Source organism: Pistacia vera, unplaced genomic scaffold (assembly GCF_008641045.1).
Source record: "Pistacia vera cultivar Batoury unplaced genomic scaffold, PisVer_v2 Contig949, whole genome shotgun sequence".
Classification (NCBI taxonomy): domain Eukaryota; kingdom Viridiplantae; phylum Streptophyta; class Magnoliopsida; order Sapindales; family Anacardiaceae; genus Pistacia; species Pistacia vera.
In genome coordinates, this window is record NW_022196833.1 from 250,609 (window position 1) to 391,410 (window position 140,802).

Here is a 140,802-nt window from a genome sequence, read left to right on the forward strand (position 1 = left end):
AAATCATAGTGAATCTCCTGTGATGGATGATCCACAAAGGACTTCTACATCTATGAGCAAACCTTCAAGTCTTTTTACTCCAACACAGTACCAAGAAATTCTGAAACTTCTTGGCAAAGATGGTTCAAGTATTAACTCTAACCTGGCTCAGGCAGACTCTAAAATCACTGCTAATGTAGCAGGTAATATCACTTCTCTTCTTGGCACAATTTTACATAATGCATGGATTCTTGATACAGGAGCTAATGACCATATGACTTTTGCATTTCAAAGTTTGGAAAATGTTTCTCCATACAACTCTTCAAAAAAACCTAGTGTTAAACTTCCAAATGGTATGACCGATGTTACCTATACTGGTGATATATCCCTTTCCTCACAGATAAAACTCCAAAAAGTTCTTTTTGTCCCTCACTTTCACTATAACTTGTTATCTGTTTCTAAATTTTGTAAAGACAATCATGTTACTGTAATATTTTTTCCTCATTTTTTGCTTGTTTCAGGACTTGTGGACTGGGTCAATGATAGCGATGGGTAAAGAATATCATGGGCTCTACTATCTGGTTATGCCACATGCTAATAATTTGTCTTACTTTGTTATAGAAAATAAATCAGATTGTACACCAATGTTGACTATTTGTACTAGTGTTAATGCTACTGTTTGGCATCATAGATTAGGACATGCATCTTTTTCTAGAATAAATTTGATTCCTTCTCTTAAGCACATCTTTGTACAGGAATCATTTCACCATTGTAAAATTTGCCCTATGGCTAAGCAATGCAGAAAATCTTTTTCACATACCCTGTCTTCTTCAGCTCATATTTTTTATCTTTTACATATTGACGTTTGGGGTCCTTACAAGGATCCAACATACAATGGTTTCAAATATTTTCTTACATTGGTTGATGATCATTCACGAGTAACCTGGACCTTTTTAATGGTTATGAAATCTGATACTTTTCATGTGTTCAAACAATTCATTTTGATGATTCAAAATCAATTTTCTCTTACACCTAATAAAATTAGGATAGACAATGGAACTGAGTTTTTTTAATGAAGAATTTGACATATTTTTAAGTTCTCTTGGTATAATTCATGAGCATTCATGTCCTTACACACCCCAACAAAATGGGGTTGTAGAAAGGAAGCATCGACATATACTGAATATTGCAAGAGCACTAAAATCTCAATCTCATGTTCCTATTCATTTCCGGGGAGACTACATTCTCACTGCTACATACATACTTAATAGAGTTCCTACATTTCTTTTAAATAATAAATCTCCTTATGAAATTCTTTTTCATAAAACACCAGACTTGACCAATTTAAGAGTATTTGGATGTCTTTGTTATGCCACTGTTTTACCCAACACAGATAAATTTAGTCCAAGAGCTTTACCTTGCATTTTTTTGGGTTATCCTACTGTTCAAAAAGGGTATAAAGTTTTTGACATTTCTAATAACAAGATACTTGTTAGCAGAGATGTTGAGTTTTTTGAAAACATTTTTCCATATTTTGATTCCAAACTATATACAGAGTATACAACTTTATTTCCCAGTGCAGAAACTAGTTTTGATTTTGCCCCTATTGGCTTCATGTCCAGTTCTGAATCCAATCCTTCATCTGCACCTATCCATAGCTCTTCTTCTTTAGGTGATATTTCTTCTATTGATCCTTATTTTTTTATTAATCCCAATGTTGTTTCTCAGTCTATACAACCTTCTCTAACTGTTGAAGAAAGACAGAACGAGAGGAAAGAAAGAAGGGGAGAGAATTTCTTTTATCATTTGCCTCAACGTCACAGGTCATATAGTAGCGAGCCTGCGGTAGCCCCTAGGCTTCTTTATCCAGAAAATCAACTAGAACCACTAGACCTCTCATATGGCACACAAATTATGATATGTCCAATAACACCAAGTATCCCATTTCTAATTTTTTTTTTTTTCCTATTCTTATTTATCCCACACATATTACTGTATACTTTCTTCTTTATCCACCCACACAGAACCTAAAACCAATCAACAAGCTATCCAATACCATGATTGGAGAGTTGCTATGGAAAGTGAGATTCTTGCTTTGGAATCAAATAACACTTAGGAATTAGTTCCACTTCCACCTGGAAAAAAAGCCATAGGCTGTAAATGGGTGTACAAAATCAAACTTAAAGCTGATGGGAGTATCAAAAGGTATAAAGCTCACTTTGTATCCAAGGACTACACTCAACAAGAGGGTTAGATTATACTGAAACTTTTTCCACTGTTGCTAAAATGGTTATTGTTCGTACTATCTTGGCTTTGGTTGCTATGAATAACTGGTCATTGTTTCAAATGGATGTCTTTAATGCTTTTCTACAAGGAGATTTACAGGAAGAAATTTATATGAGAATTCCCCAGGGGCTTGAGCATACTGGCCAGAGTAAGAATACAGTTTGTAAGTTACTCAAGTCTCTACATAGCTTAAAATAAGCCTCCAGACAATGGCACCATAAGTTTACTACTGCTCTTCTTCACAATGGTTTTCAACAGTCCAAGAATGATTACTCTTTGTTATAAGAGGCAAGGATCCAGCTTTGTCATATTGTTAGTTTATGTTGATGACATTCTCCTTATAGGTAATAACCTTATTGCCACTGCTGAAGTGAAGAGATATCTCAATTTCAAGTTCAAAATAAAGGATCTTGGACACATACGATATTTTTTGGGAATGGAAGTTAGTAGATCTAGCAAAGGTATTGTTCTCGATCAGCGAAAATATGCTTTAGAGATTCTTTCTGAAGCTGGTTTGGCAGCCGCTCGACCTGTAGACATTCCCTCTGAACAACATTTGACATTAACTTTTGTAGCACTTGACCAGATTTCAGGTGAAACCAAAGTTGATCCCTTGTTAGCAGATCCTTTTTCTTACCAAAGGTTAGTTGGCAAGCTCATTTATCTATGTATGACACGCCCTAATATATGTTACTCAGTGCAGAGTTTGAGTCAACATATGCATTTACCCAAACATTCTCACTTGGAAGCTGCTATAAGAGTCTTGAAATATGTCAAACAGAATCTTGGTCTTGGCATATTATTCTCCTCCACAAAGCAGTTACACCTTACTACCTATTATGATGCTGATTGGGCATCTTGTCCTATTTCTCGACGATCATTGACAGGTTACTGCAACAAATTTGGCAACTCCTTAATTTCTTGGAAAACAAAGAAACAATCTACTGTTTCTCGATCTTCTTGTGAGGCAGAATATTGTGCCATGGCTTTCACATGTTGTGAAATAACTTGGATCCTTAGTCTGTTTCGTGATCTGGGGATATAAAATTTGCAACATGCTACTTTGTATTGTGATAACAAAGCAGCTCTTCATATTGCAACCAATCTAGTTTATCATGAAAGGACCAAACATCTTGAAATAGACTATCATCTTATCCGTGAGAAGATTGCAGCCAATGTCATCCAGACTGCTCACCTTTCTTCTAATGAGCAGCCAGCTGATTTGTTCACCAAAGGTGTATGCAAGAGACAACATCGTCACTTACTTTCCAATCTTGGACTCTTTGATATTCATCATATGTCTAGCTTGAGGGGGGATATTGGTTAATAGTTAGTTGAATAGTTAGTCTAGTATAGTTAGTTGAGCAGTTATTTTAGTAAAGGTTAAGTTAAAGTAATAGCAATTAGTACGTCTAGTTTATTCAGCTTTGTATTAATTAGTTTTACTGTAGCTAAATCCAATTGTAAGATACTTAAATACCCAAAATGTAATAAAAGGTATCAGACTTGAATAAAGAAAGATAGTTGTTTCTTCTCTCTCAGTCAAAGAGTTTTCACTTCTTCTCTTTGTAATAACAATGATAATATTCCAGACTATATGACCTCAATAATGAACCGGATATTAAGGGGTTCATTTTATTTATCCGGTAAGATCAATTTTCCCTGTAATGTGAACGCCCCTATTATCCTAGTATAGTATAGTATATTTTCAAAGAATATTTAATATTATTAAAGAGTAAACGACTTTTTCCCATCCAAGGTTTGTCTTAATGACATTTTTCCACAAAAAAAGTTTCAAAATATTGGCTGCGTTTGGATGAATATTTTCATCCATATTTTGAGCCAGATTTTGAGAATAGTGTTTGGTTCAATATTTAGACAATAAGATTTTCAAAATTCTATTCCAATATTTTTCTGACAGCTTGACCATTTGAATTTTTTTTTTGCAGTCTTCCCCTTTTTCAAGCGTTCTCTTTTGACAACTTATGACACGTTTGAATTTTTTTTTGTAATTGTTAATAAAGTGTACGTGTAAAAATGATTGTAAGGATTGATAATTAGTACTTTTGTCATATATGTATTAATATAATGTTTTTAAACAGTTGAATTAGTACTTGAAATTAATATGAGTTTTTATTCTTAATATCTACGGGTGACAAAATTATCAATAAAATAATTAGTATTATTAAAATGTAACTTGATAAGTTATATATATAATAATACATTATTTTAACAAAATTCAACAAAATATTATATTAATAAATCATTTATAAAAAATATATATTAATCAAATATTCAACACAAATATCAAGATCAAAATACTCAACCAAACACATATTCTGTAAATCCTATTCTCGTAATCATAACCCTATCCAACTATCCAATCTTATCCCCAAAATCCTATCTAAAATACTGAACCAAACGCACCCATTACTTTCCCACCTAAAGTTTATATTCTGTTAATATTCAAAATACACTTTACTTTCTCAACTGGCGTTCGACGAGTTACTAAGAGTTAGGGTAAGAGCGATTTTGTGGAGTAGAGGTTGGTGGATCAAATGGTGGTTACCGATTGAATATTTGCTGTCGGAATCAGTCGAAAATCAATTAAGAACAAGAAACCTTAACTTTGCCGAGAAATCAGGTGATGGAGTGAGAAATGTTTCATAGAGAGGAGACCAGAGATTCAAATGATGGTGACAGGGAGGATTTTTGCCATCGAAATCGGCCAGAATCGACTTTGAATAGTAACAGAATATTAACTTTGGGTGAAAAAGTGGTATTTTAAAATTTTTTGGGTGGGAAAGTGTCATTAAGGCAAACCTTGGGTGGGAAACAATTGTTTACTCATATTAAATCAGATAAAGATTATTATCTCCCACTTTATATCCGCGTCACATTCTGACAATGCATATAACTAAGGCCCAAAATGAAACCCAATAACCAGAAGTCACGTGCCCAGCACAAGTTGAATGAAAAACCTCAGTTTGCCCACATCATTCTTTAGCAGACCAAGGCATATCTCGGTTCGAGAAATCATTGTGTGTAAATTGCAGTGGTAGAATGGTAAAAGAACAAGTAAAAAATATAAAAATGAAAAGAAAATATATGATATATGATATATTAAATATTAATGTTTAGTCTTTAAATTGATTACAGTAATATCACATTACTCTTACTTACATTTCACATAAGAGACATATAGGACTTGAAATTAATCAACCAGTCACTCTAATTTTAGCTCAGTTTTTCATTAAATTTTTTAAATCGGATTTATGTTTTATATGAAAGAATTTTAGGATCCGTTTGGTTAATTATTCTGATACTTTTTAGAATAATATTTTGAAAAAAAAATTAAATTGGGCGGGTATTACGATGTAGGATTTAAAAATTAACAAAAATACCCCCTATGTTTATTTATTTACTAAACACCCCTTTAATAAAATATTAAAAGTTAACAAAAACACCTCAAACCTACTCATTAAATACAGATAGCCGGCCACCACTGCTGGAGGGTTGTTGGGGTGTTTTTACAATTTCTAAAAAAAATATTTAGGGGTGTTTAATTAAATTAATAAATTTAAGGGGATTTAAAAGAAATTAAATAATATAGAATAATATTTTAAGAATAAGTCATCTTTACTATTTAACTTTATTGGAAATACTAATAAGATTACGCTCTGCTTAATTTGATATACTAATAATATATCAAATAATATATCAAATTAAGCAATATATCAAATTAAGCAGAGCCTAATCTAAGGAAAGTTTTTAGTGATATATGTTAATAACAATTTTAAACACTCGTCCCCAAATCTTATTCTATTATTAGTATTCTCAATAAAGTTAAACAGTAAAATTGACTTATTCTCAAAATTTTATTCTATATTATTTAATTTCTTTTAAACCCCCCTAAATATTTTTTTTAGAAATTGCAAAAACACCTCAGTAACCCTCCGACGGTGGTGGCTGGCTGTCCATATTTAATGGGTGGGTTGGGGGTATTTTTGTTAACTTTTAATATTTTATTATAGGGGTGTTTAGTAAATAAACAAATTTAGGGGGTATTTTTGTTATTTTCCAAATCCTACATCGTAATATCAGCCCAGTTTAATTTTTTTCAAAATATTATTCTAAAAAGTATTATAATAATGAATCAAACGGACCCTAATAGATCATAACTAAGGTTGAAAATGATTTGACTATAAAGAAGGAAAAGTAGCATCAATGGTCCCAAATTAACTTGTACAATCTTGTTATTAATACTTTGTCTTTCTTATCTTCGTTACAAATTTGAACAAACATGCTTTTTAGGTCGATTATCATAATCTCAGGTGGGTCTTGAATCTATTCGACCTTAAAATTGGATTCACATTCACGAGAGAGACCTATCAGACTTTAAACCAATTGTTACGCCTGGGAAATCAAGAGCTGACTTGGGAAATCACGTGATGGGGTGTGACCTGCTCCCGTCAGAACGGTAAGCACACGTCAGGCCTACCAGACGCTATGGAGCTCCCACGTGTCCATTTCCCTGCTCCAAATCGCGTGAAATCAGCTTAGAAGGTGGGCAATGTGACGTGAAGCCGGATTTTGTCCTGACATTCACACCAACCCATGGATTTAATGATGATTACTTGCACTCATCTCACTATAAAAAGAGGAAAACCCCTTCATTAAGGGGATTCGGCTATTTTACACTCTGAACTAGCTCTCTCTCTCCTCTCTCTTTTGTACCTTTGTATTTATATTTCCCCAATCATTTGTAAGTCAGTCCGCTGTTGCGACCTGACCCACAATACTAATATAAATCAGTGGACGTAGGACTTGCTACATTAGTATCCGAACCACTTTAAAAAGCTCTAATTGCATTTACTCTACATTTCATCCATAATCACGTGTGTCTCTTAACCAATCAACGTTACGCACGTGTCGATTAGTTGGCATAAAAAATCACGCATCAACACCAATCAATCGTTCTAATCTTAATTCGATGTTTAATTGGATTTATTAGACCTTAAAATCAGATCTACATTTTACATGAATAAACCTATTAAACGTAAATCTTGATGGTAGACCTTTACATAACTTAAACATACAGATCGAATTGTTACATAACAAATTTATGTATAATAGTATTTATCCGTTAGACCATATAACTAAGATTGAAAATGATTTGAAAATAGAGAAGGAAAGTAGTATTAAGGGTCAATGGTTTCGATTAACTTGTACGACTTTGTTATTAATACTTCGTCTTTGTTATCCTCGTTACAAATTTGAACAAACAGGTTTTGTAGTTCAATTATTACAGTCTCGGTTAGGTCTCTTACCGTGGGTGTGCGTAAGTGTCCGAGCCAACTTAACGTACACCTTGACTAGTCCCCTAATGCCGAACAAGGCTTTTGAAACAGAGCAAACTCTACAGTCAGTGGCCAACAATATTAGCAACCGTTCTTATGATTTGAACCTGAGACCATAGGGGGAGCAAACCCCTTGGCCCTAAACCTTTACAATACGGCCAACCCATTGTTGGTTAATTGGTCTTTCATTAGATCTTAAAATCGAATTTTATGTTTCACATGAGAACATCTATTATATTTAAATATTAATTATAGAAATTTGAATAACCTAACCACTAACCATGTGGTCGGACGATAAGATATTAGCTATCTAGGTGAATTACCTAGAAATCTTGTGTTCGAGTTATATAAAGTGATCATCTATCACATTTATGTCTTACTTGGTCCGCCTATCACTGGGGTCTATTCACCTACCACGGTCTACCACAAGTGTTCAATAGACTCGGAGGATTAATCGAGATACGGGCTAGTTCATTCACTTATCACGATGTTTAATAGATTCCGAGAATTAGTTGAGTTATGCGTAAATTCATCTTAACATCTTGGTTATCAAGAAAAGAAAAGTATCATCAAAGATGAACGGTTCAAATTAATTTGTACAGTATTGTTTTTAATACTCTTATCTTAATAGTTACTTTAATTGACAGCTTTCTTATCCCATGTTAATATTTGTTCCTACAATTAATGGATCTTGTACTAATTTACGCATAAGAGTGGCTTATCCATGTGCCCACATTTTGAACTGCGACAAAGAAGCAATAGCCCATTCACTTTCAAACTCCCATCTTAAATCACGTTACAGCCAGCCATGCAATAATGGAGCTCCATCATATATACATATATGGTTTCTAATATTTGGTTTAAAATAATATTTATTTATTTCTTAAAGAATGTTGATGTTTGATTTTAACACCAACCAATCGCACGTAGGAAATACTGAACTGACTCAGAAGACACACGTGTATATAAGGATATTAAGTTGAACAAGAGATAAAGAAAGATGTTTAAAGTGGTTCGGATGCTTAAACAAGCGAATCTTACGTCCACTGATATTATATTAATATATGAGATCAGGTCGCGATCAGCGAGCTGATTTATAGCTTAGAGAATACAAGAGAGAGAGAGAGAGAGGATTTGCTATTCTAGAGTAAAATTAGCTAATCCCACAAACAGGAAAAGAGCCCTCTATTTATAGTGGGATGAATTAAGGTAATGATTACTAAATCTGTGAGTGGGTCAAATTACCGTATAAATCTTTCTTTGTGTCCCGTTGCTCACCTACTCGAGTGATTTCCTCGACTTATACAGGGATTAGACAATTGAAACATTTCCAGCATTTCGCCACTTTGAATGATGCATACCTACTACACTGACAGGAAGATACCGCTAACATCAGCATTACGTCTGAATAGTTACATAACCTACCTAAAATTTTACCGTCTATGCTGACAAGGCTCGACGTCAGTCAGCCTACTTTTTCATGTATAAGAAAGAATGATGTGGTTTGATGAGATGAATCACGAGAAAGTTGAAGCATGCAGACCCCAGTCTGAATTGAAAGCTACATCAGCCGCAGCCGATCCTCGTCATGTACAACTCATTTTTAACGCAACGGCGGTGCAAGCCAATCCATTCATCGGAGCAGCAGGACGATTAATTGAACTTTATTATCGTTTTGAGTTAAATTACAATACCTGCCAACCCAAGTCAAACTTGACTACCACAAATTGTGGCTCTCATCACTCCCCTATCTATTGAATCACGGTTATACATCTTTTTCACTTCTACCTACATTTTAGCAACTTCTTTCTTTTAAACCCAATTACAAGATTCATTTTGATACATTCATCATAAGAGGCTTTAGTTTTTTCATGACTATACGATGTAGACAAATTTCGTCCCAAAAATACCCCTTTGCTAAGATGTCGGTGAGCGTCGCTACCACTTGATCATTTTTCGACAAATGATTTGTTAAACTTAAATATCAATGTTGAATCCTTACCTAATAGTGCAGGCTTTTATATTAGCCTATAGGCTCAATTTTTTTTTTTTTTTTTTTTATGATCGAGATATCTAAACTAATTTGCATATACTTTAACTAATCCTGAGATATATTAAACACCTTACAGGTTATATTTCAAAGTAAATAATAGATATGATAGGTGACCTTATAATGGTTTGAACCCAGAAACATAAAATCGAAGAAGAAAGCAAATCTTCTAAACTATCAGACTGACAGGCTCTAGGGTTTCTATAAGCTCTACTAGATGACGTTAACAAATTTCCTCAAATATTAGCCTATAGGCTTTATTCTATCCATTCTTTGTCCAATGGGTAAAAGTTTTAATTGGATAATGACAAATACCAAAGCACAATACAGACAAAACGCTGATCTCTGTATCTTCCTTCTCACCAAATTTGGTTTTTTTTGCCTTGCATATTTATACAACTTTCAGACATTCAGCCCACAGTTTTGATACAAAACCACTGAGATCAGCCAACATCTTTGCTTCTCTCACCAATTTGGTCGAATCGAGAGTTGAAACCCTTAATCTCTTTGTAGTTTGTACTTCAATCCTATTAATTAAGCTCTTAATTAACCATAGGATAATACAAGTGGTTGACTTGTGACGTTAATGATAAGTTGATCTTCAACCATCATGTATTCTTGGTCAGTGTATAGTTTAACCACCCTTAAGAAATAATTTAATATAATACAACAGAGTAAAAATTTAAAGATATATACATTCATGCACAGGCTTGAATATTTATTTTCCGAGAGATGCGCAGTTTGAATCTTTGGTTGTTAGCTCTAAAGATCTTTTCTTTTTCTTGTAAACTCTTGAATTACTTAATTAATTAATTGCTTGTTTTATCAGGCAAAACTTAATTTAAGCTACTGCAAATTAATAGTACCATTTTAGCTGTCTGTAGCTTTGCATGCATGCACGAGTATGACGACGATGATGGAGACTCAGCAGCTAGCCGTACAGTTTTCTCTAGAAAGATGGTAGATTATTGCATATCTCCCCCTGGGGTTTTGGTCAACTCTGTTCAAGTCTTGCCGTTTCAAATTAATATTAGGAAACTCCTCCTCAAAAAAACCTCCCCTGAGTGGCCGAGTGATTAGATACAGACTATTTGGTGTATTACTCAAGAAGTTCTGAGTTCGAATCACTTCGGTTACTAATAGGGATGACCACTGGAGGGTTTATCCGATCGTTAATTTCAAGGCTCCGCTGGCTTGAATACCTTCGGTCACCAAAAAAAAAAAAAAAAAAAAACCCTCTTCCTCAAACTGACTAATGTTTGTCAAATCCGATAGTTTAAAAAAAATGACAAAAATACCACCACATAGTGACGTTGAAATTTCACAACCCAAAACTGATTAATGTTTGTGAAATCCGATAGTTTAAAATAAAATGACAAAAAAACCACCATATAATAACCGTCGAAAATTTCATAACCTTTAACTATCAAGTGGATCAAATCCAAATCCAGTAGGAAACATATACAACTTAAAAAACCATCCGACTGTGAAGCCACTAAATAAATAGATCTTTCATATCAGTGGTTAGGGGTATTTTTGTCATTTTAATTTTATTTAACATTAAAAACAGGGAGAGTTTCTAATATTTAAAACAAAAGGACCACAATGATAGTAGACTAAAACCGTAGGAGTGATTAGATATTTCTCTCCTAGAAGGAAAAGTCCAAAATTGCATAATCGCGAAGGCAAGAGACAGTGACGAAAGAAGATGATCAACATCCAGTGGAATTTTCTAGCCCACTGATTGACCTAATTAACTTAAAATGAAAGTAAAACTACATCATTGATCCATTAAGATGTTTATTTTCCCTCAGATTGAGGTAATTTTTCTCCAATGGTTTCTTATTTTAGACTTACAAGTTGATTTGATGTTTTGACCTCATCCTGTTTCCAGTTTGCAAAATAATGTTGAGCAATAGCGTAATAAGGTAATAGTGTTTTAGACTGTCTCACACTGCCGCAGCCTCCCACATAAATCATGGATAAAGATACTATCTTTGTGCCTAACAGGAATCGAACCTGAGACTATAGATTGAAACCATGTACAATCTTCTTGATTCGTCTTTACTGTTAGACTCTAGACTACCTAGATGTATATATACATATATAGTGAAAGAGTTATTTCATAGTTGAATCCAGTAATGTAAATTATTTTAAATCCATGAAATTCCCCATTCTCTAATTAAATTTCCATCAATTTGTGAGTTTGGCATTTACGTTACATGACAATGATCTATATGTTACCCACTCTTTGATAGTTCAAGTGATAGAACGAACGTAAACATATATGGTTAAGGTGCACGGTGACAGATTTGAATCTCCTGACTTCTAAGATATAAGTAAATGATTATGACAATGAGATATTGTGATAAACACCTATAAAAATTAATCGAAGAGTATGCGTTTGGACATAGCGTCTTTAAAAAAAAAAAAAAAAAAAAAAACAAAACAAAGAACTTAGAATTATTGATGCATTCAATTCTGAACACAGCGTTCCAGAAATGGCAAAATTGGGTTTGACTAGATGAATAAATTAATTGCACTGAAGTGGTCACCTATATTTGTATGGTCGAGCTTTCGTTTTCTCAAATTTGGGCAGCAGAAAACAATAAAAGCAGAAGAAAATTAGAAGTCTCTATTTTTCTTACTTGGCGTTTCTAGTAATTACGTAGTTGGAACATGGAACCTGTTTTTGGTTGAAAATTGGAATAAGGGAAAAAAAATGGTATATGCTTCCAAATAATAGTCAATGTATGAGATAGAAAAGTCGTAGCTAAAAATTAATTTCAAATTCAATTCATAAAATTGTTGGATTGAAAATGTGGAATCTATTTAATTTTGTTCTTTATTAAAATAAAGTAGTGTGTAAAGGGTTTGTTTGGGTGGTTTATTTAAACAAAACTTATACTAGTAGAGCTTGTAAAGATTGGTTCAATAAAGTAGTGTATAAAGGGTTTAATAAAGATGGTTCACAATCAAATCTTATAGACTTTATCTCACAATCACGATGTGATAATCTGTAATTAATTAACTTATAATTGAGTAGGTAAAACTCATTGTTGGACAGACAAAACTTATTATGAACTGACCAATTACGAGTTGTCATGTCGGAATTGTGAGAAAAAGTTTATGAGATTCAGTTATGAGTGTAGTGTTGTCTGGATTAGTTATTTTATTAAAAAATGAAAGAAAAAAGGTTTTAATTTTAAATTATTAAAAAGATTACATTAAATTTATAAAAGCATATAAAATAATTTTGATATTTCAACATTTTAAATGAACTTGAAAAATAATTTATAATTTTTTTTTTAAATTTTAGGTTCTTCAAACAGATGCAATATCCGGGTCAACCAATGTGCACTTTGACTAATCTTTGGGGGAGACTAACGCAACAATCCACCGTCACGACCCCCCACTTAAATCGTAGATGGTTGATGGGGAATCGAACTTGAGACCTTGCACTTATTCACACTATCCTACCAATTCGCCCTAATCATCTAGGCAATGCAAGAATGGGTATGTATTATTTATTTACTCACAAGTTTTTTTTTTCTTTAATTTCAATAAATAATATAAATTTATTTTTGAAAAACATTTTTTATGTTGAAAAATTATTTTAATCAATAAATAAATAAAAAAAGAAATAGAAAACTTGGACGAAAGCAATCACCACTGGGTGCCTGGATGATTCGGTAGGTAAGATCTAAGTTTACATGGTTTTCTAAGTTTGAGTCTCTTTGATTTTTATTAAGAGTGGCCACTGCTAGCTCGGATACCCTCGGTTCCAAAAAAAAAAAAAAAAAAAAAATTGGATGGAAGCATACAAATTATAAGTTATTTTATAAAGTTATAGGGGTATTGAAGCAATAAATAAAAATATAGAGATAGACAGGGCCCAACTATAACTGAGACTTAAAGAGGAGGGGGTCCGAGGGGAATAACAAAATAGAAAAAGCGCCCCCAGTATCTCAAACCACCTCCTCCTTTAGATATTTTCACGAAAACTATTTTTTAATAATTAAATTTTATTTAAAAAAAAAAAAAAAATCTTCGAACCTTGACCACCTGTTCAACATCTAACCAATCACCATCAAAAATCAAATCACTTCCTAAATTATTTATTTATTTATTTATTTTTGTTTGCTGAATTTTGGAACCCTTGTTGAGATCTTTATTCTACTGTATACCAAATTCGACCATATATAAATATCCCCTGAACAACACGTATAGAATCGTCAGACGAAGCTTCTCTTAATCTTCTTCTGTCTAATTGAATTTTCCGAGTAATTAATCAAGCTTTGATTTTTCTTTTTCTTTTTCTTTCATCCAAAAAAGAAAGAATTATACTGAAAAGAAAATGGAAGCTTTAAATGCGAGTTAGTTGATACAGTTCTTTTTCATTTTCTCTTAGGGACTAAGAATACAAAAGCCATCTATCTCACCTTCTCAATATATAAGAACCCAATTAAGCCTTTCAATTTTTTTGTAGATCACCAACACCCACCTTTGCTTTTATTGCGTAGGAAAAAGCTTTGGATTAAGGAACCTAAATCAATGGAGTTTTATGCATACCCATCTCGTTTCTCTATGTCATCTTTGTCTTTGTTTGGGAATTTCTTTGAAAGAGTCAAAGATTTCTGCACTTTCGCCGTTTCCGCCATTCTTGGGAACATCTTCTCGGCGATCTTCACTTTCTTCTTTGCATTAGGTTGGTTGGTTGCCTTTTCTTTATGCCCTTCTTGTTTTATTCAACATTATTTGGTTGTGTTAATGAAATGATAGTTTGTTTTGATCTTTGATCTGCTTCTGTTTCTGTTTCTGTTTCTGTCTGCCATTTTAATTTTGGATATTATGTTCATCTTTATGCGTATTTTATAAGGTTATTGTAAATTTATATGGAGACAATGATGTACTAGCATGTCATTTTTCTAATTATGCTAATGATTTTTGCGTATAAAGAAAGTTTTCTTTGGAACGTTCTGTGTCCAGAATTGTGGGTGATCTTATTTGTTTGATTTGAATTTGACATTTTGTGTTATATAGTGGGCACTTTGTTGGGGGCCATGACTGGAGCTTTAATAGGGCAAGAAACAGAGAGTGGATTTGTTCGAGGGGCTGCAGTTGGAGCCATTTCTGGAGCTGTTTTCTCCATTGAAGTCTTTGAATCTTCTCTTGTTCTTTGGCAGTCTGATGAATCTGGAATTGGGTGTCTCTTGTACTTGGTAACCAATTTGTCCATACCTTTACTGTTGCTAATATGATTGTTACACAAATCTAAACTTGATGATTGCGGATACTCATTTTCAAGTCTGTTATAATTGATATTATTTAACCAATCTATCATTGTTACAAACTGCACAGATTGATGTGCTTGCAAGCCTTCTGAGTGGGAGACTTGTGCGCGAAAGAATTGGTCCAGCCATGCTCAGTGCTGTTCAGAGTCAGGTATTATGCAACAAAATTTACAGTCTGATGATATATTGTTAGGCTTCCCTGGATCCACTATAATCCGTAAATGGTTTCAATTTGTTGTATATCAGATGGGAGCTGTTGAAGTAAACTTTGAGGACATGCCTAACATCTTTGACACCGGCTGCTCAAAAGGATTAACTGGAGAATCTGTTAACAAGATTCCAAAGATCACAATTGGTACAGACAACAATGTAGACGATTCTGGGGAAAAAGTCTCTTGCTCAGTTTGCCTTCAGGTTTGGCCATTATTTTCAATTTGATTATTAGGATTCCAATCAGCTGTGAATACACTATCCAACTGAAACGATTTCATTTTGTTTGTGCAGGATTTTCAGCTTGGAGAGACGGTTAGAAGTTTGCCTCATTGCCATCACATGTTTCACCTACCTTGCATAGATAAGTGGCTCCTCAATCATGCTTCATGCCCATTATGCAGAAGGGATCTGTAATGCTGTTCTTTGTAAATTACTCGGTAGAAAAAAAGAAAAAAAATTATTTTATTATTTATACGATGATCGCCTCTAGGTTTCTTGTATTTTGTCCCACTCTTGTATTTTGTCCCTCTCAAACATGCTGGTTACTCCTCTGCTTCTCGCCTTTTCTGTGGTACTTCAACTATGCCTCAGTTAGGATCTCTGTATTTGATTTTGATGATCCATATGTATAAAAATTTTGAGTTAATATCGTCTTTAAGTTCATTCTTCATAATCTTAACTCTCTTTTCGCCGTGTGAATGATCTTGCTACTGTAAACTTTTAAAGTATAGATCGATATCAACAATTAGATTGTCTTAAGGAAACCTATCTAATGATTAATCTTATAATGTATGTAGAGGGTACCAGAAAATGTGTGTGAAATATTAGTATGCTTTCTTTTCAAGCCATTAATAGATTTGGTACATGGGCAGTATGGCACCATACCAGTTATTAAAAAGTGGCCATAACCTGGATTGAGGAGAGGAACTAATCCGAAACCCCACTGTACTCCCTCATTCACTCACTTAAACTATCTGTTGCACAAGTTAAGGCTCTTTATTTAATTCTGGGAAGCATTAGGCAGTGGCAGTAGCTCCTCCTTTATGATGCTGCCACTGCACATTTTCTGTATTATTATGTACTTTCTGTATATTTCTGGCAATAATACATTCAGAAAGGGAACCAGATGGCGTCTGGTTACATCCAAATGGCACATTTTTGTGTAGAATGGTCTTTAATTCAAAGTCCAGCACAGCCAGCAGTCCTGGATCCTTTCCACACTTTGCCTAAGCTAACCCAGTTGTTTGCAGGATTTTTTATATTGTCAAAAGTACTACTCTTCATATAATTCAAAGCAATTATAAGTTAATTCTTATTAGCGATGATTGAAGTTCAAATTAAAAAAAAAAAAATGGTATGTTCGTGGGGGACGGGGAAAACCTATTTGTGCTCGTTTAATAAGATCTAATAAGCTCTATTCGAAGAAAATATTCTAAAAGGACCTCGAAATTGTTTAGGGTTTAGGGTACGGGACGGAAACTGTTCTAAGAAAAGTGTCCATAAATAAATTCTGAATCTGAATTTGAGTCTCACCTAAGAGAGGGGGCTGTAAATTGGTGAGTAGTACAAAGTACAAACGAAGGAGAATAGATGAGACAAAACTAAATTATTGGTCCCAAATCAAGTACAAACACCCATTAGCTCTTTCCATCTTCCACATTTAATCCTCAAAACTATTTTGAATCTTCAACTTTATCTCATTCATTTCATTCACTCCCCTCATAGCTATAACAATTTTTTTTTTTTTTTAATTCACAATAAGAAATAAATAAGAAATAATAATTAAAATTAGTAGGCCACAGTCTTCACCTACCTCAGTTCATGTAAGTAAACTTGTCCATCCTCCTAAATTCAATTCCATTGATTAATTATTTAGAAGTAGACAGTGGCAATAAGGAAAATTATTATATATAAATAACACACCCCACGACGTTTTAACAATTTACTGAAACTATTAAATACCCTGTATCAATAATACTTTTATAGGGATTTTTTCTTTTAATAATCTCATATCGGTTTTTAATAATTTCGAGGGGTTCTTAATAATTTTAGAAGGTTTTTAATAATTTAAAACCATTAGAATTTACTCTTGTTTAATTCTAATTTTTCAAATTCATCTTTGTATTTGCATGATTAGTACAAAACCAAATAAATAACTCTAGAATTTACTCTAATTTTTGAAGCCACAAACTCAAATACAATACCCATTAGCTCTTTCCATAAATGACACACCCCACAGGACTTATCCAATATCTTTTTTTTCTCATTTTATTAATTAATTTCATGTGCCCATTTAAAAGTCTTTCAGCGTTCTGACAATTTTCTCGAAAACTATTAAATACCTCATATTAAGAATAATTTTATACTTTTATAGGCATTAATTTTTTTTTTTTTTTTTAATCTCATCTGTTTTTCATAATTTCGAGGGGTTCTTAATAATTTTAGAGGGTTTTTAATAATTTGAAACCATTAGAATTACTCTCATTTAATTCTAATATTTCAAATTCATCTTTGTATTTGCATGATTAGTACAAAACCAAATAAATAACTCTAATTTTTGAAGCCACAAACTCAAATACTCAAATGGGGCAGCCAATATTTTATTTATAGTATAGGCTTTTTCTTTGAACCACATATATATAAACTCTTCATATATATATATATATATTTTTAATCGATGGTTCTTGAAGTTGCAACTGGACCATCTACTTTCTAACAAACAATTGGATTCTTTAACTGGAAAAGAGAACAGAATCATGTGACCTTATCACGTGTTTGATTTTCTTTTACCAATTAAATGTCAATTAATTTTGGAGAAACTAAAACTTTGTGCATTCCAACATTAAATGGCAAATAGGGATAGTCAAATATTGAGAGAGAGATTTAATATGTATCCCCCAACTCATAGTCACATTCCAAAACCTGGCTAGGCCTTGCAAAACGGGTGGGCCGAGTCTAACGGGTACGAGTCCAAAAGAACTGATTCTAAACATGTAAAAAATATTAGACTCGTACCCTACCCTACCCTACCCTACGCTGATTTGGGTGGACCTGCAAGTATCCGTTATTGTTCACTATAGTTTTCATTTGTTACAATCAGAAGCTTACAATTTCTGCACTTTTCATTTGTTACAATCACACAACCACAATCAACTCCTGCAAATTCATTTCAATTCAACAGACAACTGTAGATCCACTGCAAATCAACCAAGGCTCCTCCTCCAAAGAGAAAAAGAGTCACTTGGGGGTCAGCCCACCCGCAAAAAAAGGGCCAGAGCCAAGTACGGGTCGAAAAAAAGGGGTCCAAATTTTCAAACTCGTACCCTATATTATTTTAACGGGTACGGGTCCACCTGCGAGTAATTACCTGTTTTGCTAGGTTTACCAAAACACATGCACTAATGCAATTCTTTTATTGGGTTGAGTTTATATATGAATTAAAATTCTAATTTTCTAAATGATTTTGCATATATAATTTGCTAAAACCTGACTTAGTCTAAAAATACCTCAATCGATCATCAATTATATATTAATTAGTTAATGGCAAATAACATTGAATTAATTAACATAATGTTATTGATGCAACTCGATGGGTCGAATAGTGTTGATGGTGTCTGAAGGTAATGATTTTTGACAAAGCACTCCGAAATGGCCAAACGAACAAAACACATATTAAATTATGATGATCATCAATTTTTAGCCTTTTGGAGTCGTTTTGAGGGGTTTTTGGGTATTTTATGATTTTTAGTAGGGGTGTTCGGTTCTGGGTATCCTACACTTTTTGAAGGAACCGGAACCGGAACTGACGGTTCCTTGAAATTTGGAACTAGAACCGGAACTGACGGTTCTGGTTCCTAGGTACCCAGAACCAGAACCTGTAACAACGGTTCCAGTTTCGGTTCTGGGTACCTTGTAACATTACATGACCCCCCAAAGGTTTTTAAAATGGCAAAAAAACCCTTAAAACTTGCAAATACCCCCCACCTCACACTTGTTAACAAAAATAAAATTACAAATTATAAATTCAAAATTACAAACTCAATTATTTTGTAAAGGTAGATTCTCAAAAGTCAAACTAACTTACTTTAAATGTTATGAAATATAAATATAAAATGTATTCACATTACTTTTTCTACAAAAGTTTTTATTAACCCCCCTAATACTTAATTTTATTTTATATTAGTCTTGGTTCCTGGTTCCTGGTTCCAATTCTGGTTCCTAACTATAGGAACTAGAACCGGAACCGGAACCTACCCATTGACGATTGGTTCTGGGTAGGAACCAGAACCAAACCCAGGGTACCCGTTGGTTCCGATTCCAACCAGTTCTTTTGAACACCCCTAATTTTTAGGGTTATTTTTACGAGTTTCTGAATGTTTTGATGTTGTTTATGACTGTTTAATTTTCCTTTCCTTTGTTTTTTCGGATTAGGTTTTTAAGGGAGAACTATTTAAAGGTTGTTTCAGTCCTAAGAACAAAAAATTTTGGATTATTTTTATATTAATGAATTATTAAAAACCCTAAAAGGTATTTCATATTATACAATATCCGAACCTTGACATAATTCAGTAGTGGTTATCGTATCATTATTTTCTACAGTTCAGTCATCTTTAGATTGTTTCGTATCAGTTATGGCACATACAGTACATGTGTTAAATTTTCTTGTTTGTTAAAGAATCTCTCACGTCACGACAACCCACAATTGAAACATCCAAAAATTAATCAAATAATTAAGTAATGAAAATTGACAATTAAGTGAACAGCAAGACCAAAACAATCACAACAAGACACAACTGCAATGCCTGGTTTGATTGTTTCCACTCACTTATTTCATTAGATTAAGGCAAATCCTTATCTAATTACAAAACTTAGTTTCAAGAAACTAGAAAGGACAATAAATTAATACTGTTTACTTTCATCATTTCCATTAATTAATGCCCAGGAATCATGGATTAAGACATGGATTTAAACAATGTTTGTGATGTAGAGGATTTGTCAAGTTCTGATTGTGAATTCTGCATGATTTTGTTCATAAAACGGTGCGTTTTTTTGCATGGAGTTTTGGCCTATGTGCCGGCTGCTCTAGAGCGAGCTTGTGACCAAGTCCTTGGTGACATTGAGTGTGACTCTTAATTAATCGAATATATAAATTAAGTTGAAAGGATTCATGTTCTGCCGGCAAAATTTATTTATCATCGTTGATTTTGTCTGTATTTCTCTTCTGTTCAATGAAGGAAATTCAGTTTTTCATGCAAAGAGAACGTGAAAATGGGAATTGTAAAGAATGAGATGAGACTGCCAGATATGAATGCGAAGTAAAATTCTATCTGGTTTTTGTTAATGTTCAGATAACAATGGCGAAGAGATTTTTGGCAGACAGTTCGCAATCATTAGCCAATTCTCCAGAGGAAGCTCCGCAATCTGATAGTTCTCATCATAAATACATTTTGGGAGGAGTTATTATCGCTGTTTTTGCAGTCTTGTTGGGCGTCTCGTTGTTCTTCTTTTTCTGGAGAAAGCTCTTGCCACTTCTAAGGCGAAAATGGACTCAAAGAGGTGAGTTAATTAAGCTTGTTAATCACCATTAATTTATAGCTCATATCCTCTTACTGATTAGTTGTATTGTACATGGTGATCTTTAATCGTTCAGGAGGACTCAGAGCTGAAAGTTTAATGTTAAGGTGCTTCCAGCTAGAGGAGCTACAGAGGGCAACTAAGAATTTTAGTGAAGAATGTTTAGTGGGTTCAGGGGCATTTGGAAATGTGTACAAAGGGACATTTGATGCTGAAGGAATTCTAGCAATCAAGAGAGCTCATGCTGGTTCATACCAAAGTGTTGAAGAATTCAGAAATGGTAATTAATTATTTCATGCTTGTTTCTACTACTAATTAAAAAGGAAAGGTTAAAATTTATTTATGTTGTTTAGTGGTTTCTTGAAAAACAGAAGTGAGACTGCTTTCAAAAGTAAGGCACAGGAACCTCGTTGGTTTGGTGGGGTTTTGTGAAGAAACTGGTAAGCCAACAACCATTTTATAATTCAGTGGGTTCACACAGATGCAGAGCCTTTAAAGCTTTGTGCATAAAACAGTCTTTGACAAAATGGTCAAATTTTTTGCTGTGTAACAGGACAGAAAGGAGCAAAAGTATTGGTTTATGAATACGTACCAAATGGCTCTCTGCTTGACTACATCATGGGTAATGAATTCTAATCTTTTTCTGTTTAATTAGAACAAAACATAAAAAGGCTTCAACACAGCTGACATCTTAACAAAAGAAAGACATAACTTTTTGACACAGTATATCATTCAAGAGGTCTTAGTATAGGGGTAGCCACTAGAGAATTTATCTAGCTATCACTTTTAGAGTCTCGAAAGATTAGTTGAGATGCGCACAACTATACACCGCTTAAAAAAAATAAATAAATAAATAAATAAACTTTTTGACACACTGAAATTGTGGAGTGTAGGGAGAGGAGGCAGAAGCCTAACCTGGAGGCAAAGAGTAAACATTGCAATTGGAGCAGCTAAAGGCAAGTGTTTTCACATAATTAACCCAGAGAAATACTTAGTTCTAATGGAGGTAAGTCAACTAAATGCTCCTAAATGATGACAGGGATTGCTCATTTGCATGAAGGGATAAAGCCAAGCATAATCCACCGTGACATAAAACCAAGTAATATTTTACTAGGAGAGGGATTTGAAGCGAAGGTTTCTGATTTTGGTCTTGTGAAAATGGGACCAATTGATGATCAATCTCATGTCAGTAGCCAAATCAAAGGGACGCCAGGATATCTTGACCCTGCATATTGTTCAAGTTTTCATTTGAGTCCTTTCAGTGACGTTTATAGTTTTGGCGTTATTCTTCTACAGCTCATTGCTGCCAGGCCTGCAGTTGACACAACCAGAACTCAACCTAATTATCACATCATTGAATGGGTAAGCATGCTTAAATAGTTTAGTGACATTTTATTGATTTAAGAATCTATTTGATGGTTCAATAACAATTTTTTAATTGTTATCATGAAATTGAAGGCAAGGCCTAGCATAGAGAGGGGCAATATAGAAGAGATTTTAGATGCAAATCTTCTAACTGCGCCATGCAACAAGGAGATCATGCAAAAAATGGGAGAACTTGGTCTAAGATGTGTGGTGAAAATGCCCAAAGATCGTCCTACAATGACTCAAGTATGGCAAGAATTGGAGGAGGCTCTTCATTCTGGTGAAAACTTCAACCACAAACGGCGGTCTACTTCGACTTCGAATGAATCTCGAAGATCATCGATAGGGCGGTCTCGAAGATCAATTGACAATGATCATTCTCAAAGCTTTGTGAGCATAGATGGTGTGGGATTTCAAAGGTTTCGCATAGAGATGGATAGCCAGTCATTTCAAAGCACAAGCTTGAGGCGTTTTGAGATGGATAGTATTAGCATTGATGTTGACAAGAACAATTTGAGAGGAATCAGAGAAGAAGATGTTAAAACTTGACCACCACATGATTATAAATATTTTGTTTGAACTTGCATGCATTCTCTTATGAAATATTTTGTTCCTTAATGTCTCCTTAATTCATATATAGCAGAATTAGTTTCCACAAAATAAAGATCATAGCTGAAATCTTAACTTCATGAAACCTAAAACGCTTAAGAACATTTAAAAAGACAAGTCTTTTAACACTGGAAACCTAAACTAAGTCCAGAAAAAGCCCAGTTTGAGTTTAATATTGCGCCTGTTTTTCAATTTCTTTTAAGCCTGAGCCTCCCCCTTTGGTTCTTCTACTTGAGCTGGGTTGCCATTGTTCCACCAGTTACTTTGGCATTCCCATTGTATGCAGCAAGATCAGCATACATTTGAGCAGAAGCCTTTGAAAAGTTAACCAAAGACTCAAAAACATTCGAGAAACCTGTCTGCATTCGCTGCAAAGTGAGCATCTGAGTCTTTTGGACACCGGATATGTGCTTTGCTTTATGTTTCTCAAGCCTGTTCTTGTACGTTGCCAATGAATTTCTCTTTTCTGTCAAGCGCTCATACCCATCGTCAAATTTAAACTGCACAGCTTCCTTAGTAGAACTGATCTCTGACCCAAGAACCTTGTCCTCAAGCTTCTTTAGTTCTACAGCCTTCTTATCCAATTTTGCTGTCATTCTAACAACCTTCCTCATCTGGTCTTGCTCCTTGCCTTGTTGAACATAAACTTTCCTGATATCATTTGCAAAGCTTTTCATGCACTCTGTGACCTCCTTGTGTGGCAACATATCCAAGTTAGTCTTCCAATCTTTTACCATTACTAGCAATGGTGGGTCATTGGTCCCCTGATTCCCTGGTTTGATGTCAAAGCATTTCGATATCCATTTAGAAAGAGCATCGAGGTAAGCCTTCTGAGCAGAAGTATACACAGAAAAACATGCACGCCAACATTCAACTCTTTTTTCCAGCAGATGGGTGGCATGACAGTTAGATTTGTAGCTGAACCCTCCATAACTGGGGCAATTGAATGATCCCACTTCAAACATCACTTTGCTTTGAGCTTCGTGAAGTTCACACATAACCTTGCAGTTGTTCTTCAACCTGCATGCACACGTTAGATTTATCATCTATAAAATTTAAAGTTAGAGCAAAGTTTTGTCATCTACTTTATTATTATTCATTTAATTTCTTACCCTTGTAGAAGCTCAACAATTTGAGGGTGCAACTCCTCGTCTTTCACCTTGATAATTTTGTCAGAAGTTGAAGTTGCACCCCTCACTGAAACATATATTGAGGCATGCAATTCTCTCACTTTACTTCTTGTTCTGTCGCCACTGAAAAGTCCTTCTCCAACTTCCTCGTTTCTCAGTTTGAAGCATTTCCTGTCAAAACGCTTCCTGCATTTCTCACCAATCTGAGCACGAAAATTGGTAATAAATTGCATGAAGTTGGCAAAGCAAAGATCATATAACATAACATAATATAATATAATATAAGATAAGATAAGATAAGATAAGAAGGAATTATATTTTACCGAAACATCTTGGTAAAGTATCTTCTCCCAAGCATACAACTTTGACAAGGTGAAAGCATGACTGCCCGATTGCATTGGAACATAATCGTCAAGAAATGGCTCCCTCCTGAACTCGTCCCACGAAGCAGAAGTTCTTGTACGCGAGGGAGAAAGGATGCTCAAACATGAAGAAGAGCGACTCGAAATCGAACGGCCTCTTCTCATGGAAGTGAAGAAGTTACTGGAGCCACCTGCAGCACCCACATGGATACATTAAGTTAACTGGCAGGGAAGAGCAACGACATATCAGGAAACAAGGAGAAAAAAGTTGCAAGACTTCGTTCAAAAAGAAGTAAACTTTACAGCGAAAGGTCTCCATTCGTGAACAGTAAACTTTACTGCCCATTAATTCATGAACTATTTGCAGAGGGCTTTGCTGCAGTTAAACAGTTGTATATCAATGTAGAGTCAATAGGGTTTCATAAAACGATATTTCTCAAGAAATGAGACATCTTTGAGACATTAAAACTTTTATCTTGTGTGGATCGGGGCCAAATTGATCGTTTTATGGTTTAACATGTTGCAAATGCACAGAAAAACATAATCTTTCCAAGGAAATGGGCCCATTTTAATATTATTGTATCCCAGGAGACAAAAGCGGCTGACTTTTGTTTCTAATTAAGCGAAAGAAATAGACCTGAATTGCGGATAAGCAAACAACACATGCAGGACCCAAAATATGAAATGAAGAGGAGAATAAAAATAAAAAGCTGAAAGAAAAGAACTTCTCACCGATAACGCGTTCCCAGCCCTTCTGCAAGTGAAACTTCTTCACCTCCAACATCTTTGAAACTTCCAAACCAGACTCAAAAGCCCTAAGGAAATGTTCCTCAATTTCCTTGAGGGCTTCCAATAAGTCTTTCTGGGAGGTGCCTCCTCCATTCACTATCATAAGGCTGTTTTCGTTCTCGATCTCCCCATCATTAGCATCAGCATCTACTTTGCCATCAGTTTCAGTTTTGAAGTTGCTGGTCTCCCTTTCACTTTCATTACTATTAGCTTCTTTTCTGTCACTCTCTTCAACCTTTTCTAGCTCAGGAATCCTCTCTTCTGTTCTCACCATCCTAAGATGATCCTCATCATTGCTTTGAGAAACATCACTCTCCCTCTCAGCTTTCAACCCATCATAGGGACGAAAAAAATCCCATCCAGGCACATCATCTCTTTCAAGTGGTGGCTCTGGCGGAGGCTTAGCTTGTGCCTGTGCCATCTCATCATCATCAGCATCCTCGCCTTCTCCATTTTCTTCAAGTATGGTTTCAAATTTCAGGTCATTCTCTCGGTGTAATTTTTTTTTTCCTTTGTCCTTTCTAGAAGAGGACGAAGGACATGTAGGTTTAGAAGGTTGAGAAGAATAAGAAGAGGCTTGTTTTCGTTTGTCCTTTCTAAAAGAGAACGAAGAACGTTTAGGTTTAGAAGGTTGAGAAGAAGAAGAAGAAGTAGAGGCTTCAAGGTTGCTTTCAATTCGTGTTTGCTTACGGGACATTGTTTTTATATTATGATTATCAGTTGTTTCATGGGACTCAAGGAAAGGATAACTTGTGAGGTCACAGGAAGGAGATGAATTTCTAGAGGTAATCAACCTTAAGGATTTAGCAACCGCAAGTATACACAGATTGTACCTGCACTGTGCATTTGCCAATGCATCCCTCGTTTCGAGGGTCAGTTTCAGCAAGTTCTTTCTATGTTTGAACTGTGAAACGACATTGTTGTTTTTCATCTTATAAGAAGGCATACAACATTACAACCCATAAAAAAAAATAAGACTTTTTATGGCAGAAATTGTAGTTTTGAAACAAGGGTTTTGAAGAAGAAGAGAAATAGAGGAAATGAAGCTGTGGTACACTGGCAGAAAAGACAAAGCCAAAGGTACTGCTCATGAAAAAGTTGTAGTCTTTTTGACACAATCACCTCATAATTCATATATATAACTGATAAAGTAGTAGAGACTAGGGTCTGTCTAAAAATTGGGGTTGGTTTTGGATTAAGGTGTTTAATTGACAAAGTTTTTGCATAAAACAAACTGTCTTGGTCAGAAAATGAGACTAATAATACTCTCAAATCAGACATTAGTCTTTGAAACCAAAAACAACACTTGGAATAAGATTTCAACATTCAAATGAATTACTTTTCTCTCATTTTCGCATCTCTGGCCTAAACTCAGGGCACCCATTTACTTCATTGCCAAATATGGAGAGATTTTGTAAGGTTTAGCAGAGATTTTAGCTTGGTGAGCCAGTGACTGATATGAAAGAGGATAGACCAAAGCTGTGCCTAGCTTTGTTTGTTTATCAACCCCATGTACAGTAAAACTTTCTACACGCTCTTCATGGTGGTGAAATCACTGCCTTACTGATTTCTCAAACTCTTCTAAATCATATGGACTCAAAATCACCACGCGCTTAACTGATATATGCAAGGAAAACAAAGCTACTTGAAATGGATTTGAACCCTGGTGGTTTTTCCAAGGGAAGTAAAGAAGAGACCTATTTTAATGTGAGATTTAGCAGGGGATTGGCTTAATTAATACTCATAATTATAGTTTTTACTGTCATCATCACTTGATCACTTGAAAGGTGGCCTAATCTTTTCATTGAAAGACACCACAAACCTTAGCCAGAGAATAGGATTCTTGTTGATTCAGGGGGTGGCTGAAAGCAAGTAGGGTTATTATTAAACAGTCAATCAAGGTTATGGTGGAATGGAAGTACAGAAAGAAAATGGTTAATCAAAATAAGAGTAAACGACTTTTTCCCACTCAAGGTTTGCCTTAATGACAATTTCTCACCCAAAAAGCTTAGAAGTATTATTTTCCTAACCAAAGTTCATATTTTCGTTGATACCCAACACTGATTGTGACAATAAAAATTCTCTTTATCATTAATATTTGAATTTTTAGTCTTTTCTCTACAAGACATTTCTTACCTTCGCTCCTAGTAATTCATCGAACGCCAGTTGAGAAAGTGAAGGCTCCATTTGTTTTGTTATTTCTATCCATATTCTCAATCATATTCCCAAAATACTTATTTATTTTATTATTTGAGAAATACTATTCTATTTTTTAATTACTTTTAAATCCCTTAAGTTTTTTAATTTAATTAAACACCTCGTGAAAAAAAAAAAGTTTAAAAATTAGTAAAAACACCCCCACCTACCTATAGTTGCCAGATTCTGACAAGCATCATCGGTGGTTATCGAAATCTGTCACAATGGCGTAGAAATAATCAGAAATGGCCTGTAATTCGTCGATCTGGCAGTCAATCTAGCTTTTTTACAACCGTCAAAGGCTATATCTTGCCGTAGATCTGGCCTTTTCCAGCCATATCAGTGGTGAAACTTGTCGGAAAAGGCCATATCGACGCACGATCAGCCAAATCTGACCGGTCTGCGTCGTAAAGCCATTTTCTGGTCGGAGTCTAGCACTGTGGGTGGATGAGAGTGTTTTTGTCATTTTATAAAAAATTTATATATTGGAGTGTTTAGTTAAATTAGCAAACCTAAGGGGTTTTTTGTGAATTTTTAAATTTTACCTTGTAATACTCACCTTATTCAACTATCCAATATTATTTTCAAAATCTTATCCAAAATAACAAAACAAACGACCCAAAGTGTATTTTAAGTATTAACAGAATATAAATTTTGTATGAAAAAAAGGTATTTTAAATTTTTTTTTTTTTTTCTGTTTTGGTGAAATAGTGTCGTTAAGACAACCCTTGATGGGAAAAAGCTGTTTACTCATCAAAATAATAATGCAGGTGAGTTCTCTTATCCATACTCTTTTACTTAACTCAATGGATTGAAATGATCATTTAGTAGTTAGTACACTGAGGAATTGACAAATGACTAAAACTGCTACAAGCTAGACAGTGGCCTCTCTGGTGACAGGAACAAAAGCCTCTTCACAGTTAATGACATTTTCGTCCTTTGAGGTTTGGAGAAAATTTTAAATTCATCCAGTGAAATCAGAAAATGTCACAATAGTCCCTGTCACACATTTGACGTTACCTATTATTAAACAGCAAAATGGTCTTTTTGTCTTTTAACAATAAATAAGTCTTATAAATTAAAAAAAAAATAGCGAGCAGCCACCACCTCATCCTCAGGGCACCAAAAATAACGCAGATTTCAACTCCAACCCAGCGCCATTTGCTGTCCTGCTACAGTTCACACTAAATTTGGTGTAGTGCTATTTATGTATACTAATTTGGTTTAGTATTATTCAAACAGTAAAATATATATATATATATATTGTTATTTAAATTTTGTAACACAATTGATCACTAGATTGGTTTATACCTAAAATCGGGTTTTGAGAAATATCAAGATAAATATGACATAGATGCATGTCTTTTTTATTTGTATATGAAGAACTTCGTTGTGTAGTCATTTTGTAATACAAATAAAGATGATATACGCTTTTTTTTTCAAAGAGGAAATAGAAGAGATGTGTTCAAAACTAATGTGTTATATGCTCTTTTATAACATAAGTTTGAATTGAAAGCTTAAATGGACAATACATTTTTTTGAGCTTGAATTAACAATACATCTTTTAAAATAAACCACAAATCTCAAAAACTTTAATGGGCAATATATATTTTTTAATAAACCACAAATCTTAAAAACTTGAATAGATAAGCCATAAATCTCAAAAACTTGAATGGATAATACATCTTTTTGAATTATTATTTTTTATCTAGAGTGGTATTTTCTTTAACTATAAAAACTCACACCAAATCAACTTCCAAATAATTCAACTAATATTTGATTAAATAAAATGCTTAATTTTATTAAATTGGTATAATTTTTAAAGTAATTATTATTTAATAAAAATATAATTCTTAATATTTAATTAATATATGAAAAAATAATTATAATAAAAAAGAGAAAAAGAATTTTGTTATGGTGTAGTATTTTGTGAGTGGGTTGGAGATGCAGTCGTATTTTACAGCAAAAACCATACTGATTTAGTATGAAACTTGCATCAATTTAGGGCAATGGGTTGGAGATGGTCTTATCTACCAGTTATCCTACCGCAACGACCAAGGCCACACCGAAAGCAACAACCAAGGTATTCCAGCTCTACCCAAAATATCTGCAAGCTCCCCGCCCCACCCACCAAAGCCTCGCCACTAACTCACCATTACTAAAATTAACAGCCACCGCAATGCCACCAACAAAAGCAAAACAAGGTATCACCACCACCAACGCCTCAAGCCAATGTCCAATATCAAAACACCCAACTTATAAAATAATGAAATCAACACTTACAATAGCAAATACCTCTGAGGGCAGAGAGGCGTGGTGGTGGTGCTGCGAAAAGGCTTTACAGTGCGGCCACGACGTTAGTTGTCTGACAGGGACTATTCTGACATTTTTCGATTTTACTGGATGAACTTGATACTTTCTCCAAACCTCAGGGAAGAAAAAAACATTAACTCCCATCTCTGTTTTACTTTTGAAAATGTAAGCCACAGAGATCAGGGAGTTTGCAGTACTTATGAATCTGGATGGATTTGCTATATAGGCCAAGAGGTAGAGAGCCACAAGACAAGACTTTAACCTTCATCATGACATAACTCTATTGAACCAATACGAAAACACAGGATTAGTAGCGTTGCAGCAGGAGATTGGTTGAGATATGATTTTGACAAGTGAGAATCATTCATGTCCACTTTTTTTCGTTCTTTCTTTGTGTGTTGGAGAGTAGAACTTGCTACTGTTGGGAATTGTGCTTCCGAAAGGGTACAATAAATTTGCTGAAGTGATAGTTAAGCACCAAATTAGAGAGGCCAACTGGGCTCACTCTCTCTCTCTTGTGGGTTAATGTGAAAGTGCTTATGCCTGGTGAACAAAAAGCAGCCAGCTAGTTTACTACAAATGCTTCTCGGGAATGCTAACCTTGTGCCCATTTAGTTACTGCCCTTGTTCATGTTAGCTGAAAACTAACTATTAGCATTACAAATGGGTTAACAAAACAGTCAGTTTTTCATGAGTGATTCTGGTTACTTGAGTTTTTCCTCTCAAACAAGCAAAGATGTATCAGTTTTGATTTAACTCAACATAGCTAAAATGGCAGAACATTTGAGTATTGTTGTCCTCTGTAAAGTTTAACTTTTAACAGCTAGAGGAAGCAAAATTTCTTCTGGGTATAAACCAACCCCCCCCTGGCAGCCTAATCCGGAATGAAAACTAGGAGAGTAGAGTCACTTTACTGTAAATAAAAAACTCCTTGAATCTAATGAGCTTTTTATTTGATTTCAAGTTTGACCACAGAGGATTTGACAATCTTTTATTTAAACAAAACAAAACATTGAAGTGAAAGTTTGCCTAAAGAGAGCCCTCCAATGGCAGCCAAGAGGAAATTAAACTTGTCTATTGTATTCATGTAATTAAACTCCCCTCGTTTTGTGTTTAAAAGCACTGTGATGTTGGGGGAACTTCTTTCTGTGTGGAAGGGTCTAATCAAGATCTTTGTATTCCCCAGATAAAAAAAACTTAATGAAAAGAAAAGCAAAATTTCGTAGACTAAAAACTATGGAGCTGTGAGTTATATTCAATAATATTACACAAACAGCCATTATTCACGACCCTAATATAATAACTCGCAATCAATGAGTTCATAATGAGTCCCACACAAATCCCACATGAATCTCATTAACTAACTGCAAACCACGTCAGGATTGAGAGAAAGTTCACAAATCCTACTAACTAATTGCAAACCACTTCAAGACTAAGAGAAAGTATATAAGAAAACTATTGAAAAACTTTCCAAGAAAGTTAGAAGTTAGTAGGACTAGTTGCTTGTTTGCTTCACTAATTCCATTAACATGAAATGCATATATCATATCTTATCATTTCCAAGGCTCTGTGTGGCAAAATAATAAAAACAAAAAGGACAATTTTAAAGAGGTAAATGACACAGAAATTTTTAGTAGCCAGTCTATGTAAATATAATAGAGGGACAACAGGATAAAGAACAAAAGATGCAGAAGCTTTGATTTATAGGTGATAATGTTCTCTAACCCACATAATAATTTACAAAACCCAAAAGCTCCAAAGATTAAAAATAAAATAAAAATACAAAAAAGAGAAGAATGCGTAGAGGAAGTGTAATAAGAAAGAATCTGTAACGTCACCCTTTGCAGCGGAGGCAGCAGCACCAAACAGCTCTTTTACCTTGCTTGATTCTTTCCTCTTTTCTTGATGGATAGTGATATTAGAAGCTAAATAATAAAGATACAACAAGTCTTATAAACTTAACTTGTTTCATTTTACATTAAAAAATTATAAATTAAAAAAAAAAAAAAGAAAAAAAAGTGCACGCTCTACCTCTTTTTTTGGCATAGTCTGTAACTAGGTAGTGTTAAGTTGCGTGGTAGTGTTAAGTTGTTCCATTGTTGTGGGTGTGGCACAGGGGGCCAGTGTTTTAGCAGGCAGACTAACACCACCACCTCTCACAGATGAACAAGGGCCTCTCATTGAGCTAGATCTGCTCACTAAATGTGTGTCAAGAAATACAACTATCACTGTAATGTCATCATGGAAATGCCTGCGGACCCCACGATCTATCTTCTTCAAATCTGAGTATCTCATTTCTCTCTTTTTGGCTGCTTCCTGTAACGCTGCTTTCACAAGCCTCCTAGCACTCCCCTGATCAACAACACAACAATGCAACAACTACTTAATTTTCATAATTTACTTTACTAAATTACAATTCAATCACATCCCATAATTTGTGTTAGTAGCAAATGTATATGTAGACACAAACAGGTAAACATACAAATAGGAGTATTTTATCTTAATTAGCATGTGAGTTACTTTTCCACAACATAATTTACATGTGACAGCAAGATACAAAGGGGCACATGTATAGAGAGTAATTATTAAACATCCATGTAAATGATCAGTTTAATGTAAAGCATTAACTACATCAAAATTGTCATGGTGCAAATCAATGTGAAGGCAGAATAACTTACGAATCGTGGGTGATTCTGAACTATATCAACTGCTTCCTGATTGGTAAGATGCTCCCACAGTCCATCAGAAGCAAATATGACAAACTGATCATGAGGTTGAAGTTCAAGCACAGAAATTGAAGGCTCCGAGCTTAAAATTGGCTTCTTAAAAGGTTCACGAAGGCGGAACTTTGCGTACAAAGGTTCCTTGTTATATTCAGCCTTTTTCAAATATACGTCACCGATAGATCTAGAAACCTGCAAGACAAAAGAACCAAGTAAATTTCAGAACTCATAATCAGTATGAACAACAGAACATGCTATATATAAAAGCTGATTACAAAGTAATTTACAGTGATTTCAATAATATATGAAAAGGATAGTTCCACAATCATACTATGTAAGTAATCTTCATCTCACATTCCCATTCCAATTTTCCACCCCTTCAAGTATCAATCCTAGACTATGTATAAATTCACTCTCTTAAAGTGAACTTCTAGTCATTTTACACCATGAAGGTCATAATAGCTTTTATTTGTCATCTTGGTCCTTAATGGTGTGACAAGGATGTACTCATACCTTAAAATGTTTGTGTTTGAAACTAGGAGAAATAAATAAAAGACTAGTGAATGCATAAAAAATTAACACCTACAATCATTCTCAAATTAGTCCTCGCTCCTATTGAAGGCCTTTAACCAAGAAATTTATCATCTTGATACCCCTATGTTTTCTAATCATATGCTCTTTTTAAAGTCAGCAATTACCATTGAAACATGCATATTTCCTCCACTTCAATTTTTTTTAATCAAACGGTCCTTGTACGATTTATTAAGTCCTAAGGTTCCTCCTTTTGTATCTGAAAATTTTGACCCTGAATTAAGGTGTACTATGGGTAGGGATTCAATTGGTTGGTATTTGCTCCAGTATGGCTTACTAATGAATAGTGCAGAAGGACACAGAAAAAGGACAGCAAAAAGTGAAGGGAAATTGAAATTTTGCTCAAGCTGAGAAGGTGATAACTTTTTTAACCCAACAACTAAAGGAGCATAGCCTCTGTCCCCTCCTTTGGTTTTTGTCCTTTGGTTTTTGTCTTTTTTCACATTAACCAAACAGTGCACTGGACAAGACAGCTTGACCAATATTGAGATCCAGCTGTCCAAAATAGGAGGCTATGTAAAAAATAGGTTCACGACAAAAACCAATAATATTGACACCTTACAACTTTTTCACTAAAATCTACATCCTATGAAAAGTAAGCCCACCATAGCATACTTAATCAGATAACTGGGCCAGCCTAAGCACTTACCCCTGCCCAATTTGTTCATGGATTAACGTGATTAGGGTCAATGAATATTCAGCAAGAAAACAACATAGCAAAGCCCTTAGAACATGCTCCCCTGAAGAATACCATAGCCCATAGACCAAACCACCCAGAACTATTTAGCTAAAATTTTTCACAGATTTAGGGCATGGGAAGCAGGCAGTGCACAACGACTTGATCCACTGTCCAAAACTTTCAATTAGTTTTAGTTTATCTTTTCACAGATTTAGATATAGTATATAACCGTATTTTCAAATATAAGTCCAAAAACGACATGGGAAGCAGGCAGTGCACCTGCACCACGACTTGATCCAAGGTCCAAAAGTTTCAATTAGTTTTAGTTTAGCATTTATGATTTCAATCAATTTAGTGCAATCAAGTAATAAGACTTCAATATAAAATTAACCTAATAGAGGTATAAAATATCTAAAACACAAGATTTTTGGGTTGACTTCATATAGAGCATTGATCATGGTTTTCCACACATGAAACTTACCTGTATGAGGCCCTTTACACGCCACACATTGTGCTTCAAAACTACAATCTGTGAGTCTTCCGGATGCGAAGAATGCATCTCTCGTCTGACAGACTCTATTCCCACATTATGCTCTGATGAAAGCTGGATGGCAAGAACTTCCCCAGTTGCCCTTACAAGCCTCCCCAGCACAGCACGAGAATCACCAAGGTTAGCGATATATAGGGTTCCACCACAGACCACACCAACCAGGCAGCAAGATCCAACAGCTGCTATCTGCGGCTTCATAGGCCATTGTCTAGTAACAACGGAGAAAAATCCATCCTCCGTAGCTTGATAAGCTTTACGTATTACATCCACAGACATGGATTGTTGCTCTGCTGTGAACCCTGTAAAATAACCATGTCAAGGCCAAGAACTCACTTCAACCTCCAAACTTTAAAACATAAACATAACAGTTATTAAATTCTCCAAAGACAGAAACTTGCACCGGGTTTAAATTCTCTAAGGTCATTGTTTCTTACTCTTTAGATGCTGGAATAGGTGATCATTGATGAAACGAGAGGTCTCTGGCCCACCATGACCATCATATATACCAACAAAAGTACCATAAGGACCAGATTCAAGCGAACTCAAGGGGCCAGACTCAACCTGGCTCTGGTCCTCAAGCAAATTGTTGGCCTGAACAACTGCTATAGAGAATTCACCATTCACATGCTGTCCAGTGTCTTTGTACCAAAGGAGCCCATCTTGCCGGCCTGCTGAATCCGTACTAATGTGGACATATCGGTCCGAGGACGGCCGCCAGCAGGCCCTCAGGAAGTTCATCAATCTTGATAACATCCCTCATCTCACCCGGGCCAACAGCCTCCAATGCCTCCACATCCAGAATCGGATGCAATACACAATTGTAATATCACTTGTACCAATTCAACACACCCTCTCCTGCATAACAAGCAATATCATCATATAAATATTCTACAAAAAAAAAAAAAATTAATCCAAACCAAATATTCAAAACATACAATCCAATTGAATCAAAACAATAATGAAAACAATCAAGCTAAGTTCCAAATAACTATCATAATGAATGATAAGAACCAATCAAGTTCCTAAAATCTAAAACCCTTATGCAGTTGTACCTAAAACAGACAAAAGACACAAGTCCCTTATGCAACCTCTGACTTTGGAACTCTAAAGTTAACAAAACGACAGAACCAACCAAAACAGTTCTGGCAAAAACAGCAAGAGTCAAATCTATCTCTACATTCCACTTTTAATCCTACACTAAAAAATTCAATATCCATACATGCGTAAATTAATAATAAAAAATCAATCACAGAACCAATAAAACGACAATAAAAACCAAAACATGAAAGTAAAAACACTTACAACACAAATTCAGCTATCTGTGCAATCTCTCTGTTCGGCTACTGAATCAAAACAGATGATAACGACGAAGATCTAAACGAACATGTGGAATTGAAACCGTTAGATCTATAGATCAATCAAATCAAAACTGTAAATAACAGGCGCGCTTCTGGTTACTTCAGCTTCTGGATTTTCCTTTCTTTCTATAAATGTTTAAATAAATTGATTAAATAAAATCCAAAACCAAGAAATAAAAAGAGAAGATATAAGAAGAAGAAGAAGAAGAAGATAAAGATAAAATGAATGAAAAGAGTTGTCAATGAGTGTGTGATTAAACAAACGGAAACTCTCTCTCTCTTTCTTTCTCTCTTTCTTTTTGCCTTCGGCTTTGGTCTTTTGTTTTTCTCGGCAGATAAAAGTCTTATAAAAGAAAAGCCAACAAAGCCATGCCTCAAAAAGACAGCAATGCATTTGCCCAGCCGTGGGCTCCACAAACAGAGATAAATTTACATAATTAATTAATTAATATTTATTTATTTATTTTGCATTAAGCTCCATATTATTTTCCAGGGTAGGGTAATCTACAGGATTAATTTCGTTAGTTAAAATTGATGATTACCTCATCCTTTTCCTAAATGAGGATTGTTTGTTGAACATTTTTATGTGAGATTTAATGATATCATAACTATATTTATGAAAATTAAAAAAAAAAATAGTTTTTTTTATTTTTCTCTAATTATTTCACCTCCGTATTATGATATATGTGTTTCATCCCTTATTATGATCGAGTTTTATATCATACACCAAAGCTTTAGTTCTCATTTCTCAAAGCTTGTAGTGTTTGAGATAACCTACGATGTGAGAAGATAGTAGAAACAATAAATTAAGGAAACGAGAGACGTCTAGGATTTATTGACAAAAAGAAAGTTGATTGAAATTGTTGTCAATTCTACATAAATAAAGTTTATAAGGTGACGAAGCCATATTCGGTTAATAAAACAAGCGCGTGGTGATTGTTTATCAACAATATTTTGAAAAATGATAAACTAAAAAGTTATGTGTGAAAAAAAGTAGAAACAAAATTGAAAAAAAAAAAAAAAAAAAAAAAAACAAAAGGAGATTGAAATGAAACATAAAAATAAGAAGAACATGGATGTCTTGCGTGTGGTTAGAGAATTACTTCTAAGAGGTTTGCAAATTTCAAGAGGGGTTCACTTTTACAACAAAAAAAGTGTGACATATGTAACCAGGTGTCCACTTATTAGCGGAACGACACGTGTACCGTATAGAATAATAGCAGTGGCAAATTATATGGAATCTGGTTGTGACAAAATCTTATGGCGCACACGTTGTACCTTCTTTCAAAGTTTTTTTTTTTTTGGGGGGGGGGGGGTTTGTTAAATTTAATGATTTTATTTTACTTGCAAAAAATCAAAATCTGATAATAAGGCTGTTTGGTTCTTGTTATTTTCTATTTCTTTTTCCTTGTAAAAATCAGAAATTATTGTTTATATTTATTTTTTTTAAAAGAGGAGAGAAATAAAAATGTTTAGTTTCTACAATTCAATGGAAGTGGTGCCCACACGATTAAACTTAACATTTAAGAATGTTAATTTGTAATTATTTCACTAATAAAGTAAGAAACCAATCAACATTTTTTTTTTTTACTGGGGGTGTCGAACCAACTTTCCCGCATTTCAAAATCATCGAGGTTATTGAACCCTCTATAAGTCCAATGAGTCAAGTAAATCACAATATGGCGAATGATTATTTTGTGGGACTCGAACACAAGACATCTGGATAACCACCAAGTGGATAATGTATCAATACACTTTTGCATATAGATTACCAAATTTTAAAATATATCACATGGATTTCTTTAAAAATTTTAAAAATAGAAAACTTTGAGGTGCCTAGTTTATTCTTTAAAAGAATTAAGAAATAGACTGGTTATTTTAAATATTAAAGTGTGTTTTTAAAATTTTAACTATTTCTATATCTATTCGTGAGTAACCCAGATGGTTATGACAAATTGGGAATATGTGGATAGGTGCACACAGTTCATGTGATTCCCCATTTAAGTGTATGCGTTTTAATTGGGAGAATGCGGTGGTGGGTTTGCCTAAAACTAGACACCTTGTGTCACGCCGAGGATCCACACAGGAATGTCTCCCGGTGCCACACAGGTACGTGACTCACAAAGTACTGTCCCCCCCTTAAGAATTTCTTTCGCCTCCCCCATGGCTCGAACCCATGCCCAAGAGCTAGCCTGATGGTACTATGGTGCTTCCCATTTGCCTATAGCCCTTGGGTAGGGTCGAGCCATGGAGGAGGCGAAAGAATCTCTTAAGGGGGGGGACAGTACTTTGGAGTACGTACCTGTGTGGGCAACGAAAGACATTCCTGTGTGGATCCTCGGGTGACACCTGGGTTTCTAGGAAAAAAAAAAAAAAAAAAGGAAAAAGAAATAAGAAATAAGAAAATAGACAAAAATTAGCTAAATTTCACTTAATTCTAAGTTTTGGGGGAAAAAAAATTGAATTATGTTTCTAATAATATTCAACTATTTCTATAATTTTAAACAATTACTCGTTATTTTAAATAAATATTGTAGATGAAGCAAAATAATGGAAAATTTTAATATTATTATTAAATATTGGATTCTATAATGGGTATTATAATATTCCTAATATATTGAAAATATACATTGAAGAAAAAATCGTATAGACTAAACGAAGTATTTGATAAAACTTGAAAATAATTTGAGTTTTTAAATAAAAGAAAAGTTATTCAAGTACACAAAAGTTATTCTAATTAAATACAAAAACAACATAAAATACTAGAGACAAAGTTCTATAAATATTAATTAATAAGCTGAAAGATGCTTTTAACTAAATAATTAATTTTAAGTAATTGTTAATCAAAAGTTGTACATGATTATCGATTAATGCCCAAAAAGAAGAGAGAGAGAAAAGTGGGAGCGCAAATAATACCGGGAAAGTGAGTTAGTTGTTTAAAACAGTCCATTTTAGCAATTAGATTAAAGTAATGATAATTAGGTTAATTAGGCTCCGGTTGGTAGAGAATTTTTTAGTATTCTATTCCATATTCTATCCAAAATATATATTTATTCTCTTATTCTCAAAATATTATTTTATATTATTTAATTTTTTAAACCCCCTAAATTTATTAATTTAACAAAACACCCCCAAAAAAAGTTTTAAAAATTAACAAAAACACCCAGTAACCCACATTTATCAGATTCTGGCCACCACTGTCAGAAGCTGGTCAGAATTTGGTATAATAGCGCACTACTGACTGAATCTGTTCAGTAGTGCACCGATCTAGCCTTTTCCAACCAGATCCACAGTGGATCTGGTCAAAAAATGTCAGATCTACGACCAAAAATTTGGCTGTCAATAGCCAGATATTTGGCCGTAACTAGTCACCAACGAACGGCCAAGATATGGCCATCGTTGACTATCAACTACGGCCGTATCTTTGGCCGTCATTGATAACCAAATGCGACAAGATCTGGCCGTCAATGGCCATATCGGCGCACGATCAGTCAGATCTAGCCAGTTATGTGCCGATACAGTGACTTTGACAGTGATAGCCGGCTATCCATATTTAATGGGTGGGTTGGGGGTGTTTTTGTTAATTTTTAATATTTTATTATAGGGGTGTTTAGTAAACAAACAAACATAGGGGGATATTTTTGTTTATTTCCAAATCCTATATCGTAATACCCACCCAATTTTACTTTTCTCAAAATTTTATTCTAGAAAGTATCAGAATAATGAACCAACCGGACACAGAAATTGTATTAAGGCAGCCAAATCCTCTATCTTCACCGACTAATTAAGATTACAGTACACCCACCTTCCTGCTCTTAAAATTGATAAGACCAAAAATTATTATATAGTTTTTGAGCTGTTCTATACTTGTTATGCAAGTTTTTTTATTTTTTTATTTTTTATAACTAAGGTGTTCAAACTAGCTTACATGCATCTCCTCGACTAATTCTCAGGGAAAGCTATCCCACTATCAAGGCCGCTTAGACAAATCATGGGCAAAGATATTATCTTTAACACTCAACGGGAAATCAAACTTGGGACTATAGGTTCTATCCATTTGGGCTCCCCTTGATCGCTCTTACAGCTAGACTATCCACGTGTAAGTAACATCTGGTTTTTTTTAGTCAAATCAATATAATTTTGTCACTTATTTGACAAATTATACATACTATTAGTATTTAAAATATTTGAATATGATTTTATTGAATTAATTATATGATTTTTTAATATCTTAATTATTTTTTCTATAATTTATTAAATATAGGGCTAAGTTGATAGATAGAAGACATCAACATAATAATACAAAGAAGTGAAAATAAGTGTAAAAATTTTAAATGGAAGTATTTTTCAATATACTGTTCATTAACTTTTAATAGTGGTTGTGAATAATATGTGATTACTAATTTAATTAAAAAATTAATAATTATTACCCACCAACTAATTACTTTTAGTTGTATTCACTTTAGATTTTTTTTTTTCAATTTTTCAATTATTGAAATATATTTGGTAGGATTGATGTGGGCCGACTTGATGTTGAATTTAAATTCAACTTTTTCTTTATGAGAAATAGATGTGACAAATTTCAAAAATTAATGTAAATTTGAAAAATAAATAAATATTTTTCCCGATTAAATTAAATTAAAATTTTCATTTATCTTTAGCTTTTGAGAATCATTTTCAAATTCCATGATTTCATGATTCAAAATATTAGTATAATATTATATTCATACAACATAAAACTATTGTACGTCTAAGTAAATAAATATATGAAATTAACCCACCCATGAGTAACAAAGCGGTAAGAGTGAACCCAAACGGTTTTATGTATGAAAATACAAAAAAATTCGATTAAAATTATCAAATATTTTTTTTTTTTGGTTATCAATGCACTTACATCAGTGAAATTCACTTGTTGACTAAGACACTAAGTGAATTTGACGTGTAAATCATTCACATTTATAATGGACGGAATTTAAAAGATGGAGTTGAAATTTTAGTGATGCAAAAGTTCTCTTATGTTTCTTTACTTTGTGGAACAACTTGGAATTTCGCTTGTGTTTTTGTGCGGATGTCCATGTCCCACTACTATAATCTAAAATTGATCTTGAAAGTCAATTTCCGTGGAGTCATACATTTCAATAATTAACCAATTGAATATACATTTATTGGACAATTTTAAGATTTAGACGTCTCCGGTGATTCTCTAGAGTTGGCATCGACGAATTTATAGTGTTGGATTAAGAGAAAGTAAAAGAACGATAAAAAAAAACCATCTCTAAGTGATCAAGTGATTCGATAGAAATTCATAAGTTCAAGTCTCATATCGATTGCTAATAGGAGTAACCACTTGAACTCTTACTCGGCCAGTAGTTCTATAGTCTTGAGAGATTAGTTGAAGTGCATGTAAGTTGGCATGAATACCTATAATCATAAAAAAGAAAAATAAAATAAAGAGTTGAGATTGAAATTTGGAATAAACCCTCTGTCACACATTTCATATTTCTTCCTCGACTGTCCGACCTCTTTTTTTCACAGTAATAACTTCCTTCTATCAACGATAAACTTTCTTATAAACGGGTTTTTGTCTTAGACTTCACTTGAACAAGAAGTGGATCAAGAGTAAAAAGAGAGAGCATAAATTCAAGATTTAAACTAGATACGGAGTGAAACTAGGTATGTTCATTCATTCCAAGATGTGAATCAATTGAGGAATAATGTTTGCATGTGGCTTTAGTTAAGTGCTTTTGTTATGCTTAATTTATGGTGGGAAGCAAAAGCGTGTTTGAGGTTAAAAGAATGGTGAGATTTTTTTAGGGCAGTGTTTAAAAAGTAGCACTTTTTTATGAGATTTTTTACTTTCCACTCAAATATATGTGGTGCTGTTTTAAAGAATTTAAAGATGATTTTGTGTGGAATTATTCTCAAAGTGTATTTGGGAATTTTTAAATATTAATTAATTTTTTAATCAAAAAACAATATTTTAGAAATTATATTATTATTATTATTGTTGTTATATAATAACAGTTATATATGTATAATAATAATTATTATATTATGTTAAAAATCCTTTGTCTGTTTTAAGTAAACTTGTACTAGTAAAGTATTATTTTTCACTATTCTATCTCTATCCTACCAAATGTACGCATTTGTTTCTCTATTATGAAAATCCTATTTTATTTTATTTAATTATTTTTAAACCCTATAGGTTTGTTAATTTAACTAAACACCAAAAAAAAAAATATTTTGAAACTGACAAAAACACCCCCACCCATTCACATTTTCTAGATTCCGGTCACCATCACCAGAAGGTGGTCAGAATCTGATATAATAGCCCACTACCAGCTGGATCTGGCTAGTAGTGATCGTAGATCTGGCTAGAAAAGGCCGTCTAGGACCATAACCGGCCAGATCCAGCAGGTCCTAGGGCGATACGGTGACTCCGGCCACCCTCCAGTGGTGGTGGCCAGTTGCTGATATTTAATGGATGGGTGGGGATGTTTTTATAATTTTTAATGTTTTGATTACAGGGATGTTTAGTAAATTAACAAACATAAGGGGTGTTTTTGTTAATTTTTAAATCCTACCTCGTTATTCTCATATAACTCTTACTTTTTTAAAAATACTATCTAAATAATTAAAACAAACAGACCCAATATATGTAACGTATATATCTAAAAGCTCATGTTTAATTTATATATAATAATTATGAGTAATATTACACTCACAAACATTTCTCTCACAAATGTCACATGTCGGCTCACAATTGGTCAGCTCAAGGATACCGTCTATCCAACAATGGGTTCCGCCTGTCCAGCAATGGATCCCGCCTGACCAAGCCAATTGCAAATTGCCATATGGGAGATGTTTTTGAGGCTAGTATTATTGATATTAATAATTATTATATATAAAAGTATATTTTTAATTATTCAAATTTACTTGAATGAAAAACATGTCTAAACACATTAATATTATCATGTATTTCAACTAATTATCAGGAAATTTTTATAATAATGTATTTATAATTATAATATTTGACAAAGGATAATAATAATAAAAGAGTTAAGGTTGCAGAGATTAATGTAAATAGAAGAGAAGAGTCAAAAGAGTCGTCTTCTATATGTCGCTTTCAGAGCTTAATTAAAAAGTCATAATAGACGGTGAATGAATTTCGTGATACCCATTAAAATCAACCATTAACTAATTAATTTTATTTTCTAAATTAAATCTCCCAAATTTTAGGTGGTACTGGAGGTCAAAACCGTCATGTCGGTTTGATTCTTTTGTTTCAAAAAGCAACCCAAAGGTACGACAAAACAAAATATATCTTATCTTCTCCATTTCATAGAATTCAAATTTGTTTAACGGGATCTGTGATGACATATTCAGTGACATCCCATAGCCGTCTGATTGATTTGTCAAAACGCCATTTCACATTGTCCCAAAGATGCATCTTCAGGAGAATTCTGTTTAATTCTTTATCCTTTAAGGTTGGTGAAAATACGGTACTGCATGTTCTTCATGAAATTAATTAATTAATATTAATCGTATTTATAATTATTTAATATTCTGTTTATTTATTTTATTTTATTTTTTAATTTTTGGGGGGAGAAAAATTGATGGATATTCAAAATGAAAAAGAAATCATACCTCACGTGAAGTCTATTGTTTTGTAAACATCATTTTGTTATATGATATGATTAATTAGTTGTTAATTAAATCATGCCAAATAGCATCTGACTCATATAAATCCACCAATAGAATTTCACCACGTTTAGCTTCTTATACAACAGTAGCTTGCATCCTTAAACCACATTAATTATTATAGTTGAATATGATTTTAATTTGCTTTGCTTTAAATGGGCCCAAAAGCCCATCTGCACCAGATAATTTGGGCTCGACCCGCTAAGTCTGGCCCAATCGACCGTGTTCATTAATATATGGGCTGTTCAAATTGGGTTCAATCGTAGGGATGTTATAAACCCTAATTTACCGGGCCGGGTAAGTTGCATGAAATTTTAAAAAAATTACATAAAACCCCTTGCAAAATTCTTTAACCCCTTTATATCAAATATTTTTTTGGGTCAGAATGTCAAATAAAATTTCAGAACGACCTCTTATTAATTTAACCAAATCCAGGCCTGAAGTCAGGGAAAGCCCGTCCTAAAACTCAAGCTTTTCCCCGGCCCTAAAGCCGGGCCTTAGGTAATTACTAATTACTTAATTAGGTATGCAAATGAAAAAATTCGGAAGTTGACGGCGAGAACGAACTTGGACACAAGTCTGTTTCGTCGTTGTCACCGCAGCAAGCAATCTCTGACTCTTCTTTCTTTCTTGCTGTCTCGCAATCGATCACTCTGGAAACCCTAACCTTGAGTTAGCTCATGAAGAAAACCCCCAAAATTAGCTCTCAGAAGCCCTAACCAGTTCGCAGAATTTAAAAAAATTATGGAGCCACCACTGCTCTCAACGAGCTATACACTCTCTCCGCCGCCGTCTTCCGATTCTGACGGCGATATTCCTGACGCATGGTACGGTAACATTCAATACCTGCTTAACATCTCGGCCATCGGTCTTTTCTTCTGCGTTTTTATTTTCCTCTTCGTAAAGCTTCGCAGCGACCACCGTTGGATCCCCGGGCCGGCAGCTCTCGTGACAAAACTCCTTGCTGTGTGGCACGCCACTTGTCGTGAGATAACCCGGCATTGTGGGGCCGATGCCGCCCAATTCCTCCTCATCGAAGGCGGTAGCTTTGTTGTTCTTTTATTCATCGCTGTTTTATCAATTCTCGTATTGCTTCCGTTGAATCTTTACGGTGGACACGCTGTGCTGCATGATCAGTTCTCCAAAACGACGATAAATCATATTGAAAAAGGTTCGGTTTTGCTTTGGATACATTTTTTATTTGTCGTTTTGGTTGTTTGTCTAGTACATTTAGGAATGTATGCAATTGAAGAACGATTAAAAGTAACTAGGTTTAGAGATGGGAATGGGAATTTGAGTGACCCAAATGCGAACTCAACAGCTATATTTACAATTATGGTTCAGGGTTTACCTAAGAGTTTAGGTGATGATAGAACTGTCTTACAAGAGTATTTTCAGCATAGGTATCCTGGGAAGGTTTATAGGGTTATTGTACCAATGGATTTATGTGCATTGGATGATTTAGCTACTGAGTTGATTCGGGTTAGAGATGAAATTACTTGGTTGGTTGCTCGGATTGACTCTAGACTTTTACCTGATGATGACGAAAATGTAGCTGAGGGATTGTTGGGTCGGGTTGTTTATGGTTGGAAGAAAGTGAAATACTTGTGGGGGAGGGTTATGGATAGGTTAGGTTACACGGATGAAGAGAGATTGAGAAAATTGCAAGAATTGAGAGCAGAGTTGGAGACTGAACTGGCAGCTTATAAAGAGGGCCATGCACCAGGAGCTGGTGTTGCATTTGTGATGTTTAAGGACGTATACACCACGAATAAGGCTGTTCAGGATTTTAGGAATGAGAAGAAAAGAAGAATTGGGAAGTTCTTTTCGATTGTGGAATTGAGGCTACAGAGGAACCAATGGAAAGTTGAACGAGCTCCGTTGGCGACAGACATTTATTGGAACCATTTGGGATCAACAAAGATGTCACTGAGACTGCGGAGGGTGCTTATGAACACATGTTTACTGTTATTGCTTTTGTTTTTCAGTTCTCCTCTTGCGGTTATTAGTGCTGTGAAGAGTGCTGGGCAGATTATTAATGCTGAAGCAATGGATAATGCTCAATCATGGTTGGCTTGGGTTCAGAGTTCTAGCTGGCTTGCATCGCTGATCTTTCAGTTCTTGCCAAATGTTATCATATTTGTGAGTATGTATATAGTGATTCCTTCAGCTCTTTCTTATCTCTCCAAGTTTGAACGGCATTTAACTGTGTCTGGAGAGCAAAGAGCTGCGCTTCTGAAGATGGTTTGCTTTTTTCTTGTAAACCTCATCCTATTAAGAGGTCTGGTTGAATCATCCTTAGAAAGTGCCATCCTGAAGATGGGCAGGTGTTATTTGGATGGAGAAGATTGCAAGAGGATTGAGCAATACATGAGTGCATCATTTTTGTCAAAATCATGCCTTTCCTCACTTGCATTTCTGATCACTAGCACTTTCTTGGGAATATCTTATGATTTACTGGCTCCAATCCCTTGGATAAAGAAGAAGATTCAAAAGTTTCGGAAGAATGACATGCTTCAGCTGGTTCCTGAACAAAGTGAAGACTACCCATTAGAAAATCAGGACAGTGGCAGTCTTCGGAGGCCGCTGATTAATCAAAGTATGTTTGACTCTCCCAGGATAAACGGAATTGATCCACCAGGACAAGTTCTTTCTGAGTATCCTCCAATTAGCAGAACCTCACCAATACCCAAGCAGACATTTGATTTTGCACAATATTACGCATTTAATTTGACAATATTTGCTCTGACCATGATATATTCATCATTTGCTCCACTTGTGGTCCCAGTTGGTGCAGTCTATTTTGGGTATAGGTATGTGGTTGATAAGTACAACTTTCTTTTTGTATATAGAGTCCGGGGTTTTCCCGCTGGCAATGACGGAAGGTTGATGGATACTGTGTTGTGTATCATGCGGTTCTGTGTGGATTTATTCCTTCTTTCAATGCTGTTATTCTTTTCAGTCCAAGGAGACTCCACAAAGCTGCAAGCCATATTTACTCTTGGATTGTTGGTGTTATACAAACTATTGCCTTCTGATAACGATAGTTTTCAACCTAGTCTTTTGGAAGGCATGCAATCTGTCGATAGCATTGTAGAAGGGTCAATTGATTATGAGGTTTACTCGCAGCCCAATTTTGATTGGGATACGTATCATTTGTAATTTGGTGACATTGACTTGTATGGTTAATATGAAGTGTGCATAACATTTATTTATTTTTTGGCTTTCCTCTTGTATAGAGAAAGAATTTCCCCAACTTGATTGCAGTTTCAATTGATAAAAACATAGCTCAAGTCTAACCATTTCTTTGTTTCTGTATGATGAGAAGCTATATTTCTTCTGCATACTTGGTTACACAAATACAGTTTTTTTCTGCAAAGGGATCATAGGAACAAGACTTCTGTTATAATGTTTGAGGTGTCAGCTTTGAAGTGCAGAAACTGCTTCATTTAATGTCAATGTAGCTGTAATTTATTAATTTGAAAAAGTCATTGTTTGTGGCCTGTTGGGTTCTGTTCTTGATTGCTATCTTTCTCCTCCATTTCACTAAATTTTGTTTGTATATTTGTCGTTTGGAAAATTGTTTAATAGGGTATTTATAATTTTAGGCTGAAAATGGAGTCACCTGTGAGAATTTAGGCCTCCCAAAAACTGCCTAATCGGATAAGGTAGTTGAAATTATGAAATTTCCTTAAATCTTGAGGAAAATCCTTAGAAATTTCCTTAAATCTACAAGAAACCTCGTGTAAAGAGTTGGTGAAATCAAGGGGAAAAAAACAGGTAAATGTAAACGAACGATTGGATAAAACTATCTTCAATTAAATTAAGAACGTAGTAAAAAAAACTTAATAGTCAATGTCTTAGATTTTAAGTAATGTATGAGGCTATCAGATCAGAATGTATTTAATTGAGTTACGAATCTTCTTTGCTTCTTCAATTCTAGAAGACTTGTTTCACCAGAAAAGTGCGGGCTAGATGAATGCAATTTCCAAGCCCAGTAACGAGTTGACAATCGGACAATTCACAATTGTTAGTCAATTTCAACTTTAAGATTGAAATTGACTAACAATTGTGATCAAACGAAGTGGTCAAAATTGTCTGCTGAACGAGATTTTGATCCCTTCGAGTAATTGCAAAAACGTTAGGCGAGTTTTTGATTTTCATGCTTCTGTTTGCTGGTCCATCGACTAAAAACCTATTATTTAACATCCATTAGATTTTCCTAACACTATTGATTCTTCGTTAGTATCATGTATTCACTAATTATCAGGAAATTTTTTTATAATAAGTATTTATATTATAATATTTGACAAAGGATAATAATAATAAAAGAGTTAAGGTTGCAGAGATAATATGAAATAGAAGAGAAGAGTCAAAAGAGTCGTCTTCTATGTCGCTTTCAGAGCTTAATTAAAGTCATATAGACGGTGAATGAATTTCGTGATACCCATTAAAATCAACCATTAACTAATTATTTTATTTTCTAATTAAATCTCCCAATTTTAGGTGGTACTGAGTCAAAACGTCATGTCGGTTTGATTCTTGTTTCAAAAAGCAACCCAAAGGTACGACAAAACAAAATATATCTTATCTTCTCCATTCATAGAATCAAATTTGTTTAAGGGATCTGTGATGACATTTCAGTGACATCCCATAGCCGTCTGATTGATTTGTCAAAACGCCATTTCACATTGTTCCAAAGATGAATCTTCAGAGAATTCTGTTTAATTCTTTATCCTTTAGGTTGTGGAAATACGGTACTGCATGTTCTTCATGAAATTAATTAATTAATATTAATCGTATTTTAATATTTAAATTCTGTTTATTTATTTTATTTTATTTTTAATTTTGGGGGGAGAAAATTGATGGATATTCAAATGAAAAAGAATCATACCTCACGTGAATTCTATTGTTTTGTAAACATCATTTTGTTATATATATTATTAATTAGTTGTTATTAAATCATGCCAACATACTCGACTCATAAAATCCACCATAGAATTTCACCCACGTTTAGCTTCTTATACAACAGTAGCTTCATCCTTAAACCACATTAATTATATAGTTGAATATGATTTTAATTTGCTTTGCTTTAAATGGGCCCAAAAGCCCATCTGCACCAGATAAATTTGGGCTCAACCCGCTAAGTCTGGCCCAATCGACAGTGTCATTAATATATGGCTGCTCAAATTGGGTTCAATCGTAGGATGTTATAAATCCCAATTTACCGGGCCGGGTATGTTACATGAAATTTATAAAATTACATAAAACACCTTACAAAATTCTTTAACCCCTTTATATCAATAATTTTTTTTTTTTTTGGTCAGAATATCAAAAGGCTGAAGTCCGGCCCAAACTCAGCCTTTTTCCCCGGCCCTAAAGCTGGGCCTTAGGTAACAGGTATGCAAATGAAAAAATTTGGAAGTTGACGGCGAGAACGAACTTCGACACAACTCTGTTTCGTCGTTGTCACCGCAGCAAGCAATCTCTGACTCTTCTTTCTTTCTTGCTGTCTCGCAATCGATCTCTCTGGAAACCCTAACCTTGAGTTGCTCATAAGAAAACCCCCAAAATTCTCTCAGAAGCCCTACCAGTTCGCAGAATTTAAAAAAATTATGGATCACCACTGCTCTCAACGAGCTATACACTCTCTCCGCCGCCGTCTTCCGATTCTGACGGCGATATTCCGGACGCGTGGTACGTAACTTCAGTACCTGCTTAACATCTCGGCCATCGGTCTTTCTTCTGCGTTTTTATTTTCCTCTTCGTAAAGCTTCGCAGCGACCACCGTTGGATCCCCGGCCGGCAGCTCTCGTGCACAAAACTCCTTGCTGTATGGCACGCCACTTGTCGTGAGATAGCCCGGCATTGTGGGCGGATGCGGCCCAATTCCTCCTCATCAAGGCGGTAGCTTTGTTGTTCTTTTATCCATCGCTGTTTTGTCAATTCCGTATTGCTTCCGTTGAATCTTACGGTGACACGCTGTGCTGCATGTCAGTTCTCCAAAACGACGATAAATCATATTGAAAAAGGTTCGGTTTTGCTTTGGATACATTTTTATTTGTCGTTTTGGTTGTGTCTGGTACATTTAGGAATGTATGCAATTGAAGAACGATTAAAGTGACTAGGTTTAGAGATGGGAATGGGAATTTGAGTGACCCAAATGCGAACTCACAGCCATATTTACAATTATGGTTCAGGGTTTACCTAGAGTTTAGGTGATGATAGAACTGCTTACAGAGTATTTCAGCATAGGTATCCTGGAGGTTTATAGGGTTATTGTACCCGATGGATTTATGTGCATTGGATATTTAGCTACTGAGTTGATTCGGGTCAGAGATGAAATTACTTGGTTGTTGCTCGGATTGACTCTAGACTTTTACCTGATGTGACGAAAATGTAGATGAGGGATTGTTGGGTCGGGTTGTTTATGGTTGGAAGAAAGTGAAATACTTGTGGGGAGGGTTTGGATAGGTTAGGTTACACAGACGAAGAGAGATTGGAAATTGCAAGAATTGAGACAGAGTTGGAGACTGAACTGGCAGCTTATAAAGAGGGCCGTGCACCAGGAGCTGGTGTTGCATTTGTGATGTTTAAGGTGTATACCTCTATTTTAGAAATTATATTATTATTATTATTATTGTTGTTATATCTTATCATTATAATAATAATTATGTAAAAAATCCTTTTGTCTATTTTAAGTAAACTTGTACTAGTAAAAATTTTTAATTGCTATCTTATCCCTATCCTCCTTAAAATACGCATTTGTTTCCATATTATGAAAATTTTATTTTATTTTATTCAATTATTTTTAAACCCACTAGGTTTGTTAATTTAACTAAACAAAAAAAAAAAAAAAAAAAGTTTTGAAACTGACAAAAACACCCCCATCCATTCACATTTTCCAGATTTCGATCACCACCACCAGAAGGTGGTCGGAATCTGGTATAATGTCCCACTACCAGCTGGATCTGGCTGGTAGTGGTCGTAGATCTGGCTGGAAAAGGCCATCTAGGTGCACGATTGGCCATATCCAGCCGGTCCTGCTTCGATACGGCGACTCCGGCCACCCTCCAACGGTGGTGGTCGGTTGCCAATATTTAATGGATGGGTGAGGGTATTTTTATAATTTTTAATGTTTTTATTAAGGGGTGTTTAGTAAATTAACAAACCTATGGGGTGTTTTTATTAATTTTTAAATTCTACCTCGTTATTCCCACATAACTCTTATTTTTTCAAAAATACTATCCAAAATATTAAAACAAACAGACCCAATATATGTAACGTATGTATCTAAAAGCTCGTGCTTAATTTATATATAATAATTATAAGTAATATTACACTCACAAACATTTCTCTCACAAATGTCACATGTCGGCTCGTAATTGGTCAGTTTAAGGATCTCGTTTATCCAACAATGGATCCCGCCTATCCAACAATAGATCCCGCCTGGCCAAGCCAATTGCAAATTGCCATATGGGAGATGTTTGTGAGGCTAGTATTATTGATATTAATAATTATTATATATAAAAGTATATTTTTAATTATTCAAATTTACTTGAATGAAAAACATGTCTAAACACATTAATATTTAATGTATTTCAACTAATTATCAGGAAATTTTTTAATAATGTATTATAATTATAATATTTGACAAAGGATAATAATAATAAAAGAGTTAAGGTTGAGAGATTAAGTAAATAGAAGAGAAGAGTCAAAGAGTGCGTCTTCTATATGTCGCTTTCAGAGCTTAATTAAAAAGTCATAATAGACGGTGAATGAATTTCGTGATACCCATTAAAATCAACCATTAACTAATTAATTTTATTTCTAAATTAAATCTCCCAAATTTTAGGTGGTACTGGAGGTCAAAACCGTCATGTCGGTTTGATTCTTTGTTTCAAAAAGCAACCCAAAGGTACGACAAAACAAAATATCTTTTATCTTCTCCATTCATAGAATTCAAATTTTTGTTAAGGGATCTGTGATGACTATTCAGTGACATCCCATAGCCGTCTGATTGATTGTCAAAACGCCATTTCACATTGTTCCAAAGATGTTCAGGAGAATTCTGTTTAATTTTTATCCTTAAGGTGTGGTGAAAATACGGTACGCATGTTCTTCATGAAAAATTAATTAATATAATCGTATTTAATTATAATATTCTGTTTATTATTTTTTTTATTTTTTAATTTGGGGGGGAGAAAAATTGAGGATATTCAAAATGAAAAAGAAATCATACCTCACGTGAAGTCTATTGTTTTGTAAACATCATTGTTATATGATATGATTAATTAGTGTTAATTAAATCATGCCAAATAGCATCTGACTCATATAAATCCACCAATAGAATTTCACCCGTTTAGCTTCTTATACAACAGTAGCTTGCATCCTTAAACCACATAATTATTATAGTGAATATGATTTTAATTTGCTTTGCTTTAAATGGGCCCAAAAGCCCATCTTGCACCAGATAAATTTGGGCTCAACCGCTAAGTCTGGCCCAATCGACAGTGTTCATTAAATATGGGCTGCTCAAATTGGGTTCAATCGTAGGGATGTTATAAATCCCAATTTACGGGCCGGGTATGTTACATGAAATTTATAAATATACATAAAAACCTTACAAAATTCTTTAACCCCTTTTATCAATAATTTTTTTTTTTTTGGGTCAGAATATCAAAAGGCCTGAAGTCGGCCCCAAAATCAAGCCTTTTTCCCCGGCCCTAAAGCTGGGCCTTAGGTAAAGGTATGCAAATGAAAAAAATTTGGAAGTTGACGGCGAGAACGAACTTCGACACAACTATGGTTTCGTCGTTGTCACCGCAGCAAGCAATCTCTGACTCTTCTTTCTTTCTTGCTGTCTCGCAATCGATCGCTCTGGAAACCCTAACCTTGAGTTAGCTCATGAAGAAAACCCCCAAAATTAGCTCTCAGAAGCCCTAACCAGTTCGCAGAATTTAAAAAAATTATGGAGCCACCACTGCTCTCAACGAGCTATACACTCTCTCCGCCGCCGTCTTCCGATTCTGACGGCGATATTCCTGACGCATGGTACGGTAACATTCAATACCTGCTTAACATCTCGGCCATCGGTCTTTTCTTCTGCGTTTTTATTTTCCTCTTCGTAAAGCTTCGCAGCGACCACCGTTGGATCCCCGGGCCGGCAGCTCTCGTGACAAAACTCCTTGCTGTATGGCACGCCACTTGTCGTGAGATAGCCCGGCATTGTGGGGCTGATGCGGCCCAATTCCTCCTCATCGAAGGCGGTAGCTTTGTTGTTCTTTTATCCATCGCTGTTTTGTCAATTCTCGTATTGCTTCCGTTGAATCTTTACGGTGGACACGCTGTGCTGCATGATCAGTTCTCCAAAACGACGATAAATCATATTGAAAAAGGTTCGGTTTTGCTTTGGATACATTTTTTATTTGTCGTTTTGGTTGTTTGTCTGGTACATTTAGGAATGTATGCAATTGAAGAACGATTAAAAGTGACTAGGTTTAGAGATGGGAATGGGAATTTGAGTGACCCAAATGCGAACTCAACAGCCATATTTACAATTATGGTTCAGGGTTTACCTAAGAGTTTAGGTGATGATAGAACTGTCTTACAAGAGTATTTTCAGCATAGGTATCCTGGGAAGGTTTATAGGGTTATTGTACCGATGGATTTATGTGCATTGGATGATTTAGCTACTGAGTTGATTCGGGTCAGAGATGAAATTACTTGGTTGGTTGCTCGGATTGACTCTAGACTTTTACCTGATGATGACGAAAATGTAGATGAGGGATTGTTGGGTCGGGTTGTTTATGGTTGGAAGAAAGTGAAATACTTGTGGGGGAGGGTTATGGATAGGTTAGGTTACACAGACGAAGAGAGATTGAGAAAATTGCAAGAATTGAGAGCAGAGTTGGAGACTGAACTGGCAGCTTATAAAGAGGGCCGTGCACCAGGAGCTGGTGTTGCATTTGTGATGTTTAAGGATGTATACACTACGAATAAGGCTGTTCAGGATTTTAGGAATGAGAAGAGAAGAAGAATTGGGAAGTTCTTTTCGATTGTGGAATTGAGGCTGCAGAGGAACCAATGGAAAGTTGAACGAGCTCCGTTGGCGACAGACATCTATTGGAACCATTTGGGATCAACAAAGATGTCACTGAGACTAAGGAGGGTGCTTATGAACACATGTTTACTGTTGTTGCTTTTGTTTTTTAGTTCTCCTCTTGCGGTTATTAGTGCTGTGAAGAGTGCTGGGCAGATTATTAATGCTGAAGCAATGGATAATGCTCAATCATGGTTGGCTTGGGTTCAGAGTTCTAGCTGGCTTGCGTCGCTGATGTTTCAGTTCTTGCCAAATGTTATCATATTTGTGAGTATGTATATAGTGATTCCTTCAGCTCTTTCTTATCTCTCCAAGTTTGAACGGCATTTAACTGTGTCTGGAGAGCAAAGAGCTGCACTTCTGAAGATGGTTTGCTTTTTTCTTGTAAACCTCATCCTATTAAGAGGACTGGTTGAATCATCCTTAGAAAGTGCCATCCTGAAGATGGGCAGGTGTTATTTGGATGGAGAAGATTGCAAGAGGATTGAGCAATACATGAGTGCATCATTTTTGTCAAAATCATGCCTTTCCTCACTTGCATTTCTGATCACTAGCACTTTCTTGGGAATATCTTATGATTTACTGGCTCCAATCCCTTGGATAAAGAAGAAGATTCAAAAGTTTCGGAAGAATGACATGCTTCAGCTGGTTCCTGAACAAAGTGAAGACTACCCATTAGAAAATCAGGACAGTGGCAGTCTTCGGAGGCCGCTGATTAATCAAAGTATGTTTGACTCTCCCAGGATAAACGGAATTGATCCACCAGGACAAGTTCTTTCTGAGTATCCTCCAATTAGCAGAACCTCACCAATACCCAAGCAGACATTTGATTTTGCACAATATTACGCATTTAATTTGACAATATTTGCTCTGACCATGATATATTCATCATTTGCTCCACTTGTGGTCCCAGTTGGTGCAGTCTATTTTGGGTATAGGTATTTGGTTGATAAGTACAACTTTCTTTTTGTATATAGAGTCCGGGGTTTTCCCGCTGGCAATGACGGAAGGTTGATGGATACTGTGTTGTGTATCATGCGGTTCTGTGTGGATTTATTCCTTCTTTCAATGCTCTTATTCTTTTCAGTCCAAGGAGACTCCACAAAGCTGCAAGCCATATTTACTCTTGGATTGTTGGTGTTATACAAACTATTGCCTTCTGATAACGATAGTTTTCAACCTAGTCTTTTGGAAGGCATTCAATCTGTCGATAGCATTGTAGAAGGGTCAATTGATTATGAGGTTTACTCGCAGCCCAATTTTGATTGGGATACATATCATTTGTAATTTGGTGACATTGACTTGTATGGTTAATATGAAGTGTGCATAACATTTATTTATTTTTTGGCTTTCCTCTTGTATAGAGAAAGAATTTCCCCAACTTGATTTCAGTTTCAATTGATAAAAACATAGCTCAAGTCTAACCATTTCTTTGTTTCTGTATGATGAGAAGCTATATTTCTTCTGCATACTTGGTTACACAAATACAGTTTTTTTCTGCAAAGGGATCATAGGAACAAGACTTCCATTATAATGTTTGAGGTGTCAGCTTTGAAGTGCAGAAACTGCTTCATTTAATGTCAATGTAGCTGTAATTTATTAATTTGAAAAAGTCATTGTTTGTGGCCTGTTGGGTTCTGTTCTTGATTGCTATCTTTCTCCTCCATTTCACTAAATTTTGTTTGTATATTTGTCGTTTGGAAAATTGTTTAATAGGGTATTTATAATTTTAGGCTGAAAATGGAGTCACCTGTGAGAATTTAGGCCTCCCAAAAACTGCCTAATCGGATAAGGTAGTTGAAATTATGAAATTTCCTTAAATCTTGAGGAAAATCCTTAGAAATTTCCTTAAATCTACAAGAAACCTCGTGTAAAGAGTTGGTGAAATCAAGGGGAAAAAAACAGGTAAATGTAAACGAACGATTGGATAAAACTATCTTCAATTAAATTAAGAACGTAGTAAAAAAAACTTAATAGTCAATGTCTTAGATTTTAAGTAATGTATGAGGCTATCAGATCAGAATGTATTTAATTGAGTTACGAATCTTCTTTGCTTCTTCAATTCTAGAAGACTTGTTTCACCAGAAAAGTGCGGGCTAGATGAATGCAATTTCCAAGCCCAGTAACGAGTTGACAATCGGACAATTCACAATTGTTAGTCAATTTCAACTTTAAGATTGAAATTGACTAACAATTGTGATCAAACGAAGTGGTCAAAATTGTCTGCTGAACGAGATTTTGATCCCTTCGAGTAATTGCAAAAACGTTAGGCGAGTTTTTGATTTTCATGCTTCTGTTTGCTGGTCCATCGACTAAAAACCTATTATTTAACATCCATTAGATTTTCCTAACACTATTGATTCTTCGTCAAAAATACTATAGTTATAATCCAATCTCATAATCTTCTCTTACAATCCTAATGTGATAGCAGAATTAACATTATCACGTTTGCTAACGACTTGAACTAAACATGAACGACCGTTCTTTAAAGATGAACTATCGTTCCTTAAAGACGAACTATCGTTCCTTAAAGACGAACGACCGTTCATTCATAAGGAATAAATTTTCCATTCACAAGAAATAATTATTTCTTATGAAAGAACGACTATTCGTCCCTAAGAAACTATGTTCATGTGCCTTGAGTGTGATGGAAGCTAACATGGCAGTTACTAACTCAACTACCACATTACAATTATAAGAGAAGATTGTGAAGTTGAATTGTGGGCATAATATTACTCTTGATTCATATGTATGCTGTAGGTGAAGTTATTTGGAGTGAAACTACAACTAAACAGCCTTTAAAACTATTCATTATAGAAACTGTCAACATTTCAAATACAATAATCGATATGTCGCCTCTAATAAATTGTAATACGGGAAAGATATGAACAATAAGAATGGAATAATGCGATATAATATAATTATGTACACTATATCCATGCGAAGGATCGATATTATCTAGCATGATCATGACTCTAGAAAATTTTAAGAAATATAAGATTCTCTGACGCCGGAGTAAACTAGGACCCAAGGTAACTTTCTATTAACATAAGATACAAGAAGCCTAAAATCACTACCATGGAGAACTGCAAATAGGTTGAGAAAGAAATGAGCATGGAACAGCTAAAACAATAGAACCATTAAGAAGACAAATCTGAATAGAGAGAGAAAAGATATACGGCTATGGTAAGAAAGCGATGCTTCTGAATTTTGTGAATGGTTTCTGGTCTCTCTATTTGAATCTGTACTAGAGTTGTGCCCCAGTCCAGCAGCAACAGCTGGAGGAACAGAGGTAGCATGTGGTCTGACTGGGAAATTATATGAATCGTCAACGTCATAACCTGCACAAAGTACAAAGGTTTTGGCTTTACATTAACGTTATGAATGAAAACAAGGGAATAATATATTTGTGACAGAAGGAGATACTTACAGTCGAACTTCTTCCAGCCCAAGACAAGTCTCTCTCGATCGAATACGACCCGGTAGCCAGTCATAAAGTGTTCTGTACAGAAATCAATAATGGCCAAATAAGCAAACAAAATCAGTTCATTAAAAAGCTTATTTGAATTCTTTATCAAGTGAAGAAGTCCACAGTACTAGACCGACACCAAAGCCTAATAGGATTATCAATGTCAATATAGGTTACACTAAGCAACAAAAAACATAAATTTACATTTGTTAAATGGCCATGAGGTTTTACATCCTACTAGATACAATAGTTGTCTACAGCTTAAAAGATTATGAGGTAACCACTACACACACACACACACACACACACACACACACACACATATATATATATATAATATCAAATGCAATTTTATAAGACTTACGTCCAATTATATTCAAATCTGTGCTCTTGATAACAGCCAAACAATATACAAATCCACCCTGCAAGATGTTGTAGTATTAGTTTTTGGTTAAAAAAGTAAACTAGGATGCGAAACAAGAATAAGAGATAAAAAGACTGGGAGCAAAATACTACCTGAGAGTTGAGAGCAATTATTGGTTCATCGACAGCAAAGTGGCTTCCACCTTTCATTCTCAAACTCAATTTGGGTACCAAACTAGTATTTGCATTAGGACTGTACATTACAGAGAAAAATATTATGGCTAATGTGGATAGAAATGTTGAAAACAATAAGAATAAGACTTAATATGACCTCATATCATAGCAATACTCAAAAGGGATTTTTGGATCAGGTGGATGCCGTCTATCTTGTATCTGAGAATGGAACTGCACGAAAGGTGTAAACAGCTTAGTTCCGCACTGGATATATGGGCAAAAGAAAACAAGTAATGTCAATCGCTTACGTTCTCTGAAAGCTTTGTATAAGTTGGGTCAACCAAATATGTAAAAGAGGTCCCAGTATCAAAAAGAGCCGTCAAATCCACGTCAATCAAAGTTATTCCCAATTGAATTTGAGTCACAGTAATGCTATAATTTGGGCTACAAAGCATTTACAGAGTTAATTAGATGATAAACTAGATAAAAGGTTCCATTGAAAATAAATGTAAGACTAAATTCAAAGACAAACAGCATTAAGTAAATGAGAAATTACCACTTACTGTGATGGGTTCACATTAAATGGAGTCTCTTCCTGGTCAGGACTACCCATGTCTCCAAAACTAATTCTTCCAGTAGCATCATGCCCAAAACACATGGAGAAAGAATTTGCTGTAAGACCATCCCTAGATAATATACTGGGAACTGATATCTTCTCCATACCAAGCCCAAATAAACCATTTGGAGCTGCAATGTCCAGAAAGGAGCCACTCTGAACCTGTCCACAGCTGCAAAGTCCATGGAGCACTGTCATTTTAACCTAGAGAAGGATTTGAAGAGACAAAGGACCAAAGCATTCTACTTAATAGACAAAGCTGAATGAAAACCTAAAACAAAACAATAAAACAACTAACCCAAATGTGACATATGCCTCAACAGATTCATGATTATTATCTTCTCTTGTTAAGTGCAGAACATCCTCTACCAAAACACCAGAGGTAGAAGTTTGAGCTGAGACATAAGAAACTGAGTAAGGGCAACTGCTGATTGTTCCAGGGCATTGATTACGTTGTTCACACAAACTGTTGTCGCAGGTGACATTTTTGCTAGTTGACGACCCTTCAGGATTGTACATAGTGAGTTTAAAATCCTGCCACAATAAAATAATACACATTTTAAAAGCAACGAAGAACATCAATCTAGACTGCCATTTTTTCTTTAACCTCATGCTTAATATGGCATTCCACTTAAAGAGTACCAATCGTACCAGTCTAACATCCTAATTCAAAGGAAAAACATGTACATGTTGAACAAATATGTGCCTTCAGTACCATTTCTTAATTGAATTCTTTATAAACAATAAAGAAAACATTTATTTAGCAAGTTTGGGTAACCCAATTACTATTTTCTTACTCTTTATAAACTGCCCACTACACTTATTATGATAATGTGCGAAATTACATTTGTAATAAAGAATTCGCATCCGTAACATCAATATAATGTGAAAGGTACTGATATAATATTGCAGATGACCAATATTATGTTTTAGGCTACTAAAGGCCATTATCTCAGTATCATTACCAGAATTTCTCTCGTATCAATTATGAAACTAAAACATGTTATGTTTACATCAAATTATAATGACAATTTAAAAAAAAAAAATAATAAATAAAATCTTGCGGTAAACCTTGACTTCTCGTAACAATAAAATAATTTCTCCAATAAATCAAGAAATTGAACAGAAAAATCAAAAGATTAAAAATGCAGATGAACTAACTGAAGCATAATTAGAATCCTGAGTGGGCGCACATCGGTTGCATTGACAAGGCACCCAAAACAAATCACTTCCCGTGTCAAGGGCAACCATAAACTTCACTCCAGGCGTCCCCAATTGAATCGTCGTGTAATGCAAGCTAAAAATTATATATCACGAAAAAACAAAAAAAACGTAAATCAAGAACTTTCAAAAAGGAAATGTATTTAACTAAATAAAAGCAAAATATATACTTACAATCCTAATGAGTTGATTTGCAAAGTAGAGTTCCCATCGGCGAAAGAAAGTGGTGGCTCGTTAGTATCAGCGAGGTGACGACCACGTAGAAGCCGATCGTGGTGAGCCAAAACGGCGTAGTATTCGTAGGTACCTTTGGGCTGCCAATGAGACGAGTTAAATAAGTTCTCGATAGACTCGGAGAAGCGGTGGTGCATCTTGAAGCTGAAGATGCGGCCATTGATACAGATTGGACCGAAAAAGGCCGCCCAGATTAGGAGCAAGAAGAGAAAGAATTTCAGGAAACAAGAAGTCATTTGATTGATTAATTAAATTTCAATAATACGAAATGGGGAAAGTTGAAACCCTAAAATTAGATCTTGGCTTGTTAAAAGAGAGCTTCAAGTTTGTTGGGGAGAGTGGAACTGTACAGGCATGTGCAGAGAGTGGGACCGGCTTTTGACAGTTGATTGAGGTGGTTGAAAGGGCGGGATTCTCTTTTTTTGATCGTTTTGTCGTTTTTTATTTTTATTTTTTTTGTCGTTTTGTACTTTTGTTAAATTAGAGATATCTTATTTCAATATTTATTTTGGCTTTCCTATACAAGGCCATGAAAAAATTAAACGGAAAATTACCAAAAACCTTTATAAAGTATAAGGACTCCGTCGGTAGTAACCCAGATGGTTTAGACAAATTCGAAATAATATAAGTGGATGCATGATCTCAAGTTCGATTGTCGTTTGAGCATCCGCAATTTAAATAAGACAGTTTTCAAACTCACTTTGCTGCAAAGAAAAGCAAATGGAATTTATGAGAAGGGAAGAAGGATTGTAAGGCAGGCCGCAGGCAGGCGTAGGAGTGAAAATTGAGCTCAGCCGCTCGCGAGCGGTTCAAGCTCATCTCGATTTTGGCTTAAACTCGTCTCAGCATTAGTCGAGTTCAAGTTCAAGTAATTCAAGTAGTCATTTGAGTCGAGTTCGATCACAGTAGAATTCAAATTCGAATAAAACTTAACTAAAACTCGATTATATGAACGTAAATTTCAATTTCAGGTACCGAATTCAAGTTCAAACTCGATCAGGCTTAGAACTTGAACTAGAATTAGGTATTGTAGCACTGGAGTTGAGTTCTAGATACTCATACTCAATTTCACCCCACAGACGATTTATGAAATAAAAGAAAACCAAGCTCACATTCCAGAATCTAAACACAAAGGATTTTATAATGCAGCCAAAACTTAATGGAGAAACTAGAAAACCTCAACAAAACAGAAACAAAAAGTGGAAATCAAGAAACCATTTTCAAAGCCAATAACCTTCCAATGCCGATTAATATATACAAAAGGCACATCTGGGTCTGTTTCATTTCATACTATTTACAAAGACGAGACGTTAACATGAGAAAAATACAACATACTTGATACTAAATTACTGCTACAAAAAGAAAGACCTCAAAGTGGGTCTGGTCTGGTTTCAGGGTAATAAAAATTCACATTCTAACAATGAATTAGTGAACACCTTAAATTTAAATCCAAATTTTTCTTAAACTAATAGCTCAAACTGGTGAGGCAGAAGTGATCCCAAACTTATCAGAAAGTTTGGTTCTTGTAAATGGTGAAAGTAGCTCCATCTGATGAATGAACTGCACATCATTCACCAAAGGGTTTTCAGTTCTTCTTGGAGGAGATCCTGAGTAGCAAGATGGGGAGCACCCACTACAAATTGATTCCTTTCCTTCAATTTGCTGCAACCAACAGTCAAATTGTGTTCAAACAAAAAACAATAAAGTTAAAAAAGCAGAAAACATTAAATGAACTAACTACCACTAACCTTCTCACCAACCATGTTTAAAACTTCCATTCTTCCATCAGCATTCACTTGGCTGTTACCAAAACAACAAACAAGAGAACTGTGAGACAAATACATGTAAAACTCTAATCTAACAATTCATCGATCAAACAAACCTGTGTTTGTTGCATCTGTGGGGCTTGAGAAATTCAGGAATGGCAGGGCTCGGCCGGCGAGGTTTCGGGCAAAGTGGCCGGACGTTTGTCTCTTTGCCGGACTCGATATTCTTAAGATTGCTTTTAACTGGCTTGAACTGATGCATATTTTCTGTCCTTTTACACTTCAATGAAGAAGGAGAAGAAAAAAGAATAAGCAAATGCAAGCCCCATCTGAGCACTAGAGAACATAATGTGTATATATATATATATATATACACAGAGATAAAATGGTGAGTGATTAACAATTGAACTCTTCTGAAATCAGGCAGAGAAAGAGAAAGAGAAATACAGAGAGAAGAGAGAGAGTTGGAAGTGAGAAATAAATCAGCGATAAGTGGAGGCAAACTGAAATGAAAGTGAAAAGGAGAGGGCTATAAATTTGCTTGGCTAAGAGTGGATTTAGGATGTGACTGTTTCTTCTCTATTTCCCAGCTTGGCCTACTTTTCCTTTCGTCCAAGTGAGTTTATGTTACCTTAAATTACCATCTTCTGTAAATTAATTAATTAATTAACAGATTAAATTATGAGCTTAATTAAACAGTAACTATGATCATCATGAAGGCAATCCTCATATTTGCAGCATCCACCGCCGGGTGTTCTGGACCTTGTTTTTTGCTTACAAACCTTCGTATTTCTTGACAATTGACATCACTGTGAGCTAAACTTATAATTATATACCATACCACGTTAATGTGTATAAGTTTCACGTGCATTGTAATATACCTTTCACGCACGTTTTACATTCTTCTTTCATAAATCTAACGTTAATGTATGTAGCTTTTACATGCGTCGTGATGTTTTTTTTTTTAATGATTGGGATGTTCGGACCAGTTTGCACGCATCGTAACTAATCTTTTAGGCAATGTTCTGAAAATCAGATCGGGCTATCTGGTCGGACCGGTTCGATCGGGAGCCGGTAGTATTTCCGGTCCGGTATCTCAAAAAAACCGACCTTCACCGTTAAACCGGATTGAGCTGCGGTTGGAGCGCTATAATACTGCCGAGTCGCAGCTCAATCCCGCCGGATTACGGCATCGTTCGATGGAGAAAACACCACCATTTGACGTGACGACATCTCCACGACCAAACCCATCCATTTTCAATGGTCGTCGTCCAGCCTTCATCGCTCGTCGTCCACCTAAAGTTTAAGCGACCGTCGGATTTCTTTTGTTGATTCCGGCGAGTTCTAACGCCGATGGAACTCACTAGCACCACCATCAGATTCGCCGGCATCTATACATTAAAAGCCCCATGATTCCAACTTCGATTGGCCATCGATCGTCACTGCCGCCACCACTCACCAGTCTCTTCATGCGACATGGGTATTTTAGACAGATTTCAAACATTAAGGGAGTATTATAGCGGTGTTTTTGATGAATTTCAAACCTTCAGGTACTAATAATAATTTTACAGAATACAATCCAACCGACCGATCCAACTGGCCAAATCAGAAACCGGACCCTTGAATGGGTCATAGTCCGATCCGATTTTTAAAACATTGCTTTCGAGACCCTGAAACTATCGATCGAATAAAAGCTTTAGTGACCACCCTTATTAAAGGTTATGGAGACTCAAACTCGAAAGACCATACTAGATCTTCCTTTGTTCTTTTACTATTAGACCGTCCAAGGGTGATTAATGTGTACTCATTGTATTAAAGAGTTTCTCATCGAATATTATTTTGGCTTAATATTAACACTGAATTGATCCTTTTTCTAGGCAAATATGGTAAATTTTTCAATGGGACAAATATCCCACTAATGATTTTTCTTATCAAAATTAATATCTTAAATGGATGAGTTGGTTATAAAATATTGTGCGCCATACTTAGTTGGAAGATTAGTGAGTGAAAAGACGGCCAACAGAAAAAGAGAAGAAGTAGACCAAATATTTCAGCATTTTGAAAAAGCACAAAGGCTTGTTGTTAGAAATAAATATTTATATACATATATAATTAAATCCTACACCAATTACAACTTTCAAATGCTGGTTTGGTTACCACCCAACCATAAAAGCGCCTCCTCCTACCGAATGAACCAGACAAAAGAAAAAAGCCCATTAATTCGCAATTGCCACTCACCTTCGCTGACTCCGACCACTCAGTTTTTTTTATAATCTTTTTTCACACTTTTAACGTAATAGTTTACAATTGATTAGTCTCAATTTATTAGATATGATCAATTGAGAGCTGATTAATTAAAAACTATTATATTATAATTATGAGAGAAAGTTTATAAAAAAATATAATAAACGTAGCATTTTCCTTTTTTTACTTGAAGGTAACGGACACATTATAACTTAAGGAAGGTTCTCAAATTTCATTTATACCCTTCAATTTTTACCCTGACTTTAAGGTTTTCAATGTTGTTTAGAAGGGTATTAATGTAATTTCAGTGTGCTCATATTATTTTATAAATACATTTTTTTTTTTACATTAATTCCTCCATACAAATGGGCAATTTCTTCTTCTTCTTCTTTTTTATGAACGTTCTAATATTTATAAAAAGTTTACTTGAATAAAGCTTTTCTACAAATCCCAATGCTGAAAATGAATAATTTGGGAACACATAGAGTGTACATCTTAAGATTTTTCTTTTTCTTTTTATGACTAGACGTGTTTGGGACAGTTTACGCATACTTTAACTAATTTCTCAGAATCCTAAAATTATCAACTGGATAAGAGCTCCAGTGGTTACCCTATTAGTAACCAAGGAATTACTCAAACTCAAAACATCTTGAGTAAAACATCTAAAAGTCTCTATCGAACATCAAAGATTCTTATTAGGAAGGTTTTATAAAATTGCCATCACAAGGAAGATTAGGCACGAAATTATTAAAACACCACATCAAAATAAGACTATGGTTTATATCCGAGACAAAATAATCAGTACAACTTTATTATATATATTCGCTTTCTTATAACTAGATAAAAATAAAACTCTGTATACTTATAACATAAAATTGAAAATTCGATGAATTATCTTTAAAAATGAGCTACCAAATGAAGCCAATATGAAAACAAATAATTGGGTTGAGGGCCACAAAATAATAAATGCAACTAAGATTCTGTCTGTATACTTATAACATAAAATTGAAAATTCAATGAATTATCTTTAAAAATGAGCTACCAAATGAAGCCAATATGCAAATAAATAATTGGGTTGAGGGCCATACAATAATAAATGCAACTAAGATTCTGTTCGGAAGCTTTCACGAAATTTGTCCGTACAATGAGCATTAGGCTCCAAAATGATTAAATCGCCCCACCAAGACTCGACAATGCCACCTCTATAGTGTCTTCACGACAAAATACATCTTCATCATATATTTGCTACTTTTTAGCACATAAAACTCAACGTTATCAACACCCCCCATAGATTTAAAATTAACTAAAACACCCCAACTACTTAAGAGAACAGTCGGCCGCCCGACCACTAGCATTGGACGGTAGTCGACAACCTTTCATGACTAACTATATCTAACCAGTCGTACACCAATCTGGCCGTTTTTTAGTTAGATCTATCGTAAATCTGGTCAAAAACATCTATGGTGAGATCTTTGGCAGTTAATATCTGAATCTAGCCAAAATTTGGCAGTCAATAGCCAGATTAATGCACGATTGGTCGGATTCAACAAGTTGTGTGTCGTTTTAGCCACGACGATCGACGATGGTTGCTAGCAGGTGGTGGTGATGGTCTTGGGTGAATTAATTTTCAGATTGAAAGGAAATGAAAGATAATTATTTTTAGATAAATATAATTGTTAAAATATTTTGAGTTGAATATAACATAATAATAAAAAATAAGTCCCATCTACTTTTAATTTTGAGACAAAAAATCCTATTCCAGATCACTTATTCTACTTGCTAATTCAAATAGAGTAATAAAATAATGATTCAAAATAGTACAATAAACACGTGTCTTTTACCAAATCCACATTTTGTATCCACTTTAATTAGAAACATTTTTCACGAGATATTCCCTGCTGTCAGTATCGGTATCGCCTGGTACAAAGTGTTATTAAAGAGGGTGAAGGTGGAGGAGACAACTTGTCCTAAAAACCCACTCAAAGGACATTAAGAATGGATGCATTTTGTGTCATGTCCCACTCCTATGTAGTAATTCATTTAAATGTAATAAGAATGGAAGCCAAAACATTTTTCTATTAATGTGGTGCGGCTAAAACGTGAAGTTGAAAATTGAAAATGAGAACGCAAATCTCGGCTTATAGACTTTGACTTAAAGAAAATCTTCTAGAACCGACGTCCCCCTCTTAAATTTTCTTTTTTTCGTGAATATGATGTCACAAGAATTCAACAGCGTGCACGCGTTGTATAAAGGAATGTTACATCCATTACATTACACGTATAAATTTCTCAAAAAAGGAGAAAAATGACTGATGTGTATGTTTTATTATTTTGAATAGTATTTTTAAAATATTATTGGTAAGTAGAGTTTGGTGATTATTACGAAGTAGAATTTAAAAATTAACAAAAAATCCTTAAATTTGTTAATTTAACTTAACACCTTAATGTATAATTTTTTTGTAAAATGATAAAAATACCCCTACCACACATAATTGCCAGATTTCAGCTACTATTGTCGAAATTTAGTGGGTTGTGCGTCAAGATGACTTTTTCTAGTCCGGTCCATCGTGAATCTGGCCGAAAAAAGCTAGATCTGGTCGTGTTTGTTCGTCAACGACGGTCAAAGATATGACTGTCGTTGATGGTCAACGATGACCATGTCTTGGCCGTCGTTGAAGACCAGCTACGGCCAAAGATCTGGCCATAGATCTAGCATTTTTCGATCAAATCTATGGTAAATGATAGATCGACGCACTATCGGCCAGATCCAGCCAGTAGTGTGTCATTATACCAGATTTTGGCTACCTTCCGATGGTGATGGCTGGAATCTGACAAATGTGGATGGGTGGGATGTTTTTGTCAATTTCTAAACTTTTTTTAGGTGGTGTTTAATTAAATTAATAAACTTAAGGGGTTTAAAAAGTTGAATAAAATATAATAGTATTTTTAGAATAGGAAAACAAACGTGTATTTTAGAAATATATTAATAAGATAGAGAAAAATAATTAAACAAACGGACCGTCATGTTTATTTTAAAATTCCTATGTTAAATGATATGTTATTTTATAAGTCACACGCTTATAATATTTTGTCACATAAATTCATTATTTATATGTAAAACAATTTTTTTCTTTTCTTTTTTTGGGGATAATTTTGCTACATTTAATTTTAAGTTGAAACAATATATATACAGTTAAACCTCGATAAATTAATAACTTCGCTTAAATAATATTTTTTGCCAATCTTGACTTGGGACTAATGTGTAAATTAATAATTTGTTATGTTTATAAGATAATATATTTTAATAAAAACACTTAGGTATCACTTAATATATAAATTAATAATCTCTTTGTATATCAAAATTATATATACATGACTTATTTAGAAGGTCTTTGAGCTATTTCCTATATGGCATTAACTATAAGCTATTATTTGTATCATATTAACTCTTAGCTGTAAACTAGGTTGATTATGTTATTTCCAACAACTAAACCTTATATAACATTAACTATACACAATATATATGTATTAATTTCAAAGTTTTGGAAAAAAAAATTAAAAAAATGACTCAATAAATTATTAATTTATACGATTGAATAATATATCATTTAATTAGTAAATTTTTGTTGGAAGTGAGAAATAAATCAGCGATAAGTGGAGGCAAACTGAAATGAAAGTGAAAAGGAGAGAGCTATAAATTTGCTTGGCTAAGAGTGGATAGGATGTGACTGTTTCTTCTCTATTTCCCAGCTTGGCTACTTTTCCTTTCGTCAAGTGAGTTTATGTTACCTAAATTACCATTCTGTAAATTAATTAATCAACAGATTAAATTATGAGCTTAATTAAACAGTGACTATGATCATCAGAAGGCAATCCTCATATTGCAGCATCCACCGCGGGTGTCTGGACCTTGTTTTTTGCTTACAAACCTTCGTATTTCTTGACAATTGTCATCACTGTGAGCTAAACTTATAATTATATGCCATACCAGTTAATGTGTATAAGTTCCACGTGCATTGTAGTATACCTTCCACGCACGTTTTACATTCTTCTTTTATAAATTAACGTTAATGTATGTACCTTTACATGCGTCGTGATGTGTGCTCTTTTTTTTTTTTTTAATAATTGGGATGTCCGGACTAGTTTGTGTGCATCCAACTAATCTTTGGACAATGTTCTGAAAAACGGACTGTCCGGTCGGACCAGTTCGATGGGAGCTGGACAGTTTCCGGTCCGGTATCCAGAAAACTAGATTTACCGTTAAACCGGATTGAGCCGCGATTAGACCGTCGAATACTGTCGAGTCATGGTCCAATCGCCGCTCAATCCCGCCGGATTACAACATCGTTCGATGGAGAAAACACCACCATTCGACGTGACAGCATTCCAAGACCAAACCATCCATTTTCAGTGGTCATGTCCAGCCTTCGTCGTCACCGTCCACCTAACGTTTACGCGACCGTGGATTTCTTTGTTGATTCCAGCGAGTTCGACGCCGATGAAACTCACTAGCACCACCATCATATCGCGCAACACCTATACATCAAAAGCCCCATGATTCCAACTTCGATGGCCATGAGTCACGCCGCCACCACTCCACTAGTCTCTTCGAGCGACAGGGGTCTTTTAGATAGATTTCAAACCTTAAGGGAGTATTATAGGGGTGTTTTTGATGAAGTTCAAACTTTCAGGGACTAAAATAATTTTACAGAATACGGTCCACAACGACCGAGCCAACCGGTCTAACAGGAAACCGGACCCTTGAATGGGTCATAAGCCGGTCCGGCTTTCGAAACATTGCTTTTGAGACCCTAAAACATCGATCGAATAAGAGCTTCAGTGACCACTCTTATTAGAGGTTATGGGACTCAAACCGGAATACCATGTTAGATATTCCCTTGTTCTTTTACTATTAGACCGTCCAAGGGTGATTAATGTGTACTCGTTGTATTAAAGAGTTTCTCATCGAATATTATTTTGGCTTAATATTAACACTGAATTGATCCTTTTTCTAGGCAAATATGGTAAATTTTTCAATGGGACAAAATATCCCCTAATGATTTTTCTTATCAAAATTAATATCTTAAATGGATGAGTTGGTTATAAAATATTGTGCGCCATACTTAGTTGGAAGATAGTGAGTGAAAGACGGCCAAAGAAAAAGAGAAGAAGTAGACCAAATATTTCAGCATTTTGAAAAAGCACAAAGGCTTGTTGTTAGAAATAAATATTTTATACATAATAATAAATCTACACCAATTACAACTTTCAAATGCGGTTTGGTTACCACCCAACCATAAAAGCGCCTCTCCCTACCGAATGAACCAGACAAAAGAAAAGCCCATTAATTCGCAATTGCCACTCACCTCGCTGACTCCGACCACTCAGTTTTTTTATAATCTTTTTTCACACTTTAACGTAATAGTTTACAATTGATTAGTCTCAATTATTAGATATGATCAATTGAGAGCTGATTAATTAAAAACTATTATATTATAATTATGAGAGAAAGTTTATAAAAAAAATAATAAACGTAGCATTTTCCTTTTTTTACTTGAAGGTAACGGACACATTATAACTTAGGAAGGTTCTCAAATTTCATTATACCCTTCAATTTTACCCTGACTTTAAGGTTTCAATGGTGTTTAGAAGGGTATAATGTAATTTCAGTGTGTCATATTATTTTATAAATACATTTTTTTTTTTACATTAATTCCTCCATACAAATGGGCAATTTCTTCTTCTTCTCTTTTTTATGAACGTTCTAATATTTATAAAAGTTTACTTGAATAAAGCTTTTCTACAAATCCCAATGCTGAAAATGAATAATTTGGGAACACATAGAGTGTACATCTTAGATTTTCTTTTTCTTTTATGACTAGACGTGTTTGGGACAGTTTACGCATACTAACTAATTTCTCAGAATCCTAAAATTATCAAATGGATAAGAGCTCCAGTGGTTACCCTATTAGTAACAAGAATTACTCAAACTCAAAACATCTTGAGTAAAACATCTAAAGTCTCTATCGAACATCAAAGATTCTTATTAGGAGGTTTTATAAATTGCCATCACAAGGAAGATTAGGCTCGAAATTATTAAAACACCACATCAAAATAAGACTATGGTTATATCCGAGAAAAATAATAGGTACAACTTATTATATATATTCGCTTTCTTATACTAGATAAAAATAAAACTCTATATATATAACATAAAATTGAAAATTCAATGAATTATTTTAAAAATGAGCTACCAAATGAAGCCAATATGAAATAAATAATTGGATTTGGGTTGAGGGCCACACAATAATAAATGCAACTAGATTCTGTTCGGAAGCTTTCACGACTTAAAAATGCAGATGAACTAACTGAAGCATAATTAGAATCCTGAGTGGGCGCACATCGGTTGCATTGACAAGGCACCCAAAACAAATCACTTCCCGTGTCAAGGGCAACCATAAACTTCACTCCAGGCGTCCCCAACTGAATCGTCGTGTAATGCAAGCTAAAAATTATATATCACGAAAAAACAAAAAAAAAACGTAAATCAAGAACTTTCAAAAAGGAAATGTATTTAACTAAATAAAAGCAAAATATTTACTTACAATCCTAATGAGTTGATTTGCAAAGTAGAGTTCCCATCGGCGAAAGAAAGTGGTGGCTCGTTAGTATCAGCGAGGTGACGACCACGTAGAAGCCGATCGTGGTGAGCCAAAACGGCGTAGTATTCGTAGGTACCTTTGGGCTGCCAATGAGACGAGTTAAATAAGTTCTCGATAGACTCGGAGAAGCGGTGGTGCATCTTGAAGCTGAAGATGCGGCCATTGATACAGATTGGACCGAAAAAGGCCGCCCAGATTAGGAGCAAGAAGAGAAAGAATTTCAAGAAACAAGAAGTCATTTGATTGATTAATTAAATTTCAATAATACGAAATAGGGAAAGTTGAAACCCTAAAATTAGATCTTGGTTTGTTAAAAGAGAGCTTCAAGTTTGTTGGGGAGAGTGGAACTGTACAGGCATGTGCAGAGAGTGGGACCGGCTTTTGACAGTTGATTGAGGTGGTTGAAAGGGCGGGATTCTTTTTTTTTTGATCGTTTTGTCGTTTTGTCGTTTTTTATTTTTATTTTTTTTGTCGTTTTGTACTTTTGTTAAATTCAGAGATATCTTATTTCAATATTTATTTTGGCTTTCTTATACAAGGCCATGAAAAAATTAAACGAAAAATTACCAAAAACCCTTATAAAGTATAAGGACTCCGTCCGTGATAACCCAGATGGTTAGGACAAATTCAAGATAATATAAGTGGATGTATGATCTCAAGTTAGACCATCGTTCACTTTGTTGCAAAGAAAAGCAAATGGAATTTATGATAAGGGAAGAAGGATTGTAAGGCAGCCTGGAGGCAGGCATAGGGGTGAAAATTGAGCCGAGCCGCTCAAACTCATCCCGATTTTGGCTTAAACTTGACTCACCATTAGTCGAGTTCAAGTTCAAGTAATTCGAGTAGTCATTTGAGTCGAGTTTGATCACGGTAGAATTCAAATTCGAATAAAACTTAACTAAAACTCGATTATATGAACACATATTCCAATTTCAGGTACCGAATTTGAGTTCAAACTTGATTTTTCAAACTCAATTTTTCAAACTCAATCAGGCTCGAACTTGAACTAGAATTAGGTATTATAGCACTGGAGTTGAGTTCCAGATACTCAACTTAGTTTCACCCCACAGGCGACTTATGACATAAGAGAAAACCAAGCTCACATTCCAGAATCTAAACACAAAGGATTTTATAATGCAGCCAAATCTTAATGGAGAAACTAGAAAACCTCGATAAAACAGAAACAAAAAGTGGAAATCAAGAAACCATTTTCAAAGCCAATTAATATATACAAAAGGCACATATGGGTCTATTTCATTTCATACTATTTACAAAGACGAGAGTTTAACATGAGAAAAATACAACATACTTGATACTAAATACTGGTCTGGTCTGGTTTCAGGGTAATAAAAATTCACATTCTAACAATGAAATAGTGAACACCTTAAATCTAAATCCAATTTTTTCTTAAACTGGTGAGGCAGAAGTGATCCCAAACTTATCAGAAAGTTTGGTTCTTGTAAATGGTGAAAGTAGCTCCATCTGATGAATGAACTGCACATCATTCACCAAAGGGTTTTCAGTTCTTCTTGGAGGAGATCCTGAGTAGCAAGATGGGGAGCACCCACTACAAATTGATTCCTTTCCTTCAATTTGCTGCAACCAACAGTCAAATCGTGTTCAAACAAAAAACAATAAAGTTAAAGCCAGATTGTAAAAGTTAAGAAAGCAGAAAACATTGAATGAACTAACTACCACTAACCTTCTCACCAATCATGTTTAAAACTTCCATTCTTCCATCAGCATTCACTTGGCTGTTACCAAAGCAACAAACAAGAGAACTGTGAGACAAATACATGTAAAACTCTAATCTAACAATTCATCGATCAAACAAACCTGTGTTTGTTGCATCTGTGGGGCTTGAGAAATTCAGGAATGGCAGGGCTCGGCCGGCGAGGTTTCGGGCAAAGTGGCCGGTCGTTTGTCTCTTTGCCGGAGTCGATATTCTTAAGATTGCTTTTAACTGGCTTGAACTGATGCATATTTTCTGTCCTTTTACACTTCGATGAAGAAGGAGAAGAAAAAAGAATAAGCAAATGCAAGCCCCATCTGAGCACGAGAGAACATAATGTGTATATATATATATATATATACACAGAGATAAAATGGTGAGTGATTAACAATTGAACTCTTCTGAAATCAGGCAGAGAAAGAGAAAGAGAAATACAGAGAGAAGAGAGAGAGTTGGAAGTGAGAAATAAATCAGCGATAAGTGGAGGCAAACTGAAATGAAAGTGAAAAGGAGAGAGCTATAAATTTGCTTGGCTAAGAGTGGATTTAGGATGTGACTGTTTCTTCTCTATTTCCCAGCTTGGCCTACTTTTCCTTTCGTCCAAGTGAGTTTATGTTACCTTAAATTACCATCTTCTGTAAATTAATTAATTAATCAACAGATTAAATTATGAGCTTAATTAAACAGTGACTATGATCATCATGAAGGCAATCCTCATATTTGCAGCATCCACCGCCGGGTGTTCTGGACCTTGTTTTTTGCTTACAAACCTTCGTATTTCTTGACAATTGTCATCACTGTGAGCTAAACTTATAATTATATGCCATACCACGTTAATGTGTATAAGTTCCACGTGCATTGTAGTATACCTTCCACGCACGTTTTACATTCTTCTTTTATAAATCTAACGTTAATGTATGTACCTTTTACATGCGTCGTGATGTGTGCTCTTTTTTTTTTTTTTTTAATAATTGGGATGTCCGGACTAGTTTGTGTGCATCACAACTAATCTTTTGGACAATGTTCTGAAAACCGGACTGTCCGGTCGGACCAGTTCGATCGGGAGCTGACCGTATTTCCGGTCCGGTATCTCAGAAAAACTAGCATTTACCGTTAAACCGGATTGAGCCGCGATTAGACCGTCGGAATACTGTCGAGTCATGGTCCAATCGCAGCTCAATCCCGCCGGATTACAACATCGTTCGATGGAGAAAACACCACCATTCGACGTGACAGCATCTCCAAGACCAAACCCATCCATTTTCAGTGGTCATCGTCCAGCCTTCGTCGCTCACCGTCCACCTAACGTTTACGCGACCGTCGGATTTCTTTTGTTGATTCCAGCGAGTTCCGACGCCGATGAAACTCACTAGCACCACCATCATATTCGCCAACACCTATACATCAAAAGCCCCATGATTCCAACTTCGATTGGCCATTGATCGTCACTGCCGCCACCACTCACTAGTCTCTTCGAGCGACAGGGGTCTTTTAGATAGATTTCAAACCTTAAGGGAGTATTATAGGGGTGTTTTTGATGAAGTTCAAACTTTCAGGGACTAAAATAATTTTACAGAATACGGTCCAACCGACCGAGCCAACCGGTCTAACAGGAAACCGGACCCTTGAATGGGTCATAAGCCGGTCCGGCTTTCGAAACATTGCTTTTGAGACCCTAAAACTATCGATCGAATAAGAGCTTCAGTGACCACTCTTATTAGAGGTTATGGGGACTCAAACTCGGAATACCATGTTAGATATTCCCTTGTTCTTTTACTATTAGACCGTCCAAGGGTGATTAATGTGTACTCGTTGTATTAAAGAGTTTCTCATCGAATATTATTTTGGCTTAATATTAACACTGAATTGATCCTTTTTCTAGGCAAATATGGTAAATTTTTCAATGGGACAAATATCCCACTAATGATTTTTCTTATCAAAATTAATATCTTAAATGGATGAGTTGGTTATAAAATATTGTGCGCCATATTTAGTTGGAAGATTAGTGAGTGAAAAGACGGCCAACAGAAAAAGAGAAGAAGTAGACCAAATATTTCAGCCTTTTGAAAAAGCACAAAGGCTTGTTGTTAGAAATAAATATTTATATACATATATAATTAAATCCTACACCAATTATAACTTTCAAAAGCTGGTTTGGTTACCACCCAACCATAAAAGCGCCTCCTCCTACCGAACGAACCAGACAAAAGAAAAAAGCCCATTAATTCGCAATTGCCACTCACCTTCGCTGACTCCGACCACTCAGTTTTTTTTATAATCTTTTTTCACACTTTTAACGTAATAGTTTACAATTGATTAGTCTCAATTTATTAGATATGATCAATTGAGAGCTGATTAATTAAAAACTATTATATTATAATTATGAGAGAAAGTTTATAAAAAAATATAATAAACGTAGCATTTTCCTTTTTTTACTTGAAGGTAACGGACACATTATAACTTAAGGAAGGTTCTCAAATTTCATTTATACCCTTCAATTTTTACCCTGACTTTAAGGTTTTCAATGTTGTTTAGAAGGGTATTAATGTAATTTCAGTGTGCTCATATTATTTTATAAATACATTTTTTTTTTTACATTAATTCCTCCATACAAATGGGCAATTTCTTCTTCTTCTTCTTTTTTATGAACGTTCTAATATTTATAAAAAGTTTACTTGAATAAAGCTTTTCTACAAATCCCAATGCTGAAAATGAATAATTTGGGAACACATAGAGTGTACATCTTAAGATTTTTCTTTTTCTTTTTATGACTAGACGTGTTTGGGACAGTTTACGCATACTTTAACTAATTTCTCAGAATCCTAAAATTATCAACTGGATAAGAGCTCCAGTGGTTACCCTATTAGTAACCAAGGAATTACTCAAACTCAAAACATCTTGAGTAAAACATCTAAAAGTCTCTATCGAACATCAAAGATTCTTATTAGGAAGGTTTTATAAAATTGCCATCACAAGGAAGATTAGGCTCGAAATTATTAAAACACCACATCAAAATAAGACTATGGTTTATATCCGAGACAAAATAATAGGTACAACTTTATTATATATATTCGCTTTCTTATAACTAGATAAAAATAAAACTCTATATATTTATAACATAAAATTGAAAATTCAATGAATTATCTTTAAAAATGAGCTACCAAATGAAGCCAATATGAAAATAAATAATTGGATTTGGGTTGAGGGCCACACAATAATAAATGCAACTAAGATTCTGTTCGGAAGCTTTCACGAAATTTGTCCATACAATGAGCATTAGGCTCCAAAATGATTAAATCACCCCACCAAGACTCGACAATGCCACCTCCGTAGTGTCTTCACGACAAAATACATCTTCATCATATATTTGCTACTTTTTAGCGCATAAAACTAAACATTTGAACACCCCCCACATATTTAAAATTAACTAAAACACCCCAACCACCTAAGAGGATAGTCAATCGTCCGACCACTAACGTTGGACGGTAGTCGACAACCTTTCATGACTAACTATATCTAGATAGTCGTGCACTAATCTGGTAGTTTTTTGACCAGATCTATCGTAAATCTGGTAGGAAACATCTATAGCGAGATCTTTGGCACTTAATGGCTGAATCTAGCAAAAATCTAGCAGTCAACAGTTAGATTAGTGTACAATCGGCCAGATTCGACAAGTTATACGTCGTTCCAGCCACAGCGATCGACGATGGTTGCTAGCAGGTGGTGGTGGTGGTCTTGAGTAGATTAATTTTCAGATTAGAAGGGAATGAAAGATAATTATTTTTAGTTAAATAGAGTTGTAAAAATGTTTTGAGTTGAACATAACAGAATAACAAAAAATAATCTCCACCCACTTTTAATTTTAAGATAAAAAACCCTATTCAAGTCGGATTAATTTTTTTAAATGAATTTGCCTAATAAGTAAACATAATCTAAATAGAATAATAAAATAATGATTCAAAATAGTGTAACACGTGGCTTTTACCAAATCCACATTTTGTATCCACTTTAATTACAAACATTTTTCACGAGACATTCCCTGCTGTCAGTATCGGTATCGCCTGACACAAAGTGTTATTAAAGAGGGTGAAGGTGGAGGAGACAACTTGTCCTAAAAACCCACTCAAACGACATTAAGAATGGATGCATTTTGTGTCATGTCCCACTCTATGTAGTAATTCATTTAAATGTATTAAGAATGGAAGCCAAAACTTTTTTCTATTAATGTGGTGCGGCTAAAACGTGAAGTTGAAAATTTAAAATGAGAACGCAAATCTCGGTTTATAGACTTTGACTTAAGAAAATCTTCTAGAACCGACCTCCCCCTCTTAAATTTTCTTTTTTTCGTGAATATGATGTCACAAGAATTCAACAGCGTGCACGCGTTGTATAAAGTAATGTTACATACATTACATTACACGTATAAATTTCTCAAAAAAGAAGAAAAAATGACAGGTGTGTTTGTTTTATTATTTTGAATAGTATTTTTGAAATATTATTGGTAAGTAGAGTTTGGTGATTATTACAAGGTAGAATTTAAAAATTAATAAAAAAATTCCTAATTTTTTTGTAAAATGATAAAAACACCCCCATCACACACAATTACCAGATTTTGGCCACCACTGTTGAAATTTAGCGTGTCGTTGTGTCGAGATGACCTTTTCTAGCCAGGTACACCGTGAATTTGACCAAAAAAAGCTAGATTTACGGTCAGATCTGGCCGTGAACCACGACCAAAGATATGACTATCGTTGATGGTCAACGATGGCCATGTCTTGGCCGTCGTTGAAGACCAACTATGGCCAAAGATCTGGCAGTGGATTTGGTCGGTAAATGATAGATCGACGCACTATCGGCCAGATCTAACCAGTAGTGTGCCATTATAGCAGATTTTAGCTATCTTTCGATGGTGATGGTTGGAATCTGGCAAATGTCGATGGGTGGGGGTGTTTTTATTAATTTTTAAATTTTTTTGGGGAGTGTTTAGTTAAATTAATAAACTTAAGAGGTTTAAAAAGTAGAATAAAATAGAATAGTATTTTTAGAATAGGGAAACAAACGTGTATTTTTGAAATAGTATTAATAGGATAGGGAAAAATAATTAAACAAACGGACCGGTCATGTTTATTTTAAAATTCTTATGTGAAATGATATGTTATTTTATAAGTCACACGCTTATAATATTTTGTCACATAAATTCATTATTTATATGTAATACAATTTTTTTCTTTTTTCCTTTTTGTTTTTTGGGATAATTTTGCTACATTTAATTTTAAGTTGAAAAAATATATATACAATTAAACCTCAATAAATTAATAATTTCGCTTAAATAATATTTTTTGCCAATCTTGACTTGGGACTAATGTGGTAAATTAATAATTTGTTATGTTTATAAGATAATATATTTTAATAAAAACACATAGGTATCACTTAATATATAAATTAATAATCTCTTTGTATATCAAAATTATATATACATGACTCTGTTAGAAGGTTTTGAGCTATTTCCTATATCACATTAACTATAAGCTATTATTTGTATCATATTAACTCTTAGCTATAAACTAGGTTGACTATGTTATTTCCAACAACTAAGCCCTATATAACATTAACTATACACAATATATACGTATTAATTTCAATGTTTTGGAAAAAAAAATTAAAAAAATGACTCAATAAATTATTAATTTATACGATTGAATAATATATCATTTAATTAGTAAATTTTTATAGTTTAAAAAATATCAATTTACTGAGTTTGACTATATATATAAAATTGCGTTTGTTTGGCTATTTTCAAAATACTCTATTTCTATTCTTAAAAAAAATGGTATGTTTGTTTCTCTATTCTCAAAATCATATCTTATAATATTCAACTATTTTAAATCCCCATAGGTTTGTTAATTTAACTAAACACCTCCCAACAATTTTTTTTATAAATTGATAAAAGCACCCCCACCCATCCACATTTGTCAGATTTCGACAACCATCATCGAAAGGTGACCAGAATTTGGCGTAATGGCGCATTACCGGCTGGATCTGGCTAGTAGTGCGTCGATCTGACCTTTTTCGGCTAGATCCACATTGGATCTAGCCGAAAAAGGTCAGATCCAATGTGGATCTAGCCGAAAAAGGTCAGATCCATGGCCAAAGATCTGGTCATTGATGACCAGATCTTTGGCCACATCTGGCCGTCAATGACGGCTAATGTATGGCCGGACGGCTAATGTATGGCCAGTCATGCGTTATGAAACAAGATTCTTGCCAGATTCCGAAGGTGGTGGCTGGAATCTAGTAATTGTGGGTTGGGGGGGGGGGGGGGGGGGATGTTTTTATTAATTTATAAACTTTTTATTATTAGGGTTATTTAGCTAAATTAACAAACTTAAGAGTTTTTTTATTAATTTTTAAATCTTACCTTGTAATCATAACCCAACTCAATTTAATAATAATATTTTAAAAATACTTCTCCAAATAATAAAACAAGCAAAGGCTCCGTTTGGTTCAAAATTTGGGGGTTTTGAGAAATGTTTTTTGAAAAAAGTTAAAAAAAAGTTGAATTGGGCGGGTATTACGATGTAGAATTTATAAATTAATAAAATACCCTTTATGTTTGTTTTTTTACAAAATACCCCCAATAATAAAACATTAAAAGTTAACAAAAATACCCCTAACCCACCCTCAAACACCCCCAGCCGGCGACCACCACCGGAGGTGGCCGGAGTCGCCGTATGGGCGCATGACCGGTTGGATCTTGCCGGTCATGCGTCGCTATGGCCTTTTCCGGCCAGATCCAAAAGGCCAGATCTACGGTCAGATCTGGCCGTCAACAGCCAGATCTGGCCGTATTTGCTCTCAACGACGGCCAACAAACGGTCGTCGTTGATGGTCAACGACGACCGTTTGTTGGCAGTAGTGACCGAGTGTTACGGCCAAAGACTTTGGCCTTAGATCTGGCCTTTTCCGGCCAGATCCACGGTGGATCTGGCCGGAAAAGGCTAGATCGGCGAACTGTCGGCCAGATTCAACCGGTAGTGCGCCATCCTACCAGATTCCGGCCATTTTCCGGTGGTGGTGGCCGGAATCTGGTAAATGTGGATTATTGGGGTGTTTTTGTAATTTAAAAAAAAATATTTAGGGGTATTTAATTAAATTATCAAATTTAAGGGGTTTAAAAAAAGTTGAATAATATTGGGAGTAGTATTTCCAAAAATCTGAGTTTTTGGGTATTTTACTGTTTAACTTTTTTGGGAATACTAAAAGTAGTATTCCCAAAACTGAAACAAACACAGCCCAAAGTTTTTGGGTATTTTACTGTTTAACTTTTTTGGGAATACTAAAAGTAGTATTCCCAAAACTGAAACAAACGCAGCCAAAGTTTTTAAACTTTGAAATGAGGTTTTTTTAAAAAATATTAAAAACTAGAACACGGAACATAAGAACAAAATTGAAAGCGACTTTTTACGAGTAATGCTATGCGTACTCACGGATCTTACTAATTTTTGTTAAAATTATATATGGTACCCGTATTATGTTTATGGTATCCGTACTATGCTTATGATACCCATACTATGTTTTAAGTTAGTACGCTGGTTAATAAAATTTGTTAGTATCCATGGCTTCGTGTGGTTCACAATTGGGTGTTTTTGAGAAAAGTTTTTTGAAAAAAGTTAAAAAAAAAGTTGAATTTGGCGGGTATTACGATGTAGGATTTATAAATTTAAAATACCTCCTATGTTTGTTTATTTACTTACAAAACACTCCCTATAATAAAACATTAAAAGTTAACAAAAACACCCCCAACCCAATCTCAAATACGGACAGCCGGCCACCACCGCTAGAGGGTGGTCGGATTCATCGTATCGACGCATGACCAGCTAGATCTTGCCGGTCGTGTGTCGATATGGCCTTTTTCGGCCAGATTCACGGTGGATCTGGTCGGCAAAGGCCAGATCTATGGCCAGATCTGGCCGTTGTATTTGCTCGTGTTGGCCGTCGTTACCGACTGTTACGGCCAAAGCTCTGGCTGTCAATGGCCAGATCTTTGGCTTTAGATCTGGTCTTTTCTGGCCAGATCCACCGTGGATATGATCGGAAAAGGCTAGATCAGTGCATTACCGACCAGATTCAGCCAGTAGTGCACCATCCTAACAGATTCTGACATTTTCAGGCAGTGGTGGCTGGAATCTGATAAATGTGGATTACTGGGGTGTTTTTGTAATTTTTAGAAAAATATTTAGTGGTATTTAATTAAATTATCAAATTTAAGGGGTTTAAAAAAAGTTAAATAATATTGAGAATAATATTCTCAAAAATCAGAATTTTTAGGTATTTTACTGTTTAACTTTTTTGAGAATATTAAAAGTAGTATTCTCAATTGGCAACCAAACGAACCCTATAGTATTATTGATTTTTGACAGCATGTTGGAGATTAAAATAAATAAATAAAAAAAAATTTAAAGCTTTTGGTTTGATTGACATTTGACAAGGGCGGAAGGCAAGGGCCGCAGCGCGCAGGGGCCAGGGCTTCTCGCTTCTCATTTCTCTGATAAAAGTCGTAGCTTCATTAATTAGATTACTCCTCTCGTCAATGAACAACTCCCCTACGTGTTAACTGTTAAGGTAGCTTCCCCTCTCTGTCCGTTGATCCCACTTGATGTTCGACGCCCTTTAGCTGTATTTTGCAGGTAGGTCCAGCTCTTTTCATCACCCTTTATTCACTTGATTGCTCGAAACGTGTCCTCTTTTCGTACATTGAACCGTCGTCACTGTCACTATACGCTTTACCTCTCTCATCTCATCAGTAATACACTTTGATAGGATGCGACCGTTTACTTTCACCAACAACCTCCAGGCTCCAACGCCCTCTCTTTCTTATTATCATTCACGTCCCTATATTTTCTTTTTTATTATTTTAGTCCTATATTATTTCACACATTTCCCTTTTTGACTTGACTTACGTATAAAATGAGTAAACGCTTTTTTTTTATGCTTTGCACGTTCAAGTCTCGGCTGTTTCTCCCTTTGCTTCCACCACTCAATAACCGTGGAAAGTGTTTTTCTTATTTATAAAACAGATTTTCAAAGGTATTTTTTTCGTTTTGAGTCTTAAAACCCGTACAACTTTGTTGTGAAAAAATGTCTTTAGGTGGTAATAGTATCCTTATGCTATATAAACGATTAAAGTTCTCGTCTCCTAACCGATGTGAGCTTCGACATCAACACAATTAATTTTAATATATTTTTAAAAGTTATTAATTAAATCAAAATATTCTTATAAGTGTTTTTCTTAATTATAGAACAATCCTTTAATTTCAAACATGATGGTTATTAATCTATAATTATACTTAAGAGTTTGAGATTCCCATCTAAATCGGGTCATTAATATAACATTATAAAGCACTTCTTGTTGTATTCTTGTAAACAAAGCCAATTTTATTTTATTTTATTTTTTGCTATGAAACCCATTTCTCGGAATATAATCTTGAATAATCAAATGCATATCTTTTTCTACTTAGCCTCGTCATTTAGTTGATATTAAGATATAGAATATGATAATAAAGTTGAGAATTGAAGATACATTGACTTTATAATATAATGGAAACAACTACGATTTGACTAATTCATACGCGTTGTTTGGGTTAAAAGTTATATATATATTTATTTATAATGTATTCATAACCTTTATTTTTAAAGGGTATTTAAATACTTAAAAAATACATTTGCAGTTTCCATGGAAATTTAATTTATTCAAATAATTAAACATGCACTAGTTGAAGTAATTCTTTGTTTTAAATGTTTGAGAATATTTTTTTAAATAAAAATGTTTAAGGTCATATTTTTTCACACCTTTAAGTTTCGAACCACTCAACAAAAAACTACTTTATTTCTTCGTCAATAGCTTTCCCTTTAGTAGTACGTATCTAATAATTGACCAAATTTTTTTTTCTTTGATGATAGGGAGCGTTCAGGTAATTTTGCGTGTATCTATATGGTGTTGAGATGTAAATAATAAACGATATATGATATGAATTTCAGAAATGAGAAACCCCTTTGAAAGGGTTTATTTTTAACTATTTAAAACACGAGGGGTTTTAGATAATTATCTTAAAATAAACAAAATCTAGCGAGAAAGAGGAGGACAATTGTAAAACAAAAGAAATATAAATTTAATCAGAAAAAACATTAATTTTTTTTTTTTTAAAATAAAAAAATCTAGAGGTCCCATCTGCTACCGCAATTTGGCACCAAACACTGCGCGGTCATCGCTTCACAGCGAGAGAAATCGAGAGATTTTGACTTCTCTCCTTCAAACTTATTTATCATCAACAATCTATTTAACACCAAACTTCAACTCAACTCGCCTCAGAAACGCCCAACTCGAACTCGAACTTAAACTCAGGAGGTGAGTTGAGCACGAACGCGTCAATTCACTTTAAATCAATCTTCACATTTCTATTTTCTTTCTCTCATCATTATTTTCTTTTCTTTTTTCCTTCACAAAATTCTCCTCCTCCTCTTCTTCTTCTGAGCCATGGCTGAGGCTAACTGTTTCAACTCTCTTTATGTTTTGCTAATGTTATTGTGCTGCGCCACGTGTTCCTACGGGTTTGGTACTTTCGGCTTTAGCATCCATCACCGTTTCTCGGATCCGGTTAAGGGAATTATGGCCGTTGATGACTTACCGGATAAAGGAAGTTTCTCTTACTACTCTGCTATGGCCCACCGTGACCGCGTGTTTCATGTTCATGGCCGTGGCCGTGGACTTGCAACGGAAAGTGATCAAACGCCGTTAACTTTTGAATATGGAAACGACACTTACCGACTCAATTCCCTTGGATTGTAAGCTAATCTTTCTCTGTTTTTTATTTTTTATTTATTTATTTTTTTCATTTATCTTCCTTTTCATATTTGAACTGTTGGAATTGTAATTTTGATGGTTGTGGAGAACTGTAGAGGTGATCCGTTGGCTCAAGTACTCAACTTATGTCAAATTGCTTGTTTCTTATATTTAGGAAATTTAGGAAGTCATTTTTTTAAAGAATTTTTACACCTATGTTTATAAATAGAAATTAATTTTGATTAATTTTTTTTAAAGGCCACCAGTTTTTAAGTTTATAAATTATAAGTTTGACGGAGAAGCTATATCGTAAAATAAAACAATAACATTTCATGATTTTCTTGCTTATTTAAGAACATGATTCAATTTATTTTCATTAAGTAAATTCGTTTATTATATTAAATGCATTTTCTTTATACGCTTTTTTTGGATCATATAATATTTTCAAATTGATATTTTAGTATTTTTTTTTCCCGTTAGTCTGAAGCTTATAAATTTATTGTACGGTGTTAACACTAAAATTTTTTCATGGAGTAACTAATAATTTATATATTTTCTTTTGAATTTCAGTTTATATTATGCCAATGTTTCGTTGGGTACACCAGCTTTGTCGTATCTGGTGGCGCTAGACACCGGAAGTGACCTGTTCTGGTTACCATGTGATTGTACCAGTTGTGTCCATGGCTTGAATACTACAACAGGGCAGGTTGTTACTTATATTTGGAGGGTGACTTTTAAATTTTAAGATTTTAGGTTGAATTTTGGCAATTTATTTCTAAATGGTTGCTGTGAACCTTCCAATATCATAAACATTCAGACTCATTTCTGTTAAAACTTTTAATATCAAATGAGTACTTTTAGAACTTGGGAAGCATCTGGAAAGTTATCCAAATGTATCTTTGGTAGGAATCTTTTTTATGTCTTTGAAACAGCTTGGCAATTGTTTGTTGAACGCTCTCTTTGGTCTTCTAGTTTCCTGTAAAACTCAAAACAAATTGATGCATTTGAGAGAGGTTGAAAAATATTTAATTTTTGTCTGCATACTTCCCTATTTCTACAGTCTAATGCAATTTTTTCATACAGGTAATAGAATTTAATATCTACAGCCCTAATGCATCATCAACAAGTTCAAAGGTTACTTGTAACAGCTCCTTATGTGAAAGCCAAAACCAGTGCCCTTCAACTACCAGTAATTGTCCTTATCAAGTTCGATATATTTCTGAGGGCACTTCATCAACTGGGACCTTGGTTGAGGATGTACTGCACTTGATCACAAATGATGATAATTCAAAACCTTTTAATCCTCGTATTACTTTTGGGTAGGCAAATTTCTTTATTTGTTACTTTGAAGTTGCGAATTTCACCAAAAAATCTTTTGAAATCTTCTACATGGTTTTGGTGCACAAAAATTCCCTTATTGAATTGCTGATATCAAATGGCTCTTATCCTTGGGATTATTACTTCCTACGAATGGAATCTTGATTCTGTTAGACCTAATATTATTGATACTAAAAAGATTATTGAAATTAACGTTGTAAACAGTAAGAGGGTTTAAAAGTTTCGTCCAAAACTTATTGAGTTCATATACTACCATAGATTCTATATATATATATATATATTTCCCACTGATATATTTATGTTACTTTCTGTTAAATTTAGATTTGCTACTCTATTGCAGTTGTGGTCGCGTTCAGACTGGTTCATTTTTGGATGGTGCAGCACCTAATGGTCTATTTGGGCTCGGTGTGGCCAACCAATCAGTTCCTAGCATCTTAGCAAGTCAGGGGCTAATACCAAATTCCTTTTCTATGTGCTTTGGGAATGATGGTGTTGGGAGAATCAGCTTTGGAGATCAAGGCAACTCAGGCCAAGGAGAAACACCGTTTTCTCTAAGGCAATCACAGTAAGTGATCACTTTGATCTTCCTTTCTCTGGTCCATTTGATCTACAATTCAAGTGAGCTGTACTAATCTTCTTGTACTGAAATTTCTTGTCAGTCCAACATACAATGTTACTGTCACTAAAATTGAGGTTGGGGGTTCTGCCTCTGATTTAGAGTTTACTGCAATCTTTGATTCTGGTACCTCGTTTACATACTTAAATGACCCAGCTTATACACAAATTTCTGAGAGTGTAAGTAGTTTACATAATTGTTTTTCTATTTTTTATACGAAGTTTCAGCTTACAATCTAATTACTTAATAATATGTTTTTCTTTTTTGGCAGTTCAATAACTTGGCACAAGAAAAACGATTTACATCTGAGAGCTCTCAGCTTCCTTTTGACTATTGTTATGTCTTAAGGTCATTTCTACATGCAAAAGACTACTTTATATTAGTTTTTTCCTTCTGAAATTGATCACTAACTTTCTCTTTACTTGCAAGCAGCTTAAATCAATCTAACTTCAGCTATCCAGTTGTGAATTTAACAATGAAAGGTGGCAACCCATTTTATGTCAATGAGCCAATAGTAGTTGTTTCCGCTGAGGTAAGTTCTCACTTCTACTGCAATGATTTTGACTCGTCTCACACTGCTGATGAAATTCATTGTTTTGTTTTCAGGATATCAGTTTATACTGTCTTGGTGTTGTCAAAAGTGATGATGTGAACATCATTGGACGTGAGTATTTTTATCCTCACTAGTGTTTCTTGTTTTGATCGTTCAATTGGTGTTTTGGCTTTTCAATGACTTGTCATTTGTCAAATTCAACTTAGTCAATTTCATTCTCTTTTGAAAAGACTTGAGATGATTGTTTTATGCTTGTGGAAGTTCTTCCTTGTAAACTTACCTATTTCTTTTTGTCTTTTTTTCTCTTCCTCCTTTTTGAAGAGGAAAGGGATGGCATAAGGCATTTCTTTTGGTACATTGATCAGATTCATTATATTTTTTCATCTCATATTTACCTATGCATATTATAGCAACAATGAAGGAATCTAGTTGTCTCTCATTCAAAGTAGTAACTTTCTAAAAAAATTATTAATTGTGAGTTTAAATTGAAAAGGCTTCTAGGAGAAATTGTTTTCCTTTTTGATTTATTCTAAATTATTACCATGATTTGACTTGGCTTTAGAATTTTATATACTGATAGCAATAATGTATGTTTGCAAGTATCCATTTAGTAATTGTTGCCTATAGTATAATTTTTGTTTCATTTGATCCAGAAAACTTCATGACTGGTTATAACATGGTCTTCAATCGAGAAAAGAATGTTTTGGGTTGGACGCCATCCAACTGTGAGTATTATCCCATCTAAACTTGACTTTCATGGTTTACATTTTCTTTTAAAACACTTGTAGTGAAACCTGGAAATGCATATACATTTTTTCTCAGGTTACAACGAAAGCAGCACCAGCATTTTCCCAGTTAGCCCACCCACAAATTCTGCAGTTCCACCAGCTACTGCTGTCAATCCAGAAGCCAGAACTAGTAACAGTAATAACACTCCCATATCGGCACCAACTACAGGAAGTCATTCACCTAATTTACACCCTTTCACTTGTGCTATTATGATGCTTCTTGTTTCCTTTTTAGCTGTTGTCTGATGTTTCTTTCCTTATCCTGAGAGTTTCTTTCCTTATCCTGAGAGTTTCTTTAAACCCTGTATCATATTGGTATTAGAGGTCATTTTTTCCTGGAAAAATGATATTTGCTTCTCATTTTTTTCGGAGTTAACATTATTTAAAGATGGGGTTGTATATATATAGGCTGTATGAACAGAGATCAGACCGGTAGGATAGATACTCCGGATTTGGCAGGTTATTTGAACAATTTCCATTATTATTAATAATATTATTATTATTATTTGTGAATTGCTTTTCGAATTTGTAACAAATTTCCTGATAAGCTGTATAGGAATTAGCCCTTGACATCTGAAAAGGTGGGAGCACAAGGGACAGTTAAAACATAAATCATAAACTTAATTTATGTAGAACAGTAGAAGATCAAAAATTGTGCATGAGATTATTTCTTATTCTGTTCAATTGAAAGATTAATTTTTGCCTACTTTTTATGAGCTGTAGTACTTTTAGCTCTAGGTTGGTAATGGTCCCATTTTGAGGGGATCTTTAAACCGAATGAAAGTAAACCAAGGGTTAAGTTTAAGGTATACGTTAAAAAGATAGTTGATGGTTTATTTTAGTCTTAACAGATAAACAGTTTCTCAAAACATGAAGCAACAGGCGACTGTGCTGTGACTAAAACATTCCCAGATTTTGGTTTTGCTGTTTCGGTATTGGTTTTTATTTTGTTGAATGAAAACAAGATAAAAGATGATGTTTAAGACACATTAATTAAAATAATATCACAAGATTCTTCAAAATGGTAGGGACTGGACTCTTGAGTATATTATTCAAGGTCTCTTGAGTTCGATTTTTTTCAATTGCTAATAGAGATGACCACTTAAAGGTTTACTTAGTTGTTAACTTTAACACCTAAGGGATTAGTCGAGATATACACAAAATTTAGGTGAATTCAAATTAGTCGAAAGACTCTAGTAATAAAAAACTGAATGAGAACCTCAAATAGAAAGAAATAAGCATTGAAAAAAAATTATTACTAAAACCCCTGAAAATTTGATACAAGTATTCAATAGCTGCAAGCTCACGCAGCAAGGAAACTAAATAATTCGAAAACAATTCAAAATATAAAGAAGCTAACAACAGACATTTGGGATCTCCAAACCAACAGCAAGTTCCATCAAAGAGCTTCGGGACTTTACATAGTAAATAATTTCAAGCAAATTACCAATTGCTTTTCCAAGTGGTCTACTGGATTAACTATTTTGAGGAAGGAATCAAGATGGCGATAAAAAATTTATACTACAAGCTTTGTCTAAAAGTATGAACCACTTAAATACAAAGAAGATATTGTCAACTCTACAAACTCATTAATTAGCGAAGCAAACAGCCACAAGTATAAATGCGAGAAGGTAAATACCATTTTGTAAATTTTGCAACATGTACTATCATTTTGTGACTCTTACATTATCAGTTTATGATAACCGCAGAATGAGGTTCTACATGAATACTCTTCTTTTTTCTTCTACAGATAGGCAACTTCAAAACGCTCAAAAGAATTAAAAAGGGTATCAACAGAATTGAGTTTAATAAGTTAACAACAAAAATGGCAATAAAATAAGCCAATAGTCTATGTAAAACTCTCTTAGCATCTCAATTTCCACAAGTGAAGAATAATAGGAAACACACCTTCTATTTCCTTGTCTTTTCATTTTCTTGTGGCTTTGGTCTTCTTCTTTACAGGTTTATAAACATCATTTTCCTCAACATCTATAGATGACAATCTATCTCTCTTTGGCCTCTTACCATTGGAGGGCAATTGAACTTGCTTGGATTTCATCTTGACTGATCTAACCAATGAAGACAACTCATGCTTTTCCCTCTTTGAAGAAGAAACATCGGCCTTCATGGGCATGGACACCTCAAGTTCACTAGATGGTAAATTACTGGGTTCATTATCGACCAATTCTCTGCGGTCGGTCTTCTGCTGCCTCTGTGCCACCTGCCGAGCATAAGCTGCACTCCTGCAAAACACAGAACCAGGATACTCAGCCGCAATACCATAAATTTAAACTCTATAATATCTTAAAGAGTTAAAATAAGGCAATTATATGACAAATTGAAAAAAGTTAATTTAAAAGAACATGATCATTCAAACATCAAGATCAAGTACTGTCTTCGGGTCACAAAAGTGATTCTAATTCATATAACTCTTGTTTTAGAATGAATTTAAAATTGGGTTTGGAATTGTTCATACCTTTTGAACTGTGGATCAGTGGGATCCAAAGCATAAAGAGGAGAAGTGAACAAAGCTGAAAACCGCGGATCTTCACAGTCAACAGTAGGTATTTTGCCTTCAATTGGAACTTCTTTTCTCTTTTTCCCCTTGGCCTTCTTAGGCTTTAAATTATATCCCTTCAAACCATTATCCATCCCTTTGTCATCAGCCAATAATAACTCAAGCTCTGCCATGCTTGCATTTGCTTCTACATCTGTATCTTGATGTTGCTTTCCTTCTTTTTCACCTTTACTCTGAGACCCCTTTTTACTCTTCTTAACTGAAGGCTCCTCAACGAAAAAATCATCTGCTTCTTCTACTGCCTCTTGATCAGTATCACTACTCTCCTCATCTGATGAATACTTTGATTTATTTTTCCTGGACTTCTTTTTCTCACGTCTTTTCCTGAGATAGGCCTCCCAAACTGTTTCTGACTTCTTATCCTTCTTTTCCAAAATGCGCTTGCTTATATCCTCCAAACCAGTATTGAAAGTGACCTCCATATCCTGGCCATCCTCCTCACCGTCTCCATCTGAACCATCAACAGACTGGAGTAAAGCACGGTACATATCTCGTTTTTTACTCTTTTCATCAGATTGCTCCTCTGTGACATTATCATCTTCATCATCACTTTCACTCTCTTCAGAAGCCAAAAACTCCTTTATTTCCAACTGAGCTAGCTGCATGAAAACAGACAGTATCAGAGGATATCAACATTAAGAAATTTGAACGAGTGGTGAAGTGGAAACATTATCTCCATACTGTTTTTTACGAGACTCGTTGATTTTATAAATGTCCTTCTTGTTATCCCTATTATCATCGTTTTGTCTAATATGCAACTTTCATGGCCTCTCAAAAAGTGACAAATAAACCAAGCAACATGGTTATCCACATTCACATGGAGAAATACATCAAATTATGGAAACATTTTGAATCAAACAACACTAATATGTAGGTCAAATGTTTATCTGTCCTTACTAGTGATATTATCATCTGCTATATGGCCAAAACAAAAAAGTAAATACAATTGAAAAACACAAGCCTTTGACTCATTCTACCTGAATCCCAAAGAGGAAGAAAAAGTAGTTTCCCAGGAAGACAAGTAGCCCCTAGAGTTGGAAAACAGATTTTGCATTGCATATGAAGACAGACACAAATATGACATTGACCCTTAGCTACCATCTTAACATTCAAAGATTGTAAAAGTAGCTTACATGTGATCTTGAAGAACTGACTGCATCAATACAAAATATTGCACACAAATATGCTAAAACTTCAGTCTCAATGCAACACTTAAAAGGCACCATTTTCAAAAAAAAAAAATTAAGCAAAGAGAAACTGATCACTAAAGTAAAGCAACCATTTGAATAGATGGAATACAACACAAAACTGAACTCTATATTATATTAGACTAAAATTTCACAAGAATCAGAAGAAGAATCATCATAAACATACTTGTTACAAATTCTAGATTTAGCACACCGACCTGATCAGCATTAAATTTTCGATTCAAGGTCTTTGAACGGTCTGGTTCATCGTCGTCCCAAGAAAGATGAACATTACTATGTTGCAGGGCTTTGGTATAAAAATCTAAACCCCCATAGTTTGTAGGAGCCTGAACAAAAACAAGGATTATCAATAACTCCACTTTATTGCTATAAACACAAACCTATACAGCACATATATTTATAAATATATTAGCACCTCTTGATCATATGGCAAAGATACATACCTCTCTTGCAACATCCCGATGCGGATGTTTAAATTCCATAGAGTCAGGAATAAATCTCAAATCAAGCTTGTTTGATGATCTTTCAAACTCAACTCCATCACAAGATTTGTAAAGGTAGTCTGCTGTTGCACTAGAATCACATTCCACAACAGCATAGTAGTACCTGAGAGAAAGTGACATATACTTTTATGAACACCTTATAAAAGAAGGAGAAAAACAAAGGTATGATAAAGTGAGCAAGATAACTATTCATTCATTAAGTCAAGTAAAGCAGTTTTTGATAATGGGTAATGATACAAAACTCAAAAAGAACTCAAAAATCTCATCCCAAATGATGCATTCATACTTGTCACTGACGTATAAAGTATAAGCTAATGATAATAAGCTGATGTGATAAGTGACATGGTGATATCATATATAATAGCACAACACTTGGGATGTGAATTTTGTAATACTACTCGAGATATGTAGTATTACTCTTTCTAAGATGACTATGGGCTGGGACTAAAATTATAAAACATTGTGAACTCACAGTTTAATGGACATCTAGACTTAAATAAAGTTCAACACACACAAATAGTATTCAAAAGCCCAAATTATGAGTAACAAGGATTGCAAAATCCTCACAGAAGAGGCATTACATTATTCAGTTTATGTAACCGCAAGAATGAGGTTCTACATGAATACTCTTCTTTTTTCTTCTACAGATGGCAACTTCAAAACGCTCAAAAGAATTAAAAAGGGTATCAACAGAAGTGAGTTTAATAAGTTACACACAATGGCAATAAAATAAGCCAATATTCTATGTAAAACTCTCTTAGCATCTCAATTTCCACAAGTGAAGAATATAGGAAACACACCTTCTATTTCCTGTCTTTTCATTTTCTTGTGGCTTTGGTCTTCTTCTTTACAGGTTTATAAACATCATTTTCCTCAACATCTATAGATGACAATCTATCTCTCTTTGGCCTCTTACCATTGGAGGGCAATTGAACTTGCTTGGATTTCATCTTGACTGATCTAACCATGAACAACTCATGCTTTTCCCTCTTTGAAGAGAAACATCGGCCTTCATGGGCATGGACCCTCAAGTCACTAGATGGTAAATTACTGGGTTCATTATCGACCAATTCTCTCCGGTCGTCTTCTGCTGCCTCTGTCCACCTGCCGAGCATAAGCTGCACTCCTGCAAAACACAGAACCAGGATATCAGCCGCATACCTAATTTAAACTCTATAATATCTTAAAGAGTTAAAATAAGGCAATTATTGACAAATTGAAAAAGTTAATTTAAAAGAACATTACTGAGGTAAGTTCTCACTTCTACTGCAATGATTTTGACTCGTCTCACACTGCTGATGAAATTCATTGTTTTGTTTTCAGGATATCAGTTTATACTGTCTTGGTGTTGTCAAAAGTGATGATGTGAACATCATTGGACGTGAGTATTTTTATCCTCACTAGTGTTTCTTGTTTTGATCGTTCAATTGGTGTTTTGGCTTTTCAATGACTTGTCATTTGTCAAATTCAACTTAGTCAATTTCATTCTCTTTTGAAAAGACTTGAGATGATTGTTTTATGCTTGTGGAAGTTCTTCCTTGTAAACTACCTATTTCTTTTTGTCTTTTTTTCTCTTCCTCCTTTTTGAAGAGGAAAGGGATGGCATAAGGCATTTTTTTGGTACATTGATCAGATTCATTATATTTTTTCATCTCATATTTACCTATGCATATTATAGCAACAATGAAGGAATCTAGTTGTCTCTCATTCAAAGTAGTAACTTTCTAAAAAAATTATTAATTGTGAGTTTAAATTGAAAAGGCTTCTAGGAGAAATTGTTTTCCTTTTTGATTTATTCTAAATTATTACCATGATTTGACTTGGCTTTAGAATTTTATATACTGATAGCAATAATGTATGTTTGCAAGTATCCATTTAGTAATTGTTGCCTATAGTATAATTTTTGTTTCATTTGATCCAGAAAACTTCATGACTGGTTATAACATGGTCTTCAATCGAGAAAAGAATGTTTTGGGTTGGACGCCATCCAACTGTGAGTATTATCCCATCTAAACTTGACTTTCATGGTTTACATTTTCTTTTAAAACACTTGTAGTGAAACCTGGAAATGCATATACATTTTTTCTCAGGTTACAACGAAAGCAGCACCAGCATTTTCCCAGTTAGCCCACCCACAAATTCTGCAGTTCCACCAGCTACTGCTGTCAATCCAGAAGCCAGAACTAGTAACAGTAATAACACTCCCATATCGGCACCAACTACAGGAAGTCATTCACCTAATTTACACCCTTTCACTTGTGCTATTATGATGCTTCTTGTTTCCTTTTTAGCTGTTGTCTGATGTTTCTTTCCTTATCCTGAGAGTTTCTTTCCTTATCCTGAGAGTTTCTTTAAACCCTGTATCATATTGGTATTAGAGGTCATTTTTTCCTGGAAAAATGATATTTGCTTCTCATTTTTTTCGGAGTTAACATTATTTAAAGATGGGGTTGTATATATATAGGCTGTATGAACAGAGATCAGACCGGTAGGATAGATACTCCGGATTTGGCAGGTTATTTGAACAATTTCCATTATTATTAATAATATTATTATTATTATTTGTGAATTGCTTTTCGAATTTGTAACAAATTTCCTGATAAGCTGTATAGGAATTAGCCCTTGACATCTGAAAAGGTGGGAGCACAAGGGACAGTTAAAACATAAATCATAAACTTAATTTATGTAGAACAGTAGAAGATCAAAAATTGTGCATGAGATTATTTCTTATTCTGTTCAATTGAAAGATTAATTTTTGCCTACTTTTTATGAGCTGTAGTACTTTTAGCTCTAGGTTGGTAATGGTCCCATTTTGAGGGGATCTTTAAACCGAATGAAAGTAAACCAAGGGTTAAGTTTAAGGTATACGTTAAAAAGATAGTTGATGGTTTATTTTAGTCTTAACAGATAAACAGTTTCTCAAAACATGAAGCAACAGGCGACTGTGCTGTGACTAAAACATTCCCAGATTTTGGTTTTGCTGTTTCGGTATTGGTTTTTATTTTGTTGAATGAAAACAAGATAAAAGATGATGTTTAAGACACATTAATTAAAATAATATCACAAGATTCTTCAAAATGGTAGGGACTGGACTCTTGAGTATATTATTCAAGGTCTCTTGAGTTCGATTTTTTTCAATTGCTAATAGAGATGACCACTTAAAGGTTTACTTAGTTGTTAACTTTAACACCTAAGGGATTAGTCGAGATATACACAAAATTTAGGTGAATTCAAATTAGTCGAAAGACTCTAGTAATAAAAAACTGAATGAGAACCTCAAATAGAAAGAAATAAGCATTGAAAAAAAATTATTACTAAAACCCCTGAAAATTTGATACAAGTATTCAATAGCTGCAAGCTCACGCAGCAAGGAAACTAAATAATTCGAAAACAATTCAAAATATAAAGAAGCTAACAACAGACATTTGGGATCTCCAAACCAACAGCAAGTTCCATCAAAGAGCTTCGGGACTTTACATAGTAAATAATTTCAAGCAAATTACCAATTGCTTTTCCAAGTGGTCTACGGGATTAACTATTTTGAGGAAGGAATCAAGATGGCGATAAAAAATTTATACTACAAGCTTTGTCTAAAAATATGAACCACTTAAATACAAAGAAGATATTGTCAACTCTACAAACTCATTAATTAGCGAAGCAAACAGCCACAAGTATAAATGCGAGAAGGTACATACCATTTTGTAAATTTTGCAACATGTACTATCATTTTGTGACTCTTACATTATCAGTTTATGATAACCGCAGAATGAGGTTCTACATGAATACTCTTCTTTTTTCTTCTACAGATAGGCAACTTCAAAACGCTCAAAAGAATTAAAAAGGGTATCAACAGAATTGAGTTTAATAAGTTAACAACAAAAATGGCAATAAAATAAGCCAATAGTCTATGTAAAACTCTCTTAGCATCTCAATTTCCACAAGTGAAGAATAATAGGAAACACACCTTCTATTTCCTTGTCTTTTCATTTTCTTGTGGCTTTGGTCTTCTTCTTTACAGGTTTATAAACATCATTTTCCTCAACATCTATAGATGACAATCTATCTCTCTTTGGCCTCTTACCATTGGAGGGCAATTGAACTTGCTTGGATTTCATCTTGACTGATCTAACCAATGAAGACAACTCATGCTTTTCCCTCTTTGAAGAAGAAACATCGGCCTTCATGGGCATGGACACCTCAAGTTCACTAGATGGTAAATTACTGGGTTCATTATCGACCAATTCTCTGCGGTCGGTCTTCTGCTGCCTCTGTGCCACCTGCCGAGCATAAGCTGCACTCCTGCAAAACACAGAACCAGGATACTCAGCCGCAATACCATAAATTTAAACTCTATAATATCTTAAAGAGTTAAAATAAGGCAATTATATGACAAATTGAAAAAAGTTAATTTAAAAGAACATGATCATTCAAACATCAAGATCAAGTACTGTCTTCGGGTCACAAAAGTGATTCTAATTCATATAACTCTTGTTTTAGAATGAATTTAAAATTGGGTTTGGAATTGTTCATACCTTTTGAACTGTGGATCAGTGGGATCCAAAGCATAAAGAGGAGAAGTGAACAAAGCTGAAAACCGCGGATCTTCACAGTCAACAGTAGGTATTTTGCCTTCAATTGGAACTTCTTTTCTCTTTTTCCCCTTGGCCTTCTTAGGCTTTAAATTATATCCCTTCAAACCATTATCCATCCCTTTGTCATCAGCCAATAATAACTCAAGCTCTGCCATGCTTGCATTTGCTTCTACATCTGTATCTTGATGTTGCTTTCCTTCTTTTTCACCTTTACTCTGAGACCCCTTTTTACTCTTCTTAACTGAAGGCTCCTCAACGAAAAAATCATCTGCTTCTTCTACTGCCTCTTGATCAGTATCACTACTCTCCTCATCTGATGAATACTTTGATTTATTTTTCCTGGACTTCTTTTTCTCACGTCTTTTCCTGAGATAGGCCTCCCAAACTGTTTCTGACTTCTTATCCTTCTTTTCCAAAATGCGCTTGCTTATATCCTCCAAACCAGTATTGAAAGTGACCTCCATATCCTGGCCATCCTCCTCACCGTCTCCATCTGAACCATCAACAGACTGGAGTAAAGCACGGTACATATCTCGTTTTTTACTCTTTTCATCAGATTGCTCCTCTGTGACATTATCATCTTCATCATCACTTTCACTCTCTTCAGAAGCCAAAAACTCCTTTATTTCCAACTGAGCTAGCTGCATGAAAACAGACAGTATCAGAGGATATCAACATTAAGAAATTTGAACGAGTGGTGAAGTGGAAACATTATCTCCATACTGTTTTTTACGAGACTCGTTGATTTTATAAATGTCCTTCTTGTTATCCCTATTATCATCGTTTTGTCTAATATGCAACTTTCATGGCCTCTCAAAAAGTGACAAATAAACCAAGCAACATGGTTATCCACATTCACATGGAGAAATACATCAAATTATGGAAACATTTTGAATCAAACAACACTAATATGTAGGTCAAATGTTTATCTGTCCTTACTAGTGATATTATCATCTGCTATATGGCCAAAACAAAAAAGTAAATACAATTGAAAAACACAAGCCTTTGACTCATTCTACCTGAATCCCAAAGAGGAAGAAAAAGTAGTTTCCCAGGAAGACAAGTAGCCCCTAGAGTTGGAAAACAGATTTTGCATTGCATATGAAGACAGACACAAATATGACATTGACCCTTAGCTACCATCTTAACATTCAAAGATTGTAAAAGTAGCTTACATGTGATCTTGAAGAACTGACTGCATCAATACAAAATATTGCACACAAATATGCTAAAACTTCAGTCTCAATGCAACACTTAAAAGGCACCATTTTCAAAAAAAAAAAATTAAGCAAAGAGAAACTGATCACTAAAGTAAAGCAACCATTTGAATAGATGGAATACAACACAAAACTGAACTCTATATTATATTAGACTAAAATTTCACAAGAATCAGAAGAAGAATCATCATAAACATACTTGTTACAAATTCTAGATTTAGCACACCGACCTGATCAGCATTAAATTTTCGATTCAAGGTCTTTGAACGGTCTGGTTCATCGTCGTCCCAAGAAAGATGAACATTACTATGTTGCAGGGCTTTGGTATAAAAATCTAAACCCCCATAGTTTGTAGGAGCCTGAACAAAAACAAGGATTATCAATAACTCCACTTTATTGCTATAAACACAAACCTATACAGCACATATATTTATAAATATATTAGCACCTCTTGATCATATGGCAAAGATACATACCTCTCTTGCAACATCCCGATGCGGATGTTTAAATTCCATAGAGTCAGGAATAAATCTCAAATCAAGCTTGTTTGATGATCTTTCAAACTCAACTCCATCACAAGCTTTGTAAAGGTAGTCTGCTGTTGCACTAGAATCACATTCCACAACAGCATAGTAGTACCTGAGAGAAAGTGACATATACTTTTATAAACACCTTATAAAAGAAGGAGAAAAACAAAGGTATGATAAAGTAAGCAAGATAACTATTCATTCATTAAGTCAAGTAAAGCAGTTTTTGATAATGGGTAATGATACAAAACTCAAAAAGAACTCAAAAATCTCATCCCAAATGATGCATTCATACTTGTCACTGACGTATAAAGTATAAGCTAATGATAATAAGCTGATGTGATAAGTGACATGGTGATACCATATATAATAGCACAACACTTGGGATGTGAATTTTGTAATACTACTCGAGATATGTAGTATTAATCTTTCTAAGATGACTATGGGCTAGGACTAAAATTATAAAACATTATGAACTCACAGTTTAATGGACATCTAGACATAAATAAAGTTCAACACACACAAATAGTATTCAAAAGCCCAAATTATGAGTAACAAGGATTGCAAAATCCTCACAGAAGAGGCACAAAATCACCCAGCAAACTATTTAGTCCATACGGAGCTAATATGGGATGATATAACTAGAAGTGTAGAACCCTCTAGAAAGTTGCAACCTAATCAGACAGACTTACTTTAAGCTCACTAAGAATAAATCACTATGGTTAAAATCAACAGACTAATTTATAAGTTATGTCAAATTCTAAAATAGCCTGGAGCTAATATGGGATGATATAACTAAATCCCTTGATGACTACACCAAACAAAGTGAAATTTATTCACAGCAACATCAATGAGCCTGTCACATCAGATGAAACAACTTTCGGAGACAAGGATGAGATGAGAGTATCTATATACACAACTTAAATCTTATCTTACACATATACTAAAATGTTGAAAAATACAATAGAACAAGAAAAAGAAACAAAATTTCAATCACCTGAGCCTACTTTTCTCGTAAGCACGCAATTTCTCCTCGTCAATTTCATCATTGTCTTCTTCATCACTGTTCTTATCTTCATCATCGAATAGACCAACAGGGCCATGAACTTCTTCCTCTTTCATTCGCTGAATTCCAAACTCAGATGGATAGACAGCGACAGACAGAATTTGTCCATCTTTTGGCAGAAATGAACTTAATATAACATACAAGTCAACAGCCTACATTACGAAAACAAAAAAATTGAGCATAATCACATAAATACCACCGCAACAAGACTATTATCTGATTCAATTCAGTTTATGTACATTTATCCTCCATACAGTATATAATTAAAAGAGATCGAAGTTATCTTTTCTCGCGTACCTTAACATGTCTCCAATCCATATTAACAACAGCGAGCCTGTGCGTTTCTTTCTCAATTTCTGGTATAGCTTCCTGCTGCTCCAAAAAATAAATCCAGTAAATTTTGCATAAAAAATGAATTCAAATTTTCGACTTCAAAGTTTGTAACGATACAAACAGAAAAATTTTGCCACTCAATTATCTTTACAAAACCCATTCAAAATTTACCTCCTCTTCAGGCCCTTCACTCTCATAAACATCCTCTTCTTCTTCTTCATCAGAACTACTCTCATCCAAGTCATCATCCTCATCCTCCGACTCACTCTTTATCGCCACGTCACCAGTTTCCTCCAATTCACTTTCGCTTTCACTTTCACTCCCTAATCCTTTCTCTTCCTGTTCTTCTTTCTTTTCATTTTCTTCTTCAATTTTGTAGTAATGTCGCAGAGAATTGGCAGAGCTTTTGTGCTTCTCTTTAGGCCTGCCTCTTTTGTCGTACTGAGCCGAGGACGACGCGAAGTTCTTGTCAGTGAACATGCGTTTGAACCGAGAGTCAATCTCAACCTTCGATTTTTGCTTCGGCACATTCTGGAACCTAGGGTCCGAGTGTACGGACGCGAATCGAGAGTCTGTGATGATCTTCTTCTTGTTGTCGATGTCATCTGAATCATCCTTTTCCTTACTTTTTCTTTTAACTTTGTTTTTGGAACCCATGTTTTAGATTTAGGGTTTTTTGAAAATGAACAGAGACAGTGAGAGAGCAAACAGAAGCACTGAAGCAGAAAAAAAACGTCACTTACTCGGTAGGCAATTTAGGGTTTAACGGAATAAAGTTGATGACAACAGGCGTTTGGATACGGGAGCGCATGTGACCAACACCAGTTTAGCTGAAATTGCGAATAGGCTTATGCTAACTTTGGGCTGGGCCTACTGAATTTCTAAATGGTCATTTTGAATTCAACAATATTATCCTTACAAAGAATTATAAAGATTTTCGTACAAAGTAAAGTGACAAAAAATAAATAGATGAATAAAATAAAAAATCAAACTCATTACATTCACTCTTTTAAAAATTCACTTTGTATGAAAATTTCTTTGTAAGTATAACATTACTCTTTTGAATATCCCTAACCGACTTTCTAAACAATCCTCATCAAGATCTTTTGCTAATTATGATTCTATCTCAACTTAGATTACCAATTAGTATAGTATAGAAGGACTAAATCTATTTAGTACCCTTGGATTATCGGAAATTAAATATGATCCCTAGAGTATCGAAATTACACGACGACCTCCCTGTTGTTAGTTTTTTCGGTTAAGACAACTTTGGACCATGTTTGATTTATGCAATGACCAAATCATCCCTAAGAATAAGTTTCTACAAAATTAAGAAAAATACCCTATGGATTTAAAATATTATTTTAAAATTAACGTTGAAAATTCAAAAATTCATCTAAAACATAAATATTTTAAACAATTAAAAAATCCAATACAAAAATATGTTAAGAATTTTTTTGGACTTTGCAGGTTTTCCTTAGAGATGTAAAAAAAACCCGGTCTAGGCCAAGGGTGGTCCAACTCAACCTAGGCATAGTTTTTTTCAACGCTGACTTTTTTTTACTTTAACGCTGACTTTGCAATGAACCTTTTTAAAAATGGAAAATATTACACTCATAAACTCTTTTCACAATCCTGACGTGACAGCTCATAATTAGTTAGTTTATAGTGGATCTCACCTGATAAATTAAGACTGACTAATTGTGAACTACTATGTTCGGATTATAAGAGAAAGTTTGTGAAAAGAGGTTGTGGGTGTAATATTATTCTTTAAAAATTCAATAAAACTACACTTACAATTTTTTTTTCATACAACTTTGAGGTGGTAGCTTGCGATTGATCAGTTTGTATTTGGGTAAATAGAAGTAAGATGACCAATTGTAAGTTATCATAATAGGATTGTACCAAAAAGTTGTAAATATAGTGATGTTCTTAAAAATTACATCTACTCACCAAGCAAATTTTTATAACCCCTGAAAATTACAGTTAACTCCTTAAAGACCGAGGCAAATTTTTATCCTTGAGGTTTTGCTAAATACTGTTTGGTCCAGTGAAATCGTAAAGTAATGCTTAGGTCCATGTAAGTTGACCGCGGTTATATTAATGTAAACGAGAAAAGAGTTTTTCAATATTTGTCCACATTTTATACGAGGAATAATTACTTATTTGACCCATTTTGATTTTTAGAGTTAAATTAAAAAAAAAAAAAAAAAAAAACTGCCTTTATTTGTCTTTGTAAGTAAAACCTTTGATGCAAAATAAAAAACAACTACATTAGTTAGATCCTTGATTTGATCATACTTGCTGTATGAACATTTGATCAATTGTTTCAACTAAGTTGATTGCATTTGACCATTGATTTTGATTTGTGCAGCTATGATAAATAAAGAAGACAAAAATATAAAACGTAAAAGTTTTGACAAAAAAGAAATTATATAAATTTAATAGGAATATAATTAATAAATAAAAATGTCATTAATTCAAATATTTTAGTATTAAGATAAAAGCCAAGTTTTTTTATTTTTGATTTAATATGATAATCAGATAGAAGTTAAAAAGCAAATAAACATAAAATGTCTAAATTAAGTAAAATTATACTTATTCATACTTTTTTTTTTTTTTTTAACTAGAGGTGTTTGAGTCAGTTTGCGTGCACCTCAATTAATTTTTTTAGACCTTAGAAATACAAGTTAGATAAGAGCTTCAGTGACCCCCCTATTAACAATTGAAGTGAATCGAACTGAGAATTTCTTGAGTATTACACCTAAAAATCCTAGTCAAGTACTCGACCATCCAGTGGTGATTACTTGTTCAGACTTAAGACCAAAAAAACAAACAACCCCTAAGTCAATTTTAACTGAAAAAACAATCGATTCATCAAGTGATTGTGTAATTTTGGTAACACGAGAACTAGATTTAATTTTGGATAATTCAAACACAATTATTATTTTAAAAATAATGTTACATCTACAATATTTTCTCACAAACTTTATCTCATTACTTTGACGTAATAGCTCGTAATTAGTTAACCGTAATTTATCAGGTAAAATTTATTACGAGTTGACCGATTTTGAATTGTCACGTTAAAATTGTAAGAGAAAGTGTATGAGCCTATAACTACTCCATTAGCCACACATTTTAAGCTTTCAGCTGCTTTCACAGTCCGAGGAAGAGGAGAAATACATGCCCCATATTCCTTGTGCCAGTGCAGTTGGAAGCATGATGTATGCTATGGTTTGCACTCCTCCTAATATTTCACATGCTTGTGGTTAGTAGATACATGGGTTCTCAGGTAAAATTCATTGGCATGCAGTAAAATGGATTTTTCGGTATTTGAAAGGTACTGCAGATGTGGGCTTAGAATATGACAGGAGTTCTAATATAGTAATATTGATATCAATATTATTGGTTATGTGGACTCTGATTATGCTGGAGATTTGGATAAGAGGAGATCTCTGACAGGTTATGTTTTCACACTTTCTGGTTGTGCCGTCAGTTGAAGGCTACTCTATAGTCTCCGGTTGCTTTGAACATATATTGTGGATGTAATATTTTCTTTATTTTAATTTACTATACCAAACCTCGGGGAGAATCGGGTGTGATTGAGTGGAACCGCAGACCCACATAGGCACCGACCTTATTTGGAACCGCAGACCGTGCTTCCGAAGCGGCTAAGCCCACTCTTAAACATCATTCTTTAAGTCAAGTCATCTCTGTTTCTGACGAACATGCCAATTCACATAAACGTCAACTCACTTTCAATAAATTTTCACCATATCTTTTCTTCCTCTTTTTCCTCCACAAAATCCTCATTATAAACTTTCACACTAAAAAATTCTGCTCATTCTCCTCTAAGCCATGGCTAAGGTTAACTGTTTCACCTCTCTTTATGTTTTGTTAATGTTCTTGTTGTGCTGCCCCACGTCTTCTCACGGGTTTGGTACTTTAGGGTTTAATATCCATCACCGATACTCGAAAGCGGTTAAAGGAATTATGGCTATCGATGACTTACCAGAGAAAGGAAGTTTCTCTTACTACTCTGCTCTGGCCTATCGTGACCGTGTGTTTCGTGGCCATGGACTTGCAATGGAAAGGAATCAAACGCAGTTAACTTTTGAATATGGAAATGAGACTTACCGACTCAATCCCCTTGGATTGTATGTTAATCTTTTCTCTTTTCTCTCTATGTTTTTTTATTTGTAACTATTGCAACTTAGGTGAAGGCATTGCAATCGTCGCGATCCCGATGTGAGATTTAGATCGCACCGTGATAAAGAGGTCATGTTATGCAATCTCCGATCACTGTCAATTTGGAGTCACGACAATCGTTGCCATCTTCTCTTTTCTTAAATTTTGTGAGAATAATTTATTTTTAAGTTTACAAAAATTAGAAACTAAAAGAAATTGAAAATAGATGAAATTATAAGGTTAAAATGGTCAAAAATGAAATATAACTTTGAATAAATTTGTATTCATAGTAGGGTTTGTTTGGTTGGAGTAAATGTTGGATTATTGAGGTAACGTGATCTTATATTAATTGATTATCACATTTGATTCCCAAGTAATATAAGATTACGGTAATCTTCCAAAACCAATAGTAGGTACTATTCATAATATAGGAGGTAATCTGATTACCTCCATTTTCTTAAGTATTTTAAGATTACTTAGTAATCTTGTTTTTGTTACAATTTTACCCCTTATTAATAAATTTTTTTGACAATAATGCTTTTGTTTTAAAAACAATTTACATTCATTTTGCTATTACAATTTTACCCCTGTGTAATTAAGTTTTTAGACAATAATGCCCTTATATTTAAAATAAATTTCAAACCACCACCACCTTCAGCCGTCGCTGGAAGTTGCCGAGAGTCTCTAATGTAGCCGTTTCCGGCCATATTGATGGCCAAAAAATGACCATCAATCTGGTTGGAAATGACCAGATTAGATTTGGCCATTTCTGGCCATAGATATAGCTGGAAATGGCCATATTGGTGCATGGAGGCCATTTCGGACTGACTGTGTGCCATTGGGTTGCCAGCGATTGACAGGGTGCATTTGTTGATTTTCCAAACTTTTATTATAGGTTTGTTTTTGCTAAGTTTATAAATGTTGGGGGTTCTATTAATAATCTAAATAATAATATTTAATAAGAGGGCAATTTAGTAATTTAAATAACAGACCTACCAAATTATTCCTCCCAACCAAACATAGTAATATAACATACCTATCAATTTATTCCAACCAACCAAACATAGTAATATAACATACCTATCAATTTATTCCAACCAACCCAACCCATTTCTCTAAACATTCACAGTAATCTTCAAGGTAAACTATCCTTCCATTTACATAACACTCCCAGAAATACAATATTCTCTGAATTAAATGCACCCTTAAAAATAACAAAGAAAAATAAAACAAGGTATCTTTCAAAGTTTGTGGTGTGGACCTCTAGGTGGTTGGGTGGTTCGATAGAGACTCTTGGGTATATTACTCAAGAGGTCTTAAGTTTGAGTTTTTCCTCGATTGCTAATAGGGGTAATCACTAGAGTTCTTACCTGGCTGATAGTTCCAAGGTCTTAGGGGATTAGTTGAGGTACGTGTAAGTTTCAAGGTTCTGAGGGTTTAGTTGAGGTGCACGTAAGCTCAGTTGCCGATAATTCCAAGGTCTGAGAAATTAGTTTAGGTATACATAGATTGGCCTGGACCCCCGATCAATATATATATATATATATATATATCAATTTTGATAGTTTCAAAGGTACATGTAGCATTAACCCCGCTGATTTTGATGGTTGTTAGAGAGGTGATATATTGGCTCAAGCACTCAGCTCGTTAAATTCAAATTATTTGCCTTATGCTTGTTTCTTATATTTCGAAGTTATTTTTTAAAGAATTTTTAAGAGTATGCTTATAATACCTGTAACTATGAGTCTGGTAAGAGACCCAATGAGCATTCTTATTAGGAATTGTGGGGTGTTAGAATTTGAGGTAGGCCTGACTCCTCACCCATTAAGGCCTTATAAGGCTTTATTGAATGGAAGGATTACCCTCTCTTATAACCCAATAGGCTTGAGCATGCCTAATCGATGTGAGACTCCAACATTCCCCTCACGGTCAAGCCCATATGTTGGGTCATGCCTGTTATTGGAGGTAGTTGTTGGCTCTAACTCCTCACCCGCTGATCAAGCGCTCAGCTCAATTAAACCTGAGCTCTGATACCATGTTAGAATTTGAGGTAGGTCTGACTCTTCACCCAATAAGGCCTTATTGGGTGATGAGTCAGGCCCACCTCAAATTCTAACATGGGGACTCGAACTCGAAAGACCATGTTAGATCCTCCTCTTGGTCTTTTACCATTAAAAAGACTCGAACTTGAGAGACTGTTAGATCTTCCTTTACTCTTTTAACATCAGATCATCCGTGATTGAGAATGTTCCTTTTACTATTATTATTCTTAAGACAGATATATTCATATTGATTAAATTAAGTACATGCATTTATCATTTTTTAAAATTATGTTTTAGTATTTTTTTCTCTTGTATAGTTTGAAGCTTTATAAATATACTCATATTAATCTCTCTTGCCCTTTTTTTTTTTTTTTTTTAATTCTATTTATTCTTGTTGATACTAAAATTTTTTCATGGAGTAACTAATGATTTACATATTTTCCTTTGAATTTCAGTTTATATTATGCCAATGTTTCATTGGGTACACCACCTTTGTCGTATCTGGTGGCTCTTGACACCGGCAGTGACCTGTTCTGGTTACCATGTGATTGTGGTAGCAATTGTATCCATGGCTTGAATTCTTCATCTGGGCAGGTGGCTTACTTATACTCGGAGGGTGACTTTTAATTTTAAGATTTTAGTCTGATTTGGTAAATCATTTCTACAGTCTCTAATGCTATTTTATTCATACAGGTAAAATAGAATTTAATATCTACAGCCCTAATGCATCGTCAACAAGTCAAAGTTACTTGTAACAGCTCCTTATGTGAAAGCCAAAACAGTGCCCTTCAGCTACCAGTAATTGCCTTATCAAGTTCGGTATCTTTCTGCGGGCACTTCATCAACTGGGACCTTGGTGAGGATGTACTGCACTGATCCAAATGATAATAAACCTCAACCTGTTAATCCTCGTATTACTTTTGGGTAGGCAAATTTCACCAAAAAATCTTTTGAAATCTTCTACATGGTTTTGCTGCACAAAAATTCCACCGTTGAATTGCTGATATCAAAGTCTCTCCCTGGGATATAAATTCTATGATGGAATCTTGATTTTGTTAGACCTAATATTATTGATGCTAAAGAGTTATTGAAAGTAATGTTGTAACAGTAAGAGGGTTTAAAAGTTTCGTCCAAAACTTATTGAGTTAATATACACCATAGATTCATTCATATATATATATATATATATATATATATATATATATTCCCACTGATATATTTATGTTACTTTTCTGTTAAATTTAGATTTGCTACTCTATTGCAGTTGTGGTCGGCGTTCAGACTGGTTTACTTTTGGATGGTGCAGCACCTAATGGTTCTTTGGGCTCGGTTGGCAAGCAATCAGTTCCTAGCATCTTAGCAAGTCAGGGGCTAATACCAAATTCTTTTCCATGTGCTTTCGACTGATGTCTTGGAAGAATCACTTTGGAGAACAAGGCAGCTCAGGCCAAGGAGAAACACCGTTTTCTCTTGGGCAATCAAGTAAGTGTCGTTATCTTCCTTTCTCTGGTCCATTTGAACTACAATTCAAGTGAGCTGTACTAATCTTCTTGTACTGAAATTTCTTGTCAGTCCAACATACTTTGTTACCATCAATAAAATTGATGTTGGGGTTCGCCTCTGATTTAGAGTTTCTGGTCTTTGATTCTGGTACCTCTTTTACATCATTAAGCGACCCAGTTATACACAGATTTCTGAGACTGTAAGTAGTTTAATAATTGTGTTTCAATTTATATGAAGTTTCAGCTTACATCTGATACTTAATATTTGTTTTTCTTTTCTGGCAGTTCATAAACTTGACACAAGGAAAACGATTTACCTCTGAGACCTCTAAGCTTCTTTTAGGATTGTTATATTTGAGGTCATTTCATTTCTACATGCAAAGGCTAGTTTTTTTTAAGCTAACAACCTTTTCCCACCCAAATAATACTTAATGATATTTTTTCACTCACCTTTTTAAAATACTACTTTATTACCAATTTGTATGACAAACAGAGGCAAACTCAGTCTAGCCATTAAGCTTTGAAGAGGAGAGGCCGATGAGTTTTTGGTGATGGATTCGGGATGATGATCAGAATTGACTTAGGAAGAGGTTGTGCAAATTATAATCCTCGATGTCGGCGATTGAGAGGTGATGGGAGTAGGGTTGAGGATTTTAGTGAGTGGGATTGGGAGGAGATGGTGGTGGTTGAGTCACAACGCGGAATCGGAATAGAATATAAATTTGGAAATAAATTGTATTTTAAAAATTGTAGGTGGAAAGAGTTATTAAACCATTATTTGGGTGGGAAAAGTCACACCTTTTTTTTTTTTTTTTTTTTTTTAACCTTTTGAAATCATCACTACTTTCTTTACTTGCAAGCAGCTCAAATCAATCTAACGTCAGCTATCCATATGTGAATTTAACAATGAAAGGTGGCAACCCATATTATGTCAATGGCCCAATAATCATAGGTTCCGATGAGGAAGTTCTCCTTCTACTGCAATGATTTTCACTCTGGGTTGTCTCACACTGATGATGAAAATTCATTGTTTGTTTTCAGGATATCAGTTTATATTGTCTTGCTTGTCAAATGATGATGTGAACATCATTGGACGTGAGTATTTTTGTCCATTATTTTATTTTTAATTGTCCTTTAGTAGGTGAGTAAAGGGATGGCAGAAGGCATTGCTTTAGGGACGTATATTGATCAGATTCATAATATTTGTTGCTTCTTATTATAAAACAAGAAAGAAAATGCTTAACCACATTGGATGGCCCACAGTCAACCAAAACTCTAGTGTATTAACTCAAAGAGATCTTGAATTTGACCACTGGGTTGCTAATAGATAACTAAAGGATTTTTCCGGTCATCAATTCAGGGTCTTTGGGATTAGTTAGGTGTTGCGAAAGCTGGTCTGGACACCTCGGTTACACAAAAAAAAAAAAAAAAAAAAAAAATCGCTAAGGCTGCATTTTGTAATTGTTGCTTATAATAATATGTAAATTTGGCTTAGAATTATATATACTAACAGCAATAATGTATGTCTACAAGTATGCATTTTGTATTGTTGCTATCATTTAATCCAGAAAACTTCATGAGTGGTTATACTATAGTCTTCGATGAGAGAAGAATGTTTTGGGTTGGAAAGCATCCAACTGTGAGTATAATTTTCCATCAAAATTGGCTTCATGGTTTAATTTTCCTTCTCTTGAATTTCCTACATTATCTTCAGGTAATGATGTGAGCACCAGCAGCATTATGCCAGTTAGCCCGGCTAAGAATTCTGGCGTTCCACCAGCTACGCTGTCAAACCAGAATCCAGGACTGGGAATGAAGATAACTCTTCCATATCTGCACCCGCACCTGCATAAAGAGGGAATGGTGATAACTTTCATATCTGCACCAACTGGAGGAAGTCATTCACCATGTTACATTAACCCTTCACTTGTGCTCTTATAATCCTTCTTATTTCCTTTTTAGCCACCGTTTGATCTTTTCTTTCCTGTGCTAAGGGTTTCTTCAAATCCTGTATCATATGTATAACTAGTACATGCTCCCAGAAGCACTTTGGTGCACATATATATATAACAGGCAATAAGAGAATAGATTCTCCAGATTTGACAAGATATTTTAACTATTTTCATATTGTTATTACTATAATACTTTCTGTACAATTTCTGTCATATTATTATTATTATTAGTTGTGAAACAGTTTTAGAGTTCAATAAAGATGGTATTATGACATAATCTCACAAACTTTCTCTTATAATGTTGAGATAATAATTTATAATAGGACAAACGGAACTTATTATGAGTTGACTAATTATGAACTATCATATTGAGATTGTAAGAAAAAATTTATAAAATTGAATTATAATTATAATATTACCTTCGGAGTTTGTACTAAGATTCTTAACCTTCAACCTCTTGAAAAGATGAAAGCAAAGTTTTTATCCTTGATGTTTTGCCTAAATACTGTTTGGTCCAGTGAAATCGTAAAGAAATGCTTAGGTCCGTATAAGTTGACCGCGGTTATATTAATGTAAACGATAAAAGAGTATTTCAATATTTGTCCATACTTTTACTTTACATGAGAAATAACTACTAAATTAAAAAATAACTCATCTCTATTTGTCTTCCTAAGGAAGACCTTTGATGCAAAATTAAAAATAACTACATTAGTTTGATCCTTCAATTTAGTTGTAATTGTTGTATGAACATTTTATCAATTGTTTCAACTAAATTGATTGCCTTTGATCGTTGATTTTGATTTGTGCGGCTACGATAAATAAAGAAGACAAAAATATAGAATGTGAAAATTTTGATAAAAATGAAATTACAGTATATAAATTTAATAGGAATATAATTAATAAATAAAAATGTTATTAATTCAGATATTTTGGTATTGAGATAAAAGCCACGTTTTTTGGTTTTTCATTTTATCTGATTATCAGATAGAAGTTAAAAAACAAATGAACATAAAATGTCTAAATTAAGTAAAATTATACTTGTTTAGACTTTTTTTTTTTTTTTTTTTTGGAGGTGTCTAGACAGCTTGCACGTATCTCAATTAATCTTTCGAAACTTTGGAACTACTGGTCGGTAAGAGCTCTAGTGACCACCCCTATTAGCAGTTGAGGTGAATCGAACTCAGGACCTCTTAGTAATACACTCAAAAGTCTTAGTTGACTACTCGATCATCCAGTGGTGATTATTTGTTTAGACTTAAAGACCAAAAAGCAAACAGCCCCTAAGTCAATTTTAACAGAAAAAACTATTGACTCATCAAGTGATTGTGTAATTTTGGTAACACAAGAACTAGATTTAATTTTGGATAACTCGGACACAATTATTATTTTAAGAGTAATGTTACACCCACAATTTCTTCTCACAAATTTTTTTCTCACAACTCTGACGTGGTAATTCGCAATTGATTAGTCATAATTTATTAAGTGAGATTTATTACGAACTGATCAATTGCGAGTTATCACATCAGGATTGTGTTTCAATTTTTTATATGGGAAAAAGTCCACTACTCTTTATTTTTTATTTTTTTGACCTTTTGAAATCGATCACTAACTTTCTCTTTACTTGCAAGCAGCTCAAATCAATCTAACGTCAGCTATCCATATGTGAATTTAACAATGAAAGGTGGCAACCCATATCATGTCAATGTCCCAATAGTAATCGTTTCCGATGAGGTTGAGTTCTCACTTCTACTGCAATGATTTTCACTCTGGGTTGTCCCACACTGATGATGAAAATTCATTGTTTTGCTTTCAGGATATCAATGTATACTGTCTTGGTGTTGTCAAAAGTGGTGATGAGAACCTCATTGGACGTGAGTATTTTTGTCCATCAATTTTATTTTTAATATAGTCATTTTAGTAGTTGAGTAAAGGGATGGCAGAAGGAATTGCTTTAGGGACGTATATTAATCAGATTCATAATATTTGTTGCTCTCTTATTATAAAACAAGAAAGAAATCGCTTAACCACTATTGGGTGGCCCAACAGTCAACCAAAACTCTTGAGTGTATTAACTCAGGAGGTCTTGAATTTGACCCACTTGGGTTGTTAATAGAGTAACCATTGAGAGGATTTATCCGGTCATCAACTTCAGGGTCTTTGGGGATTAGTTGAGGTGTTGCGAAAGTTAGTTTGGACACCTCCTGTTACCAAAAAAAAAAAAAAAAAATCGCTAAAGGCTGCATTTTGTAATTGTTGCTTATAATAATATGTTAAATTTGGCTTTAGAATTATATATACTAAAAGCAATAATGTATGTCTACAAATATGCATTTTATAATTGTTGCTTATTATTTAATCCAGAAAACTTCATGAGTGGTTATACTATAGTCTTCGATCGAGAGAAGAATGTTTTCGGTTGGAAGGCATCCAGCTGTGAGTATAATTTTTCCACCTAAACTTGGCTTCATGGTTTACATTTTCCTTCTCTTGAATTTCTACAAACATATATCTTCAGGTTATGATGTGAGCGCCAGCAGCATTATGCCAGTTAGCCCGGCTAAGAATTCTGGCGTTCCACCAGCTACTACTGTCAAACCAGAATCCAGGACTGGGAATGATGATAACTCTTCCATATCTGCACCCGCACCTGCATAAAGAAGGAATGGTGATAACTTTCCCATATCTGCACCAACTGGAGGAAGTCATTCACCTATGTTACAACACCCTTTCACTTGTGCTCTTATAATCCTTCTTATTTCCTTTTTAGCCAACGTTTGATCTTTTCTTTTCCTGTGCTAAGGGTTTCTTCAAATCCTGTATCATATGTATAACTAGTACATGCTCCCAGAAGCACTTTGGTGCATATATATATATATATATGACAAGAGAATAGATTCTCCATATTTGACAAGATAGTTTATGACATATTATTAATTATTAGTTGTGCCACAGTTTTGGAGTTCAATAAATATGGCATCACGAACTAATCTTACAATCCCACGTCACAGCTTGTAATTGGACAAACGAAATCCATTATAAACTGACTAATTATGAAGTGCCATGTTAAGATTATAAAAAAAGTTTGTGAAATTGAATTGTAAATATAGTATTACCATTTGGAGCTTGTACTAAGATTCTTAACCTTCAACCTCTTGACAAGATGAAAGCATGAGAGATTAATATATTTTCATTGTATTTCGAACTGGATCATAATTTTGAAATTGGTAGTTAAATAAAATAAATATAAAAAGAAAGTAAATCTTTGACCATACATAAGTTAAAATTCATATGTCACAACATTCTTCAAATTTAGGTAAATTCAAATTAGGATTAAGAATCGTATAAAATATATAATAAATAAATAAATAAAATGGGAGACTAAAATAAAATGAGATAAAGTATCGAATCAAATAATGCTTCAAGAGGCTCTAACCTTGGGCTGGGCCTCAATTTGGAAAAAAACCCACTAAAATTTCAAAATGAGCCCCCACGGCCATGATAATTCTGTCTCAAGTCAGATACTTTTATTATAAGAATTAATTCTGAAAAAAAAAATTATAAGAATTAATATGAAAACTTAAGAAAATGTAAGAAAATGTTTTTCTTTTTTCTACACTACTGGAAATTTTACATATATTACATGATATTTTTTGGTACAATGACATGTTATATATGTGTGTGTGTGTGTGTGTGTGCGCGCCAAAAGTATTATACCATTTGTGAATTCTACAACTTTTACAATCATTCCAGTAATATAATAAAAGGGGTCAAGTTTTACATCGATACTTTTACACAGGCAAATTAAACTACTTCAAATATTTAAAAATGATCTCAAAATGCTTTGACTTCATCTCAAGTACCCTAAGAATTGAAGAAAAGTCGGACCCTTCTATCTTCTTTAAAGGGTCTATATCAGAACTATTTACCCCATTAGCCACGGCTGCCCTTTCATCAATATTATTTTGTTGTCTTTGTGATACTTGCAGAGCATATGTAGCACTCCTACAACACACAATACTAAAAACTTCAATATGCTTCTATGTACTACTCTCTTTTAGTCAAACAAAGTGTTTTGATTCATATTAATTCTTGTTTTAGAATGAAAGTGAAATTGATTTTGGATCCATATTTGCTAATACCTTTTGAGCAGTGGATTAGACGGATCCAATTCAGCCAGCTGCATGGAAAGACATTGTATCAGTATGAAAGAGAAAATAAAATAACCCTTGAAAAAGATACATAATAAAATACAACACGAAAATGACATTTCACAAAACTCAATAAAAGAACCATAAAAAATATGCTTTAAAGAAATTCCAAATCAAGCATACCAACCTGATCAGCAATAAATTTTTGACTAAAAGTCATTGCAGGAATTGGTGCCTTGTCATCCAAAGAAAGATCAACATTTCTGTCCACCTGTGGTGCTTTGGTATAAAAATCTAAACCCTTATAGTTTGCAGGAACCTGAACAGAAACAAGTATTATTAATATTTTATAATTGCAATTACATCACAAGTCCAAGTATCTCTCAATTAGTAAAAATATGTGAGAATAATTTAGCTGCAGCGAAAAAGCATGAACATCAGTAGTTTGCTACTATTATGGTACTCAATAACCCCACTTTTATTGCTACAAGTACAGAGAACTTTATTGTGCATGTATTACACATATCTTGGCTCATTTCAATCATACGGCAAAAAGCATACCTCTGTTGCAACATCCTGTGGTGGATATTGAAATTCCATATTGTCAGGAATGAATTTCAAAATAAGCTTGATTGATGATCCTTCAAACTGACGTCCATAACAAGCTTTGTAAAGATGGTCTGCTGTTCTACTGCAATCACATTCCACTACAGCATAATTGTACCTGAAAAAGAGAGAAAACAAAATTATGATAAAAGAAATAACATTTCATTTCACTGAGTCCACTAAGAATGATTTAATGGGGTTAAAATCCATAGATTAACTTGTAAGCTATGCCAAAAGCTTTAGGTTCTAAAATAGAGCTTGCTTTTATGGATGATATAACTAAATGCCTTCATGGACAATAAATTTGACGACTCAACCAAACAACGTGAAATCAATTCCCAACAACATCACTGAGGCTTCTGTCCCATAACAGCCGCTGGTTTTCTGTGCTTTTCAGAGACAAGGATGAGTTGGGATCCCAACGACATCACAGTGGCTTCCATCCCATCAATGAAACAGCTACTGAAATTACACTGTTGAAAAAAGAAAAGATTTCAATTACCTGAGTGTACTTTTCTCATAAGCACGCAATTTCTCTTCATAAGTTAATTCAATGTCTTCTCCATCACAGTTCTTATGTTCACTACCAAATAGACCAAAAGGACCATGGACTTTCTCCACTTTCATACACTGAATTCCAAATTCAGTTGGATGGACTGCCACAGACAAAATCCGTCCGTCTTTCGGCAGAAACGAGGTCAATATTCCAAACAAGTCACAAGCCTACATCACCAAAAGAAAAACTGAGCATAAACTCACTAATAAGACGACAACTGAAATATTATCCCCTAGTTGGCGCAATTTGTTTAAACAAAAGTGTAGGTACATTACATCATTCATAAAGCCAAGTTATTAACGAATACAAAATAATTCATACGATTCGAAAACATCCGTTTTTCAGGCACCTTAAAAATTCTCCAGTCCATGTTAACAACAGCGAGCTTGTTCGGTAACATACCAAGTTCTACTAAATCTTCCTGCAGTTCAACAAGATAAATCCAATAAATTAAACACAAACAGGAATAAAAGTCCTTTACTTCAAGTTTGTAACGAAACATACAGAAAATTTAACCGCACAACTGCACAAGGAACGTAACGACACCAATTCAAATTTTACCTCGTCTTCAGACCCTTGACTATCCTCCTCCTGTTCATCGTCATCAGAACTACCATCATTCAAGTCATCTTCATCCTCTGACTCACTTCGAGACGCCACGTAACCAGTTTCCTTCAATTCACTTTCTTGATCACTCTCTGATCCTTGCACTTTCCCCTCCCGTTCATCTTCTCCTTCGGTTTTGCAGTCATGGCGAGGAGAATTCTCAGAGCTTCTGTGCTTCTTTTCAGGTTGGCCTCTATTGTCGTACGGAGTCGAGGAAGACGAGAAATTCCTTTCCGTGAGCGAGCGTTTCAGTCGAGAGTGAATATCGGCTTTCGATTGCTGCTTCAGAGCATGATGAAGCATCTTCGTTCTGTGATCCGTATCATCGTCTTGCTCGATCTTGCTTTTCATTTTGTTACTGGAGTCCATAATTGTGGTCTAGGTTTTCGCAATTGCGAAGAGCGATGGAGAAAGGAAGTGATATAAAGCAAGAGCAAAACATTAATCGTTGTTAAGGTTTGTTAATGGCACTGGTGCAGTGAGAGTAACCAACCAGTTTCCAGTTTAGCTTTAACCGCCAACGGGGATGAATTAATTATGCTTATTTTGGGCTGGGCCTATTATCCTTTGCAATGAATCATTCTGAGTAACCCCCGGTACATTTCTAAACGACGACAATAATTTTTTTTTCCCTATAAATCCAATAGGTTTGATAAGTCACAAATGTGGTAAATAAGAATTTTATTGGGTTCAAACACAAGACATATGGGTAATTCATCCAGATAGTTAAAATCTTGTCATCTGACCATAAGATTAATGGTTCAAGGAAGTGATTTTTAAAACCCGTTATTTTTGTCTTTATCGCCATCTACAAGTTTAAGTGGAGAAAAAAAAAATCTTTTTCTATGCTTTTATTTCAAAGCTTTATATTTACCATTATCCAAATTAAAAGTAAATTTAAATTAATAACAATTAATTATAAAATATGAGTTAAAATCAATCAAATCAAGTATCACAAATTTCATTAATTAGAATTTTCTTTTGTCAAGATAAAATTTATAATTGATTACTTGATTGTAAAAGTTATGAGATTTGGGCATCAGACATTTCTGGGTGCTGTGTTTTTAACGGGAATGAAACAATATTTTGCTTCCACCAAGATAGGTTTAAAAGTGATTACTTGGTTGTAAGAGCTTTGAGGTTTTGATTTCGTAAACAAATTAATTTATAATTATGTGATAACGATATTGATTGATTTGTTCTCATATTTTATTATTAATTTTTTAAGTTTGAAGTAAAACTGTATATTTATTACAATTATATCCCCCACTAAACTTCAAGATGGGGATAAAAAGCAAAAACCATTTCCCTTTTTATTATTGTTATATATGTATATATACACTAAAATCTTTGTATAATCATAATAGTAAGATCAAATTAATTTGTTATTATAAGGAGGTTATAGCTTAATAAAGGTGTAATATTAAAAATTATTGTTTTGATTTCTTATTTTATAATTTACGTTTTAATAGTATGTATTAAGATTTCAATTCATTATTTTAATAATCATTGTTGCAATTAAACAATAAGAGAAAATAAGTAATCATGAGAATGATAGTACGGAAATACAAAAAAGTTTCATGCCAAGAAACTCTAAACATGCTTGAAAAGATATGGTAACAACTTTAAAACATAAATAATTTTCCCAAACAACTTTAAATAAATAGTTTATTTCATCTTAAACCTGAAATGTAATATATATATAACCTTAAATGTAAACCTTAATCACTAATACTATGAAGAAAAAAAGAGCAACGCTATACTTACAACTTTTTCATATAACCTTGATGTGACAGCTCACGATTGGTTAGCTTGTAATAGGTCCCGTCTACTCAAATGTAAATTGACCAATTACGAGTTGTCACTTTAGAGTTATATAAAAAAAAAAAATTGTATGAAAAAATTGTAAATATAGTTTTATTGAGAAAAAAGTAACAATAAATTTATATCAGAAACAATTAAATACCTCATAAGTTTGTATTGCTTATAACTTGATATATCATATTATATATCTTCTTTTTACATTAAACTATCTTTAATGATTTAGATAACATAAAAAAATTAGGGTTTATGAGATAATAGTGGGGTGTCAATGTATTTGTAATAGGAAAATAAAGTTAGTTTTAATAATTTAAAAATACTCTTTTATTTATTTTGATTATTTTTACAAAGCAAAGGAATGCAAATAATAGAGGAAGAAGAAACAAAATATTTTATTACATATATATCCTCCAAGATTGGATTAAAAGTGGAAAACGATGAGGGTTAAAAAGGGCATTTCACAAATTTATTCTCCTCGTTAATTGAGGGCCCATTTTACCATATGGCGACAAATTCGAGGGGCCTTTTTACACATGAGCTTACAATAATCAAAAAAGGAGCAAACAACATGTTCCCACCTAAGGTTTACCGAAATCCAAGGTTAATACCCTTAGTTTGATTTATTTCAGATACCCACCCTTAATCTAACACTGTTTGTTTTATTTTAAAAGGTTAAGGGTAAAAGTGTCAACACACCACCGCTGACTGCTTTCCTTCTTCTTCTCCTCTTTTCCTTTTTGCCTTTTCCTTTTCTTTTTCTTCTTCTCCTCTCGTCCAGATTCTTTCTCTTTTTCTTCTTCTCCTTTTTTCTTCTCTCTTTCTTCTTCTCTTCTCTCCACCAGATTCTTCCTCTTCTTCTTTTTCTTCTCCTCTTTTTCTTCTCTCTTTCTTCTTCTCTTCTCTCCACCAACTGCTTCCCCTCTACCACTGTCGGGGAAAATGGAGGTTTTGGAGGTGGAAGGGTGGTGGTGTTTGTGGTGATGATTAGGACGGCCAACAAAGCCGAGATCGAGCCAAATGGGACCGAAATCGGGCGGTGGTGAGGGATTGCAATGGCGGTAGATGGGTGGAATGGTGGTGGTGGTGGTGGTGACTTTGGGGTTTCGAGAGGCAGAGAGGAGCGTGGTTATGGCTACGGCTGTGGCTGTGGGAGGGAGAGAGAAGCGGCAGAAGAGAAGAAGGGGGAGAAGAAGAAGAAGACAAAGATCGGGTGGTGGTGAGGGATTGTAATGGCGGTAGATGGGTGGAATGGCGGTGGGTGGTGGTGGTGGTGACTTTGGGGTTTCGAGAGAGAGAGAGGAGTGTGGTTGTGGTTGTGTTGTGGTTGTGGGAGGGAGAGAGAAGCGGCAGAAGAGAAGAAGGGGGAGATGAAGAAGAAGACGAAGATGGGAGGGTAGTTTGGTAATTGCCCTCTTCTGAATCCAACAGTGACTAACACTGTTAGTTTAATGGTGGTAATCTAGAATAAATGAAACCAGTGGTACTACTTTTAGATTTCGTTAAACCTCGGGTGGGAACATGTTGTTTACTCTCAAAAAAGCAACATCGTGAACCATCATCAGACAAGATTACATAATATATTTTCCTCGTGATTTGATTTCCCTCTATAATGTTTGCTCAATCAGTGATTATCAGTTATCCAGACGTAATCACTATCCCCATAATCTACTGTAGGAGACAGTGGTTCGGTAAAGGAGACAACAAAATATTATCTTTTGCATTCATTCTATAAAGGTAAAAAATAATGATACTACATTTATTATATTCTAACAAACTTGAAGCGTTAAATCATAAGATGTTTTATTATATTCTAACAAACTTGAAGCGTTAAATCATAAGATGTTTTATTATATTCTAACAAACTTGAAGCGTTAAATAATAAGATGTTTTATTATATGTGGATATTATATTAATAAAATAAAATATTATTTTAAAGATTATTATGAATATTTAAAAAATGTGTTTGGTTGAAAGGATAAATGGATGGTTATATTATATAAATTACTAAATTACTCTCTTTTTTAAATATTAATATATCAATATTTATTATTATTATTTTTTGAATAATTCTTTTAACCCCCAACTTTTTAGATTTAGCAAAAACACCATAGCAATAAAAAACATTTTAAACTTAACAAAAATACCCTTATCCACCTCAAGCCTCTACTAGCAGCCAACCACCACCGCTGGTAGTGCCACAGATATGGCCGTGACACAAGCAGTGCCACAAATTTGGTCGTGAAATATCGTTCGTTTTACTACCAAAAACTTGGCTATGAAACGTTAGCCGTTTCACGACCATAGATATGCCTGTGAAACAACCAGATTTAGCCTTTTTCGATATTATCCATAGTCGAAAAAAGCCTCACTAGCGCAGGTCGGCTATATACGACCGATCGTACGCCATTATGGTGACTTTTGACAGCCTCTAGTGGCGGTCGACGGTGGCTGGCAATGGTGGCTAGTTCTGGGTATAATGACATTTCTGTAAATAATGATAATAACAAAAACAATGTCGTCCAAAAAAATTTAAAAAGCGAGGACAAAAGTGTTTGCATGAGTGAATTGAGTGTTTTGTAAATGTTAACAAATATAAGGTTAATTTGGATCAAATGCTCAATTGTTTACAGGCAAACAAACATCGTCATCTGTTCAATTTGAAAAATATTATCTGTTATCTACAGCCCCAAAGAGCAAATGCATTGAATGGGTTACTTTATCGGAGGAAACATTCAATCATGAATATGCCTCAAAATTCAAGAAAAAGAAATATTAACCAACTTGATCATATATCTCTCAGCACATGTGAGGATGATTAAAGGAACTTAGCATGATTGAAGGTGAAAGGAGAGATGTGACAAAAGATTGTCTCACTAGCTGCTAGAATGCTTAAATTCTACTACTCCATTATCAAACATTATTGCTCAACAAATTCATACTATGGGGTCACGTTCATCATTGTAAATAGTAAATCTTTGTCCCTATAAATACCCTTTTTTAATGCTTAATTACCATACACACACACACACACACACACAAGACCTAGTTTGAAGAGCTGAGAAAGCCCTGATCATGGCTTTTAATGTGGCATTCTTGAGCTCACTCCTCATTCTTTCAGTAATTTTTTCACCAGGAAATGCATTAAGCTTGAATTACTATGACAAAACATGCCCTACTGCCGAGTCCATTGTCACAAATACTGTCAAGACTGCAACATCAAGAGACAAAACCGTCCCTGCAGCTCTACTTCGGATGCATTTTCATGACTGTTTCATAAGGGTATAGAAGTCCATATTCATCTTTACTAATTTTTCCTTTGGTCTCTGAAAGGTTTGTTTAACTAACTTAATTGCTTGTGTCTATTCTTTCTTTTTTTCTAAAGGGATGCGATGGCTCTATTCTGTTGAATTCAAAAGGGAACAACAAAGCAGAAAAGGATGCACCCCCTAATGGTTCATTGCATGCATTTTTTGTAATTGACAGTGCAAAGAAACAAATAGAAAGTGTGTGCCCCGGTGTTGTGTCATGTGCCGATATTCTAGCTTTTGCCGCAAGGGATGCTGTGGTCTTAGTAAGACAATCAAACTACCCAAATCTCCTCACTTTGTCTGCATACATGAGATCTAGTGATCTTGTATCATAAACTAAAAGTTTCTTAAAGACTAGACCAGATTAAAATTAAAATCACTCATTACATTTTTTTTTTTTTTTTTTTTTGGTAAAGAATACTGGGTTAAAACTTGTATGATTGATCATTCTGTTCATATCTTTGGATTAATTTTACAGTCTGGGGGCCCAACTTGGGATGTGCCTAAAGGAAGAAAAGATGGGAGAACATCAAGGGCTAGTGAAACTACAAGCTTGCCTGCTCCAACTTTCAACATCTCACAATTGCAGCAAAACTTCAGGCAAAGGGGTCTATCAATGGATGATCTAGCGGCTCTTTTAGGTAAATAAACCACAAATGCCCTAGACATGGCTAATCACATGTTCCATTTCCGAGAAGAAAATTTACCATGTTTTGTTTTAACCACCCTTTGCAGGAGCACATACTCTCGGATTTGCGCATTGTTCGTCATTTGAAAGCAGAATATACCCGCAGAACAGCGATCCTACGTTGAATCCTACTTTTGCTGACAGGTTAAGGAGTCTTTGTCCGGTCAATCATAAGGCAAAGAATCTTGGTTCTGCAAATGATCCTTCTCCAACAACTTTTGATAACACATACTACAGGCTTCTCCTACAACAGAAAAGCCTGTTTCATTCAGACCAAGCTCTGCTTACTAATCCAAAGACCAAAGGTTTAGTTTATAAGTTTGCTAGCTCACACAAAGCTTTTACAGAGGCTTTTGTGCACTCAATTATCAAACTGAGTAGCATCACAGGAGGACAGGAGGTCAGGAAGGACTGCAGGGTGGTAAACTAAGGTAATACCTTGTTTTAGTTTTAGTGAATTTTATCTTATGAAAACCTAGAAAATGCATAAACAGACTGGTTATCTAATGTATCTTACATTTTGGGGGTTGCAAGAACAGATAATTATGTCCGTTTTGCATTCACGTGGCTGAAAATCACATTGATTTATTGTAATGAATATCAATCGTTGAAGACTTTTATGCATAAATAAAAATTTGAAAAATAACGGGCAGCCTGTCCTTTGCCATTTGTTCAGGAGTTTCACTGCAGGCCCACCTAACCTTGTAAAAATTATGTTTTGGAAAAAATAATCTAGCTCTATCTTGCCCATTAGGGCCCATGTATAACAAAACTTGATTATGCTACTGTCAAGATGAGGATTAAGGTCAAGATTAGTAAAATTAGGTGATCAATGTCATCCAAGATATGATTTGGTTCTCCAAAAGTTTCACGAGTAATCATTAAAAGAATGCTAGCTGTATTCAATTGACAACTCTTAGCTGAAATAAAAACTTCAGGTAAGTATTTCAAACTTTGCAAATCTTGCTTCCTATGTCTTGAGAAATTAAGGGAGACAAACCAGTAAAGAGCAGGAAAGCCAGCTTCTCAGAGTGATGTCAAGTGCAGAACCTACCAGAGAGAGAAAGAGGATATGAAAGAATTGCATCAATTTCTGAAATAGGTAAAGGCAACGTTAAAACATTTATAGTACAAGACAAAATCCTTCTATTCATGCATACAATAACATAATTTCGTCCTCAACCTTACAGTGGGCAAAAAACTCAACACAGCCATACCCTGGCTCTATTCACATGTAGGAGATCTGACCCATCCAGTCAGATACCAAATTAATATCAGGAACACTACCATGTTGACTGACAGAGTACTAAACAACTGTTCAGAAAGCATTAAATCAAATCCGAGACAAAAATAATGTTCCATCAGTAAAGCAGAATAAATAGTACAAGAGATAACCAAAATTGCAAGTATACACAAAATCTCCCATGCCTGCGGTGGACTAGCTAGGAAGTCATTTTCTGATCAATAACAAACTTGAACTGACATCTATCATATGTCCTCAAATTGTCTACAGAGTGTTTTCGGGAAGACAATATCCTCAGAAAGGAATTTTCATTCAAAAATCACATTCCTTGACATTAATGACGAGTAGCACAAGTCCATAAACATTAGTCATTATACTGATTTGGATTATATTAATCACCTCACCACGGAGAATGAAGTTTCCTGCATTAGTCAAAAGCAAGCATAAATCAGAGATGCAGCACTGCAGACCAAGAGATGCTAAACCAAAGGCATTGGCAAGCAGTTACCTCAGTTAGTTCACCACTCAATACAATTTCTGCCAATTGGATGTTGCCACTTAGCCCTGAAGCCTTGTCTGGTGGCAAGAATGAAAAGCCATCAAGAAGTTTCACACACTTTAATCCCCATTTGACCATCAAGAACTCAATAAGATGATGACCGCTGCACATTACTAGCAACAAAAGAATTAGGTAAAAAAAGGCATGAAAATAGAAAAACCATCATAAGGTGCAGTTCTTACGATGGAAAATTTTTATCAGAACCTGAGACAGACAGACAAAATAAGAATACCTTCTATTATGATAAGTTGTTATGAAGACTGACCCTGGAGAATTTTTGAGCAGAAATGTCACGGTGGCAAAGAGATCATCAAAGGCTTACCAACAGTAACAGAAACAACATTTCAGTTCAAGCCAATTAAATATAAACAAATACAAACGAATCAAGGCTTCCAAAGCAAACAGTTTTACCACTTGTATCATAAAAAACATCAGCCCCAAGAATAATTTTCGGATGTAAATTGAAGACAGATGCATCCCAAACTCCCCATGTGAGTCCCATTACCTACAGCATAGAACTAAGTCTCCTTTAAAAGAACTCATAAGGGTATTGTGGTGCATATCAGCTCACACTAAAAACCTTATTTTATTTTATTTTTTTCATTTTTACCAACAAAATGTAAGCTCTCAGAGTAAATATGCAAAGCAGAGAAGATAAATTCTGATAGTTTACTTTACACTTCAGTTTATTCAATTCACACACACTTTTCATATTCTCCAACACCTGCACACAAAAATAAATTCTACTTACTGCAAGAACAAGTAAAAACACACTTCACAAATTAACTGCAACATGTCTGATGAATTTTATTATAATAACACACTCTGTGTGTATACTTTTTTCCTTTTTAAAAAAAAACGAGGTTTAAAAATCCCATATGCAAACCAGAAGCTTCTACTTCAAAAATTTCAAGAATCGACTAACATTTGAATTTAAATTGACTTGACCGAGTAGCAACGTAAAACTGAACAGTTAATCTAAAACACAGCTACCTCAATTCTATCTGAATCATCAGTAAGAGTTACATCTGAACCCACTTTTGCCGCAACCAATCCAGGCAGTGAAGTTCCTGCACCAAGCTGCAAAACTCACAATCACGTAAGAAATCAACACTAAGAACACAAAACGGGAGCTGAATGAGAACAGGAATTGCAAATACCTCGACTACGCTAACCCCGGAAAAGCGGAATCTCTGCTGCCAAACATACTCCGCCAGGATGATGCTACAAGGCCACACGAATAGCCCATACTCTTCTTTCATATTCTGGATCAGCATTATCAACAATTCCAAAGAGAAAAAAACCGATGTTACAATTCATATTTATACTTATTTTTATTTTTTCAGAGTTTTATTAAACAGAGTACCTCAAGAATGGAGATGGAGAAGGAAGGTTTATCTAATTCATTGCCGAAAAAATGCCGAGATATCGTTGACATACACTTATCAGAATTTTCGTCATCGACTTCCTCCTCGGAAGGAACTGCGTCAAACTTATTCATCCCGGTGGCAAACCACTGCTACAGGAGGCGCCAAGCAAAAATGGCCAGTCAGAAAGTAAGCAGCACAAAAGGGCGTCGTTTTGTTTTTGGTTCTTTTTAAATTAGGTGTATATGATGAGAGAAATTAGCTGCGTCATTCCATTCCATTTAATAATGAAAATCTTTTTTATTTTTTATTTTTTTTTTGTTAAAAATATGACGTGACACCCTTAAGTGTAATTAAAGCAGTAGAACTGTAGAAGGGATTAAGATGAAAAGATTTAAACATTTGTAGGTTAGAGTATAAATAAGAGAAGTTGATTTAAAATTTGAAAGGAAAAACACTTTCTCTCAGCTTCTCTTTCTCACAACAGATTCAAACACCTTTCTCTCTCTCGTTTTTTCTTCCAATTTTCTACAATTCTCAATTTCTTTGCTCTTTACATTTTTGTCATTCTTGTCATTCCCAATTAATTTATAATGGTTGAGATCCTTAAAGAAACGAAAAAAAATCATCTTACTCCCCATTGTACACCACTGGGTCACGAAATGAAGAGAAGAAGTTGTGGTGGAGCACTTCAATGACTGAGTTGCTCCACCAGAGAGGAGACGGCATCGATGAAAGACATTCTACTGGCGGAACAGGGAGGACAAGAGTTGAAATTGAAACTGAAGAGGAGGATGCCGACGCAAATTCAAGCGTCACATGATCGCTTAAGCGACCAAGAGTAAAAGCAAAATCGCTTAAGCGATCTAGTATATGACAAGATCGCTTAAGCGATCTGGATAACGATCGTGCATCTGGCGGAAGTTGATTCTGCCTCGGACATGATCGCTTAAGCGATTAAAATCGTTTAAAGCGACCAACGTTAAAAGCAAGGATCGCTTAGCGATCATGCATCTGGGCACTTATTTATTGTCTTTTTCATGATCGCTTAAGCGATCTACAGTAAAAGCGAAGACGCTTAAGCGATCCTGTGTCTGGGCACTTATTTATTATCTTGTGCATGATCGCTTAAGCGACCAATAGTAAAAGCAAGAATCGCTTAAGCGATTGTGCGTTTAAGGCAAAAGTTTATTCTGCCTCGACATGATCGTTTAAGCGATTTGTTATCGCTTACCGCAAGGTTAAAAGCAAAAGATGCTTAAGCGATAGAATATTGCTAAGCGATCGTGCGTCTAGTACTTATTGATTCTGTCTTGTTCGTGATCGCTTAAGCGACTAAGTTAAAAACATATAATCACTTAGGCGATAACATAAATACAACCGATCTCTTAAGCGACTAAGTCTAAATACACAGGATCGCTTAAGCGAGAAAGAAATCCTTAAGCGATCTAGCGTATTGGATTATTTTTATATGTATTTCACTAGATTGGTTAAGCGATTAACGCTATCTAGACATATAAGGTGTATGATTTATTCAGTGGACCATGCCCCATTATATATTTTAATTAAATTAGTTCTTTTCGGCTATATTAAACATATATGGTATAGAATATTTACATTTATATAAACCTATCTATATACGTTCGTTCAGTGACCATGACTATTATTATATTTAATTAATTATTCTTTTATGGCTATATTAACCATATATGGGTGGAATGTTTACGTCTATATTAAACATATCAGGTGTACATTCGTTCAGTGGACCGCACCTTATTATATTTTTTTAATTAAGTTCTTTTAACGGTTATATTAAACTATATAGTGTAGAATGTTTAAGTCTATATTAAACATATTAGTGTCCGATCGTTCAGTGGACCATGACTTTATTTATTTTAATTAAATTAGTTCTTTTATGGCTATATTAAACATATACGGTGAGAATGTTTACATCTATATTAAAAATATCAGGTGTACGATTTGTTCAATAGACCTATTTAATTAAATTATTTTTTTTACGGCTATATTAAACACATAAGTGCAGAATGTTTACGTCTATATTAAACTAATCAGGTGTACGATTCGTTTAGTGGATCATGACCGTTTTATATTTTAATTAAATTAGTTTTTTACAGCTATATTAACATAATGGTGTAGAATGTTTACGTCTATATTAAACATCAGTGTACGATTCGTTTAGTGGATATGACTGTTATATATTTTTAATTAAATTAGTTCTTTTACGGCTAATTAAACATATATGGTGTGAATGTTTACGTCATATTAACCATCAGGTATACGATTCGTTTAGTGGATTAGACCGTTATTATATTTAATTAATTAATTCTTTTATGCTATATTAAACATATGTGTAGATATGTTTACGTCATATTAAACTATCGGTGTCTCGATCGTTCAGTGGACCATGACCGTTATTATATTTTTAATTAAATTAATCTTTTATTATGGCTATATCAACATATATGGTGTGGAATGTTTACGTCTATATTAAACATATCAGGTGCACGATTCGTTCAGTGGACCATGACCGTTATTATATTTTAAATTAATAAGTTCTTTTATTGGCTATATTACACATATATGATGTAGAATGTTTACATCTATATTAAACATATTAGTGTACGTTTGTTCAATAGACCTATTTAATTAAATTATTCTTTTACGCGCTATATTAAACTATATGGTGTAGAATGTTTACGTCTATATTAACATATTATGTGTCACGATTCGTTTATGGATCATGATTGTTATTATATTTAATTAAATATTTCTTTTGCGGCTATTAACATATATGGGTAGAATGTTTACGTCTATATTAAACACATCAGTATACATCGTTCAGTGACCATGGACCGTTATTATATTTTAATTAAATTGTTATTTTAGACTATATTAAACATATATGTGTAGAATGTTTACGTCATTAACATATCAGGTGTACGATTCATTCAGTGGACCATGACCGTTATTTATTTAATTAAATTACCTCTTTTACACTATATTAAATATATATGATTTAGATATGTTTACGTCTATATTAAACATATCGGGTGTATGATTCATTCAGTGCGCATAGTCGTTATTATATTTTAATTAAATTAGTTATTTAGACTATATTAAACTATATGTGTATAATGTTTACGTCTATATAAACATATCAGGTATACGATTCGTTCAGTGGACCATGACCGTATTATTTTTAATTAAATTAGTTCTTTTCCTCTAATTAAACATATGTCCATAAACATGGAAAAGAATATTGAAGTAATTACCCTTATCGCTTAGCGATCTCGTCTATTTAGTCTTGGTCTACAGAGTGCATAGCAAGGGTTGCAGAGTTCAATTTTATATCAATATTATATTTTTTATATATTACTTTCTTGCCAATAACTAACAAAAATATAGAATACACATAGATCTTTCAGTTTTATGTACGTGTTAATCACAAAGACCGAGTGTTCTTTTTCACATTCTATTGAATTGAAAAAGATAATTATAATTAATAAAATGGATATTAAATAAACATTACGGAATTAATTTCTTACTCAAACGTTCACAATATCAAAAGATTTGATAACGATCGCTAATAAGTTATACCGATATATTAAGGGTTAGATAGATTTTAAAAAACATTTGCAGAGTCGCTTAAACCTCTGGTGTATCGCTTACTGGTTGCTTAAGCGACTGATATAAATAAGCCTGTACGCTTACGCGATCTACTGCCATATACCCGATTGCTTAGCGATCTGCTACCATATTGCTAGACTAATACCAATCGCTTAAGCGATCTGCTGCTATATACCAGCTTATACCAGATCGCTTAAGCGATCCATTAGCTCCAAAATACATTTTCAATCATCTTCACCTATAATCGGTGCTACCACCCCCAACTACGCACAATGCAAAAAATCATCAACAAATCTCACTCCTTTTACTACATTATCAACACACTCAAGAACTTAAACCACACGAAAAAATCAAAATCATAACCCAAACCCAATCCATCATTAAATCTTTGTAAATAGAAATATAAAATGCAAAGAGGTGATATACATCCTTGGACGAAATGTTAGGAGTAGGAAGAGACAGATCTTTGGCGAAGAGGATGTTAATGGCGGAGGAAGAAGAAGGTGTTAATGGTAGAGGAAGAAGAAAGTATTAATGGCGGAGGAAAAAGAAGATGTACTTGAAGAAGAAGATGTAGACGAAGAAGAAGATGCAGAGAAAGAAGAAGATGTAGACAAAGCTTAGAAGCAACAAAAACTAGGGGAAGGATGCGTTAATGACGGGAGGAAGAAAAAGAAGGTGTTTGGGTTTGTTTGCAAGATTTTTTACTCTTTGGAGACTTATATAATTTTTAAAAGATTACACAATTATTTATTAATCCTAATTAACCCCCTAATTATGTTTAATTAAGCTTAATAAAAAATAAGGCTATTTAGTTAAAATTTACAAACTCTATAACCTTTTAATTAAATTTTAAGTTAAAATGGTGTTTTAATAAAATGCCTGTTAAAACATTTTGAAATTGTGCCAAACGTACACGTAGCAAACGACGTCTAAACTTTTAATCCAGTGGACTACCATAATGAACGGTCAAGATTAAGAGATCCACACAAAAACCGCAATCAACGCACAATAATCGACAGTGGCCCACGAGTAAAGAAAACACATCGGTTTGTAACAGACGTCGTCGTTACATGCAATGATTATCATCTTTCAATTTTTTTTTTCTGTTCTGGAATCAACCCCAATCTTCGCCTTCTTTGTTCCCTCTGCAGCCTCGAAACACTGTGTTCACTGTTTGCTTGCTTACTTCAATGGCTTTCGCTCACTACTTGGTTTCCGTACCCTCTGCAGCCTCGAAACACGCCAAAACTCCAATAATGCCGTTTTCAACTTCTTCTCCTTCTTCTGTTGCGAAGTTTTCTCTGACTTTCGCTTCGTCTACTCTTCGATCGAAGGCTCGAAAGCTTTGTATTCGTAGGTTTCGCAGAATCGTACCTAAAGGTAATTTCTTTGGCTAATGAAAATTTCTTTTCTTGATCATGCGTTTTCTAGTTCATTTGCCGCGTAGTAAGTGATATTGGAAGCTTATGAAAATGAAGTTGAAATGATCATGTGTAGTCTTGAATTGACTTTTGAAACAAATTTTCAATATGTTGTAATTGTAAATGTTGCTAGGTAATTGGCAGGTGAGTGATCATTATGTAGAGCAATTCACAAATTGCTTGATTTTGCAATTTGTAACAATGATGAAATAGAAGCATTGTGAAAAGTTCAGTTTTGAGCTTGTAAGTTCTAAAAATTTTTGTTGAGCAGTTTAGCCATCACAATTGAGAAAAATATTGATTATCGAAGGCTTCACAATTGTTTAACTATAGTATATGTAGTATATTGTAATAAATCAGGCGTTCTGTTTTGGTTTTTGTTACGCGAGATTAAACATATAGGGTAAGAGATCGGGACCATTATATTAAACAATCATCTTCGAGTCGGATCATGACCACTGACTAGGACCTTAAGTTGAAGAAATTATTTGCGTGTAGGCGATGATTAACCCTATAGGGGGGGAAGGGTGGGACGTCTAGAGTACCATCAGGGGTACGAGGCGTGCAGGTGGACATGACCATAGTAGTGTGAGAATCTAAAGGAGTTCTTTTACGGCTCGGAGTAAACAGTATATGTGTAGATGGGTAGGCCATATAAACATATCGGAGGTGTACAGCGTTGCAGGGGACCAGGACCGGGAGGATACGAAGGAAAGGAGTGCGTGGTGAAGGGCGAGAAGGAAACAAGACGGGTGAGAAGGGGACAGCGAGCAAGGAATACAGAGCGGGGGTGGACGAGTTGGGCAAGGACCGAGGGAAGGAAAGGAGTTGGGGACGGCAGAAGGACACACAGAGAGGCAGAAGGTGGTACGGCGAGAGGCAGACAAGCAGGGGGGCGACTGCGGGGAGGGGGAGCAGACCGTGATGAGAGGGGAAGGACGGAGGGCGTGGACAGCTATAGGAAAACATAGATGGGGGAAAGGGGACGCTATATAACAGGCCGGGAACGAGCGGGGAGGGGAGCGGACGCGGTAGGATATGGGAAGGAAGGTAGGGCGTGGACGCGAGAGGGAAACAGGAGGCGGGGGGAAATGGGGACACGCGAGACGAAACCCATGCAGGAGACGCTGCGTGAGTAGGAGGATGACCTGTCGATTAGATTAATTAAGTAAAGTAATGCTGGGAGGGGTAGAGAACAGATATAGTGCAAGTAATGGGTACGGCGAGATTAACAGAGCATAGGGGGGACGATTCGTGCAAGGGACCAGACCGGGTGACGTGAATGGTGAAGGAAAGAGGCTGTGAATGGCGATAGGAACCAAGAGAGTGGGGAAGGTTTACGTCTAGAGTAAACAGAGCAGGGCCGAGGCGGTCAGGGGACCAGGACCGGTGGAGAGATAGGCGGAAGGTGAAAGAAGGGCGGGGAAGGGCGGAGGCAAGACAGAGATGAGGAACTAAGGGGGACGCTAGTAGAAACAGAGTAGGGGGGACGAGGGGTGCCAGAGGACCGGTGAAGCGAGGAGGCGGGGACCGGGGCGAGAGGACCAAGCTGGAGAGGTGTACGTCGAGATCAAACAGATTAGCGGACGAGTGCGGGAGCGGAGCATGATGGGGTGAGAGTGGAAGGAAGAGGGCTGGGCGCGCGAGATTAACAGAGTATGGCGGAGAGGTGTACGAGCGATAGGACACACTAGGGAGATAACAGGCGTTAGTGGCATGCGGGTCATGGACCGTGCGAGACTGGGTGATCAAGTAAAGGAGGGAGGGGAGGTACTAGAGAAAACAGAAGAGTGGAAAGTGGGGACGGCATAGGAAACCATGAGCGGTAATCGAGGCAGGCAGCGACCATATGACCGGAGGATATGGGGGAAAGGACCTCGGGACAGCGTATTAAAAGGAGGAGGGAGAAGGTGTACGCGAGAGGAAACTAGCGGGGGAGAGTGCATGCAGGGGACCAGAGTCTCTAGGAAGTGTAAGGAAAGGGAGTGAGTGTGACGACGTCTATAACAGTATAAGGGGGTTAAATGGGGAGCTCGCGTATGAAACATTCAGTGGGGGGGGGGGGGGGGGGGGGGGGGGGGGGGGAGGGGGGGGGGGGGGGGAGGGGCGGGGGGAGGGAAGACATCGGTTCAGCTGGACAATAGCCGGCTATGAAGGGGAATATCAAGTAGGGTGCTTAGGAGGCGAGATTAACGATGCTCCAGAACATGGGAAAAAGAAAGAGGGAAGGTAAATGTACGCTGAATCGTGCACTGACGCGATGCGCGTCTAGTAGGGGTCATGTCTACAGAGTCAGCTAGCAGATGGGGGCAGAGTTCAAAACAAGATAGATATAGTCTTTCTTGCCAATAACTACAAAAATAAAGTAATAACATATCTTTCACTTTTATGGTACTTGTGTTAATCGACAAAGAACCGAAGTGTCTTTTCACATCTATTGAATTAAAAAATAATAAAATAAAAAATATAAATATAACATTACGGAATATAATTTCTACTCAAAGTTCACAATGAGTTCAAAAGAGGATAAGCGATCGCTAATAAGTTATTAACGATATATTAAGGGTTAGATAGATTTTTAAAAACATTTGCAGAGTCGCTTAAACGATCTGGTGATGCGCTTACGGATGCTCTAAGCGCATATAAATAAGCGACGCAAGCGATCTACTGCCATATACCCATTGCTAATCGATCTGCTACCTACTAGACTAATACCAGATCGCTTAAGCGATCTGCTGCTATACCGACTTACCAGATCGTTAAGCGATCCATTAGCTCCAAATACATTTCAATCATCTTCACCTATAATCGGTGCTACCACCCCCAACTACGCACAATGCAAGAAACATCAACAAATCTCACTCCTTTTAACTTACATTACACAAACACAACTCAAGAACGTAAACCCCTTCCTCCTCGGAAGGAACTGCGTCAAACTTATTCATCCCGGTGGCAAACCACTGCTACAGGAGGCGCCAAGCAAAAATGCCAGTCAGAAAGTAAGCAGCACAAAAGGGCGTCGTTTTGTTTTTGGTTCTTTTTTAAATTAGGTGTATATGATGAGAGAAAATTTAGCTGCGTGGTCATTCCAAGTTTCCATTTAACAAAATAATGAAAATCTTTTTTATTTTTTATTTTTTTTTTGTTAAAAAATATGACGTGACACCCTTAAGTGTAATTAAAGCAGTAGAACTGTAGAAGGGATTAAGATGAAAAGATTTAAACATTTGTAGGTTAGAGTATAATAAAGAGAAGTTGATTTAAAATTTGAAAGGTAAAACACATTTCTCTCAGCTTCTCTTTCTCACAACAGGATTCAAACACCTTTCTCTCTCTCGTTTTTTCTTCCAATTTTCTACAATTTCTCAATTTCTTTGCTCTTTACATTTTTGTCATTCCTTGTCATTCCCAATTAAGTTATAATGGTTGAGATCCTTAAAGAAACAGAAAAAAAACTCATCTTACTCCCCAAATTGTAGGCACCACTGGGTCTACGAAAAATGGAGAAGAAGAAGTTGTGGTGGAGCAACTTCAGATGACTGAAGTTGCTCCACCAGAAGAGGAGACGGCATCGATGAAAGACATTCTACTGGCGGAACAAGGGAGGACAAGAGTTGAAATTGAAACTGAAGAGGAGGATGCCGACGCAAATTCCAAGCGTCGGACATGATCGCTTAAGCGACCAAGAGTAAAAGCAAAAGATCGCTTAAGCGATCTAGTATATGACAGAAGATCGCTTAAGCGATCTGGTATAAGCGATCGTGCATCTGGGCGGAAGTTGATTCTGCCTCGGACATGATCGCTTAAGCGATTATAAATCGTTTAAAGCGACCAACGTTAAAAGCAAAGGATCGCTTAAGCGATCATGCATCTGGGCACTTATTTATTGTCTTGTTCATGATCGCTTAAGCGATCTACAGTAAAAGCGAAGAATCGCTTAAGCGATCCTGTGTCTGGGCACTTATTTATTATCTTGTGCATGATCGCTTAAGCGACCAATAGTAAAAGCGAAGAATCGCTTAAGCGATTGTGCGTTTAGGCAAAAGTTTATTCTGCCTCGGACATGATCGTTTAAGCGATTTGTAATCGCTTAAGCGACCAAGGTTAAAAGCAAAAGATTGCTTAAGCGATAGAATAAATTGCTTAAGCGATCGTGCGTCTGAGTACTTATTGATTCTGTCTTGTTCGTGATCGCTTAAGCGACTAAGTGTAAAAACATATAATCACTTAAGCGATAACATAAATACAACCAGATCTCTTAAGCGACTAAGTCTAAATACACAGGATCGCTTAAGCGAGAAATGAAATCTCTTAAGCGATCTAGCGTATTTGGATTATTTTTATTGTATTTCACTAGATTGGTTAAGCGATTAACGCTATCTTAGACATATAAGGTGTATGATTTATTCAGTGGACCATGACCATTATTATATTTTAATTAAATTAGTTCTTTTACGGCTATATTAAACATATATGGTGTAGAATGTTTACGTCTATATTAAACATATCAGGTGTACGATTCGTTCAGTGGACCATGACTATTATTATATTTAATTAAATTAATTTTTTATGGGCTATAACCCATATATGGTGTGGAATGTTTACGTCTCTATTAAACATATCAGGTGTACGATCGTTCAGGGACCATGACCATTATTATATTTTAATTAAATAGTTCTTTACGGCTATATTAAACATATATAGTGTAGAATGTTTAAGCTCTATATTAAACATATAGGTGTACGATCGTTCAGTGGACCATGACCGTTATTATATTTTAATTAAATTAGTTCTTTTACTGGCTATTTAAACATATACGGTGAGAATGTTTACATCTATATTAAAATATCAGGTGTACGATGTTTCAATAGACCTATTAATTAATTATTTTTTTTACGCTATATTAACCATATTGGCAATGTTTACGTCTATATAAACATATCAGGTGACGATTCGTTTAGTGGATCATGGACCGTTATATATTTTAATTAAATTAGTTTTTTACAGCTATATTAAACATATATGGTGTAGAATGTTTTACGTCTATTAAACATATCAGGTGTGACGATCGTTTAGTGGATCATGACTGTTATTATATTTTAATTAAATTAGTTCTTTTACGGCTATATACATATATGGTGAGAATGTTTACGTCTATATTAAACACATCAGGTATACGATTCGTTTAGTGGATTACCGTTATTATTTTTATTAATTAATTCTTTTATGCTTATTAAACATATATGGTGTAGAATGTTTACGTCTATATTAAACATATCAGGTGTACGATTCGTTCAGTGGACCATGACCGTTTTATATTTTTAATTAAATAATTCTTTTATGTGCTATTTAACCATATATGGTTGTGAATGTTGTTACGTCTATATTAAACATATCAGGTGCACGATTCGTTCAGTGGACCATGACCGTTATTATATTTTTTACATAAGTTCTTTTATGGCTATATTAAACATTATGATGTAGAATGTTTACATCTATATTAAACATATAGGTTACATTGTTCAATAGACCTATTTAATTAAATTATTTCTTTACGGCTATATAAACTATATGGTGTAGAATGTTTACGTCTATATAACATTAGGTGTACGATTCGTTTAGTGGATCATGATTGTTATATATTTTAATTAAATTAGTTCTTTGCGGCTATTAAACATATTGGTGTTAGAATGTTTACTCTATATTAAAACCATCAGGTATACGATTCGTTCAGTGGACCATGGACCGTTATTATATTTTAATTAAATTAGTTATTTTAGACTATATTAAACATATATGGTGTAGAATGTTTACGTCTATATTAAACATATCAGGTGTACGATTTCATGCAGTGACCTGACCGTTATTATATTTTAATTAAATTACCTCTTTTACAGCTATTTAAATATATATGATGTAGAATGTTTACGTCTATATTAAACATATCGTGTAGATTCATTCAGTGGACCATAGTCTTATTATATTTTAATTAAATTAGTTATTTACGACATATTAAACATATATGGTGTATAAGTTTTTACTCTATATAAACTATCAGGTATACGATTCGTTCAGTGGACCATGACCGTTATTATATTTTAATTAAATTAGTCTTTTACGTCTAATAAACATATGTCCATAAACATGGAAAAAATATTGAAGATAAATTACCCTTAATCGCTTAAGCGATCTCGTCTATTAGTCTTGGTCTACAGATTGCATAGCAGATGTTTGCAGAGTTCAATTTTATATCAATATAATTTTGTTATATATTACTTTCTTGCAATAACTAACAAAATAATAGAATCAATAGATCTTTCAGTTTTATGTACGGTGTTTAATCGACAAAGACCGAAGTGTTTTTCACATTCTATTGAATTGAAAAAGATAATTAATATAATAAAAAATGACTAATATTATAATCATTACGGAATTAATTCTTCTCAAACGTTCACAATATCAAAGATTTGATAAGCGATCGCTAAATAAGTTTATTACCGATATATAGGGTATATAGATTTTAAAAAACATTTGCAGAGTCGCTTAAACGATCTGGTGTATCGCTTCTGGATTGCTTAAGCGATCTGATATAAATAACCTGATCGCTTAGCGATCTACTGCCATATACCCGATTGCTTAAGCGATCTGCTACCATATGCTAGACTAATACCATCGCTTAAGCGATCTGCTGCTATATACCAGACTTATACCAGATCGCTTAAGCGATCCATTAGCTCCAAAATACATTTTCAATCACTTCACCTATAATCGGTGCTACCACCCCAACACTCACATGCAAGAATCATCAACAAATCTCACTCCTTTTAACTTACATTACATCACACACACTCAGAACGTAAACCACTAAATCAAATCATAACCAAACCCAATCCATCATTAATCTTTGTAAATAATATAAAATGCAAAGGTGATATACATCGTGACGAAATGTTAGGATAGGAAAGACAGATCTTTGCGAAGGAATGTTATGGCGAGGAAAAGAAGGGTGTATGGTAAAGGCAGGAAAAGAAGAATTTGGCGAGGAGAAGAAGATGTACTGAGAAGAAGATGTAGACGAAGAGAAGATGCGAGAAAGAAAATAGTAGACAAAGCTTAGACAACAAAACTAGGGAAGATGCGTTAATGACGGGAGGAAGAAAAAAAGGTGTTGGGGTTGTTTGCAAGATTTTTACTCTTTGAGACTTATATATTTTTAAAAGATTACACAATTATTATATCCTAATTAACCCCCTAATTATGTTTAATTAAGCTTAATAAAAATAAGGCTATTTGTTAAAATTTACAAACTCTATAACCTTTAATTAATTTAAGTTAAAATGGTGTTTAATAAAATGCCTGTTAAAAAACATTTTGAATTGTGCCAAACGTACACGTAGCAAACGACGTCTAAACTTTTAATCCAGTGGACTACCATAATGAACGGTCAGATTAAGAGATCCACCAAAAACCGCAATCAACGCACAATATCGACAGTGGCCACGAGTAAAGAAAACACATCGGTTTGTAACAGACGTCGTCGTTACATGCAATGATTATCATCTTTCAATTTTTTTTTTTTTTCTGTTCTGGAATCAACCCCAATCTTCGCCTCTTGTCCCTCTGCAGCCTCGAAACACTGTGTTCACGTTTGCTTGCTTACTTCAATGGCTTTCGCTCACTACTTGGTTCCGTACCCTCTGCAGCCTCGAAACACGCCAAAACTCCAATAATGCCGTTTCAACTTCTTCTCCTTCTTCGTTGCGAAGTTTCTCTGACTTTCCTTCGTCTCTCTTCGATCGAAGGCTCGAAAGCTTTGTATTCGTAGGTTTCGCAGAATCGTACCTAAAGGTAATTTCTTTGGCTAATGAAAATTTTTTTTTGATCATGCGTTTCTAGTTCGTTTGCCGCGTAGTAAGCGATATTGAGTTATGAAATGAAGTTGAAATGATCATGTGTGTCTAATTGACTTTTGAAAAAATTTTCAATATGTTGTAATTGTAAATGTTGCTAGGTAATTGGCAGGGGTGATCATTTGTAGAGCAATTCACAAATTGCTTGATTTGCAATTTTAACAATGATGAATAGAAGCATTTGAAAAGTTCAGTTTTGAGCTTGTAAGTTCTAAATTTTGTTGAGCAGTTTAGCCATCACAATTGAGAAAAATATTGATTATCGAAGGCTTCACAATTGTTTAACTATAGTATATGACATGAAAAAAAAAAAAAAAAAAAAAAAAAAAAAAAAAACCTTTGCTATTTGTGGTGGCAAGGTAATTATCAACAATGAAGCAAGCATGTATGCGTCTTAAGCATTGAAGGATAGAGAGTAATGCATTTCCACGCATTAGTTAGCTTTTCTGTTGGCTGTCGTGAGAAATCAAACTGAGTTTAACTTGCACTGCCAATTAATTTTATGTCAAAGATACTGCATTGGAAGAAATATTCATGAGGAAACTTATTTTTGACATTTATTTACAAAAAGGAGGGAAATTTTCTTTAATAATTGAATTTTCATTGAATTTGTTGCTTTGCTATTTTATTTATTGTATATTCTATTTGCAGTTATTTCTTTTTGTGCTTGGTTGCATGTTATATTGACGGGTAAAGAATGCAACAATTATATTTGTGTACGATAACTTGAGTTCTTGGTCTACTTGCTATCAGCTGAGGCTAAGTCTCCAGAACCTGAAGTCAGCTCAGGTACAGATGCATTTACCCATTTCAAGCATCTGCTTCTGCCAATCACAGACCGGAATCCATATCTTTCTGAAGGAACAAGACAGGTGACCTTTCTTTATGGAGATATTATATTGTCCTTTCAATGATGAACATTTGTAGGAATTTGAAGTGCCTTGTTACATATTACGTATTTTTTATATTGCAAGTATTGACATAGGTTTATTAGGAGTATCAATATGGCGCTTTCTTCTATTTTTTACAATACTGTGTGAAACATTTACTGTGCATATGAGTTTGTGCTTGTAATGGAATTATAGAATATTGTTTCTCTTCCAATCTGAAGGAGTAAAGCAAAGTTTTAGCTGACGTGGTATTCATTAGCTGGATGGGCTTGCTAGCTTCTAGCTTTATTGATAGAATGGTATATTCTCTTACTTTGGTTACAATTATCTTATTCTATGGTTGTAACATTTTTAATAGGCTGCTGCAACTACTGCTGCTTTAGCAAAGAAGTATGGGGCTGACATTACTGTTGTGGGTATGTAAACTGAACTCTATTGATACCATTTTAGAATATGTTAGTGATAGAACTAAGCAGTAGAGACAAAGTTTTCTGGTACAGACCATTCTAAATGCGAGATTTCAGGGAAAATAGAACTTAATTTTCTTTGCAGTTATCGATGAAAAGCAGAGAGAATCACTGCCGGAGCATGAAAGCCAATTGACAAGCATCCGCTGGCATCTCTCAGAAGGTTTGTTTGTTTATATGGGATGAGCAAATTTCTCACTATAGGCTTCCAATCTGTATATCAAATACTAATTATCAACTTTCTAGAAATTCATCCTCTTGACCATTTATGTTGATAAGTTTTCAATATAATAAATTGTAGGTGGATTCCAGGAATTCAGATTATTAGAGAGACTTGGGGAAGGTAACAAGCCGACAGCTATAATTGGTGAGGTTGCAGATGACTTGAATTTGGATTTAGTGGTCATAAGCATGGAAGCAATCCATTCCAAGCATGTTGATGCAAACCTGCTGGCTGAATTTATTCCCTGCCCAGTCTTACTTCTGCCGTTGTAAATTTTTTCATAGACCAAGTTATTAATGAATTGTGTTGCAAAAGCCAGTTTTCTCTTGTTGGGCTTCTGTGATCTACAGCATTTTGACTTGTTAATTTTGCTTGATTCTGGCCTTATGGGTCTTTGGTTAAGAGTAAGATAATTGGTACCAGGGTTATTTCATTTAACCCCTGTAAAGGGACCAATCTACTTGTGTACTATCTTGATTGATCTGGCTTTTGTTTCTTTGTTAAGAGTGATACTTTATGTAAGATAAGTAGGGTGTAGTAGAACTTCATCTTCATGCCAAACCCAGTATGAGTTTCTCTCCATTTTTCTCCCTTTCTTGTATCCTCGGAAAAGTCAATGGCCTCATGTAAGGAGCTTGAGAGTGAGACCTGTTATAAGTTATTCTAAATTCTAGCTGCGTTTAACTTACATTGCTGACCTGTTCTCACTTCCAATTTTATCTCTGTTCTTAACACTGGACAGGTTTCGGTGAGTCCTTTGAAAAGTAACTGTTCTGTATCTGTGGAAACCAGGAACTAGGAAGGCACTCAATCTGAAAATGGTTAGTTCTTTGGAAAACTTTCAACTTCCCTGAAGTATAACCTTCTCTAGTCCTTGCTTACCGCAAAGCTCAAAGCTCTCTTCCTTCCCTCATTCTCTAGAGTTAGCTATGAGTGCCAATTCGATTGAGGTTCTTAGGAATGAACCAAATGTTGAGAGCGGACATTGGGGAAAGAGAGTGATTAGAGCAGATTGTTGATACATATCTGGTCTAAGTGGATGAGTTGATTCCACTTTTATAATCTATTAGGCTGACCTAAAATACTCTTGTTTACCCAAAGTATGGTGTTTTAAATTTCACCTGGAAGAGTACACCAGAGAAATTCAAAATGACTTTAGAAATAAATTGCATTGATAGTGGTAGATGCCGGTTCTAATGTGGTTGCCTCTCTTAAACAATGGAACCATTATAGGTAGCGATTTATCTGGACTAATCATGAGGGTTTATTTTTGAAGGGAAAAAGTTGATGGCGCTGCTGGGAATTCTTTTCTGGGCTTTAATAACTGCTGCTTTTAGAACATGTGGCTGTTTCTGATATGAAGCTCCCAAAATGGTCCAAGTCCAACCAACTTTTCCTCAACTTCACCTTGAAAGAACATTAATTACACCCTTTTAAGCATGGCTATATACCATATCATCTATGCAATCGGGCTGGTCAGAAGTTTGTTTATCACCGAACTCATAGATCACATACGTGGTGGTCCACAAAGCATATTTCTCTTGTTTTAGTTGAAATCAGTATGGCCAACATTAAGAAGGAAAGTTTCATTACCAATGAGGCTTAACCAGATGGTTAGGCTTGTGGTTTGAACTCACAATGTTTGGGTTAGAGTTCAAACATGATAATATAAACCTTACAATAATATTTTGCGTACTAACGGATTTTACTAATCAGTGTACTTACCTTTGTTAAAATCACATATAGTACCTATACTATGCGTATGGTATCCGTACGATGTTTTAAGTTAGTACACTGATTAGTAAAATCCGTTAGTACGCATAGCATTACCCTAGAACAAAAGCAAAAGTAACACAATCACGAATCCTATAATCAACTAAACGGGAAAATAAAATGTATAAAACTGCATCACATCAAATAACAAATCAGAAAAAAAACTATAACATGCTTATAATTCTGTGGTTAAGAAAATTTTATGATAAACCAGAGGCACTCAACTGAAATTTCTCAGCCAAATCAACCCATAATCTATAATAGAACCCAGACAAGAAAATTTTCAAGACAAGACATTAAATTATACCTTAATCCCAAGAGATTGAAGAGTAGAAACAGCAGAATCAAGGACTGGCTTGCGACGTCCCATGATTGCAATGGAGGCTCCATGTTTACCGAATTGTTTAGAAATCTCAAACCCGATTCCTGAACCACCCCCTGTTATCAAAGCAACTTTGCCCTTCACTATATCCGCCTTGAATGGTGACTCCATCTTCACTAACGACTACCAAATCCCTTTCTCTCGCTCTCTTTTTGTGCTCTTCCTCTTCTATTTTCACCTTCTTTTTCGATTACATGGTGGCTAGTTAGCAGTCGCATCGCATCACACAACGGGATTACCTCATTACCTGTGATTCCACTTGGCAGGCCAGTTAGTCATTGTAAAAGGGTGTGTTTATAATAAATTTTCAAAGCTTAGGGATTAATATGATATTGCCAGTCGATCTCGTCATAAATTATGATATTCCAAGGTTATATTCTAATGTTATTTTCTTGTCTATAAATCTTTCATGATGAATCTGACAATCAGCCCATTTTAGATACCAGAGAGATTATGTTCATCGTGTGGGGCGTACTTCAAGAGCAGGCAGAGGCGGGCGTGCTGTGAGCTTCGTTACCCAAGTGAGTAGTCATATCTTAGAGATGATATTGCAAGTTTCTTAAAATTATTCTTCACCCCTATTGACGTTGACCATTCGCCTAAATCTTCATGTAATTTTCATGTACATCTTCATTACTTAGATGAATCCTTCAATACATGAAGTGCTCGGTGAGGTCTACAAATTGAATTTTTTACTTTTGAGTTTCTGTATGGCTTTAAGGAACATGAGGTCTGTAATTCTAAATCATGCTTATTTCACTTAACCTCGGAGACCTGGGAAATTTTGCAGAATGATGTAGATCTTGTTCATGAAATAGAAGCTGTTATCGGAAAACAACTAGAGGGATTTGAATGCAAAGAGAAAGATGTTCTTTCTGATATTACTAGGGTAAGAAAAGATCTCTGCAAAGACTACATTGGTAACTGATCTTGACAGCATTCCAATTTGCTTAAGCATTGAAACTTTTGCAGGTCTACAAGGCCAGACGAGTTGCGACAATGAAGTCGATGGACAATGGATTCGAAGAGAAAGCCAAAGAACGGAAAAAACAGAAATTGAAAACACTAGCAGAAAAAGGATTATTGAAGAAAAAGAGAAAAAGATCGGTTAATTAGTTTGCTAATTAGTTTCCTTGTTTACACATTTAAGCTGCATTTTGTCCAGCAGCTTCCTAGAAATTTTAACTCTGAGATTACTTTATATTATAGATAATATGTGGTTCATCCTAGACCAGGATCAAGCTCTCCTTTGCTTTTTTCGGGTTGTCAAAGAGTTGAACAATTAAAATAGATGGAAGGGCAAAGGCCTTCGGTGTCCCCTTCTTGATGCTAATTTTTGTTGTATTTCTGTGGAACAGTTTTCTTTTTCTGAAATCATATTAGCCCACGAAAATTTCTCATTCCAAATTTGATACTTTAAACCCCCTCAACGTTTCGGAAATAACAAACAAACCCCTAATGTGGTTATGTCAGCAATGCTTAGTTACTTACTTTCATAATTAAACCCCCCTCAACGTTTTTTCTTTGGCTTTTTGTTCTTTCCTTATTTCTTGCTTCTCACTCCGTCTTCTCAATCTCCAACAATGGCAGCTGCGATGGTTCTCGACCCTCCGCCGTCACTCCCCTCCACAAGAC

The 140,802-nt window shown here is 34.8% G+C and overlaps 19 protein-coding genes and 1 long non-coding RNA gene across 23 annotated transcripts in view; 11 read left to right on the plus strand and 9 right to left on the minus strand.

The window, feature by feature from the left end:
- The first annotated feature begins 14,135 nt into the window (after positions 1–14,135).
- Positions 14,136–15,855, plus strand: LOC116120854 (NEP1-interacting protein-like 1). Its single transcript, XM_031406825.1, has 5 exons — positions 14,136–14,383; positions 14,719–14,897; positions 15,037–15,120; positions 15,216–15,383; positions 15,474–15,855. The coding sequence occupies exons 1-5, from the start codon at positions 14,230–14,232 to the stop codon at positions 15,594–15,596; spliced, it is 708 nt and encodes a 235-aa protein (XP_031262685.1). The 5' UTR covers positions 14,136–14,229; the 3' UTR covers positions 15,597–15,855.
- A 4,565-nt stretch (positions 15,856–20,420) lies between these two features.
- LOC116120870 (receptor-like protein kinase THESEUS 1) lies at positions 20,421–22,670 on the plus strand. Its single transcript, XM_031406841.1, has 7 exons — positions 20,421–20,738; positions 20,833–21,036; positions 21,128–21,196; positions 21,310–21,378; positions 21,650–21,712; positions 21,796–22,118; positions 22,215–22,670. Exons 1-7 carry the CDS (start codon positions 20,537–20,539, stop codon positions 22,668–22,670), a joined length of 1,386 nt encoding a protein of 461 aa, XP_031262701.1. The 5' UTR covers positions 20,421–20,536.
- Positions 22,671–22,957: 287 nt separating this feature from the next.
- Positions 22,958–25,942, minus strand: LOC116120830 (nitrate regulatory gene2 protein-like). Its single transcript, XM_031406801.1, has 4 exons — positions 24,955–25,942; positions 24,184–24,413; positions 23,843–24,063; positions 22,958–23,750 (listed from the first exon to the last, which is right to left on the minus strand). Exons 1-4 carry the CDS (start codon positions 25,940–25,942, stop codon positions 22,958–22,960), a joined length of 2,232 nt encoding a protein of 743 aa, XP_031262661.1.
- A 5,187-nt stretch (positions 25,943–31,129) lies between these two features.
- LOC116120837 (probable protein phosphatase 2C 60) lies at positions 31,130–35,748 on the minus strand. The gene is made up of 6 exons (XM_031406807.1): positions 35,366–35,748; positions 34,498–34,918; positions 33,995–34,362; positions 32,199–32,435; positions 31,552–31,872; positions 31,130–31,445 (listed from the first exon to the last, which is right to left on the minus strand). The coding sequence occupies exons 2-5, from the start codon at positions 34,814–34,816 to the stop codon at positions 31,576–31,578; spliced, it is 1,221 nt and encodes a 406-aa protein (XP_031262667.1). The 5' UTR covers positions 34,817–34,918; positions 35,366–35,748; the 3' UTR covers positions 31,130–31,445; positions 31,552–31,575.
- Positions 35,749–43,683: 7,935 nt separating this feature from the next.
- On the plus strand, positions 43,684–46,569 carry LOC116120869 (CSC1-like protein At4g35870). The gene has a single exon (XM_031406840.1). It carries the CDS (start codon positions 43,867–43,869, stop codon positions 46,282–46,284), a length of 2,418 nt encoding a protein of 805 aa, XP_031262700.1. The 5' UTR covers positions 43,684–43,866; the 3' UTR covers positions 46,285–46,569.
- Positions 46,570–51,941: 5,372 nt separating this feature from the next.
- On the plus strand, positions 51,942–54,718 carry LOC116120855 (CSC1-like protein At4g35870). Its single transcript, XM_031406826.1, has one exon. It carries the CDS (start codon positions 52,094–52,096, stop codon positions 54,509–54,511), a length of 2,418 nt encoding a protein of 805 aa, XP_031262686.1. The 5' UTR covers positions 51,942–52,093; the 3' UTR covers positions 54,512–54,718.
- Positions 54,719–56,292: 1,574 nt separating this feature from the next.
- LOC116120858 (aspartyl protease family protein 1) lies at positions 56,293–59,598 on the minus strand. The gene is made up of 10 exons (XM_031406829.1): positions 59,242–59,598; positions 59,008–59,143; positions 58,145–58,380; positions 57,794–58,018; positions 57,539–57,674; positions 57,388–57,461; positions 57,210–57,309; positions 57,058–57,115; positions 56,655–56,726; positions 56,293–56,565 (listed from the first exon to the last, which is right to left on the minus strand). Exons 1-10 carry the CDS (start codon positions 59,535–59,537, stop codon positions 56,348–56,350), a joined length of 1,551 nt encoding a protein of 516 aa, XP_031262689.1. The 5' UTR covers positions 59,538–59,598; the 3' UTR covers positions 56,293–56,347.
- Positions 59,599–60,774: 1,176 nt separating this feature from the next.
- LOC116120831 lies at positions 60,775–61,329 on the minus strand. Its single transcript, XM_031406802.1, has 3 exons — positions 61,184–61,329; positions 61,050–61,101; positions 60,775–60,963 (listed from the first exon to the last, which is right to left on the minus strand). Exons 1-3 carry the CDS (start codon positions 61,327–61,329, stop codon positions 60,775–60,777), a joined length of 387 nt encoding a protein of 128 aa, XP_031262662.1.
- A 9,974-nt stretch (positions 61,330–71,303) lies between these two features.
- LOC116120834 lies at positions 71,304–72,182 on the minus strand. Its single transcript, XM_031406805.1, has 3 exons — positions 71,810–72,182; positions 71,676–71,727; positions 71,304–71,569 (listed from the first exon to the last, which is right to left on the minus strand). The coding sequence occupies exons 1-3, from the start codon at positions 71,953–71,955 to the stop codon at positions 71,381–71,383; spliced, it is 387 nt and encodes a 128-aa protein (XP_031262665.1). The 5' UTR covers positions 71,956–72,182; the 3' UTR covers positions 71,304–71,380.
- Positions 72,183–82,193: 10,011 nt separating this feature from the next.
- Positions 82,194–86,328, plus strand: LOC116120849 (aspartyl protease family protein 1). Its single transcript, XM_031406821.1, has 10 exons — positions 82,194–82,547; positions 83,116–83,251; positions 83,629–83,864; positions 84,224–84,448; positions 84,543–84,678; positions 84,771–84,847; positions 84,932–85,031; positions 85,106–85,163; positions 85,706–85,777; positions 85,875–86,328. The coding sequence occupies exons 1-10, from the start codon at positions 82,240–82,242 to the stop codon at positions 86,084–86,086; spliced, it is 1,560 nt and encodes a 519-aa protein (XP_031262681.1). The 5' UTR covers positions 82,194–82,239; the 3' UTR covers positions 86,087–86,328.
- A 1,162-nt stretch (positions 86,329–87,490) lies between these two features.
- On the minus strand, positions 87,491–90,249 carry LOC116120832 (ESF1 homolog). Its single transcript, XM_031406803.1, has 4 exons — positions 90,070–90,249; positions 89,824–89,952; positions 88,317–89,017; positions 87,491–88,083 (listed from the first exon to the last, which is right to left on the minus strand). Exons 1-4 carry the CDS (start codon positions 90,247–90,249, stop codon positions 87,768–87,770), a joined length of 1,326 nt encoding a protein of 441 aa, XP_031262663.1. The 3' UTR covers positions 87,491–87,767.
- Positions 90,250–91,383: 1,134 nt separating this feature from the next.
- Positions 91,384–92,286, plus strand: LOC116120850. Its single transcript, XR_004126610.1, has 3 exons — positions 91,384–91,510; positions 92,051–92,122; positions 92,220–92,286. It is a non-coding gene; the product is annotated as an uncharacterized LOC116120850 (long non-coding RNA).
- A 1,549-nt stretch (positions 92,287–93,835) lies between these two features.
- LOC116120848 (ESF1 homolog) lies at positions 93,836–98,616 on the minus strand. 2 transcript variants are annotated; one of them, XM_031406820.1, is made up of 7 exons: positions 98,036–98,616; positions 97,829–97,900; positions 97,463–97,683; positions 96,415–96,577; positions 96,169–96,297; positions 94,662–95,362; positions 93,836–94,428 (listed from the first exon to the last, which is right to left on the minus strand). In XM_031406820.1, the coding sequence occupies exons 1-7, from the start codon at positions 98,519–98,521 to the stop codon at positions 94,113–94,115; spliced, it is 2,088 nt and encodes a 695-aa protein (XP_031262680.1). In that variant the 5' UTR covers positions 98,522–98,616; the 3' UTR covers positions 93,836–94,112. The 2 variants fall into 2 exon arrangements, with proteins under 2 accessions (XP_031262680.1, XP_031262678.1); XM_031406818.1 differs by having other exon boundaries at positions 97,829–97,903; positions 98,036–98,615.
- A 3,088-nt stretch (positions 98,617–101,704) lies between these two features.
- Positions 101,705–110,203, plus strand: LOC116120833 (aspartyl protease family protein 1-like). The gene is given in 13 exon segments (XM_031406804.1): positions 101,705–102,021; positions 104,550–104,710; positions 104,788–104,833; positions 104,835–104,950; positions 105,359–105,457; positions 106,638–106,691; positions 107,311–107,459; positions 107,559–107,615; positions 108,621–108,676; positions 109,180–109,279; positions 109,362–109,419; positions 109,910–109,981; positions 110,064–110,203. Coding segments are annotated over 13 exon segments (1,407 nt in total). The 5' UTR covers positions 101,705–101,722.
- Positions 110,204–111,175: 972 nt separating this feature from the next.
- LOC116120853 (ESF1 homolog) lies at positions 111,176–113,954 on the minus strand. Its single transcript, XM_031406824.1, has 7 exons — positions 113,420–113,954; positions 113,208–113,279; positions 112,805–113,025; positions 112,258–112,420; positions 111,884–112,015; positions 111,688–111,725; positions 111,176–111,550 (listed from the first exon to the last, which is right to left on the minus strand). Exons 1-7 carry the CDS (start codon positions 113,831–113,833, stop codon positions 111,355–111,357), a joined length of 1,236 nt encoding a protein of 411 aa, XP_031262684.1. The 5' UTR covers positions 113,834–113,954; the 3' UTR covers positions 111,176–111,354.
- A 4,367-nt stretch (positions 113,955–118,321) lies between these two features.
- LOC116120842 (peroxidase 64-like) lies at positions 118,322–120,059 on the plus strand. Its single transcript, XM_031406811.1, has 4 exons — positions 118,322–118,564; positions 118,668–118,856; positions 119,072–119,234; positions 119,329–120,059. Exons 1-4 carry the CDS (start codon positions 118,358–118,360, stop codon positions 119,709–119,711), a joined length of 942 nt encoding a protein of 313 aa, XP_031262671.1. The 5' UTR covers positions 118,322–118,357; the 3' UTR covers positions 119,712–120,059.
- Positions 120,060–120,117: 58 nt separating this feature from the next.
- Positions 120,118–130,565, minus strand: LOC116120843 (methyltransferase-like protein 23). 3 transcript variants are annotated; one of them, XM_031406813.1, is made up of 9 exons: positions 130,438–130,565; positions 122,450–122,554; positions 122,244–122,348; positions 122,077–122,163; positions 121,757–121,807; positions 121,495–121,588; positions 121,316–121,400; positions 121,033–121,186; positions 120,118–120,331 (listed from the first exon to the last, which is right to left on the minus strand). In XM_031406813.1, exons 1-9 carry the CDS (start codon positions 130,465–130,467, stop codon positions 120,308–120,310), a joined length of 735 nt encoding a protein of 244 aa, XP_031262673.1. In that variant the 5' UTR covers positions 130,468–130,565; the 3' UTR covers positions 120,118–120,307. The 3 variants fall into 3 exon arrangements, with proteins under 3 accessions (XP_031262673.1, XP_031262672.1, XP_031262674.1); XM_031406812.1 differs by lacking the exon at positions 130,438–130,565 and having other exon boundaries at positions 122,450–122,621; XM_031406814.1 differs by lacking the exons at positions 121,757–121,807; positions 130,438–130,565 and having other exon boundaries at positions 122,450–122,621.
- On the plus strand, positions 127,191–137,516 carry LOC116120844. The gene is made up of 5 exons (XM_031406815.1): positions 127,191–127,481; positions 136,186–136,304; positions 136,681–136,738; positions 136,875–136,952; positions 137,091–137,516. Exons 1-5 carry the CDS (start codon positions 127,292–127,294, stop codon positions 137,282–137,284), a joined length of 639 nt encoding a protein of 212 aa, XP_031262675.1. The 5' UTR covers positions 127,191–127,291; the 3' UTR covers positions 137,285–137,516.
- Positions 137,517–139,814: 2,298 nt separating this feature from the next.
- Positions 139,815–140,536, plus strand: LOC116120846 (DEAD-box ATP-dependent RNA helicase 36-like). Its single transcript, XM_031406816.1, has 3 exons — positions 139,815–139,836; positions 139,958–140,056; positions 140,140–140,536. The coding sequence occupies exons 1-3, from the start codon at positions 139,825–139,827 to the stop codon at positions 140,281–140,283; spliced, it is 255 nt and encodes an 84-aa protein (XP_031262676.1). The 5' UTR covers positions 139,815–139,824; the 3' UTR covers positions 140,284–140,536.
- A 130-nt stretch (positions 140,537–140,666) lies between these two features.
- The window catches only part of LOC116120838 (26S proteasome regulatory subunit 6B homolog), a 3,914-nt gene continuing 3,778 nt past the window's right edge, over positions 140,667–140,802 (plus strand). The window contains exon 1 of the mRNA XM_031406808.1: positions 140,667–140,802. This exon is cut by the window's right edge and continues 428 nt beyond it. Coding sequence (XP_031262668.1) covers positions 140,751–140,802 — 52 coding nt within the window. The 5' untranslated portion in view covers positions 140,667–140,750.

Bases quoted from the DNA above. Each gene is read 5' to 3' on its own strand.
- LOC116120854 (XM_031406825.1), top strand. From the start codon at position 14,230: ATGGAGTTTTATGCATACCCATCTCGTTTCTCTATGTCATCTTTGTCT. The intron at 14,384-14,718 runs GTTGGTTGGTTG...TGTGTTATATAG, and splicing joins CACTTTCTTCTTTGCATTAG to TGGGCACTTTGTTGGGGGCC. The intron at 14,898-15,036 runs GTAACCAATTTG...CAAACTGCACAG, and splicing joins TTGGGTGTCTCTTGTACTTG to ATTGATGTGCTTGCAAGCCT.
- LOC116120870 (XM_031406841.1), top strand. From the start codon at position 20,537: ATGGCGAAGAGATTTTTGGCAGACAGTTCGCAATCATTAGCCAATTCT. The intron at 21,197-21,309 runs GTAAGCCAACAA...GCTGTGTAACAG, and splicing joins GGGGTTTTGTGAAGAAACTG to GACAGAAAGGAGCAAAAGTA. The intron at 21,713-21,795 runs GCAAGTGTTTTC...AAATGATGACAG, and splicing joins TGCAATTGGAGCAGCTAAAG to GGATTGCTCATTTGCATGAA.
- LOC116120830 (XM_031406801.1), bottom strand. From the start codon at position 25,942: ATGAAAAACAACAATGTCGTTTCACAGTTCAAACATAGAAAGAACTTG. The intron at 24,414-24,954 runs GTGAGAAGTTCT...TGGGTGCTGCAG, and splicing joins GGGCTGGGAACGCGTTATCG to GTGGCTCCAGTAACTTCTTC. The intron at 23,751-23,842 runs GTAAGAAATTAA...GTGTGCATGCAG, and splicing joins ATTGTTGAGCTTCTACAAGG to GTTGAAGAACAACTGCAAGG.
- LOC116120837 (XM_031406807.1), bottom strand. From the start codon at position 34,816: ATGTTATCAAGATTGATGAACTTCCTGAGGGCCTGCTGGCGGCCGTCC. The intron at 34,363-34,497 runs GTAAGAAACAAT...GTTATTTTACAG, and splicing joins CCTATTCCAGCATCTAAAGA to GGTTCACAGCAGAGCAACAA. The intron at 31,873-32,198 runs GTAAGTTATTCT...GTTGTTGATCAG, and splicing joins TTCAGAATCACCCACGATTC to GGGAGTGCTAGGAGGCTTGT.
- LOC116120869 (XM_031406840.1), top strand. From the start codon at position 43,867: ATGGAGCCACCACTGCTCTCAACGAGCTATACACTCTCTCCGCCGCCG.
- LOC116120855 (XM_031406826.1), top strand. From the start codon at position 52,094: ATGGAGCCACCACTGCTCTCAACGAGCTATACACTCTCTCCGCCGCCG.
- LOC116120858 (XM_031406829.1), bottom strand. From the start codon at position 59,537: ATGACTTCTTGTTTCCTGAAATTCTTTCTCTTCTTGCTCCTAATCTGG. The intron at 59,144-59,241 runs GTAAGTATATAT...TATAATTTTTAG, and splicing joins CAAATCAACTCATTAGGATT to CTTGCATTACACGACGATTC. The intron at 56,727-57,057 runs GTAAGTCTTATA...ATTTCTGTACAG, and splicing joins AGATTTGAATATAATTGGAC to AACACTTTATGACTGGCTAC.
- LOC116120831 (XM_031406802.1), bottom strand. From the start codon at position 61,329: ATGCATCAGTTCAAGCCAGTTAAAAGCAATCTTAAGAATATCGAGTCC. The intron at 61,102-61,183 runs GTTTGTTTGATC...TTTTGGTAACAG, and splicing joins CACAGATGCAACAAACACAG to CCAAGTGAATGCTGATGGAA. The intron at 60,964-61,049 runs GTTAGTGGTAGT...TGTTGGTTGCAG, and splicing joins TAAACATGGTTGGTGAGAAG to CAAATTGAAGGAAAGGAATC.
- LOC116120834 (XM_031406805.1), bottom strand. From the start codon at position 71,955: ATGCATCAGTTCAAGCCAGTTAAAAGCAATCTTAAGAATATCGACTCC. The intron at 71,728-71,809 runs GTTTGTTTGATC...CTTTGGTAACAG, and splicing joins CACAGATGCAACAAACACAG to CCAAGTGAATGCTGATGGAA. The intron at 71,570-71,675 runs GTTAGTGGTAGT...TGTTGGTTGCAG, and splicing joins TAAACATGATTGGTGAGAAG to CAAATTGAAGGAAAGGAATC.
- LOC116120849 (XM_031406821.1), top strand. From the start codon at position 82,240: ATGGCTGAGGCTAACTGTTTCAACTCTCTTTATGTTTTGCTAATGTTA. The intron at 84,679-84,770 runs GTAAGTAGTTTA...CTTTTTTGGCAG, and splicing joins ATACACAAATTTCTGAGAGT to TTCAATAACTTGGCACAAGA. The intron at 84,848-84,931 runs GTCATTTCTACA...ACTTGCAAGCAG, and splicing joins GACTATTGTTATGTCTTAAG to CTTAAATCAATCTAACTTCA.
- LOC116120832 (XM_031406803.1), bottom strand. From the start codon at position 90,249: ATGTCACTTTCTCTCAGGTACTACTATGCTGTTGTGGAATGTGATTCT. The intron at 89,953-90,069 runs GTATGTATCTTT...GTTTTTGTTCAG, and splicing joins ATCGGGATGTTGCAAGAGAG to GCTCCTACAAACTATGGGGG. The intron at 88,084-88,316 runs GTATGAACAATT...TGTGTTTTGCAG, and splicing joins ACTGATCCACAGTTCAAAAG to GAGTGCAGCTTATGCTCGGC.
- LOC116120848 (XM_031406818.1), bottom strand. From the start codon at position 98,521: ATGGGTTCCAAAAACAAAGTTAAAAGAAAAAGTAAGGAAAAGGATGAT. The intron at 97,684-97,828 runs GTACGCGAGAAA...TTCGTAATGTAG, and splicing joins TGGATTGGAGACATGTTAAG to GCTGTTGACTTGTATGTTAT. The intron at 96,298-96,414 runs GTATGTATCTTT...GTTTTTGTTCAG, and splicing joins ATCGGGATGTTGCAAGAGAG to GCTCCTACAAACTATGGGGG.
- LOC116120853 (XM_031406824.1), bottom strand. From the start codon at position 113,833: ATGGACTCCAGTAACAAAATGAAAAGCAAGATCGAGCAAGACGATGAT. The intron at 112,421-112,804 runs GTAATTGAAATC...TCTCTTTTTCAG, and splicing joins TATGAGAAAAGTACACTCAG to GTACAATTATGCTGTAGTGG. The intron at 112,016-112,257 runs GTATGCTTTTTG...GTTTCTGTTCAG, and splicing joins CACAGGATGTTGCAACAGAG to GTTCCTGCAAACTATAAGGG.
- LOC116120842 (XM_031406811.1), top strand. From the start codon at position 118,358: ATGGCTTTTAATGTGGCATTCTTGAGCTCACTCCTCATTCTTTCAGTA. The intron at 118,857-119,071 runs GTAAGACAATCA...TTAATTTTACAG, and splicing joins CAAGGGATGCTGTGGTCTTA to TCTGGGGGCCCAACTTGGGA. The intron at 119,235-119,328 runs GTAAATAAACCA...CACCCTTTGCAG, and splicing joins TGATCTAGCGGCTCTTTTAG to GAGCACATACTCTCGGATTT.
- LOC116120844 (XM_031406815.1), top strand. From the start codon at position 127,292: ATGGCTTTCGCTCACTACTTGGTTTCCGTACCCTCTGCAGCCTCGAAA. The intron at 136,305-136,680 runs GTGACCTTTCTT...CATTTTTAATAG, and splicing joins TTTCTGAAGGAACAAGACAG to GCTGCTGCAACTACTGCTGC. The intron at 136,739-136,874 runs GTATGTAAACTG...TTTTCTTTGCAG, and splicing joins GGCTGACATTACTGTTGTGG to TTATCGATGAAAAGCAGAGA.
- LOC116120843 (XM_031406813.1), bottom strand. From the start codon at position 130,467: ATGAATAAGTTTGACGCAGTTCCTTCCGAG. The intron at 122,555-130,437 runs GAGGAAGGGGTT...GTTCCTTCCGAG, and splicing joins TTGACGCAGTTCCTTCCGAG to GAGGAAGTCGATGACGAAAA. The intron at 121,808-122,076 runs GTAGCTGTGTTT...TTTTGTGTGCAG, and splicing joins ATGATTCAGATAGAATTGAG to GTGTTGGAGAATATGAAAAG.
- LOC116120846 (XM_031406816.1), top strand. The intron at 140,057-140,139 runs GTAAGAAAAGAT...AAACTTTTGCAG, and splicing joins TTCTTTCTGATATTACTAGG to GTCTACAAGGCCAGACGAGT.